A 129,403-nucleotide genomic window follows, 5' to 3' on the forward strand; every position below is an offset into this window, starting at 1 on the left:
CAAACGTGGGAGTTGAGCTGCAGTTCAGAGTCCAAAGTGTGAAGTCTAATGAAAGCAACAGGAGCCAGCGTGGAGAGAACCGGGAGCTCGGAGAAGCAGATTGCTCTCAAGGCTGGAGGCGGCTCACAGCTGACTCTATGTAGGTCAACTGCATGTGTTCCAGGTCGGAGCGTGACAGTTCGGCCAATGGAGCAAACATCGGAAGCAGCCAATGACAGAGCATCTACCCTGGGCACATCCGCCCAGTGGAACGAGGGAGGATAATATTTTGCAGTGGAGGTGTGTGGAGTTGAAGATGTGGGTGGGAAGGTGAAAACAACAACAGGGAACTCTCCCAATAATAATAATAATTTTTATTTTATTTTTAGTTTTAGTTTTAGTTTTAGTTTTAGTTTTAGTTCTGATATTCTGGTTGATATGAATGTAAAAGCCACTATAGGGGTGTTATATCGTGTCAAGGTGGCTCTAATGTTAAAAACTCTATTTAGAAAGTCGTAAACTGGTGGGGAGGTGAAAACAACAACAGGGAACTCTCCCAATAATCACGTGTCATTTTTTTTTTTTTTTTTTAGTTTTAGTTTTGGTTTTGGTTTTAGTTTTATTTCTGATATTCTGGTTGATATGTAAAATGTAAAAGCCACTATAGGGGTGTTATATCATGTCAAGGTGGCTCTAATGTTAAAAACTCTATTTAGAAAGTCGTAAACTGGTGGGGAGGTGAAAACAACAACAGGGAACTCTCCCAATAATCACGTGTCAATTTTTTTTATTTTTATTTTTGTTTTAGTTTTAGTTTTAGTTTTGGTTTTGGTTTTAGTTTTATTTCTGATATTCTGGTTGATATGTAAAATGTAAAAGCCACTATAGGGGTGTTATATTGTGTCAAGGTGGCTCTAATGTTAAAAACTCTATTTAGAAAGTAAACTGGTTTACTCTAAAAATAATAAATAACAAATCCCACTTTACTTAGTATAGTACTAGAGTATAGTACTATATAGTACCAAGAGAAGCTTGTAGAGCAACAAGTCAAGGAGGAACATTCATTCCAATCGTGATGTTTTTTTCCTGTGTAGAATATGTGTGATATGACCTTGATATGACCTTCTCCATACTACTGGCTCACTACCAAGACTGTAAGTGCCGTAGTTGCAGGACATATTTCTCTCTAAAATCATATTTAAATGTTCATTTCATTCATTGGAAGCGGACTCTGTCTTTTCTCTCGTTGTCAATCATCTCCATTCCTTTGGCCTCGTAGGATGTCTTTTGTGTATTTCCGACAATATCCAGCCTCAAATCCGTTATTACCATCGCACCCACCGGCCTGGTCGGAATGCTACTAAAAACCAGCGACCGCGGCTGGGATGGGATCAGACTGGCTTATCGGCGCCAACACCTTAGCTTGACCGTGGGAGTCATCTACGTGTGACATGGGGAGAGTATCTTTGCGTGTAGTGTCTACCGATGCATGATGCACACCCCTAACGGAGATAGGAGGTGATGGAGGAGGCGATGGAGGAGGTGATGGAGGAGGTGATGGAGTCTAACTCCAGATGAACTCAGGTAGAGTGTGTGAAATCACAGACGTTGGTCTGAATAGAAGTGGCCACTACAAATCCTTAGCTGCTTCCCTGTAAAGCAGCATGATGTCACCCCCCCCCCCCCCGCCCCCATATTAAATAAATACCTTATCAGTTTCTTGACTGGAAAAGGCCGGCGATCTTGGATCCAGGACAGCGATACCTTGAGGCCTTGATCTGAGAGACACGTGAAGGTCGTAGGTTTTCCAAAACCTAATAGCTTTATTTGTGTTCCAGTGCATGTTGAAAGGCGCGGCGTGACATCACAAAGCGCAGCAGCTGAAAATAGTTAGATAATAGTCAACAGGGGCGAGTATTCTGGCTTTTATTAGCCAAGATCCTTTTCAGTCTTGTTGACAAAGTGAAATGTAGATGAAGACAGATGGAACCATTTTCCATAAAATATGAATATACATACAATGTAAGTATGGAAGTCAAGGTTTGCCGTATTTGTTACTGAAGTCCACACCAAAACCTAAACATAAAACCAAAAACCAAATCTGACACAAATACAGTACTTAGTACCGACCTGCAGTACCTAACTACTGTTAGGTGAAAACAACATGTGTCAATTTTCTTCTATTATTATTATTATTATTATTATTATTATTATTATTATTATTATTATTATTATTATTATTATTATTATTATTATTATTATTATTATTATTATTATTATTATTATTATTATTATGTCTGATATTCTGGTTGATATGAATGTAAAAGTCACTATAGGGGTGTTATATCGTGTCAAGGTGGCTCTATTTAGAAAGTCATAAACTGGTTTACTTTAAAAAGTAATAAATAACAAATCCTACTTAGTGGGAATTCACAGGTTAGGTACTGCAGGTCGATTCCTGTCAACAGGCGTTTTTTGTTTGACTGCCTGTTTTTTTACAGCCATGGCGTGTCCCACGTGATCTCCTCCCATCCCGTGTGGAATTGGTAACTTTTTTGGCTTCTTATGTTTAGAAGAAATAAATTCAAGGCCAATGGTTAGCTTGCTAATATATTTAGCTAATTGCTTAATAATGAATAATAGGAGTGTAAAGGTGACTATAGGGGTGTTATTTCATGCCTACGAAGCTCTAGTAGGCAGGTATGCTGTGCTCTCGGACAATATTCCATGTATTAAGGTTGATTCCCACATTGCGAAATCCATTACCGTGGTCTGGCCCAGGGCCAACGAAGCGCTTTCCATGAGGGACAGTTGGACTGGAAAGCTGAGACGTCCACGTCAAGAGGCAGCAAGTGCAGCAGTGATGGATGGGGGCATCGGGCTTTACTGTATCGCGTCCACGTTGTCTGTTTCTCCAGCAAGCGCCGCCAGTCGGGAGAGCTACAAATGACTTCCTGCTCCAAATGAGTTGTGTTTGCACGTCACACCCTGGAGTTCTGTCTTGGCCTTCGCTCTCATTTTCTTTCTGCTCTGCTCCATTTTTCTCCGTCACCCGCTCCAGCCAATTACCGTTGTTGGCTGCGTCGTTGTCTGTCTGCCTTCCAGGACCTTCAGATGCTGTTTCACTTGTGCAACAAGGAAAGTCCTCAACAAAATAGACACCAGAGAATCTTGTCTTGGCATCCATCCTGAGACATACAGGATTATTAGAAGAGGTGATAGCACAACAAGAGTTGTCAGACACGCTTGTTAGCGTGTTTTTATGTGCTTGGAGAGAATATTAACAGACTGGGGACTCCCTCGTAAAGACCGTTAGTGTTTTCCTTCCTGCTTAGCAGCTTTTCAAAATCTTCTTCTCCTCAAGTCACCTCCGGTCTGACTTTGGAAATTCTCCCTGTCCCTCAGTCTCCCTGCCCAACACGAGCAGGATGTGGAAACACAACGACAAAGATTGCATTTGACGGGACAAAGAAATCCCAACTAAAAGAAAACGACGGTTGCATCCAAAGACGAGGACGCATACGTGGGATCCACGTAAGACTTGAAGCAAGATCATAGTGACGCTAAAAGAAGGAGATAGACAGCGAGGGCCGCTCCGTTAGTCCTGACTCCGAGCCGCCCGCTAAGCAGATGATGATGAATGAGGCGACGGTGAGGCCGCCTCCCCTCTCTTCTTGCCGGATGGAGAGCCGCGCACGAGTCCGTTTCTCTCTAATTACCTCTCACTTAGCATCAACGCTGCCACAGCCACTCCGTTCCGCCATCACTTCCCAGACTGCAGGCTGCCACTTCCCATTGGTCCTCGCTAGCCCAGGAAGCCGACTGGGTGTCACTCATTCTTTCCTCACGTCGGCCTCAAATAACAACTGCACTCCGACCCATTTTTATTAAATGGCGGCCGTTTGGGGGTTGGGCCGCCCAACATTGGTCCAAGGTCCAAGGTCATGTTGTCCTACTGGGCATCAGTCATGGACAAGACATGATTGCCTTCACACTCATCCATGGCGTGTCCCACATGATGCAGTGAAATACCTTTTCCTCACATTCTGTGTGGAAGTGGTACATTTTTAAACCATTTCTTAAGTTTCGAATAAATAACTGGAGGCCAACTAGTTAGCTCATTAGCATAAAGTTTGTAAACCCTTGGATGTCTCTGGTGTCCTTCAAGTGATCCTGTAGCCTCCGCAGTAGCAATGCCGTGTAAACACATAAACTACAGGGGGATGATTTCATGTCTACAGGGCTCTAATAGTGGTAAAAAACTAAAAAACTATAGGTTAACTGCGCTCTAACTATAAAAATATTCCATTTCTTAATGGGAATATAGTAATTGGTCTGTAACTTGTATGGCGCTTTATCACGTTTGCCTATGGACGACGTAGCATCAGGAGCAACAGGCGTTGAGTATTATGACCAAGGATACATCCACATGATCACGGTAAGGCGGAGGATCGACCACACAAGTCATGCCGCCCAATATTGAATCCAACTTCACCATAATTCACTTTCTCGCCATCTGGAACCAGTTCACCGTGATAAACGAGGGACGACTGTCATCACATATAACCTCAGCTTAACGTCAGTTTAAGCACTAACGATGTTTTTCCAATCATGAACTGTAATGATATTCATTTTTAAATTCATATTTTATATATAGGGCGGCACGGCGGTCGAGTGGTTAGCGCGCAGACTTCACAGCTAGGAGACAAGGGTTCAATTCCACCCTCGGCCATCTCTGTGTATGTTCTCCCCGTGCATGTGGGGGTTTTCTCCGAGTATTCCGGTTTCCTCCCACATTCCAAAAACATGCTAGGTTAATTGGTGACTCCAAATTGTCCATATGACAGGTATGAATGTATGAATTTATCCATGAATGACATGCATGGCTGCAATAAAAGGACGACTCAGGTGTCCGACACAAACAGGAAATGGAATAATCCAACTCTTAACAGCATGGAAACTCTTCCAAAAAACAAAAACAGTGTACATTTTTACTCGGCTTTTGTCTGCAGTGTAGTCAGAAAATGGTCATGTCATCGAGAAGACAGCAAAGATCAACTGCATCGATCTCAGTCGCAAGAACTTTTTCCACATTTCGATCCATCGGAGCGCCTTGAGTGGCCCTTATTGAAAACAACCGATCACTATGGCGGCACCTGTGGCGGGGAAAAAGACACGCCAGACTCTGAAAACGACATATTGACCAACTGTTTCCATTTCCCCTTGTTCACAGTCCGGACAGAACCATGGCTAATCCGTTGAAGATACAGTAAAAGATACTATAAAATGATTTTAAATCACGCAGGCTTGAATTGGTGACATTTTGTTCACGTAAATGAAAATACACCCCCCCTCCCGGCCACACCATCCGAGTGAGCTATCATGTCACCTCCATTGTCCTCGTCTGGTGAATCCTTAAATAAACCTCGTGCCCAAGGCTTGGAGGCGTATTAATATTGCAGGCCGGTCCGTATTCATTATGGATGAGAACAAGTGTGAAGACTGAGAAACAGGCTGCAAAACAGTGCAGGACTGCGGCTGCAACCATGCGGGTCACGGCCATAATCAGGCACCTCGGCTTTACTCACATTTGTAATCACGGGATCGGTTTTGGCTAACTTTCGGCAACAGACTTTGGAAAATGTAAATGGCAAACAATGATGTGTTCAAGTCCGCTAGTTTTGTGTCCTGTTGAATGTGATGCGAAACCTTATGAATGTCAGCGTATCGGTTTGAATCCGGCCTCCCGCGCCATGACAGGCCAGCGTATTTGAAGCGCTGACAACGGCGACCTCTCAGCTCCTGGAACCGCGCTCTATAAATGATGTATCTTTTCCATTAAAACGTCCTGTGACATCTGAGACGCCTGACCTGGCAGTGCAGATGGCGGCAGAGGAGTGCCACAAGGTGCTGAGCCAGGTCCGCTCGCACTCGCCCTCGCGTTGATGTCAACCGTGAGTCACAACAACTGCGCTAAAGTGCTTCCCAATTTAGATGCGCCTGGAATGGGTGGAGGGGAAAGTAGAACAAAAACCTGCTGTACTTCAGCCGGACCTGACCGTATTTGTCCATGAACACAACACGAGCAGCGCTTCAATCAAGAGTCAAAGTGCCATCGTCATGTTGGTCTTCATGGGAACGTTTCTAAATTCCTGTTCGCATCATAGGAAGACATAAGCAGAAAGGTGTTGCACGTACGTCGGGATGTAACCCCCCCCCCGAAGGCGTAGGGTCCTTTGTAGGGCACTTGATCGATAGAACGATAGAACGAACAGTACAGGGCAACGGGACTAGCTTGTTACGTGCAATATTGCATGAAAACCTAGTGACAACTTTGGTGCAAACTCAAAAACCAAATTGTAAAAAAATATATGTTTATCTGTTTTTGGTGTGTCAGGAACTGGTAATCGTAGTAGTTTTCATGGGTTTTACTACAAGTATAACGTATTGTTACACTGAGCTAGAAATGGACTATGCAAGTATATTAATTAAAACGTTGTTGCTTGAAAAGGACGACTTGTGTACAAGCACACGGTGGAACCTTGTGATTCATCCATTTCTAAGGATCCGTCACAAATGGAATCGTTCAAAAACTGAAAAACAAAATTCCCATAGGAAATAATTTAAACCATAGAAACCATCCGTCTGAAAGCCTATTGTAACACTCAGAGTCACGCAGGGCGCTTGAACTCCTCATCACGTTAACGATGCAGAGTTGCACACGTTCTAAAGAAAGGATTCCCTGGACTAAATCTATCTGTAGTGTCCCAAATCATTGGCCACTCCCATCCAAGGACTAGGACTACTTTCTGATTGGCCGTTCGATAACTGAGATATGTGTCTGTTGAAAACCCAATCCTGTGGAAACCGGGGCTCACGAAACCGAGGTTCCACCGTCCAAAGAAACTGAAGGTTGAATGCCGTTCAGGAACAGATTATGTTTGAATTCTGAGGTGTCTGTGGTATTTCCATGTTGACAAAAGCGACTAGTCATAAACACAGTCGGGTTTTGCTCTGACTGTCTTATTGTCCGCCGTTACCTCCGCCAAGCACCTGCCAAATAAAAGCATCAACTTTCCATCACTTCTTTGCCCCCCCCCACCTCCATCCAACTCCGTCTTGCCAGCCGTCCCTTGAGCACACAGTGGCATTTCTGTGTTGCCAGATGTGCTCGGACCAGAGACACAATCCCAAACACATCCTCCATCCTCCAGGAATTCCAGGAATGCTCCCAGTTTGCCGTTAATGAATCACACCTAGCATCGGACACGCAGTCCTTTGGTTTGAATGTCGTTTGTGAGACCGGCGTGGAGGTCCCACAGATGACCACGGTGCTCCAGGAGATCCGATGGGATGCAACAAGTGTCTTTTACTGCTGATTTGCCAAGTGAATAATTCATCCAGCTCTTCCACCTTTGAAAGTCGGCCCATCCTATTCATTATTTACTGCTCTTTTTACTGAGGCGGAGAGGACTCTTTCATTATTGAGCAACAATACGGGGGCATCGCAAGGGTTAATAGGACTGCTTTTCTCTGGCAGCCGGGGTTGGAGGGAAAATGGGCAATGGAGGTGATGACACCGGCGGGCGGGTGGAGATTTATGGGAAACTTTTTGCGGCGGGGGTGGGAGGAAGTTAAAATATAGGAAATTCTAAGGAAACTATTTCAACAAGAGGGTGACAAGAACGAAGGAATAATGACTGTTTGTATTATTAAAATGAAACACACAAGGCACTATGCGTTTACACTATGCTACATGGGAAAAGAATCAAATAAAATACCGACGGTTGTAGCTTTTAGCATAGCATGCTAACTCGTTAGCTCTCAGTTCATTCCTTCTAAAAAAAGACAGAAGGAAAATGGACAAAGTCAGAAGCCCAAACTTTACCACTTCCACACTGAATGGGAGAACATTTTGTGGCGCTACAATGTCGGACACGCGTGGTTGACTCCATGTTTGGCGTCACGACTGAGCAGAATTCTGCCTGCCTTGTCTTCCAACATGTTTGGACCAATCGTGGGCATTTCATGATAGATATAATTGTTCATATTATTCCAATAGGTAGAAATGAGCCGTAAATTATCAGTAATAATATTCGATTGTTGAAAATTCAGGCTATTCAAGTATTGTTCACGTGTTTTTATGTCGTCTTAGTCATTCCTGATGAAATGTTCCCAACTGATGGATATGTCCAGCTTCACCAGGCAGGATCGGGTTGAACAATGCGGCAGAGTGACGTCTCTTTGCAGCAGGGGTGTCCAACTCCTGCCACGCAAGGCCGAGACATGACAGCTTTTCTTCCTAGCAGGTGATTCCATTGACAGCTCCTTCCCTCAAACCAAACCTGCTTTAGTGACCGCTGGAAAGAAAACCTGTACTGCCTCGGCCCTCCGTGGCAGGAGTTGGACACCCCTTGATTGACAGGCTGGAAAGCTGAATTTGAATTGATTACTTTGGTGTGATGCTAATCATTCGCCATCACTTAGCACACAATGTTCCCTCACTGCATCACTAAATGACTTCCAATCTCTTTTTGTTCTTATTCATATTGCTATTGAGCAAGGCAGCGAGGCCATTGTTTTGCAATGTCAGCGCTAACATGGCTAATTGATGCGATGATCGGCGTGTCCATTTGAATAATGGAGAGCGAGGAGGATAAAGATAAAGGAGTGGGCTCCGTTTGTACTTCAGTGAGCCAAAGTGGGCGTTACACCCACATGTTTCAGCACCCAATGATGTCAAGCGCTGCCCTTTCCTTCTTTGAATATTCTAACTCTGCTCCATCGTCTGACTGACGAGTGCCTGATAAAATAGCCTGACTTATTTTAGACGACGTGAAGAAGATGCTTGACTAATAATTTATATTTAAGAGCCAAGCAAAGAGATGGAGAACCTTTCCACCTCCTGCTGGCTTTTTCTGTTAGAAAGGCAGCAGCGACCCCTGTTGGCGTAAAGCTGAAATGCCTGCTTGGAAGTCATGGTATGGAATGGATAGCTGCTTTTTTTCCAACGTGTGAACTTGGTGAAGTGAGCCTTATTATCAATCACTGATCTGAGCTCTGCGGTTTCTCTCAAGAGGCTGAGCGATGCCCCTCCCTAATCTCAAATGTCATCAACGACTGCCTCGTTCCATCCCAGCAGGTTTTTTTTACAAGATGACTGCATCGCTTTCAATACATCAAAGTCCTTGGCTACAATTAGCTCATTCACTCCGACTAAAAATGCCCCTTTTTACCTCACAGCTCAATCTCAAGTGGTCCACTCCAGCTCCCTTTGAGGACGATTGCTTCCCGTCCGGAGAGGTTGAGCACACTCTCGCTGGGCGCGAGTGGGGCCTCCGTTTTGTCACATTTGGCGAGTCCAAACAATGCTCCGCTTAACGGGAAGCTCACTGTCCTTATCTGTCCGGCACGTTCTCCTAGGGACCTTGGTTAGCATCATGAATCTGAGCTCGAACCGAAACATACTCAATCTATATCAACACCAACCCCTTTTATGATTGGACATGCTGAAAACACACAAAAGATGTCAATTCACTTTTTCTTTCACTGAGGATGTGATTGTTGAAAACGCCACCACCTTCCTGTTTTGCCATGAGTTATTTCTTGCATTCAAGTCTCGATTTTTCTTTTGGACGCGACTGCAGAATAACCCCCCCCCCCCCCCTCCCCCCCCAATGAAAGTTGCAAGTGTCAGCGTTTTGATAAAGAAGGCCAGAAAGACGATTTAAATTCAAGGAATAACTCATGGCAAAACAAGAATGTGGTGTCTCACTGCTGTCTTTGGGCAACAAGCACGTCTTCAGAAAGGAAATCAACCCTATATGTTGCCTTTCATTCTTCACGTCTGCTTTTAGAATTGTTTTCTACGTGTAAAACTAACCCCCCCCCCCCCCCACTGAAAGTTGCAAGTGTCAGCGTTTTGATAAAGAAGGCGAGAAAGACGATTCAAATTCAAGGAATAACTCATGGCAAAACAAGAATGTGGTGTCTCACTGCTGTCATTGGGCAACAATCACGTCGTCAGAAAGGAAATCAACCCTAAATGTTGCCTTTCATTCTTCACGTTTGAATTGTTTTCTACGTGAAAAAAAAATTTACGTTAACATTCTGACATCAGTGTGTTCATCAAGAAACCCTTGATGACATCACAGATGACTTCCAGTTCCTCTTTCCATTTTGTTAGGAAGCTAATAAGATGCTAACACAGTGATGAAAAATACATAAAAAACGCCCAGTGAATTAGAAGCACAGCATTTGGGACGCTAACCAGAAAATGTACGCAAACCACAGTCGCTGCCGTCACTCATTTATTGCAGCTAATTGCTTCAAAGTAGGATTCGATATTAATAAATGGAATATATGTCCTGAGTTAGAGCATAGAAATACAGTTTAAGTCTTCCAAAATAAGTTAGAGCCTTGTAGACATGAAATAACAGCCCTATATTTACATTGACACAAATTATTCTTTGTTTACACCACATTGCTGAACTTTAATGTGCAGGCTGAAGATCACTGCAAGGACATAAGAGACGGCTTTAAACATTAGCAAGCTAGCAGGTTAACTAGTTAGACATCAATTTATTTACTATATTCTAAACTGAAGAAATAGTTAGATTAATAGTTATTAATAGAAACAAAGTAGGGAGAAGAACAAATAAGCCAACAATGTACCACTTCCACACTGAATGGGAGGAGACGTTTTCCACCAGAAAAAAGCATCATGGTTCCTTTCTGCTGTCAAAAGGGGGCACACAGCCGCAGTGTTGCGAAGGACAATGATGTGGAAGGACAGCCCCCCCCTGCCTGCCTGGGGGGGGCAAGCAGGGGGGCATAAATGTGTTTATAAGCTGAATGCTGAATGAGAGTGTTGAGTAAAGATGTGGATGTCGTCTTAGGATGAATACACGTAGGAATACTTGATAGTGTGTGAGTGAAAGCAGAGTGGCACATCAAGCCCCCCCCCCCCCCCCCCATCGACCCCCCATAACCCCCCCCCCCCCCTCGCCTTCCACACCTTCCTGCCACTGCTGATGAAAAAGCAGATTGAAAAGCTTGATAGCAGCGTAGAATAGAATAGAAATATGTCTTTGTGGTGGTGGGGGGGGGCAGGTAGCGGGTTCGCCCCAGGTGAGGGTTTGAACAAACGAGCGGAGAGAGCATGGCATGCCAGACCGTACAGAAACAAAGAAGTGAGGCTCTTGATGAGGGGTTGATCGCCAGTCCTCGGATGGACCTCGTTGGATCTTCTGTCTTGGATGGACTGTCGCCTGAGCTTCGGATCACATAACCTGTCAGTCACCTGACCTCAAGTCAAGCTAATTGCTAAATTGAGCAGATAAAAGCTGAGATGAAATCTGGAGCGGCCGTTTGAAGAGAAAGTATGGATTGAGGATGTAAACATCAGCATCTGGTGAGCATTTGGAGACATCCGCCTCTCGAATGCGACACAGGTGTACGGACGTACAGTGAGGCCACGACGTGCTCAGTCATCTCATGAGCACAGATCTCAATCTGAAGATACCGTCTTCAAGTCTTCTGGTGTCATTTTCTTATCTTCATATTAAATTAGGTTTCGTTCTGGACATTTATACAGTGGTGTTTAAATAAACATACAACTATGGGCAAACGAATCGCAAGTTCCATCAGGATCCAAGGCTACTTTTCTCTGATGGCTTCTTCTCTCACTCACCCATGCTCTATGGCTAGCGGAATGTCACAAAGAAATCAAGTAATACGTCATTAGCTTCGTATCTTCACCCTAGAGAAAAATATGTGCACCCCAGGGTGCTCACTGACTCACTCGAGGTTCACTGAGTCACGGGTACTAAATGAAGACTCGAGTTTCACTGACTCACGGGTACTCCATGAAGACTCAAGTTTCACTGACTCATAGGTACTCCATGATGAGTCAAGTTTCCCTGACTCACAGGTATTCCGTGAAGACTCAAGGTTCACTGAGTCACGGGTACTGTATGAAGAGTCAAGTTTCACTGACTCACGGATACTCCATAAAGAGTGAAGTTTCACTGACTCACGGGTACTCCATAAAGTGTCAAGTTTCACTGACTCACGGGTATTCCATGAAGACTCGAGGTTCACTGAGTCACGGGTACTCCATGAAGACTCGAGTTTCACTGACTCACAGGTACTCTATGAAGAGTCAAGGTTCACTGAGTCACGGGTACTCCATGAAGACTCGAGTTTCACTGAGTCACGGGTACTACATGAAGACTCAAGTTTCACTGACTCACCGGTACTCCATGAAGACTCGAGTTTCACTGAGTCACGGGTACTACATGAAGACTTGAGGTTCCACAACCAGGACTTCAGCTTCAGTGGCTGACAAGTACAAGGGTATTCGACAAAGGCCGGACTTTAGCTGACTGGAGACTGGAGAGCATCTACAAGTCACCTGCCAGGCTTGTTGCGTTGTTGCGTTGTTGCGAGTGTTCGTTGTGTGTGCTTTGTGACGTGCGACTCAAGTGAATCCAGCGACTGGCTTACTTCCCATCCTCATTAGGGTCGGGGGACCTGGAAAAATGACATCAGTGATCATCTTCTTTTCTTGTTTTGCATGCCAGACCTGACATCTGGAGTCAAAGTGCTATTCTATGAATGCTGCCTATTGGTGACCTGGATCGTTACAGGTGCACAACAAAATACACCTTTCATTTTTTTTTGACTCATGAGAAGCATTCGTCCTCTACGGATATGCACGATAACGACGTGTGTGTCAAATCAATACGCCAATTATTAATTCCACTGGGTGGGAAATTAGCAGTGACAGACCTTTCACAGATGAATGAAGCTCGCAGGCGGAGTTAGACTCAAGCAACGTGAGTGTTTACAAAGCATGGTGGACAGCAGTAGTGAGTGGAGAGGCTCATCCAGGGCCTGAAAAGACAAAATGAAAGAAATTCAGCTTGTACTCAATTGTTGCTAAGACCAGCAGATGTTCTTAAGTAATAAAATCCACTGCGATGATGTGGCCTCGTGGACCAGGTTGGGGGGGGTGAGCAGAATCGAAGTCAGCACGAGCAGCGCTTGGCACCAACCTCCACTCGGTGAGTGGAAGCCTGGGAAACCAACACAGGCTGTCTGTCCGCCTGTTCCCTGAGGTTCCTCACGAGTGACAGCTTTCCATTCAGCAATCTGCTCCGTCTGAAGCTTTCAATGGGAATGTTGTTACGTGTGTGGGTCTGAAACCAAATGTGCAGGCGCTGCAAGTCTGTGTAAAATATGTGCGTGTCTGCGTGTGTGCCCTTGTGCAAAAGCACAGCAGACTGAATTTTAGCTAAATATTTTCTGATTCCCGGCTCCGGCTGGCAGGAAAAGCTGACATCCGAGGCCAACAATAACACAAGTTAGATGGACAGAAAGGAAGACGTCATCCCGAATCATTTCATGAACTATACATCATTTGTCCCCTTCAATTTAGGCAATCAAACATCAACTTGATCGTCGTCATATGAGAGAGAAAACAGATCCCAGTGTTTAGTCCACAGATCCACTTGGTTCAGACAGTTGATAAACGGTGGATTTCACCAGCAGATCAGAGAGTCCGTCAAGGACTTGGCTTGTCTTTGTCTGACTTTTGACTTTCTACATTGCAATAAAGATGAACTTTAAGCCGAGTTAACCTTGCCTGAAACAGTTGTTGGCCTATCAGAACGAGTAGAGGCGTCAGGTTCATGACTTCATTCATGATTGTCAAAACGTTACTCATCACCTGCTTGACTGGTAAACTGTAGGATGTTCTCAGTCCTCCGTGGGGGGCAACCACTGCTAGGCGTATTGTGACGTATTGCAGGACCGCCGTAATGGAGAGAAGTGGTCGTTCAAGCAAGTACAGAGGATCTGAGGGCCGGAGGCTAACATCATCGTCTTAGGGGGCAACTATAAACAAGACAAAGGATCGAAAACGAGCAGAACAGGCAACATCTTTGCCGTCTCCACTGTCTGAACCACTTTGTCAGCCGCATTCATCTTTGCAACTGATGAGTGCCTTTGGAGGGACTCTGCAGGGCGAAGTACACACACCTCCGCTATGTTTCTTGATGATACAGAAAGTCAGGATCAAGGTATGATGTAACCAAGATAGATGAATGTGTAGTACTACTACTAGTACACTGATACAAATCTGAGTCCCTCTCAAAGAGATCAAGGCAGAACTGAAAACTATTCATTAGGAACAAGGAGAAAATCAGGACAGGCTCTCTATCTTTCTCTCTATCCATCCATCCATCATGCATCCAGCGGTGTGTCCTTCCATCCATCCATTCGTCCATGTATTCATGTATCCATGCATCCATCTATCCATCAAACCAACCATTCATCCATCCTCCATCCATCCATGTATCCATCCTCCATCCAGCCAGCCATTCATCATTCATCCATCCATCCATCCATGTATCCATTCATCCTCCATCCATCATCCTTCCATCCTCCATCCATCCATCCATCCATCCTCCATCCATCCATCATCCATCCATCTATTATCCATCCATCATCCATGCATCCATACATCCATACATCCATACATCCATACATCCATGCATCCATCCATCCATCCATCCATCATCCATCCATCCATCATCCATCCAACCATCCATCCATCCATCCATCCATCCTCCATCCAACCATCCATCCATCCATCCATCCATGTATCCATCCATCCATCCTCCATCATCCATCCATCATCCATCTATCCATCCATCCATGTATCCATCTATCCATCCACCCATGCATCCATCCATCCATCATTCATCCATGCATCCATCCATCCATCTCTTCATCCATCCATCCAAGCATCCAACCATCCATCCATCATCCATCTATCCATCCATCCATGTATTCATCTATCCATCCATCCATGCATCCATCCATCCATCATTCATCCATGCATCCATCCATCTCTTCATCCATCCATCCATCCTCCATCCAACCATCCATCCATCCATGCATGCATCTATCCATCCATCCATCCATCATCCATCCATCCATCCATCCATCCATGTATCCATGTATCCATGCATCCATGTATCCATGTATCCTTGTATCCATGTATCCATGTATCCATCTATCCATCCATCCATCCATCCATCCATCCATCATTCATCCATGCATCCATCTATTCATCCATCCATCCATCCATCATCCATCCATCCATCATCTATCCATCCATCTATGTATCCATCCATCCATGCATCCATCCATCCATCATTCATCCATGCATCCATCATCCATCTATTCATCCATCCATCATCCATCCATCATCCATCCATCATCCATCCATCCATCCATCCATCCATCCATCCATCCATCCATCATCCATCCATCCATCCATCCAAACCAGACTCATGGGACAGTTGTGCCCAAAGTAGCCTGGCCCTTAAGGCAAGTTGTCCTGGAGCGGTCGTGTATTTATTTGGAACATAAATGAGGAATGTGTCAGGCTCAGGATTTAAGCGCTGCACGGTTTGTCTGGGTTGGATGCGCACTAAGCCGACTTAAGTGGTTTTAGGAAAATCAAATATGCATGTTTCGTGGCCTCCGTAGCAAAACCAGAAAGCACAGAAGGTGCAGCTTGTGTTCAAACTATAAAAGCAATGAAATGGGCTTGCGTGATACGTTCACCACAGCCACCAGCTCGCTTGCTCACTAAATCAAATCTGGAGTTTCACTTTTGACAGATTTGGCTAAAAGCTGAGAGTGGACGGTTTTCTTGTCTAATCTGGGAAAGAAATGTTCCGACACGCGAGGTGAAAAGGTTGTCTGAAAGCAGAGTCTGCTCATCGCTCTGACTGTTGCCTGACTCATCTGTAGGACGCCCTGATTGCAACGCCCCCCTACCATGTGGGGAACCTCCCCATTAAGTATGCACTTGAATGCAACACCGTCCTCCACTTTGGAATTCTCCAACATTTTCACAACTAGCATCTCTAGTTGTCCTGACGTCCCTCTCCGCCCACTCCTTTCATCTCTCTTCCGACAGCCAATAAAAGAGCAGCTTGCCCCCCCCCCCCAAATGGGACCGATTCATCCTGTCTTGAGTGGTTTGTTTTCCTTCCCTTTCCAGTTATTATTCCTCTGTTTATATCCTCCTTACAAGAGAGAGGAAAAGATTTCATGGAATTCATGACCCCAAGCTGGACGTCCCAAATGTTTATGGCGCACCCGGAGCGCAGCAGCAGGATATTGAAGCCTATAAAAGTGTGGTGTAGTGTTTGGGAGTTTTAATGACTAGTCAAGTCAACATGGCCGTTCAATGAGAAAGATTGCTGGTTCTCGTTTGCAGGGATGTAAACAAGAGGCCGGAGAATACTTTGGAATTTGTGCTGTAAAACATGTAAATATTCCCTTCCCACATTCCAAAACAAGAGTTAGGAACACTTTGATGACGTGCTCTTGAAAGGCAAGGAAATCAATCCCAGAGTTTCATTTCTCATGAATAATTCTCGGTGAGAAGAAGGATCTCGGGGGTGCGCTTGTTGTCTTCCTTCCGTTTGTTTGGCATTTTGGCACCAGTTTTAGTTTTAGCCTCCAGCCTCCAGACTTTTCTTGAAGACCAAGTCACAGCGGGACGTTTGATGTTCGGTAAAAGTCCAACACTTCAAAGTTGGGGCGCAGGCGTCACCTGTGAAGGTTTACGGCACTGAAAAGGAATCTTCTCGCTATTTCTGTGAAGAAGAGCGGGAGAAATTTTACATTTCTCACATTTTGATCTGCTGATCGTTGCTGGCGTGCGATACCACTGATTTTTGTCTGAGTGATATTCTGGCTGGTATCAGCGATACCAAGCTGATATCGGTACTGCTCTGTGATGCTCCGTGATGGGAGGTAGGGTGACACTGTAGAAAGACATGGAGAGGGCGGTGTTGAGGGAATCATGGAGCTGTTTGGTTTCAACACTCGAGAGGACGACTTTAGTGGTTTCTGTTCCCAGGAGGAGGGCGGGGATGGCAATGAATGACTTTCCTGGTTGGCTACTCTTATGCCTCTTACATTTTATGCCATTTTTGGGTGCTCCTGGGGCCCCTGTTGAGTGTACGTGAGGTTTCCCCTGTTTTTTTTTTTACCCGAAGAGTGCATTAGAAGCAAGTTGAAAAAAACTGAAAAAACGACATACCCTTACGTTTTTTGTCAAAAATTGACGTCCTAAAATTTTGGCATTTTATGCCATTTTTGGGTGTTCCTGGGACCCCTTGGGTGTGTGTGAGGTTTCCCCTGTTCTTTTACCCGAAAGAGTGCATTAGAAGCAAGTTGGAAAAAACTGAAAAAACTTATGTTTTTTGTCAAAAATTGACGCCCTAAAATTTTGGCATTTTATGCCATTTTTGGGTGCTCCTTTGGCCCCTGTTGAGTGTGTGTGAGGTTTCCCCTGTTTTTTGGACCCGAAGAGTACATTAGAAGCAAGTTGAAAAAAAACTGAAAAAAACCCTAACCCTAACTCTAACCCTAAAAAAAATGAAAAAAAACCTAACTCTAACCCTAACCCTTACGTTTTTTGTCAAAAATTAACGCCCTAAAATTTTGGCATTTTATGCCATTTTTGGGTGCTCCTGGGGCCCCTGTTGAGTGTGTGTGAGCTTTCCCCTGTTTTTTGGACCCGAAGAGTGCATTAGAAGCAAGTTGAATAAAACTGAAAAAAAACCTAACCCATTAAGCGAAGGTTTTAACCGACCTGTCGCCCTTGAACTCCTCTGGCTCAGATGCAGAGTGTGAATCTGTCGGGCTGCTGGGTCTGCAATTAGTCCTGGATGCTCAACAACAACAACAGGAGGGAACAGGAGTGCTGATGGGGGGTGAACGGAAGAAAGCTGTGAGCCGGGGAGATTTTGGATGACTGGGGAGGAAGTGATGGAAGAAAGGTGTGAGCAGGAGGTTACCTCAAGGAGAATGGGAAGGATAAAAAACACTTTTAATAAGAGCACGATGCAAATAAATGTGATGAAGCAACAGAAAGGGACTTGGTCTCTAGTTGGCGACTGCAGGGTACCCTTTAATTTTTCATTTTACCAGGACATTTCCTGATAAACCTTGGGAGGATATTTTGGGCAAGGTTCTCCCACACGTCCAACTGTGACCAATTATTCCCACAGATACTCCGGATGGTTTTCACATGGACCAAGTCCCTGTCTTCTTCCATTTTGGATTGTTGTGTGCATCCAAAGAGCTAAAACAGGGTGATGCCAGGGACGCCAGGGTGATCGGGATGTTTCCAATAAACGAATGAGCATCACTGTAACCATGACGTCGTGTCCCGATTGTTCCCGATGCCTGATAGCCTGATGACGATGCATCAAGGCCGTAACGTCGTTGAGGACAGAGTAGACCAGAGTGTCCAGAGGCAAGTTCTGATTGGTTCGTATTGTCAGACAATTTCAACCCCAGAGAAGAGCAATCCATCACTTTGACCAAAGGTCCTCCTTTCAAGGCTTTTTCCTAGTTAAACCTTCATTTTGCTGCGTTTCCGTGAGGTCCGTGCTGAGCAGCTGACCCAGCCATCAGAGAGGAGAGGCCTCTTTAATCTTTTATTGCTACAGACACGTAAAGATAACCAAGCCGGCCGGCGTCTTTGGGATGGAAGATTTAAGGTGTTTTGTCCTCCCTGCTGAGCTCACAAGTCAAATGTCTGTTTCCTTGATCTCCCTCAACTTCTTTATTGGACACTCTTTTTTTTTTTACTGCTTCCGTGAATTGTTTCCCAGTTGAAGATGCTCTTGCATAAAACCATCCTCTTTATTCTCCGCCTGTTTGGCTACTAGCTGGGAGGTAGTCAGTGAACTTTGACCTGAGAGGTAGGTCATAAGAGGGAGCTCCTAGTTGAAGGATGAGGCATTAGTGGAAATGTAGGTTAGAGATAAAGACGCTCTTTTCCATCTTAATCAGTATTGGTGAGAATAACATGAATGTGAAACCAAGGCACCGCAAGTCCTATAAACTCTGGATGCACTCTTACGTTGTACTTGTTGTCTTCTGTAGTCGGAAGGAGGAGGTCCTGTTGGTCCAAAAACAAAAGCAAAATACGCTTACTGCTAGCTTGTTTGTGACAATCCTTGTTACTTATTCATGAGCCGAGATCAAATGTTATTTTGTTCAATGAATCGTTAATGCCAACACAGCCACACTATTTATTTTTTCACCCAAATAAGAGCAGAAAAAGGGCTTGAACGAAACAAGCCATAGTATATCTGGGATCCAGAGATTTAGCACCCCCCACCCCCGCCATACATGGCAGGGAGTACGTCAAGGCAGACCCGCCAACATGGTGGTCAACAACATCGCTGCTCTCCATCTTGTTACATTTTGGAGTTCAGTCTGTACATTGCTGATAAATTAATAGCTATGATCGGTTTCTCAATAGCACGTTCATCCTGGGGGGGGCATGGGGGGGTGGAGCAGGAAATAACCGAGAATAACTTCACGAGACAGACACACCTGAATTGCTGTAAAAAAACACACCTGATCAGGTCTGGGAGGAGCTTTGACCTTTTGGAGGTCTTTGGAGCTTCACGTTGATCTTGTTCTGCCTTCCAACAACTTCTGAGGACATCTGCGGATACATGGAAGCAGAGAGGGATGTAAGAAGCACAGAACCAAAATAAAGGCATGGCAAGGTGCAGGACGATCCGTACCGCGTACCCAGCAAGGACCTTCTAGACCTGTCAGGAGGTGCTACAATGGGTGTGAACTTCCCTTTGTAGAGATTTGGGGGCTCCAGGCAGTGTCGCTTGGGCCAGCGATGGCTCTTCAGACAGACATTTAAAAGTGGGGATGAAGACACCATGCTGCATGGTGGCCAAGTGGAAGTGGGATGTCTCCTCATGGAGAAGCACCTGTTGTACTTGGTCTGAAAGAGTGTGGAAAACATTCCCGTCATAACAACTGCAATCCCATCTTCTGTTTTCTCTCATTAATCAGAATCGGGAAATTCATAAATCAGAACAAAACCGACAGTTCCCTCCATGATTGGCGTGTTGGGTGTTAGCCAACTGGTTGAATGTGCTAACAGCGTATGCTAATCAGTCAGCAATGCGTAGCCGCACATCCTACAGCTGACGTGGACTTGGACATCCCACTGCAACAAAGCTGTTTGACGGCAGGCGCGATCTCATAAAGCCGTCAGAATCCCGTCACTGCCGTATTATTACAGCTGCTCCCGCTATTCGCCGTCAGAAACGTGCCAAGCTGGGGGGGGGGGGCAAAAGACGATTCACCTCAGACGCTAACTCGCCATTAGAAAATGTTTAGTCCACTTTACCTGTCATGCTGTTGTCTGCGATGGAGCTCCATTAATAATCGTGAATGACAGACGAGACGTGGATGCGGCTGTTAACATCAAAGAACCGGCGTGACAGCCGCTAATTCAGGATCTGCCCTGTTAGCGTCAAACGTAAAAGCACCAGCAAAAGGTGATGGCGTGTCTCCATCGGCTAAATATTCACTGCTAGCTTCTTCATTTCCTGTCTGCTGTCACAAAGTTCAGACCTTCCACTTTGTTTGATTGTTGTTCCGCCTGAAGGGATTCATCACGCTGGGAGGTTATTAGCCGTGCTTCCACCGACGGCTCCATCCTACCACCGGGATGGCTCATTCACAAATATTGGCTCCTCCAGTTCTGTCAAAACCCCCCCAGCAAAGAACTGCGAGCTTCATCGTGTTTAGTTCGTTAGCAGTGGCATGTCATTTGTGTGTGTGTGTGTGTGTGTGTGTGTGTGTGTGTGCGGCCATTGGGTCTCCGGGAGGATTTGATCTGTACTCTGGGGGGCCACGTCCACAAAGATCGCCAGCGTGTCTGACATGTCTTTACTGGAAACGGACTTCTTTGGAAAAACTGAGAAGACTGAGATCCTTCTTTTGTGTTTACCAAATCTTGGGATTGATTGGTGCTTGGTTGGTCAGTAAACCAGATCATGGGGGGGTCAATGATGGTGTGGACAAATCACCACTGAATCCAAGAGGTGCCATCAAGGGGCATCTTCAAAAAGATCTTTCTCCAGGGAATCCAAGCGAAACCAGACAAGCAGAGATGAAACTTCACGAGAGATAGTTGATGGTTTGAAAAGCAGATTTGTTGATCTGCAGTTTGTGTTCTATCTGAGCTGCTGCGGTGACGTCAGCCCCACCTCAAAAAGCATTGTGGAGATCCACGCATCCATCAACCATCTTGTCGTACCTCACGTACCTGACGGAAGGCACATCAGAAGGTGTGATGGAAGAAGGACGTGTGAATAGTTCACACGTTCAGATGGAATTATGACGCATGGACCTCAGAATGAAGTTTGTTTGTAGCTCTAAATGGATTTTAAGTGTTTTTAATATGGAAATAATATGCAAATTAGCTAACAATGTCATCTAGGGACTTGTAGGACAGCCAATAGCGACCTTTCTTCCTGAGGAGTTTCAGCCCATAGAAGCCAGGACGTGACAAAGCGTGTCCACGTCGGACCTCCACGTTCTGTCCTAGGACAGTTAGAATGGCATGATGGACTATTTTAGCGCCATAGCGCCGTATGATTACTTTCCTTCCTACGTGCTCGGCAGGAAGTAGACGGATACAAACGTCATCCAAGTCAAGTTTCTTCCCAAACGATCCAAATGGATTTGGAAGTCGTGCTTGCCGGGCACGACTGTTGCCGAACAGCCAAATAAAAAGTTAGGTCTCATGCCCAGGCTGCGCTGCTAAAGCTAACAGCTGCAGGCTAATGTTGGCTCTAGCGCCTTATTAAGCTCTCCGCCCGTGAATGGCCGCACTGTATGAGCGCCGTCTCGTATGTCATCTACGGGGGGGCACTAAGCCTGCTGATTGTTACAGTTGCTACTGTTGGAAGGTGGGACACATGCACCGCCCTGCTGGGCGTGTGTGTATGTGTGCGTACGTGCACGGGCACGGGCGTCTACCCTTGGAACGCTCGTATCAGCGGCTTCCACTTTCCACTGAGGAGTCGGTGTGCGTTGGCGGGAGATCAAATCTTACGCCAACAACAACAGGACCCCAAGTTTCAGAGCCAAGGCAGACTGTGCCCCCCCGTAATTCCCCATAATCCACCCTGTCTCCAGGCAGGTGATCCATGTCTGTGTGTGTGTGTGACGGGACCATTAGCACCATTCACACAACACTTTAAAAAGTCATTTTCTGATTGGCCCATCACTCTTTACTGTAACCAAGAGGCGGAGCTTGTCACAGGTCCAGTTATGGTGCACTTCATCTCTCCGTGGGGGGCGCCGGGGCGATCGGATATCAAAACACGGCCCTGTTGGTACTGACATCCGTCATTGTGTCAACATGTAGTGCACTGCTAGCGTAGCGTTTCCTTATAAAGCCTTTCCCGTGCTAATCTCCTTTTAGCAAAAGAACCTGACGCTACATTACTAAAATAAACTGTCCAATCTGGAATTTCACTTTCACTTTCTTTGGGAGCACAACAATAAAAATCAGATTATTTCATCCAAAAGTGTCCGTTCTTGTACAACATACGTACTGTATATCTACATAATCCATACAGTCATGATTGATTCATAATAACATATACCTACGTAGTACACATCTAAAGTACTGTAGTGCTGTAGATCAGGGGTCTCAAACTTGTGGCCCCCACGCTAGTTTGAGGCCCCCACCTTGATACCAAAGTTTAATGTTGAAATGACAGCTTAAAGCTGTGTGCACACCGGACACAATTAACATGATTTTGCCCCGCCCATACTGTTACCCTACCCTGTTACCCTGCCTTGTTTTGCTTTGGATTAGCAATGAAGCTAAAGGCTTATGACGCTGGGTACAAATAAATGCAGGAAATGATTTGGAATAAAACGGAAAATACACGTCAAGATAAAGCATCTCATCAAACATGTTGTTAAAGTTACGACGCTGCTCCCAGATGGAACTGAGTACGATGCTAACTTGCTAATTGGGTCAAATTATTAAGTTTCATTAATGTTCATGTTAAAGGTTGAATAACTGTTAATACTGTACATTTGAATCTGAAAAAAATAATTTCTCTACCAACTGTATGTGGTTTCTTATGTTTTTCTTATTTGCTGTTTTATTATTTTACTTATTTATTACTGATTGATTGATTTATTGTCTTTATTCTTAATTTGTTTATTTTTTTTTAATCTTATTTTGTGTATAGAAAAATAAGAATTAAGATATTTGAGAATAGTGGAATGTTTTATCAGATATTTTGGTGTGGAAAACCGGAACCAAAGTACTGAAAAAGTGTAGGGTATAGCAGAAGCAAAAGCATTGAAGTGCATTTTTTTATTGATTTTTTTCCCAGTTTTTAATAAATGCGTTTTGGGTTTTTTTTTTGAAAACCTGATGCGGCCCGGTTTCACCTAGAACCTAGCTCCGGTGGCCCCCAGGTAAATTGAGTTTGAGACCCCTGCTGTAGATACACCACATATAATGACATCCTCACATCATCATAACATGTTTTGTCCTCATTTTTATATCTATTTCTTCCTTTGGAGTCACCCCACATATGAACTCTATATGATCAATAATATAGCTTTTGTTATTGTTTCATCTCCATTCATTTTAGGTCAACAATTGATGAAAATGTAGGGCTTACAGGCAGGGTATAGATTTTTATCACTTGCTTTGTCACATCCCCTTCATGGGAATATGAATATGGGAATATGAATATGGGAATATTGGTGGAATTGATGTGGTTTTGCTTTTCAGGGGTTATAAAGTGTACATATTATTACCTGACATGACATTACCAGAAATGAAGAAGAATTCTTGAAATCCGTTGTCAGAACTGGTAAACACAAAGTTTGGTTTTTCAACATTCTTTGTTTAAACATCCCAACGTTGTACAAAATTGAGATTAATATTGGAATATGATGGCCAAAGGTGAATCAAGGCGAATCATTTCAACTACAAGAATCTATCTAGATGCTCACCAACAGCCGTGCATCAACATGCAGGGCAGTGACGGTGGAAGTGTTACGTTACCTGAAAGCACTTTCTTCTTTCTGAGTCGTTCCAGATGCGCAAGAAAAGCTCGTCCACGTGGGGGCTTTGGCCTGAGCTCCTAATGTTTTCTCCTAAGCCCCGAATCTTTTGTTTTTTTTAACCTTCATGTCATTTCCCAGGAGTCTGACCGACTGGAACGCAACCGCGGCGCAACGGTTACAGAAGGAGGAACAAATATTCTGTGAGTTAGAAGGACCGTTTGAAAAGGTTGCGGAACGCTGCGGCTCCGCGGGCCCAGCAGCCAAACAATCAATCACAACACGGCGAGGAGAAGAAGGCGACCGGAAAATGGGGAGAGTGATGAGGAGCACGCGAAGGGAATTCTGGATTTCAGTGGGTGAGAAAAGAATAGACAAAAATGGGAAACTGGAATGAAAAAGGCTTTTCGACATGATTTCTACATTTTATTTTCATTTTTAATTTATTTTAATTTTTTTGGTTTATGAGTCGCACAATTTATTTAAAAAGTATGACTATTGTTGCATTTTCATCATATTTTTATTGTATATTTTTTACTCTTCATGGCATGATTGCTTCAGACGACTTAATAAGCTTTAGAATTCATACGAGAACTTCACAGCGGCGCCAAGTCAAGTCACGGGGGAAATCCTTGGGCCGTGTTCTTGGATAATATTTTATTTTTAGTGACATCCTGAATTATTTGAACATTGCTGAAAATGGAACCATGTGAGGGGAGGAAAGGTCCTGTGGGTGGAGTTTGTGATCCATCTGAAAAATGACTAAAATATTCTCTGGTGTCAAAAGGCGGAAACAAGTCAGATCAGATGTAGGAAGGGTTGCCATGCAGTATTTGCTCAGAAAAACAGGATAAAAACCACAAGATTGTGGAGCGTGTCCGGTGTTGGACCCAGGAGAGGGTCTGTCCGAGTCTCTTCTAGTCCGAGTCGATCAATTGACTAGGACGTGTGTCTGCCTAACTGCCAAAATGTTAAACCAATCGGGTTTTTTAGTCAAGTCATTCCGACACTCGGTTAACATCATCTGGAAGGTTCGACACAAACCAAAACGGACTTTAACCAAGGCAAATTTTCCACAAGAAGAATCTTTTCCAGACACCAAAACCCAGCTGAGCGACGAAGATGAACATGATGGTTCTCGGTTATTTGTGCAACGGCGCACCATCCCGTGCAACCAGGCCCCTGGCACGCTACGGCGTGAACTCCTCACCCATGATGCACTTGGCCTTCATCCAGCCCTCCTTCAGCCTCCCGGCTTTATCTCTTCTTCTCTCGGGTCACAAGAGCTGCATTTATGGACTGAGATCCATCACTCAGCGCCCCCGCCTTATTTAGGCTCTCATCCAGCAATTCCAGGTATTTAGCCTGACTGACGGACTTCCATGATGAGGCCTCGATGAAACCGCCATTGTGCGTTTTGCATGAGGGAAGCGGCTAAGAATGACGGCGGGACGATGGATCATTTTGCCAGTCAAAGCATTGAATTGTTTTCCAGCGTGAAGATTCCTGCACTGATACGCTAAGGAATAACGAGCGGCCGCGCCGCGGCACGTCGGCGTGCGAGACGGACACCAAGCGAGCATCACACAAGGCATGACCGGCCCGTCTAGGAATGTGTTCTGCACTGCGATGCTAGCCCGTGATAAGGCACCATCTGTTAGCCAGCCTTGTCACTCGCTGCAAAGCCCCCCCCCCTCCCCATGCCCCAGATTATGAAAGGGTTTGGCTCTTCGGGGGTGCATGGTTTCCATTTTGTTATTGTAACATCTTTGGGTGTCATGAACCGCCTTTCTTCCTCTCTTCGGTTTCGTACTGGGATTACGTGAAATAAAAAAGGGGTGGCGACGTCTCTGGTGATGGTCGTCTCTGGTGATGACTTTTGGGGCCCCCGGTATGGCGACTTCGCTCCGTTCGTCTAATTTGACGGGGAGGCTGACAATAGAAGTTTTTCATCACCCTGTACCCCCCCCCCACTGTTGTGTTTGGCCGGGGTTCAGAGAGGCCTGCAACGGGCCGGCGTGAGGATCAGGTGGCCCCAGTTTAGTAAAACAACAGCAGGATCCGATTCCCACAAAAAGCTTTGACCCATCCGTCCCAATTCAAATGGAAGCCAAATGAATGTCAGGCCGAACAAAGTCCCGACCCTTGTGGACTCAGACGTGTCCGACCAAATCAAAGCATTGGTGTCTTATCCTAACCTGCGTCCTAGAAGTCCAGTTGGACGTAGAGTATGTATGATTCATGGCCGTGTTTGTTATGCCAAACGTCATATGAAGATACCAGATAGTTCTGGTTCAGATGGTGGACTTCAGGGATGCAACATCATCTGCTCCTTGTCCTCGGCCCATCGCTCACAGGGGGAATACAAACATCAACACATGTTTTCCTACTTGAGTGAGGGCACAGTCCAACTTATTTGCTTCATCAGGAAACATTTAATAATAATAATAATAATAATAATAATAATAATAATAATAATAATAATAATAATAATAATAATAATAATAATAATAATAATAATAATAATAATAATAATAATAATAATAATAATAATAATAATAATAATAATAATAATAACTAAATTAAATAATAATTATTATTATAATTATATTAATATTATTATATTAATATTATTTTATATTATATAATAAAAAATATAATAAAAATATAATGATAAGAATGATAATAATAATAATTAAATTAAATAATTATTATTATTATTATTATATTAATATTATTATATTAATATTATAATATTAATATTATTTTATATTGTATAATACAATTATTATTATTATTATTATTATTATTATTATTATTATTATTATTATTATTATTATTATTATTATTATTATTATTATTATTATTATTATTATTATTATTATTATTATTATTATTATTATTATTATTATTATATGTGTGTAATGGGGTGGATTTGGTGATTTAGTTCCTGTTGCAGTTGAAAGGGCAAAAGTCCTACGGCCGGCGCTCCCCCAAACGCATCATGAGCAGCCAAGGTGCACAGCTGCACTAATGTAGTATCCGGTGTTTTTAAATGGAAAGTTCACTTCCTTTATCCGCGTGTCACCTGCAGCGGACAGGTGCCGGTTGCTTCTGCCCTGATGGAGCTGTGGAGAGCGCGGTGAAGGTAGGTTTCGGTTTTTGAATGTTAAATTCTGTTTGTCTTTCAGTAAGCCGCTGCTGTTTTGTTATGCTTAGTTTTATTGCTCTTTGTATTAGGCCGGTGAGGCGCACACGGCTACTTACTTCTCAAGTCGTGTTTAGTGTTATAATGTGTGTCTAGCCTTTTTATCTTTTAGTATCTAATTAAATCACTGTCTTTTAAATGTCTTGTTTGTAAAATAAAATAGTGTCTTGTATCTGCCAACTAGTTCCCTCCGGTCGTTTTTTATGAATTTCCCAAATTTATGACACCCTATGTGGGACTGGCAGACCGGTGGGCCTTTAGCCCCGCCCTCGCTGGTCGCTCTGTTACATGTGAATACATGTCATATTCTACTACTTATACTGTACTTGTATATGATGAGCCCATGATATATTATTATTATTATTATATGATTATTATTTATTATATGTGACTACATGTCATATTCTTACTACTTATACAGAGCCTATGATAATGAATTGGTATAGCTGAATGCACGTGGAGTACCGCAGTGCTGTGTCGTCATTGGAGCATTTGGCAGCAAACATTTAGAGGCTGTTTATTAGCCAATGGGGAGGCTTTTTATTAGCCAATGGGGAGGCTGTTTATTTAACCAATGAGGAGGCTGTACACTAGCCAATGAGCAAGCTGTTTATTAGCCAATGAGGAGGCGAAAGCTGTGTAGTAGCCAATGAGGAGGCTGTACACTAACTAGCAAATGAGGAGGCGAAGGCTGTGTAGTAGCCAATGAGGAGGCTCCTCCTTAAAGGTCATACCAAACCCCGCTAAGCTAACCACACCGAACTACTAAAATAAGTTGCTATCGTGGCCTTGCAAAGGAAATATTACTTTTTAAGTGGTATATGTCGTTTGTAAAGTTTTGGAAGGAGTTTGACATGGAAGCGAATCAATTGTTTATTATACATAATTTACACGAAGCTTGAGCAACGTTCCACCGGAGGGTTATTTTTTCTCTACATTTGATCAGGATAAGGTGGTGACTTTCACTGACTGGGAAAGTAGAAGGTGTGGAGATGGGTTGGTCATATTCAAGCCCCCTACGGTCCTGTCCACATACTTATGGCCACATGAAGTTCATGAGAGCGTGAGGAACCTGCCAAGATGCTCCTTTGGCTCCTTTGGCTCGCTGAGCTTCTGTGAAGATGGGGGGGAACGAGTGATGGATCCTTCAGACATCAACATCATGCTAACGTAGGCGCCGATCAACACCAATCATTCACATTTGAAGAGTGACGCCCACACAAAGGCGTCGTTGTCGCTGTTTTTGGCATGGAAGCAGCCGGCGATGCCCCAGTTCCCCAGAGGGAGGGTCGGACTGTACCTGGCCCTGTCTCTATTGACTCCATCAGGAAGTCCTACACTGACCCCTAGTGGCCGCTACCTGCAGCTGCACATCCAGCTTCAGCTCAGTCGAAGGTACGACCTCGGCGTGACCCCTGGGTCATTCGGAGTTCATGGTGGCGGAGTTCTTGTCTAAGCTTCTTTTCAGTCTCCTATAATCATCATCATCATCATAATAATAACAATAACAAGCAGGGATGATGCCATAGTGTTTGTATGGAACGTTGGAATTATCCTTCTCCATTATGACCATATTTGGGTAGTCATGTTGGCTCCATGTGTGCTTTTATATGCATACAGATTAATCACAATACACGCACATACATATACATACTGTAAATATAATACATATATATATATATATATATATATATATATATATATATATATATATATATATATATATATATATATATATATATACTGTCTACTCTAAGAAAATATCTATGATGGGTGTCATTCAGTTCATAAAAACTACTTACTCTAAATATATTTGATGAGCAAAGTACACGTATTTGTATTCCTCCCAGACTGCATTGCCCCATGAATACTGCATTTACTACTACATGTTATACTAGCGTGTGTTTTTATTCTATATAGAATATCATCTTTCTACCTTGATCATCTTACACTCAATGCTCTTTGGTTTACTACACTTACCGATGTACTTACTGTAATACCACTATATTATACGTATACTCACCAATACTTCCATACAGTACAAAGAAATACCATGGATAGTGTATTATATATTTACCAATACTTCCATACAGTACAAAGAAATACCATGGATAGTGTATTATATATTTACCAATACTGCTATACAGTACTTTGAAATACTATGGGTTGTGTATTATATATTTATCGATTCTTCTATGCAGTACTTTGAAATACCATGGATAGTGTATGATATATTTACCAATTCTTCTATACAGTACAAAGAAATACCATGGATAGTATGTTTTATATTTACCAATACTTCTATACAGTATTTATCAGTAGCATTTTCATGTCTTTATAGATGTATAAATAATAAAAATAATTTCTACTATTCCCATGTAGTGTAGTACAATCATATGTAGTACAGTCATCAACAAATCAAGGATACTATAGTACATGGTTGGAAATTGAATAAGAATGGAGGCATGTCTACCCTCACCAAATACTTATACTCTTCTGTACTGCAAGTATATTTGATACTTCAAGTAAAACCAAAATGACCAAAATTAAAAGCATAATGTAAACATTATTTTCAATGCTAATAAATGTACTGTATATAATAATAATTTGTAATAATTAATTTGTAATGAATATATGACATGTAACATACAGAGAGATGGAGAATATTGGTGTTGTGGGGGGGGGCTGACCTGGACATGACCTAGAAGTCATGTGCTGTTTGTGTAGGGAGACGTCTGGGGGGGGGGGGGCATGGACCTTCAGACGCGTCCTGGATGAAGACCAAGCACCCGGCACAGGCGTCAAAGGATCCAAGGACGTCTGCTGTTGTCGATCATAATTCCGGGGGCCTCCAGGCCTTCCTGGCGGAGCTGTGGAAAAAAAAAAAATATATAATTCCAATCAAACAATGAACAATTTTAAAATGCAAAAAATCTTTAAAATAAAATTTGAATAATATAAATTAAGTGATAACTATTTTATTTATTGTGTATTTGACTATTGTGTATTTATTTATTAATAACTATCTCTTGTGAATATATAAATCATCCTACACGTATTTAGGAATATATAAATCATCATCCTACACGTCTTTATGAATATATAAATCATTAGCCGCGTCTTTATGAATATATAAATCATCATCCACGTCTTTATGAATATATAAATCATCATCCTAAATGTCTTTATAAATATATAAATCATCATCCACATCTTTATGAATTTATAAATCATCATCCTATATGTATTTATGAATATACAAATCATCATCCTAGACGTATTTATGAATATATAAATCATCATCCCACACGTATTTATGAATATATAAATCATCATCCCACACGTATTTATGAATATATAAATCATCATCCACGTATTTATGAATATATAAATCAACATCCATGTCTTTATGAATATATAAATCATCATCCTACATGTATTTATGAATATATAAATCATCCTACACGTATTTATGAATATATAAATCATAATTCTACAAGTATTTATGAATATATAAATCCTGCAAGCATTTATGAATATATAAATCCTGCAAGCATTTATGAATATATAAATCATCATCCCACACGTATTTATGAATATATAAATCATCCTACACGTATTTATGAATATATAAATCATCATCCTACAAGCATTTATGAATATATAAATCATCATCCTACACATATTTATGAATATATAAACCATCATCCTACACATATTTATGAATATATAAATCATCATCCTACAAGTATTTATGAATATATAAATCATCCTACAAGTATTTATGTACAGACAGCTGTGGGTCATGTGACAAAGCGTATTAACTTTGCTTCCTTCTGTTGCTGGTCTACTTTTGGATTTGATTTGACAAAATATTATTGTTATTATTATTAAAATAAAACAAATATGATTTTTGTTTATTTATTTTGTTTATTATGTTCAACAAAACCCAAGCTGCGGCCTGGAAACGGCACCCGGGCCCCACATTGGACACCATTCATGCCATATGAGTTATGCTCTGTTAAAGGGGACGACCCCCCGACCCCCCCCCCCCCCCCCCCTAGTGGTCTTTGTCACCTCCTGGTTGGGCATGAGGGGAGTTCTCACCAGACGTGCCGTGGGCTTGATGTACTCCCCAAACATTCCGCCTCACCCCCCCCCCACCCCCCCCCCACCCTAATTGGATTTAATGAGTGATTTAACAAATGAAACTGCTACTGTCCGCCACGCTTACACACGGGTCAGCGCTCCGTCATGCTAACATGTCCCAGGACCCCGCCCCTCCCCTCGCCGCTCTCGGCCTCCGTCTATGTTCTCACAGCACGGGTGGGCCCCCAGGGGGGAACCAAGGGTTGGGACGCAAATATATTTATAGTACATACAGATCATATATTAGATGACATTTTCATGTTTATTATTCATTATTGGTTATTCACGTTTTCAATAAGTCTTTCATACACATAACCATCATCATCATCATCATCATCCATCCTAAATGTTTCTATCAGCTCTTATGGGAATAGTAGTACTACGGTAATATTCATAGGAATATTCCTAAGGAATACAGACGTCATAATAAGTCATAATGTTTTCTGATGGAACATTTTAATGACTAATAAAAGATGACTTAAAAAAAAATGTGACGGCTACGTGACGGCTCGACGCTGTATTGTTGCCGCTACCATTTTTGAACGGGGGGGTCACCCAACGCTTCTATTCTCACTCATCCAGCCACTTTTTTTCACGCTAGTGCTCTCTGCACCCCCCACCCCCCCACCCCCACCCCAAGTTTGCCCAATTCCCGTCGGGTTCAGCAGCAGGTCAGTGGGTCGCGACACCGGCTTGATTTTCACACCGCTCCCTCCATTGAACGCCACGTCACGTTAATCGGGGTTAACGACTGCGCCGATGCCTCGCTGGGCGGCCTCCCGTCGGCTTAACGCGGCCTGGCACTGGCGATACAGATGGACCGCTAATCTGCGCTCTGGTTGGCGGACGGGCCTGACGGTTAGTTGAAAAGGAAAACGTGTCACATAGGCTCAGACGGGGAGATTTAGCAACAACACAACACTAGCATGGCGGCTAAGGTTAGCACTAGCATTTGTACACGTGAAGAAACTATCTAGTACTACCTTACAAAACATCTTCACCCACCATCTTCCTGCTGGAAAATGTTGGCTGAACTGGCGCCCTCTGCCGGGTTCATAGATGCTGTACTCTTTTCCCCCTGCAGCTAGCGCCATCAAACACTCGTCCATCCAAGGTACCATAAAAAAACACAAATGATTATTTGCAAAAGAAGAAAAACATCACCAACTAAAAGTCGTAAGATAACTCACACTTGTCCCTACTAAGTCTAGACACTAAAATTCCCCACTAAGTCCTCACACTTGACCCTAATAAGTCCTCACACAATTCCCCCAAGTCATCACACAAGTCGCTACTAAGTCCTCACACAGTCCCTACTATGTCTTCACACAGTCTCTACTAAGTCTTCACACAAGTCCCTACTAAATCCTCACATATGTCCCGACTAAGTCCTCACACAGTCCCTACTAAGTCCTCACACAATTCCCCCAAGTCGTCACACAAGTCCCAACTAAGTCCTCACAGAGTCCCCACTATTTCTTCACACAAGTCCCTACTAAGTCCTCACACAAGTCCACACTAAGTTCTTGCATATTCCCTACTAAGTCTTCGCACAAGTCCCCAGTAAGTCCTCACATAGTTCCCACTAAGTTGTCATACAAGTCAACACTAAGTCCTCACACTCTGTTCTGTTCGGACCCCCAGACCAGACCCTCCCCTAGGTGGGGGGAACAGCATGTGGAAGGGAAGGAAGTCACTTGGATTGTTTCATCTCACTTCCAGTCGGCGTTCCCTGGCTAGGCTGAACGTGTTCCATCATTCCATCCTGCATCCCCCCCCAAACAGGTTGACACGGCACTTAAGTGTGTGGGGTTGTGGGGGGTATGGGGAGGGGTGGTCTTGCAGCCAATAAATGACTTATTTTGCCAGTAGCAAAGTAAAGCTGGCTTTTAAGCTAACCTTTGAAAGAAAAACTCTCCGACACCCGCTAACCTTTTTTTTAGCGTGGCCGCGCCTCCAGCACTCTGACACCCCCCCTTCCTCTTCATCACCACGCATCTTCAGAGTGACCTGTCTTTTATTCATGAGCCCCTAAAGCCCCGCTTGCGTACTTTCACAGGTTTTTGTCCCTGCCACCATTTTGATTTGGCCGTGCCGAGGGCCGCCTTCCAATGTGCGACACGCTAAATATTTAACTCGCTGCTGGAGTAGCACTATTTATTCCCATCGCCCTTTGGGTCATGAATGCGTCCTCTGAGGGAAGAAGGGAAATCATGTTGGAGTAGGACGGGGCGTCCTAACTATTTCACAGCGGGGGCCGCATGAAAAATGAAAGGATGCAACTTTCATACTCAGATACTTTGGATAGCGACACACGTAGCTATGCTAACAGCGCCCTCGTATACGGGAGATGATTAAGTCACTATGATTAAGTCACTGTGATTAAGTCACTATGATTAAGTCATTGTGATTAAGTCACTGTGATTAAGTCACTATGATTAAGTCACTATGATTCAGTCACTCAGTCATATTACATCATATTATTATTACTATTATAACATTCCATTTTCCCTCCTATTACAGATTTATTCTTGGAAGTTTTTTGGAGTTTCTCTTCAGAAATTACTGCAGTTTTTTTTTCCTTTTCTGCTTTTTTTTCTTATTTCTCAACTTTCATCTGTAAATGTTCTCCTAATTCAGACTTCATTCCCGTAATATTATGACTTTATTCTCATAACGTAAAGAACGTTTTTCCAACCTGGTTTTCCAAAATAACTTTATTCTTTCTTTCTCCTGAATTTGAAAAGTCGTTATTCCAACTTTATGCCACTAAAATGAGGATTCCTCATTCTCCGAAATCCTTCTCATTATGATGATGATTTTTAACCAATTCTATTTTTTGCCAAATATTTCAACATTCTTTAACTTTTTTTTCCATCAGGCCTCATTTTCCAAAAATAACCAGCTCATTCTTGTTTTTTCCTTCTCATATTAAAAAATAGTTTTTTTCCTTTCATATTTCCACCATAGGTTAATTAAATAAAATTATTTACTTATTCTGGTAAATACATATTTTTCCCCACTAGTATTACTATTTACTGACTACTTCTACTTTCTTCTGGTAAGTTTTTGTGTAATATGAATGACTGAATATTACGACTTAAAAAAAATCATCATGAATTCTTTCATCATGTTGACTTTATTCATATCATATTTTCATTTTATTCTCCTAATATCCAAACTTTTCTCCAACATTATTATTTGTTTACTCTGCTTCTCATATTATATCTTTTTCATATTTCAAAATGTACTAAAATGTTATTTTGGTTATTTATGTATGTTGTTTCTCTTTGGACGGTTCATTTGGTTTTCTACTCAAATACTGGGAGTGTGCTGCAGGCCAGTGGGGCCCTGGGTCCAGGGGTGGCTCCAGGCGTGGATCCAGGGGTTGGTCCAGGGGTTGGTCCAGCGGATCGGGTCCAGGCCTTCGGCTGCAGCGGAGTTCCATGAGGCTGAGCTCGGGGCGCCTGGTCCAAATCCATGGGAGGCAGATGGCTAATGATGTAGTGAAAATGCAAACAAGCGAGACGTTTAAGCCCTACTAAACTCCACCTGACCTCCCTGCCGCCCTGGAGTTCACCAAAAGTTCACGTGTCGGTTATGGTTGCCCATCCCGGCCTTGTGTGCCTCCGAGCGGGGCTGTGATTGGCTGGCAACAAGGAAGCTAACATACCCGACCGCTCTTGATGCCACACTACACGTCTTTCTACCTCTGACCCTCATACGCGGGTCGCCGTGCGGTCACACTGCCGCTGCGGGCCAACTGTGTGTGTGTGTGTTTGTGTGTGTACATGTATGTGTGTGTGTGTGTAGGATGACGGGAGGGCGGCCCGTTAAGAAAAAAAACACCATTAAGAGGTAAAGACTGAAAATATCTCTGTACCCGGTCTCGTGTCCTAACCTTTTGGCGGTGGCACCACGCCACCCCGCCCCGCCGTAACACGGGTTCAAATGCAGTTCACGGCTCAAGCCACGCCCCCTCGCCACTGCGTCATCACGACCGAGAAACGCCACCCCCCCACTTGGCGCTCAGACTCGGTGACCCCCCCCACCCGGCCTTCATGCGCTCTAGCATGTAAAAATATATGTACCTTTATCACCTCATATAAAAATATACCACAAAAATTGTTAAAATATGATACTATGGATATATTATGTACATGAGTACACTATTGTTACGTCCTGTAGTGCGTAGGATGCTTTTGTGTGTTTTCCCTGCAAAGTGGGGACCACATCCTAGGTGTGTCTGATTGCCAATCAGGTGGGGCCTCCATATTGGACGCTCACAGCAATTAAGAAGGCCTCGCTCTCTCTCTCTCTCGTTCGTACTGCTCTCCTCGAAGTGTCGCTGTGTGGGCGATCAGGCGTCCATGTTGTGTGCTCTTTGCTGTGCGCTCAGCCATTTTGTGTCAACTATTTTGTTTCCCAGGTTTCTTTCTCATCTTGGTGTTGAGGATTGCTTTTTGTTTTCTGTTGCTCCTGGAATGAAATACTTTATTTACTTTAAATACTTTTATTTACTTTACTTTCCCTTGACCGCTATTTTATTTCTACCTTTGTTACGCCCTGTTTCCACCCTAGGCACCTATATATATATATATATATATATATATATATATATGGATATACTTGGATGGATATATTATATACATGAATAAACTATGTACATGGATGTACTATGTATGACCCGCCCCACTTTTACTCATGTTTTAACTGTGAATAAACGAATGAATGTTGTATTTTAACGTATCTTTTACTCTGTTTACTTGTTTTTGTTCAACTCCATTTTCTGTAAAGTGTCTTTGAGTATTTTGAAAAGCGCTATACAAATAAAATGTATGTATTATTATTATTATTATGTACTATAGCAGTGATTCCCAAAGTGTGGGCCGTGGTGGTACTGTAGGTCGGCCATGAGAGGTTATTAAAAATATGATTCATTTTTGCAAATATTATTTGTAAAATTATTTTTATTGTAAAATATTTATTGCACGATTAAAAAAATATTTATAGGCCTAAGTAATATCCTATTGAGTGTTATTGGCCTGTCACAATATTTGACAAACGGGGGCTGCTTTTTTAGAATTCTAAGTGGGTCAAGTTGGTCAAGTTTGGGAACACCTATACTATATACTTGGATGGATATAATATACATTCATTCATTCATTCATTCATTTTCTACCGCTTTTTCCTCACGAGGGTCGCGGGGGGTGCTGGAGCCTATCCCAGCTGTCTTCGGGCGAGAGGCGGGGTACACCCTGGACTGGTCGCCAGCCAATCACAGGGCACATATAGACAAACAACCATTCACACTCGCATTCATACCTATGGACAATTTGGAGTGGCCAATTAACCTAGCATGTTTTTGGAATGTGGGAGGAAACCGGAGTACCCGGAGAAAACCCACGCATGCACGGGGAGAACATGCAAACTCCACACAGAGATGGCCGAGGGCGGGGGCGGGGACCGAACCCTGGTCTCCTAGCTGTGAGGTCTGCGCACTAACCACCAGACCGCCGTGCCGCCATAATATACATTATATACATTAATACACTATGTAGTACATGTATGGATTCACTATGTATATGGATATACTATATACTTGGATGGATATACATGAATACACTATGTACATGGATGGATATACTATATACTTGGTTGGATATACTATACATTATATACATGAATACACTAGTACATAGTACATGTATGGATACACTATGTACAGTTTGGTCTAAAAGACAAAACAGGGTTCAAGTGTGAGATGTGGAATATTTTACTTTAATTGAATTAAATTTGCTGCATTGAATGAACATATTAATTAATCTTAACGACAATAAATACTCATAGCAAGCATTGGTACATAGAATAAAAATAATACATCTCATGACGCACGTGCAGCAGTATTATTCCATTGAGGTGCAAGTGCGCCCTCTAGTGTTCCAATGGAGCAGTCCAGGTTCCCCCTCTATAGTGTTCCAATATAGCAGTCCAAGTGCGCCCTCTAGTGTTCCAATGGAGTATTCCATGTGTGCACTGAACAAAGCTATCATTTATAAGACATAACCAATAAAACTATGATCCTACAATGGGACAAACGTGTGAGTTGGATTCCATATTTCCATGGGAAATATACATATTCACCAAACTCATCCTTATTTAGGGTGCTGCACTTTCCAAACACGTCCAGGAAGCCTGCAGACCTGAGAGCAAAAAGAACATTTTAGGATTAAATGAGGAAAGCTGAGCTTTATATTCTTCATCTCCTTCTGAAGGCCATGAGAAGAAGAAGCCAACATTGGTTATTATTTATGATATTGTTGTGATAATTGCTGTGTGGCAACCAACCTTCCATAGCAACTAGCAGCTGACTCTGCTTTCCACTTCCTCCTCTCCAGAAGGTTCCACCAGCCGCTTATAGGAGAAGGCCAGCATCACCTGGAGGGAACCACGCACAGCGACATGGAAATATTCAACAATGGAGCAAGATGGCCACTCCTGCCGCGTCACAAATGGCGTGGTGTCGCTTACCGTCAGCAGCACCAGCAGCGCCATCATGACCCCGATCATGATGTACAGGTTGGACGTGAGGCCGCCCGCCCACAGTGGGCCCAGGATGGTGGCCAAACCCCCCACCGAGCGCCGCACCCCCTGACTGAAACCTGCAGGGCCGACAACACGTCAACCAGACAGTAGGGTGGTACATTATTATCATCACAGCAGTGCCAGTGGTGTCCAAAGTGCGGTCCGAGGGCCCTTTACCACCCGCCCCTGTCTTATTTAATTGGCCCTTGGCACTTTGGAAATATACAAAAGGAGTAAAAATGGAAACAAGAGCAGAAACTTTACAGAAAAGGCTGTCAGGATCATGTGGAAATACTAGAGGAAAAGCTCAAGAAAAAGAGAAAGAAAAAGACTTGAGGCTGTCTTGCTAGGTGCTAGCATGATGACTGTTAGCATGTTAGCATTTTAGCTAATTTACTCATCTCTAAAGGCAAATACACACATGGTATGATGTGGGGACACTATCGGACTGCCTGGACACTTTTGGGACTTGAGGCTGTCTTGCTAGGTGGTAGCCTGATGACTGTTAGCATGTTAGCGTTTTAGCTAATTTACTCATGTCTAAAGGCAAATACACACATGGCATGATGTAGGGAGGTTATAGGTCAACCTTGGCACTTTGTAAACTTGAGGGTCTCTTGCTAAGTGCTAGCATGATGACTGTTAGCATGTTAGCATTTTAGCTAATCATCTCTAAAGGCAAATACACACATACGGTATGATGTGGGGACACTATCGGACTGCCTGGACACATTTGGGACTTGAGGCTGTCTTGCTAGGTGCTAGCGTGATGACTGTTAGCATGTTAGCGTTTTAGCTAATTTACTCATGTCTAAAGGCAAATACACACATGGCATGATGTGGGGACACTATGGGACTGCCCCAAACTTTTTCGGGACCTGAGGCTGTCTTGCTAGGTGCTAGCATGGTAGCCGTTAGCATGTTAGCATTTAAGCTAATTTACTCATGTCTAAAGGCAACTAGACACATGGCATGATGTGGGCACACTATGGGACTGCATCAACCTTTTCGGTACTTGATGCTTTCTTGCTAGGTGCTAGCATGGTAGCCATTGGCACACCGGGCCCGAGGTTCACAGCACAGGTGGCAAGCCCATCAAAATTTCCGCGGGAATTTTCTAGTTTTTATTATTATTATTATTATATATTATTATTTTATTTTTATTATCATCATTCTTATTATTTTTTTTAATTAAATTGACAAGGTCTTTGCTGCAACTGTGACTCCTACTCATGGTTGGGGGATTAGAGATGACTTAGTTTGTGCTGTCAATATCCAGCTGCTACACATCTGCCTGTCTGTGCAAGCCAGGGTTCACCAGCAAGATCTGGACTCTTTTCGTCTGCGTCAACCAGGATGGAACCCTGGCATCAGCTGATTTGCTTCCGTGCGTGTTCCCATTGTGGTCGGAATTCCCATGGAACATTCACGCCTCTTGCCGCTTCTCACCTTGCGTTTCCTCAGAGGTGACTTTGGAGAAGAGGGAAATCTGGGCAACTGCTACAAACGGCAGACCCAGAACCTGCAGGAAGACGCCTACGATGAACTCGGTCAGCTGCCACGGGAAACCACCTGCAGCGACAAGAAGGAGCGCCGTTGGTCGGTGAGGGATTCGGGAACGACCCCACGACCAGGTATTACCCCCAGGTACACAAATGCGGACGGACCTAGTGGCTTGGCCACGAAGATGAGGCACCAGACGCAGGAGATGTTGCAAATTCCGAGGCCGACGGCCAGAATGACTCGCTCAGCAACACGCCGGCTCAGCCAGCGCACGAACAGGAAGCCGGCGATCACCTCCACGCCGCACAGGCAATACATGAGGCTGTTCTCCAGCTCCCCGTAGTTGAAGTACTTCTGGGTCAGCGGGGTCACCATGGTCTGGAGAACACGTTGTTATTCAAACGGCTGGCAGCAGCTGGGACATGTGATCTCCTCTACCTCCAGGGCGGTCTGGTTGAAGAGGGTGATGAACTGGGCAGCCAGCAGCACGACCACCTCCTCCCTCAGGAACTCTGCGGTCCAACACAAGCGACCCGGGTCAGAATGTCCACGAGACTGAAAGCCAAAGTGGCACCTACCACGCGAGAGGCTGACGCTCTTAAAGGGCCTCCAGGCTTCCTGTGACGCCGCTGCCTCGGGGGACGGGGAAACGGGATTCGCATTCGCGCTCGGATCGGAAGTCGAAGTGCTGCGATTCCCGTGTGAGTCGGAAGCGAGCACCGAGCCGTAGGATCCCGCCAGCTCCTGGGAACGCATCAGCGGCTTTCCCTCGTCGTTATCCTCGCCCTCCTCTTCCTCCATCGCTTCTTCATTTTCAGCGACGCCGTGCGGCGCCTTAGCCGCATCCTTCCCCTTTTCCAGAGGTGGAAGATCCCAGTACAGGAAGAGCACAGCCAGTTGAAGAAGAATCCAAAGTAGACACATGAACAACTGGGGGGGACAAGGAACAACATCAAAAGGCTGGATGGCAAAACCGCTGTGGGACGCTGCTGGTCTTGTCCCATCATATCATCATTATCATATCATCATTATCACATCATCATAATATCATATCATCATTATCATTTCATCATTATCATATCATCATTATCATTATCCTACTATCATATCATCATTGTATCATCATTTCATCACTATCATATCATCATTATATCATTATCATATCATAATGTCATCATTATCATTTCATCATTATCATATTATCATTATCATGTTATATCATTTCATCACTATCATATCATCATTAGCACATCATTATCATATCATTTCATCACCATCATATCATCATTATCATTATATCATCATTATCATATCATCATTATCATATCATTATTTCATCACTATCATATCATCGTTATCATATTATCATTATCATATCATCATTATCACATCATCATTACCATCACATCACTATCATCACATCATTATTTTTGGTGTTATTTTCTGACTGTCTGACTGCCAGGCACATTGGGGTCCATGCTAGGCTACATTAGCTTCCGTATGAATAAAAGCTTTTTAACCTGCTAGTCTAGCCTGCTTTTTCCCGGAAATCAGACAATATTGATCAGCAGCCAAGTCAGATGGTTAGTCAGGATCCGGACAACGACGCAGCAGTCAAATGAATCTGAGGATATGGCTTACCCCTGGTGCCGTGTAGGTGTTGACCACGAAGGGACCCAGATGGAAGTCACACAGTCGCAGGAAGATGTTAAATGCCGGACCTACGCCAAAGATACATGGAAAATGTCGCCACAACGCAACCACTCAGCAATGGCGAGCGGACTAAGTACTAAACACGCTTCCATGCCGACTGCTAAACACTGGCAAGGTGTCTCCTAGAAGCCCCATGATGCACTGCTGATGGCCCCACAATACACAGGTGTGGTGGTGTACGACTGTACGGGTACAGGTGTGGTGGTTTAAGACTACGGGTACAGGTGTGGTGGTGTACGACTGTACAGGTGTAGTGTACGACTGTACGGGTGTGGTGTACGACGGTACATGTACAGGGGGATGTACGACTGTACGGGTACAGGTGTGGTGATGTACGACTGTACGGTACAGGTGTGGTGATGTACGACTGTACGGGTACAGGTGTGGTGTACGACTATACATGTACTGGTGTAATGTACGACTGTACGGGTACAGGTGTAATGTACGACTGTACGGGTACAGGTGTAATGTACGAATGAAGAAGCAGGCGTGCAGTACCGATTATTGGAATACCGGCGTCCTTACTCACCAATGAGAAGGCCCACCTGTCGACACACCATGACGGCGGCAAACACCGTGGAGCGATCCTGTGGGCGTGTGCTTCTGGTCAGGAGGCCGAAGATGGACGAGCCGGCGCCTGTGCCGATGCCTGAGGAGAACACCATGAAGACCACGACATTGAAGATGATTGTAAGATGCATCTGGCAACCACCTGACCAGGGAAACCTGTGGTTGTTGCCCTCACCTGCCACCAGCCTGCTGGACAGCAGGAGCCACCTGGAGAAGCCCAGGAAGTACATGAAGTTACCTGCACGGCCAAAGAAAGGAAAGGTCAACAGAGGAGAACAAGAGAAAGAATGTGCTCCTTTGTACGAGCGCACGAGAACATGTGAACTCACCCACAATCTCAAAAAGGTTGGAAAGCAAGATAATCTTCTTGGTGGTTCGGGTTCTGTCAGACCAGTGACCAAACAGCGGCCCTGACAGGAGGCCGCTCAGGCTGAATGCTGATAGGGTCAAACCCAGGAAGTACGGCGGTGCGTCCAGGGTTTGCAAGTACTTCCATATTGTGGGCAGGATGACGGCTGGAGAGGAAAGCAGAGTTACTGCTCTTCTGCTGGGCGGGGCAAACATAAACGCCTCAATCCCAAAATCCTGGGCTACGCCCGTCTTTCCCGCGTGACATAACACGCCAAGAGCTGCACGCATCTATCAGTGATGGACACGGAACACGGAAGAAAACATCATAACTGATCAACACCGGAAATCTATGCAGTCAGGGCCAGCAAAGCCTTCTCTGCTGGCCAAAACGCTAACCCTAAACCTCGACAACTTGACTCTTGCGTTGTTCCATGTCGTCTGTTCTTTCCATCCCGTCACATGTCTAACATGTATGTGGAAGTCATATGTGTTACATTTTTAGTCCAATCAGATTTCAGCTTCTATGCATTGCCATGTCTGTCGCATCTGACCAGGGCCTTCACAATCAGGAGTGCTGGCCCTTGTCACATATTCACATATTATTTTTTCTTTTTGAACAAACAGATTTCAGATCGACCTCACAGGGCCAGCTAGCAGGCCCACAGTGACATCGCAGTTTTCTGTCTTCTGATTGGTTGAGCTGAGCAAAATTTTGCAAAATTTATGGTGAGTAGACGGATTGTCTTTGAAAGGTTATGGATTATTTTTGATTGTGATGTCAGCAGCTGGATGGCGCCCTCGACTGAAGGCCCCGACACAGGTCAAACAAACATGGTAGAGCAGGGGTCCCCAACCACCGGGTGAGTTAGTTTCCCTGCACTTAACATATGCTTTTAGTCCCATCGTGTTATTTTATATTTGCTGTATTTTTCTGCCACATATTGCCGGTCCGTAGTGCAAAAAAGGACCCAAGTCACGCTGGTCGGTGGTGCAAAAAAGGTTGGGGACCCCTGTTTGAGCACCACGACACACTAGTCTACGTCTTGATGTTCCTGCTGACTGCCGCTACTTCCTTACTGGGCGTGTCTGCAAACAATGAAGACAAGTATTCCACACCAAACCCGTCAGACGGTGAATACCGGTCTTGTCACCCTGACAGAGATACTTCTATGCGGGACGGGGCAAACGATGAGCTCGCTAGACCTTTGACCTCAGCGGTAATCCAATAGCGGAGCCAGAAACGCTGAGCAGTCGCCATCCCAATCATGGAATTGTTCTACGCTATCCGCATTCCTGAGGAACACCAGGAGTACATGTGTGGTTTCAACTGGTTTCCTGTAAAGCAGCCATGTTGGGGCTACTGTGCTGACGTCATTCTACATGTTACTGTCTGTGGGTTAATTACCTTTAAGATACTTTGGAGATACTCTACTGCTGTTCATATATTATAGATGTATTTTTTATATTTACTATGTACAATTGTAAATACGCCAGATTGCACAGGACTAGTGTGCATATTTTCAGATCATTCAAACACATTTGGTGACTTTCTTTCGTATACCTGCACAAACACGCCAGGAAAAATCAAAGATGAACGTCATTATTATAGTTTACTGATATTGGTCTGCACCAACATTTGTACAATAAACAATAAATAAATACTCAATACGAAGGATTAGCGTCCCTACGTCTTGTCCAACATATGTTTACCATATTCCACGCCGCTCAACAAGAAGATAAATCCGATGGTGATAAACGTCAGCTTCTTTTTGCGTCCATGATCCATCCCGGTAGGCTGCTAAACACGTTCAACGTTCATCCACATTATCGCCACGAAGCGACGAGAAAAGTCGATAAAGGCTTCCGTCCGTGGGACATGGCTGAATCCGAGAACCAGTACCGGCTGCACCTTAATACGAGAAGGTGACAAGAAGCCGAGACTCGCTCCTCCTGCGCGTTTTAAGCGCTCATACATCACTTCCGGGTATCTGGTTGCACCTCCGCCAATCAGACACGCTGATTCGGATCCAGGCCAGAATTTAATGTGCCACTACAAAATAGACATCCAATATGATTTCATGATCAATACTAAGGGAAAGTACACTTTATTTATTTTCTTGCTACTAATCACTAAGCATAGGGTTCGTTTATCCCAACATCAAGTCCTTATTTAGACCTTTAGATGTGTCCACTATGGGGCCAAGGACTTGATGTCCTCCAGTGTCCCCATGGACATGCCGGCCTGGAGCATGCAGTGGGTCCCTTAGTCCTTGGTCCTGGGTCTGAACCCCTTGTCTGTTACTCAGCATCCTGTGACGGCCATTACACACACACACACGACATTGTGCTGGAATTCCATGCAACACTGCGTCTTTCAGGCCATCCTTAATTACATTTGGATTCCAATGTACAATTTTAGCGGCCGCCATTGCAAACGTAGGCGCCTGTTAGCTGAAGACTGAATTGTTGTCAGCAACCAAGTTTGTTCTTTGTCTTCTTTTTTTCTGCTTTTTCCTGATTACGGAGTCGCTGCACCGGATTGCTTTTTGATCTGCATCCTGATTTTGGCTTGAGCACTTTATATTCTTGATGCCCTTCCTGACCAATACCAAGGTCACGCAGCGTACCGACACAAACAGCAGTTTATATTGTAGTTAAACATTAAAGCAATAATACATCAGCCCCGAGGTTTCAAATATCAAAGCTTTATGTGATTTTTTTTTCCCAAAAAAACTTTGAAGTACTCTTACAAACTCTATGAAGATGTCAAGTATCCAAATAAGGCCTAAAAAAGAAAGACTGTATACAGTATATTTATTTACACATTATGAGAAGTGCGGCGAATAAAAACAGAATAGCTCGGATAGCATCTCCATGAAGGAGTCTGACGGTTCTCACGTGGACTGTGGCGGGGCAGGACTGGGCTTCAGAAGGCCAGTTTCTTCATGAGAAGGTACACCCTGGAGTCCACCTCGAAGCCGTGGAGGTTGTTGGCGTCTCCTTGCAGCCTCATGAGCAGGCCGCCGTAAGAAACGTAGGCAGAGCTGAAAGAGGGGGTGGCATGGTAAAGCTGTTTCATGTAAGAAGATAGTATATTTCGGTAAAGCCTCTGTACTCGTTCATTCATTCATTAGTTTGACACAACACATGGTAATTATTTGCAGAAAACACCAAATCATACCTTAATATGATTTTTTTAGGGCAAAAAATAAGGAATTAAAAGGCAGCAGCTGTACCATTACACCACCACGGACAGTCAACCACTGTGCCAACAAGAGTTTTGTCAGATTACTTGTCTTGTTTCCTGTTGTGCATGGGGCTGACTTGGTGCACTATGCCTCACGGCAACCATGCACACCCTTTGCGCATATGCAGAGAATGCGCCCCCTGCCGCCAAATGGGGGCCCCTTTGGATCGTGCTTGCGTGTAGGGAGAGGCGGCCCCGGTCGTAATATGATGCCGATCTGAAGGAACACAAGCACGCATACGATAGGCCAAATTATAAAGGTTACTCACAGGCGCGTTGCTGCTTCTGTTGACGTCTCATCGCCCTCAATCTTGTAAACCTTCCCGTACATCACATAGTCAAATTGGTCTGCCCTGAAAAATGACACACAAACACTGGGTACCATCCTCATGAACACATTTTTTCCCACAAGGGGAACATACCTTGACGGTCTGTCGTCCTGAGGATTGTACTCCCCATCATCCGGTGTTCCGTCTTCGTATAACGTGCTGGCAATGACCAACCTGAACTTGTCACCTTCATGAGATGAACACACACCGTTTAACTTGGCTTTATCCCAAACTCCCGTAGGTAGGTTCACGCCCACAGCCTTAATGAGCTGAGGTTGGTGTCAATCACTAAACAGCCCGAGAAAGACGCATGCAGCTGGCAACAAGATGAGTGTGGAGATGTGTCCTTACCAAGATCCACAGGGTAGATTTGAATGTTTACATCTAAAATGAGGTCCATCTTAAAAGATTCACTTTCACAGTGTAGACGAGACACTGTGGAGAAATAAGAAAGAAGTAGAACGTCAAACATCTGGCGTCACTCAGCAATGTAGACTGATGGGTTGATCAATGAATGCTGTACAACAGCCAAGCCATGGACATTTTCACTTTTGTCCACAAGAGGGCCATGCTGCGCTTAAATGTGTTGGTACAGTACATCACAACTTTTGGAACTGGCTCATTTTTTACAGCAACAAGAAAAATACCTATTTAAAGTATGAATTAAATTAAATTTTTGTAGAAGGTGGTTTTAATTTCACACTGCTGTGGGTCATACATATTTTATGTAGCTAAATGAAAGCATTCAAAAGTCGTTCCAAACCTCTGTCAAACTTCTTGCCATCTGGATCGATGTCTTTCACGTCAAATATATCCTCAAAAAGAATTCCAGCCATTTGTTTCCCTGCATAAAAACACCAAATGACAGAAAAACTGAAGGAAAATGTTGCAGATATGACTTGTCTCCGTGTATTGGCATTTAAAAAGCGGTTTCTCCTCGATAGGTTCACTAGCATGATATATTTCAAGCGGGATATTTGAAATAAATTACGACTAAAATAACTTAACTCACACAGCTATGTCTCTCTGTAGATTATATTTTGGAAACAACACGTTACCGTCGTAGTTATTCTAAGTTGTCTTGTTTGTTAGCAATGTTTCTGTCTAGCTAGCTGCTAGCTTAAGCGCCCATTTCCTTACCTCGTTATTTGAAGCTGGTATCCCGTATTGTACACAAGCAAGATGTTCCAGCACTCGGCTATGTGGCAATACGTGTGGTTATAATATGCGCCTTTTCCTTGTTTGGTTAAAACTTCATTCATTCATTCATAACATCGTGAAGCGGTGAAACAATGTGCACAACCTTTGACCCGCCATCTACTTCCGGTTACTTTGAGCGGCACGTTTTATAATGTATAATATTAGCAATAATGATGAAAAATATTCTCGTTATACCTGAAACATATTTATATTATATGTTTTCAAATTTTGAATATCTCAGGTTTGATGCGCACATAAAGAATATTTGAAGGCAGTACTTTACGACATTTACTTCCGCTTTCCAGCAGCAAGCATTTGGTTGCTATGTAGTTTGTTTATTGTCTGTTTGCGGTTGCTAGCTAATGCATAACAGCGTAAAAGAACTTATATTGTCCGTATTACATTATGACTTCTGGAGAGATGAGACTAATGATTTAGTTTTCGGATGTGGGAAGACGGTGAGAATGATTTTTTTTGTCGTCCTCTGTTAAAACAAGGGGGTGCTAGCATGCCAGCTAGCCCTATTTTAGTCGGCAATGAAACTGTGTTACTATAAAGTATATATTACCGTGAAAATGTAAATCCATACTTAACACAAACCGTCTTAAAGGAAACCGAAAGTAAACCCACGGATGGTGCCCGCTTTTTTAGTTGAAGAAAATACCACATTATATAAGGTAGAACTTGCATTGCTAACATGGACCGCATGTGGTGTGTTTTCATGTAAACATTGTCCTTCCAAACAGACGATGACGGCTTCAGAAGAAGAAACACGTTGGATCCAATGAGGCCTCAATGCGGAAATACTATCTTAAATAAAGAGAAGAAATGTTTGCCTTCTACATGTGATTGGAGAAAGTTGTTGACATTCCCATGAGCTGGAAGAGGGAAGCCAAGATGGGAGACATCCTAGCCACTGAGGCCCATCTGCTCGGGATGATCAAGGAGGTAAGAACATCCAGCCGTTTCATTTGGTGAAGTACTGCCATCTGTGTCTTCTTCTTCATCTTCCATTGCCCATACAGTACCTCAAAGTTGAACAGTTTGACGAGACCGCCCACACCTTTGACAAGGAGTGCAGAAGCAAAGGAAAGCTTGTGTCCAAGCCTCAAGGAAACGCTCTGAGGGACCTAAAGACCCATGTCATCCAGGTACATTTCAACGATGATACACCATTCCAATGTGACAACTAGGGAGTGTGCAGCCAAGGCATGTTTGTTTTTTTTTCTTTCTTAAATCATCTCCTTTATTACCCCTCCATACGCAGAAAGATCTACTTAGCGCTTTTGATGGTGGACATTACAAGGTGTTCTTTGAGCTGTGGACAGACAATATTCCGTATGATGCCAACAACACCGAGACCCAGAAACTGGAGTTTTACCTTCACATCCACTTCACAGTCTACCCACTGAGACGCCACCCCGGAAGACACGTATGTTGACTGTCTTGTCCTGCTTCTGTATCGTTTATATCAGGGCTGTCCCGAGTGCTGCTTTTTATTGGCCTAAGGCACATTCTAAAAATTCCATTAACAGGATCAACATCTCTAGTCATTTCCAAATATTAATTTTAGTCGCATAATGTTGAAAATATACGTGAAAAGTAATTATTATTCATCTAAAGATCTCAATGTTTGGACATGATGAGCTCCCACTTTGTCTAACAGTGCAACACACGGTCAGTGTCTGAAGATGCCCACTAGGCCGTGCTGTTGGTCACAATGTTGCAATGATGCATGAGCACAGTTCAAGCAGCCAATCACCAAGAGGTGGCCTTGCAAGCTAACAATCAATGGCTCTGTGAATGCTTCTATCTGGAATCCAGGACCGGGCAGAGTTTGAAGAGAGGATTTCTTACTTCAAGAAGTACCTGGAGACGCGAGGAGGAGCACTGAGCCAGGCTGCAGAATTTTTGCCTTACTATGCCCTGCCTTTTGTGTCCAATCCCAGCACCCACCCCTCCTTCAAGGATCTCTTTAAGGTTCTCCATTCTCTTATTCCCATTCCCGTCCTTCACGCAAACAGTATTTCATTGTCACAGCCACCCTTCCGATGAACAACACCTCATCTTCTTTCATATTTTGTTGATTTAGGATTCCTGGATCCCAAAGTTGAAGAATAAACTGGAAGAGTTTCTGCCTGTGACACTCAAGCCTTCAAGCTGTCCAAGGCTGCTGACGTTATACGTATCCTTTACCTCGGTGCCTGACAGCTTAGCTTCACGTTAGATTCAATCACAGGTTTCTAAAGCACGGCCAGGGGGCCATTGGCGGACCGCAGCTTGTTTTGCATTGGTCCGCAGCACATGGGAGAAATAACCCCGGCAACAATAGGGAAAATACAGTAAAAGGTCGCAAAAGAGATGAAATGTTGACACTAAAAACACAAAGCATTGTCTTTGTACTGGTAATAATAATAATATATGATGTCAATCATATTTCATAAGAATGGTTGTACCATAGTATTAAACTATATTACAAGTTATATTTTTTAGCCTTTTTCCAGAATTGAAACGTACATATCAATATCAAAGGGCCCCCTGCCGCATCCTTTCAGTATTTGGTCCTCGGTGGAACAGGTCTGGACACTCCAGGATTAAAGGGACTGTGCAGCTGGCTCAAATATTACATAACAAGAACAGTGACTGATGTATGTTAGCAAGAATTGTGTATATTTGACCAATTATGAGCTAAAGTGGATGAAAATAGTTTAGTTAGTAAAATAGTTGTAGCTGCCAGGCGTCCGCAGACCCGTTGTAGCGCGTATACAACAATTTAGTACTCTCCATTCATGTTGTTAATGCGATAGAACAGCAGCTAATGTGAGGCGCTAAACTGTGCCAAACCACTATCATCCGCTGACAGCCAACCTTGCACTTGTTAGTCGGCTAGGCAGCCAGGGAACCCGTTTGACCTTTGACCGACAGTCCCTTTAAACACGCAGATAGTTGGTAGCTTCTCAGGGCAACTGTGCTGCCTCAACATTCACCTTTAGCCACATGAAGAGTACTTATAAAGCATGAGTTGACATGACTTTACGTTACCAGAGCACTGGCATCTTCCAAGCTATGCACTTGTAATTTGTGCAATAGTCACTACAGGGCAAGGCAAGGATGACAATACCGCACATCGAAGGATCATTTTTCATGCTACATATACATACAGTACTTCCATGAAACCCAACCCCGTCCTCACCGGCTGCTGATCGGAGATTATAGATGGACATATTAGTTACACCGTCATTTCAAGAGCTGAGCAAAGAAAATAGTTTTTTTGTGTCCATATGGAGTAACATAAAGCAGCTTATCTGACGCGTATAATCTTCCATTGTGCAAACACACACAGTGAATAAAGGGCTGCTTGGCTAACGTGTATTTGTTCTCGAGGAAACGGGCACGTTGGAAGAGGTCCCCTGTTAAGTACTTGTCAACTCGAGCATGACAGCTGTGTTTGTCCATGTAAGGGTGTTTGAGAATTTCCCAAGACCGCTTCCATCCCTCCCTGCAAAACAAACCAGTATCAATGGCGTATGGACCCCGCTGTGGCGTCACACTGTAAAATGGATTATCTTAATCCTGTCCAAATGCTCTATGGGAGGGTGCTGCCTGCTTTCAACAGGATGTACAAGCTGCAGGGACTGAGGGTTTGATGTATTTTCATGCGTAAGTGTATGTCACCCGGGGCGGAGCCTGGCGAGAGACAAACCGTGTCTTCCTTAACAGATGGCATTCAGAAGGAAGGTGGACAGACTTCTCAAGGTAAATGTCCAGGGTCTCTTCATCACCAAATGTAGACTGATGAAAGACAATATGAATATGAGGTTTTGAAGAGCTTGGAAACACAGCTCAATGTTAACAAGGAGGCAGGTTCTCCAAAGTGCTGGTGCTGCCAGACGTGTTGGTGCTGGCGTACAAACATGGCCGCATGCTGAAGTGATCAGCCAATCTCTCTCAAGATATAATGCTAGCCTTACTCACAGGGCTCTGATTACTCTCTAGATATACTCGGCACCTCTGATCCCTCCTGCTACGTCTTCTTCTTGGTCAGACCGGTTATGAGCGAGGTCAAATCCTGTGTGATCCATACTGAAATATTGATACTTCCAATAGCAGCTCTACCTTTTTAGTACCTCATGATACCAGTCCTCTTGCCCAAAAACAGCTGGGATAGGCTCCAGCACCCTCGTGAGGATAAGCAAAATAAGAAAATGAATGAATATCATCTTGATGATATCACAAGCCTCTCCATTGCCGTACCTTCACTTCCTGCGTCCTGTGTATATGGGAACCTCGGAGAAGGTATTGTAATAGTACACACCTGGGTAACAAAGCACACCTGTCGGTCACATGTTCCACGTGGTTCCGACAAAAGTGCTGTCTTTTAGGCTATGCCTCCCATTCAGACTTACAAAAATACCTGGAAAGAAAAGCTGAATTCATCTCTTTGCCAAATCAAAGAATTGACCTCCACGTTCCAACACGTCTGGTTATGATAAATGTTTTTTTCTCCTCTTACGGTGCAGGCTAAAGGCTAGTAAATATTGCATTTATTGTCTGATGCATTTGTTACACATCGTCATGAATTCCTAACCAACAATGTGTCTGAATCCACACAGAGGCCGTCCAGCAGCTCCAGCTCCAGCTGGCCGAGTCGGAGCGGCGCGCTTCCGGTTACATGCGCAAGTTCAACAAGATGCAAGCCGACTATTACCAGCTGATTGGCATCACTGCTGAGCTGGTGGACTCCATGGAGGCCACCATCAGTGGAAAAACGGTAGTGGGAGCAAACATGGCACTGCACGCCAACCACAACACACAACGCTAGCTACTAAGAACGCTGTCAGCTGACACATGCCTGTCATGGTTACTAAATAACAACAACGCTATCCTGTGTTCTAGCATTCCAGCTCACCCAGCCTGCTTTGCTTTTCCTAGATCTCCCCTGAGTACCTGCAGAGTGTTTGTTTTCGCCTGTTCAGTAGCCAGATGAGGCAAAGTGCAGCGCACGTGGGCGACCTGACCAGGCCTGGCACCGTAAGTGGAAGTACCTTCACTCCCTGGCAGATCCATGAGGAGCGTGCCATGCTGTGGGCATCACCTGGCTACAATGATGAGTAGTATAAAGCTCAGCTTGCACCAGTGCTCCCAGTTAAACACGGACACTGGCAGCATGGGAGTACTAAAAAGCTAAGCTTGGACCAGTGTTCCCAGTTAAACATGGACACTGGCCGCATGGGAGTACTGAAAAGCTCAGCTTGCACCAGTGTTCCCATTTAAACAACCAGTTTCCACCAGTGTTCCCAGTTAAGCATGGACACTGGCAGTACTAAAAAGCTCCGCTTCCACCAGTGTTCCCAGTTAAACACGGACACTGGCATCATGGGAGTAGTGTTGATGGTGTTGTTCCTGCTGTGAACTGAACAACTTGTCTCTGTTTGTCCTTCCCGGGTGTTTATGACACCTTTGTCCCCAAGGGATATTACTCTATGAGCCCCTATGATGATGGCTATGTAAGTTCCTTGTTTTCATCTTTTCTTTCAACCTTCCTGAGTTGTTCCCTGCTTCCCGTCTCGCTCGCCGTGCCTCCTTTTCCCCTCGCCTCCAACTCGTGCGTCTCCTTCACTGACAAATGACCCCCGTCAAGCCGCTTTGTCTCCTCCTGTCTCCTATTCCTGCTGGATTGTCCTCGTTGAAAGGGCGTCACGTGACATAAACGTGACCCCTGCTGTCAGCCTGCCTTTAAGATGCACCTCTCTATGACAATCACCTGCATCCTTCCGGCTCCACCAACTCCCTTCACTGCCTGTTTCATGTTCCTTCCGGCAGCGGCGGTTGGATGGTGCAGGTTTAGCCAGACACGGTGAAAGCACCAGAATGGCAAACTAAAGCATTCTCTCACGCTCAGCTCGGCTCCAATTCCAGCCACTTGAAAGGACAAATGATCAATCAGCTCTAAATAATAATCCGGCCAGGAAATTCCTGCCTGAAAATCAACAATTAGCACGTTGTACAAATGAAGACACTGCTGAGCCTTGTGTCGACGGTACCGACCTAACACCATCATTGACCATAATGGACAGTTTACTTTGTAATTTGGCTAGACTTTTATATGCTAGGGACTGTCGGAGCAGAGCTGTCACCCTCGCCTATAAGGTGAACAATAAAAGGCTTTACAGCACAGTAAAGCTGAGAGGACGGAATAGACGGCTTATGTAAACCTTTATCTTCTGCCTCGTGTGACATTCTACTGAAAGAGGCAATATGAAACCGACGTCACACTATTTGTACCATATCACTGTCACGTCTTATGGTGCATTCAAAGTCCCTGGGTGACTTTCAGTAAAGACATATCTCCTGCCACCACACAGCTAAACACGTGGACAGAGTGATAGAAACTCCTGGTGTCCTCCACCATGGTACATGGTAGGGTTGCACCCGCACATGTATTTGCATCCAACTATGTGATACCATGATACATACAACCAGTCAGCTGACATCAAAATCTTCTCTTGATTGCCAGTCAGCATCTCCTGTTGTGGCATCTCACGGCGAAGCAATGTTTAATGGCTAACTGGACGCTAACGGCGGAAATAATGAAATACTATTGAATCGGTGAACTGAGTTACTGCTATGTTGCTATGGTACTTGGACCCGTGCAGGGTCTACCCCGCCTCTCATCCAAAGTCAGCTGGGATAGGCTCCGGCATAGCTGCACCATAGTGAGTATAAGCAGCATAGAAGATGGATGGATGTGGTATTCCCAATGAAGTACAAAAAGTACATGAAAATGTGGTATTGAACCGTGACACTAAAGTAAATACCAGTCAAAAGCAGAAAACGTCTTCCTAAATGTTTTGTTAAAGGATAACTTATGATTATGATCTTACACTAAATGGTCTGGAGTTGCCATGGCAACGATGCCGCTCCTCCGCCACATTCCAGTGCAGTTGTGTGAAAACAAGGGAATAAAGCTTGGCCCTTTGTCGGGACAGATGGCAAACCGAGCTGGTGACAATGTTTGACGCTAACACGATTCTCCACCAACTCAACCTATTGTCTGCATGGGGGATCTTCCCAAAGTAATGATATGTTTGGGGGTTCAGCATGTACAACACGCATGATACAAGCATGTCCATCCATACACTAGCGATGATGCAAGGCCTCTAGGTGAGTAACACGTACAGCATATGGTCTGCGTTTGTACGGTATGTGCGGACACAAGGTGGACCTGAGTACATGAGTAAGGATGTGTAAACATCATGTTCATTTCCTAGGCTTCCTCCATGCTACGAGCATCCATTGCGCCACAGTAAGTCCTTCTGTGTTCTACATGCTCTCCGTCTGTACGGCCTTAGCATGACACCTTGTTGAACAACCCCCTCAGACCCAAGGAAGTGCCAATGCTTCCCTCTTTGGATTACGTCAAGCTGAAGAAGGACCTGCTCGGAGGCTCAGACCGCCTCAGGTCCCTGCTGCTTCAGGCGCTGCGTTGGGTTTGTATATTGGCCTTCGTCGACTACATGACCTACTCAACGTTTCCTGCTCAGCCACCCTCGTCTTTCTTTTTAGAGGCTAACTCGCTCACTTCCTGGAGAGCAGAGGGATACCGTGCTTCAGGCGTACATCAGCAATGACTTGTTGGAACGCTGCAAAGCAAAGCAGGTGAAGAACCATCACCACATGCGGTTGTTTTGGAACTTGACCTTCTCAGGCCATGGAATCCATCTGTAGTTGTCTTATATGACGTCTGGCCTCTCATGTGACCAGGCTTCATCAGTTCATGCTCCAAATACTTTTTCTGATTACATCGGCCCCTTCTACGTAGAACTATGTATAAGTTGGTGGTTATGTGCCTTGTTAGACGGCAAAGTGAAGTAATACCAATTCCAGGTAAAAATCTAATCACAGCTGTACGCCTGTCTCAACAGGAAGTGCTTCTCTTACTGACTTTGAAGAATGACATGGTGCGACAGTACATGGCTCGTCTCATCAATGCCTTTGCCTCCTTTGCAGAGGGTAAGTCATCAACTCCAATAGATTAACACCCATTTAAGGCTTGGCAACCCTTGTTGACCAGTGTTAGCACCTTGTTAGCACATTCCCCCAATGATCAAACTATGGCTTGTTGAGATGCAGTACGGCACATATAGCATCTCGAGAAGTACAGCAGGAACTACTACATAATTTACGTCGGGGTGGCCAAACTTTTTGACTGGTGGGCAGCATTGATTGAACAAACTTGACGGGGGGCCAGACTATATATTTTACACGTAACAGACCACCTGGAATTATTGTATCTGTAAAAGTGTCATGCAGTCTATACATGCCTGTGTCCCTTTTAAGGAGCACTTTGGAAACAGCAGACCGCATCAAATAACCAAATTGATAACTGCGACTAAAACTATCAAAACGTAGGCTCAAGTCGTGACGCCAGGTTGTATGTTAGGTTTAATGAAATACTTTGGGAAGAACGGGCGGTCCGCATGTGGCCCCCGGGCCGTAGTTTGCCCGCACCTGGTCTACTACATGGTCCAAATATTGAACCTGTGTTGTGTTTGTGCTTCCAGGGCGGGCTTACCTGTCACAAATCCCATATCTCCCTAAACTCCTGATGGAAACCCTCACAACAGAGGAGAAGGACTCCTTGACCAGGGAGAATGTCCTGGTGGCTCTGCAGAAGCTCAGCCTTAGGTAACACACGTGCTGTCATCAGGCAAGGCTGGTCAACCTTTACCATCACGTCTGTCATGTAGGAGGAGCCAGCAGACCATCATGATAGAAAGCCATCTGATTGGCTGGCTCGTGGATGAGCTCCATGACTCGGACTGTCTGAGTGACTCCACCCTGGAATATTCTGCTGCTCTTCTTATGAACTTGTGCCTGCGAACAAAAGGTACGGATGTATGGAACAACAACAACAACATCAGCTGCGGCGTCTGATATCGATGTTTGTGTGGATGGCGGGATTGTACGTGTATTCACGGCTGTGTTTATACAGGAAAAAGGAAGTGTGCAGAGAACGCCAAACATGTGCTCAAGGTCCTGACGGACCTTCTTGGACATGAGAACCATGAGGTGACTCATACATCTCTTCATTCCTGCCAACCATCGACACACAAAAGTATACATACAGTATGCAGTAGAATATACAGTATTATAGTATCAGCAGTATATTATGAAGTTATTATATTATTATGTCTGCTCAGGTTGATGATTGGATTAGTGATTGCGTCATATGGACTTCCTAATGTTGGGATTTCTAGTAATATTAATATACGTTCCTATTCCAGAGAATAACACAATAATTCCCTTTGTTAAAAAGAAGTTTCTGAATACTTTATTTATCTATATTTATTTTAGGACTAAACATCTTCATCCATGTTAGTGACTTATGGCATAGAGTATACAGTACATGTTTAGTAAAATCACTAACCATCTTCATCCATAGTGAGTGTCCAGTACATGCTGACTTGATGTTTAGGGCTGTCTGTGTGGTGCAGATCCGTCCATACGTGAACGGAGCCCTGTACAGCATCCTGTGCATCCCGTCTGTGAGACAAGAAGCGAAAGAGATGGTGAGATAGCGGATATGTCTTCACACGTTGCTTTTCTTTTCCTTTGACTGTTGCAACACAGCAAGCAGGTGTCCAGGCTTACCCAGCTGCTATTTTTTTTACACTGGTGTTTTGTTTTAGGGAATCAAAACACATTGGAAAATGATCCATATAATCTTGTAAAGCTTTTGAAATGTGCAAAAAGGGATTGTGACATGTGAATGTATGTTGGGCTTTCCGTGCAGAGCGTGGATGAGATCCTTTGCTGCTACAGCAAAGAGGACAACCCGGATCTTAACAGGCAAATCGGCTTCATCATTAAAGAGCTGAACTCAGGTCAGTGCCCGCACACGTATGATGCTCCAATGCAGGCCTCCTCATATTGCCGACATGACACCTTCTCCAAACCCTGACAGCATTGGACGTTGACGTGCACTCAAGGTGCTTATTTGCTTTGCACTGCTCAGTCACTGGCACTGTGGCATCCATGGCAGTATAACAGTCATGATGACTGGACACCACACACTGTAGAGATGTTAGTACTAACATCTTAAGGTTTTATTCGCATGAAGTCATTAGAAGCAAAACAGATTCCACACAATTTAACACGCATGATGCTGGTGGTGGTGGACACCCAAAGGTGACGGTTGTTATTGGAACGCCCCGTACTCGGTCTGCCAAACTATGATATGCCTGAAGAAAAGATGATCCAAAATTGATTTTATCATCACCATAGCGCAATAATGTCCCAATTCCAAGCATGGAATGTCCATTTCACCTACGACTAACACTTTGTAAACATACTGTACATAGAGGAGGAGATCCTGGAGAAGAGCTCTGCAGGTTCAGAGAACGTGGACTGTCTTCAAATGTACTATATACCATACTACTAATAATACACGAATCATAATGTATTTTGACATTTTGTATCTTTACCATAAAACCATCCAGCTGAGGAAGAAGGGCCAGAGTCTGACGATGAAGAAGATGAGGATGACAATGACGTAAGTTTTCATCCAGAAACATAAGTACACCAAGTTGTACACTAAGTACTCCAATGTTTAAGCTAAGATTTGAAGAAAGCAGAAAGGAAGCCAAAAGAGTCTTAAAGCATACGGCAGTGGAAATGGCAGCCTTGGTCTTCCTACAGTCTTCCTCTGAAGCTTTATTTGACGAGAAGTTCAGAAGATTTATGGAGCTAATATATGTAGCTTTGAAAGGATTCTTCTGGAGAAGTGTAACATGGTTTTACAAAGCATAGCATATTTTCACCACACTGCCTAGAAAGCCAAGCACTCGTGTAAATGTCTTGGATCTATGTGACTGTGTTGGGACAGGAAGATTTAATAGAGGCGGACCTGGACAAGGAGGAAGTCCTCCAGCCTCAGCCCAGAGAGCTGTCTGGGGAAAGTCTGCTCACCACCGAGTACCTGGGTGTAAGCACGCACACACACACACACACACACACACACACATTTACATGCTTAACACGCCTGAATGCGGAAGCCACACAGACATAAGAGGTACTCATCTTGTTGCTCTGAGGCACTTTTAAGAGGGGGGGGATTATCATCGTTTAGGGCAGGAGTCTCAAACTCAATTTACCTGGGGGCCACCGGAGGTAGGTTCTGGGTGAAGGCGGGCCGCATCAGGTTTTCAAAAAAAAAAAAACCCAAAACTCATTTATTAAAAACTGGAAAAAAATCAATAAAAAAAACTATGTTCAATGCTTTTGCTTCTGCTATACCCTACACTTTTTCAGTACTTTGGTTCCGGTTTTCCACACCAAAATATCTGATAAAACATTCCACTGTTCTCAAATATCTTAATTTATATTTTTCTATACACAAAATAAGATAAAAAAAATAAACAAATTAGGAATAAAGACAATAAATCAATCAGTAATAAATAAGTAAAATAATAATAAAACAGCAAATAAGAAAAACGTAAGAAACCACATACAGTTGGTAGAGAAATTTTTTTTCAGATTCAAATGTACAGTATTAACAGTTATTTAACCTTTAACATGAACATTAATTAACTTAATAATTTGACCCAATTAGCAAGTTAGCATCGTACTCAGTTCCATCTGGGAGCAGCGTCGTAACTTTAACAACATGTTTGATATTTGAGATGCTTTATCTTGACGTGTATTTTCCGTTTTATTCCAAATCATTTCCTGCATTTATTTGTACCCAGCGTCATAAGCCTTTAGCTTCATTGCTAATCCAAAGCAAAACCGGGTGGGGTAACAGTATGGGCGGGGCAAAATCATGTTAATTGTGTCCGGTGTGCACACAGCTTTAAGCTGTCATTTCAACATTAAACTTTGGTATCAAGGTGGGGGGCTCAAACTAGCGTCTCGTGGGCCGCATTTGGCCCGCGGGCGGCGAGTATGAGACCCCTGGTTTAGGGCTTAAACCTGACTTGTGTCATGACTGAACAACGGCAAGTGGTTATGGTGCTGACTATAAATAATCCCTTCATAATAAACGCTTATATTGCAAATGTTGATCCGAAATTGCAGGAGAACATCAGACATTTTTATGTTCCAGCCAGTTGTTGAGTAAAGCATCCGTGTAAAAAGCTTTTAGTGGTCATTGTAACGACCCATCATACACATACTGTATTGACCATATTGGTTCCACAGTCAGTAGTGGTCTAGACCTGAAATGTCAGCCATTGGGGAGTTTAGCCAAAGTGTTTGCATTCATGTCGTGTTGTGTGTGTCATGTTTGCGCGTTAACGGTCATGTGTTGCCTGTGCAGATTATCACCAACATCCCCAAAGCGAAGAGGAAAGCCACTCGACAGCATCAAGCGAGCGCAGACGAGCCCCTCCAGCGGCCGGTGACACCGAGCTCCCATCGTAATACGAACGCAGTGTGAGTGATGCGTGTGGACGAGGCCTAGATGTATCTACACGCTGGTCGGTGTCCTTCATCCTTTCGGGGTGATCACATGACACCAGCACAAAAGGAAGATGAAATGGTTCTGTGCTAGAACTTAAGTCTGGACAATGAGGCACCGCTCCAGCACTAAAGAGGTCGTTACGACAATGATGGTGGAGCCCATTGTCAAACGTCGCAAGCGATTGTCGTGTGTAGAAGTAGAGCAGTGGGTCAAAGAAAGAAAGGGTAGACTCTAGCTTGAACTGAAGGTGTGTATGAAAGGAAAGCTTTGAAGGAGTCATGGATGTGGACTCCTATCTAGTCCTGATGCTCCATTCTTGTCTGCAAGTGTCAGGGAAGCAACCATCTAGGATAAAATATCCATTGTCTACGCTATCTTCTCATCCAAACTCTTAGCTCTGCTGTTCCCCGTGTGTGTCCTGTGTAGGGATCAGCGCCCGGGAAATCGGGGGGGCGATCCAGGTAGGGAGGGTGGAAACGGGAACGAGCGGAATACCTCCTCTCCTTTCAAATACGCCTCGCGACCTCACACCAGCTCTGGCAGTCGCCCGTGCACGGCCACCTCCCTGAACCAAAGCACCAGTGAGTAGTTGATGTGGAATATTTGGGATATTAATACAATCAGTCGGATGTGGAACAGCTAGTGGCCCTGACCTTAACAGAATGCTAATGCTATGGAACTTTGTTTTCATGCAGCGAGGTGTCGTCCAGTAATACTCTGTAAGGTGGTGACCACACCCAGTACTGCTATTTAAAACACATTTCCATAGAAGACCAACAACCTTTCCTAGTATAAGTTGAGTGGCATGGGAAATGATCAAAGGCATCTTCAGCTTGTTTTAACTAAGCCCTCCTGGTTTGAAAGTGATGGACCAACCCAGCGCAGACTCACAGAATGCCACATATATAACCCACAAGGCATGCTGGGTAACCTTGCCATAGCTACTCTTCCCCGCCCTGTGTTATTGTGCACCATCTTTTTCATCCAATATTTCATATATTTGATATCCAGTGTATACGTTTGATATACATGTCATATATACATATGAATAAATCACACACAGACCTGGAGTTCGGCTGCCTGGCTCAGACTTCAGACCTGGACCGATCCTACCAGGCCCAAGCAAGAGATGGAAACCTGCAGAAGCAGAAACTCAATGACAATTTATCAAGGTGACTTGAAACACACACACACGAACACACACACTCACAATTCCCAAAGGAAAAGTTAGTGCATCCATTCTCTGCACCGCGTATCCTCTGCTGGAGCCTACCCCAGCTGTCTTAGGGCGGGGTCCACCCCTGAAACAAACCTGGACTTACCGCATGTCTTCATCTCCTCTTTCAGCGGGGATTCAATCTCGGCATTTGTAAGCAAACCTAAGATCTCCCGAACTCCTGAACCGGGAGCCATGCCGAGAGACTCCGCCTGGACCCTGGCACCCACATTCTCCCACTCGGAACCCCAGCAGAGCAGCCGCCCGTGCTCCGCCAGTGCAGTGGGGGAGCAGAGTGGAGGTGGGTCCAACACTTTGGGATGTGGAACAGGGTTTCAGGGCACTGGAATGATGTAGTATACTAGACCAGATACTACAGTATATAGGAAGTACACAAGGCTATACAGTATATACAGTATGTACTATACTAGACACTACAGTATATAGGAAGTACACAAGGCTATACAGTCTATACATTATGTACTATACTAGACTAGATACTACAGTATAGAGGAAATACACAAGGCTATACAGTATGTAGTATACTAGACCAGATACTACAGTATATAGGAAGTACACAAGGCTATACAGTATGTAATATACTAGACTAGATACTACAGTATAGAGGAAGTACACAAGGCTATACAGTATATACAGTATGTAGTATACTAGACTAGATACTACAGTATAGAGGAAGTACACAAGGCTATACAGCATATACAATATGTAGTATACTAGACTAGATATTACAGTATAGAGGAAGTACACAAGGCTATACAGTATGTAGTATACTATACTAGATACTACAGTATAGAGGAAGTACACAAGGCTATACAGTATATGCAGTACGTATGTAGTATACTAGATTATATACTACAACATATAGGAAGTACACAAGGCTATACGGTATATACAGTATGTACTATACTAGACTAGATACTACAGTACATAGGAAGTACACAAGGTTATACAGTATGTAGTATACTAGACTAGATACTACAGTATAGAGGAAGTACACAAGGCTATACAGTATATACAGTACGTATGTAGTATACTAGACTATACTACAAACATATAGGAAGTACACAAGGCTATACAGTATATACAGTATGTAGTATACTAGACTATATAGGAAGTATATACGATATAGGTAGTGTACTAGACTATATATATATATATATATATATATATATATATATATATATATATATATATATATATATATATATATATATATATATATATATATATATATATATATATATATATATATATATATATATATATATATACATATATATATATATATATAATATAGTTTATAGGAAGTGTATGAGACTATATACTATATATGAAGTATCCAAGACTAAATGTACATATGCGCCCTGGCCTGATCCATCTGATCCATCAATCATGATGGTGTTCCAGTCTGGTGTGTGTCACATGGATGATCTCATGCCGTCGTTTGGTCCAAGATGGGAAGTGAAACCAAGGAAGCCAATAAGTGTATTATTGTGCTTTTAGCCATCATGTCCATGCTATCTCTGTCCAATCACTTTCCACTTGGCTGTTAGGCCTGTTTAGCCCAGCCCTGCCCCCCGCCCCCACCCCCCCATCACCAGGGGAGCTGCAGACCATCCATATTCTACGTCCAGCATATTCCTGCCATCTTGGCCTATTCCGCTTCTTCCTTATGGGCCTGCAAGGTGCAGCACAACACTATTCCTGCTCCATCCTACCTGTCATCTATCTGAGTCCCAGCAAGGAATGCATGGAAGGAATGTCCAATGTGTCACCGACACGGTGGAAAACTGGCCACTTGATTAGGAACGCCCCAAGCTCTGTGGAAACATTCTATGTAACCATGGTGATGAGAAATATTCTAAATGAAAAGCTGACAGTCTGTCTTGTCCCCCCCCCATCCCGGTCCCTCTCCAGGCAGCCAGTCAAAGCGAAGGTGAGGAGGGAGCTGTCACCACAGCGTCGCTCTATCTCCCCCGCACCATCGGCCTTCCTGTAACCTCATCCTTCCGGGTTTTGATCAGGGTCAGTGGAACAGGGGGGTCGAGCATCAGCGGCGGGGGTGCGGGGGCTGGAACAATGCAAAGGATTGTGGTCCTGCATTTTTTTCTCAGCTTCACCGCAGACTTTTGTAACCTAATAGGGGGTCAGACAATAATCACGTCCCCCAGCCGGCCAGCCGGAGCTCTTTGTGGCCTCGTTTGGCCCTCTCTCTCGCTCTCCCTCCCTCTCTCTCTCTCTCTCTCTCTCTTTCTCTCTCGGCGAGGTCACACTTGGCACACCTGAAAATGTGCTACATCCTGCAGCCATGACGGCTCACATGGGATCTATTATTTATGATCATGTTTACTGCTACCAAGGTACGGGACCATGACCTGGACCAGGAATATGGCAGAAGAGAACCAAACGGCAAAAACTCCAAATAAAGCCATAATACCACAGCAAGAACTAGCAATGGGGGGGGGGCACAAAGAACATGGCCCTCAGTGGAAAAGGTTATAGTATATACACGATACATGTGTTATGAATATGACTATATAGTGTATGATGAGAGGTAGGGTATATACACAATACATGTGTTATGAATATGACTATATAGTGTATGATAAGGAGGGTATATACACAATACATGTGTTATGAATATGACTATATAGTGTATGATAACAGGTAAGGTATATAGTACATGTGTTATGAATATGACTATATACTGTATGATCATTAGGGTATATACACGATACATGTTTTATGAATATGACTATATAGTGTATGATGAGAGGTAGGGTATATACACGATACATGTGTTATGGATATGACTATATAGTGTATGATGAGAGGTAGGGTATATACACGATACGTGTTATGAATATGACTATATAGTGTATGATAAGAGGTTATGGGCTATATATTTTGTCATCCATGGCTTAGACGTAGTTGAAGTTGTGTTTTAATGATCAATATGCACATCATGTACATACAGTGAATGTAAAAAGTGGAGTATGAATGTTTCCAGTGCTATGAGTTGTACCTGTGTACTGTTGGATATATTTATGTGCTCGGTTTGGCTAAGATATCTTAGCATTAGCATTGCATGGACACTAAATAAATACCATTCATGTCATCCAACCACTTCCCCAAAGTCCGGAGTACCCGTTTCCCTCCATGAACCACAACTCTCAAATAAAGTCAAGATGCGTTCGTTATGTCATTATTTTAAAAACGGTACCGGTGCCACTTTTAGCTCTTCCCTGACTTCCATTTTGTGTCCTGACGGATGAGGGGTCCTGACTCAATGCCGGCGAGATGCAGCACAATGTGAGGAAACAAGTCGCACATGACACACTGACGCACTAGCATGCAGGTGGCTGGCTAACCCTTCGCTCCGGCATGCTGGTACAGTCCAGCTGGAATCGCAGCAGAGAGGAAGCCGCTGCTTCTTATCAAAACAAAAGTGTGGCTAAAGAGGGGAAAATAGACGCCTTTTCTGGCTTGGCTCGTTACAGAATGGAAAACCTGATTCCATGACCTTAGCAGGGGAGACTGCTTTGTACCAAACGGGTCCATCACACATGCCGTTCTGGTATCAGACTGGCATGGAGAGGACGGCTTGCAATTTACCTTCTTTCAGTTGGCTTGGAAAAACCTGCCTCTTCTACTGTTGGACTGCAGGAACCTTAACCTGTAACTCTCCTACCAAGTCCACTAGAACCATCAAGTCACAACTTTCTCATCAAGTCCACTAGAACCATCTAGTCCCAACTTTTTCATCAAGTCCACTAGAACCATCTAGTCCCAACTTTCCCACCACGTCCACTAGAACCATCAAGTCCCAACTTTCCTATCAAGTCCACTAGAACCATCAAGTCCCAACTTTCCCATCAAGTCACAACTTTCCTATCAAGTCCACTAGAACCATCAAGTCACAACGTTCTTATCAAGTCCAGTAGAAGCATCAAGTCACAACTTACCCATCAAGACCACTAGAACCATCAAGTCACAACTTTCCTACCAAGTCCACTAGAACCATCAAGTCACAACTTACCCATCAAGTCCACTAGAACCATCTAGTCACAACTTTCCTATCAAATCCACTAGAACCATCAAGTCACAACTTACCCATCAAGTCCACTAGAACCATCTAGTCACAACTTTCCTACCAAGTCCACTAGAACCATCAAGTCACAACTTACCCATCAAGTCCACTAGAACCATCTAGTCACAACTTTCCTACCAAGTCCACTAGAACCATCAAGTCCCAACTTTCCTACCAAGTCCACTAGAACCATCAAGTCACAACTTACCCATCAGTCCACTAGAACCATCAAGTCCCAACTTTCCCACCAAGTCCACTAGAACCATCACCAGACGTGGAGAACATTTTAGGAGATGGGTGCTAGTCTTTTCTGTTTCTATGTCTTATCAGCCATCATATAATAACTAACATGTTGTTATTACGTACACCAACGTCGTGACAGATGATGCCTTGGCTTTGACCTTTGGATTCTTTGGAGGCTTTGTAAGATATTCCTATTAGGAAATGTGGAAAAGTACAGCAACCAGACCAGTCACGCTAGGCAAACATTCCCACGTCACACTTCGGCAACTGATGTAGGCCCAAGCACGGTGCGATTGGCCGAGGGTGGCGAGTACGTCCTTGGTCGCCCTGCCAATGTTCAGGCTTCAGCGCTATGGCGCCTGCAATGCCAGGACCGGAGTGGTGAGTCTGACACCCGGGACTCCTCCCGTCATGTCGCGTTGAAGGTAATGGTCGCCATCCGGCAAGTATTGTACACGCTGGTGCGTACCTGACTCCTTGTTGCCGTGTACCCCCAAGCTCACACTAAATCCTGAACAGGATTCTGTAAGATTGGAATCGCAGTTGTAGGCTCCCATGGGCTCCGGATCAGGATCATAGTCAGTGTGAGCCCGGTGTAAACACAAGCAACTCCATGTTTTGGTTTTGCAAATGGTTAGGATCACGGCAGCCTAGTTTTGCGGGGTCCTTGGTGACGACTTAGCAGTGTTAGCTAGCAGGACCAGTAGCATTCCACTTGCACGTTATCAGCAAGCGTTCATGAGCACTGCTGATAAAAAATGACGCCGGCCAAGACATCTGTCTCCTAGACTTCCTGTCTCCTCAAAAGTGGTCCTTCCAGACCCAAGAGACCTCAAACACGCTTTCAGAACGTCTTGGCCATTTCCAAAGCCGTCCTGGTTGGTTCATTCATCTTATTTACTAATGACCTTCTACATGGTGTTCCCTCTCAGGAACGTCCTGACAAATATAAACATTAACCTTCCTGGATGCGCCACAGCAAGTTCCCATGTTGGGGGAGAGGGGGGGCTGACTTGTGAACGGGAAGGAGATAAAAGACGAATCAGACCAAGTCCTGCTCTCTTAGAAGCAGCATTGGCAGTAAAAATGTTGTTTTCATGTAACGTGGCGTGTTGCTATGGTAACGTGTATGATTGACATCCTTCATGGGTAAAGCATGTTGCAGTGTTTAGGCTTCTGGATGTTTTCATTCGCAACAAGCCCATGATCACATGATCACATGACTTTGGTTCCTGCTGCCTTGTGACAGAGGAACATCCTCACTTGATGGAAAAGGGGGGGGGGGGGTACAGGAAGCGGGGGCGGTATGCCCTCAAGCGTGTATTGTTGTTTTTTTTACCTCTGAAGTAAATTCCTTCCTGGTGACTTGTAGTGAGCTGACGGAACCCAGGTAATCCTCTCAGGTGGGCTTACCTCAACCCAGGATTAGGGCAAACTTCCTGTGGGCGACGTGGAACTTTTCCCATTTCTTGTTTTTCTTATCACCGCTTATGTTGACACTTTTCTTGTTCTTGCATAACCTGCAAGAAAAGATGAAAAGAACCTGCTGATGGCCGTGGAAACAAAGGTGTGTTGATGTGAGGGGTGCTCGTACGTCATTCGTCACACTCATACGTCCCACTCACACTGTACTCCTCCCCACAGGGAGAGTACAACAGTAATGGCCAAGCACCAGTACTTCTACTATAGAAGTATAGTAGAAGTAGACGCCAGTACTTCTACTCTAGGAGTAATGGCCAAGCACCATTACTTGTACTATAAAGGTATAGTAGAAGTAGACTTCTAGAGTAGAAGTAATGGCCAAGCACCATATACCGATATACCTATACTATAGAAGTATAGTAGAAGTAGACTTCTAGAGTAGAAGTAATGGCCAAGCACCATATACCAATATACCTATACTATAGAAGTATAGTAGAAGTAGATTTTTAGAGTAGAAGTAATGGCCAAGCAGCAGTACTTGTACTATAGAAGTATAGTAGAAGTAGACTTCTAGAGTAGAAGTAAAGGCCAAGCACCATATACATACATATATACCGATATACCTATACTATAGAAGTATAGTAGAAGTAATGGCCAAGCACTATTACTCGTACTATAAAGGTATAGTAGAAGTAGACTTCTAGAGTAGAAGTAATGGCCAAGCACCAGTACTTCTATTATAGAAGTATAGTAGAAGTAGACTTCTAGAGTAGAAGTAATGGCCAAGCGCCATATACCTATATACCAATACTATAGAAGTATAGTAGAAGTAGACTTCTAGAGTAGAAGTACTGGCCAATCACGGTGGTGAATGCATGTGTCATTCATTCCACCAGTCCAAGATACATAACTTGTGTTCAAACCAGGAAGTTGTTGTGTTGTAATGATTAACCACATTTCTCTAAAAACTGTTTCAGGTTCTTGGCCACTCAGTACTTTGGGTTGCTAGTTAGCATCCTTTTAGTTGGCATCCTTTGCATTGGTGTAGACATGCTACACCAGTGAAGGCACACAAGGTGTCTAAGGTCTCTACGATGTCTAAGGCATGTGACGGTACGGGCCCCGGCACGGATCAGCAGGTCTACGGAGTGATTGCCCCCCCCACCTGCTAATGAGCAGTGGTTGTGAAAGCACAACAAAGAGCTGCAGGAATGCGTCATGGAGGTGAGAGGAGCTTCAGAGGAGCTGCTGGTCGGAGCCATCTTTGTGCCGTAGATTTCACAAGCGTGGCTGCAGACCTCAGCCCTCGGCAGCTGCAGAATCTGAAGCCACAGGGGGGGTGAGGGTGGTGGGGGGGGGGGGGGGGGGGGGGTCCAATGGTGAAAAAGCAGCGTCGGCAGGCGGCAGGATGCACATGGCCCCCGAGAAGGATGACTTGTTGGATGCAGGAAACCGGGAGAGAAGGAGAGGAAGGGGCCGTTTGGATCACAGCTGCGTTGCCATTGAAACATTCCTGTTTGGAAGCACAGAGACATGTTGTCCTCTAGCAAGATGGCCGACGTTGCAGGGACGCTTCACTCAGCCACGCCATTGCTTTACCGCGCTTGAATGTTCTCATGCGTACTGCTGGCTTTGCTTCAACTGATGGTCTGGACATTGTACTACTATGAAATACTACATTGAAAGCCTCCTCTGGATGGATAGAACATTGTACTAATATGAAATACTACATTGAAAGCCTCCTATGCATGGATGGAACATTGTACTACTGTGAAATACTACATCGAAAGCCTCTTATGGATGGATAGAACATTGTACTACTATGAAATACTACATCGAAAACCTCCTACGGATGGATAGAACATTGTACTAATATGAAATACTACACTGAAAGCCTCTCCTGGATAGATAGAACATTGTACTACTATGAAATACTAGCTGAAAGCCTCCCATGGATGGATAGAACATTGTACTACTATGAAATACTACATTGAAAGCCTCCTATGCATGGAGAGACATTGTACTACTATGAAATACTACATTGAAAGCCTCCTATGCATGGATGGAACATTGTACTACTATGAAATACTACATTGAAAGCCTCCTATGCATGGATAGAACATTGTACTAATATGAAATACTACATTGAAAGCATCCTATGCATGGATGGAACATTGTACTACTATGAAATACTACATTGAAAGCCTCCTATGCATGGATAGAACATTGTACTACTGTGAAATACTACATTGAAAGCCTCCTATGGATGGATAGAACATTGTACTACTATGAAATACTACATTGAAAACCTCCTACGGATGGATAGAACATTGTACTACTATGAAATACTACACTGAAAGCCTCTCCTGGATAGATAGAACATTGTACTACTATGAAATACTAGCTGAAAGCCTCCCATGGATGGATAGAACATTGTACTACTATGAAATACTACATTGAAAGCCTCCTATGGATGGATAGAACATTGTACTACTATGAAATACTACATTGAAAGCCTCCTATGGATGGATAGAACATTGTACTACTATGAAATACTAGCTAGTGCTAGATATATATATTGTATATGATGTATATTGTTGACATATTTCAATGGTTAATGGTTCAATTAGCTTTGGGTGATGAACTGATCCGATGGCCTGATGGCATCCAATGAAGACCAGGACATTTCCATCAGGACCCCAGGCCAGGGGTTTTCCACCGAGGGTCCCATACTGACAATCAAAGAACGCGGGGGCCCACCCAGATGCTGATGATGTCCCACCATGGACATTCTTGCCAAGGATGCTAAAGTCCCCACGCCCCGAGGAAGGGGCGTGTGTTGGTTTCCCATCAGGTGTACTCCTTAGCCACACAGCAAGGAAGCACTTGGCGTTTGCACCGTTACTGCTCATTAACAACAGGACCTCCGCCGGCTGCTCTCATCCTAGTGACTGGTTGACTGGAACCAGTCACTGTGCACACAAACAGTCCAGTCCGGCAGGGTCAGGGTAGTTTTTCCACGCTGGCAGATCCATAGCGTTCCGTGACGTTAGAGCTTTTTCATAGCTATGAGTCCATACTTCATATTCATGATATTTTACACCACAGTGGAGGGGGTGGGGGCATGAAACATCTGAAAATGCTTCACATGGAAGCGCTAAGGCCGGGCGGTCCAAAGTGCGGCCCGGGGGCCATTCACGGCCCCTGGATGTTTTAGAACACTTTAAAAAGCAGCCAAGATTGGGAACGCTGAAGTGGTTTTGTCTTGGCTAGTTCTACTCCATGCTAGTACCGTGACATCAAATCCTGGATTCTCTTTCCGTGGAGTTCTCATGGAAGTTCCTCTTCCTAAACATTTTCCTTGGATATTCAACTCCTGATATTTACTTTGTATTCTCCTAAATGACTTTTATGTCTTGTTCAATGATGTGATGAGAAGCAGCCATTGGCCCCCAGGCCGGCCCTGGGCCACCCTGCAGGGGTGGAGTTTTTCCGTCTGTGTGTGTGGTGGGCGGGCCAAGGTGACGCGTGTGCATGTAGAAAAGCTCCGCGGGACGGGAGGAGGAGTGAGAGGAGGGAGCAGCTGCAGTGTGGACACAAACGCCTTCCTTCCCTCCAAGTCATCCCTGCTGTCACACGTGGTTTTTCCCTGGACAGGATTATTGATTGGCTGATTGGCTGGAGGTGCTTGAGGTCTTCCACCAGACTCCCAATGTAAGTGTTATGGAATGGTTTCTTCTTCACTTCTCATGTCTTGCCTGAACTCTTAAGTGGAGGCTCTCTACCCACCTGAGTTGGAGATGAACTTGTAGGACATCACCATCACAAGGAGTGTTGTTTCCTGAGAGGAGACCATCTCTGCATGGTGTTCTACTCCATCACCATGCTGTGGTGGAGGAACATAGAGTAGATGGAGAGCGTAGTGGAAGGGACCAGCCCTGGCATGAAATGATGGAAATCCAATTTCAGGTTGGATGTGACACCACATTCCCACATTCTTCCAAGTGACAGCAGCTTTCTTCCGGAATATCTTGCTATGTACTACGTAGCACCACTTCCATTTCATTTTCACTTTCATTGGCGCACTGGAAGGAGTTCTGGCTGTGGTGAAGGCACCTTGTCACCTTTCCATGTTCCCTAGTGTGCTTGGAAGGATGGAAAGTACATATTTGTCATTATACCATGCCACTACTGCCCCAGGCTAGTACTACTAAACTAGACATGTACTCCGCGTTAGAACATGGAGTACACGTTATGGCAATAAAGACTTTCTCACAAAACACTGCAAAGAAAATCCTGGACTGTCCAGGTATTTTATACTACCTTGGTATCATCCTCACCACCTTTCCTAGCTTTCTTTTGGCTTTCTTTGACTGTTGCTTGGTACGCTTCTCTTCTTGCTTCTTGGCGCTTTATCGCCTGTTACACTTCTGTGGTCGCTTATTTCTATATATAGTATCACTTATATCTCATATTAAGCTTATACTATCACTTATAAATCATGTTAAGCTTATACTATCACTTATGACTTGTTTTGTTGTCCTAGTCAGATAGTATTATTGATGTAAATGCTGATAGATGTTAAAGAGATTTGCTCTGCCATCAAAAGTGTTCCCTGCCATATGGAGTATTATTTCATTTTTTTTTATGTTTTATTTGACTTTAACTCCAATTGCAAAGACAATAACAGAAGAAGAGAAACATCATCAAATGTCAGCGATGGTTAGAAAGGATCACAATGACCAAGTCTCAAACAGCCGCTGTGATATTACCCCCGGGGTGGGGTCCTTTAAATCTAATTCCAATTTTCTTAGGTTACTCAGGATATTCTCATCTTATGAATCCGCATAAGCGCAGTTTCATTTTTGCAGTTGCACTTTGATTTTTTTTCTCCAATTTTAATTCCAAAAATCGTTCTTTCTTTTTCTTATATGATGAATATGAAATCATCTTCCCGTGCAGTTCTACTTTTGCTGCCCAGAGAACCAAGGCGAGGTTTCTGGTTGGTTATTAAAATATAAAAACATTGTCCACTTTCTCTCCAAGTATTTTAGAAAGCCTAATGATGTATTAAATCGATGAATACGGTGAAAAGAGAGACTGGGGCGTGGTCACTAATGATGATAGGGTGGATATGAATATCTGACATGTCTGATAAGATGAGCTACTTGTTAAAAAGTAGTCAATTGGAGACTAAGTGTGGTGCCCTGGTGAGAAATAATAATAATAATAATAATAATAATAATAATAATAATAATATATTCCCTGTGAGTAGGGTGATGAGAGCGGCAAGCATCACAAAAACCAAAATCAATTATATTCTTCTTCAGTATTGTTGATTGAGACTCATGATGTCCCCCAACTGGGCTAGACCTGGACAGCTATATCTGGATTAAATACTAAAGGCTAAATACTGAGGACCCTCCCAAGATCAAGCTTGAATCCAGGGGTGCAGAGAGAGAAGAAAAGGTGTGAAAGAATGAGGGGTCATCAACATTAGGGCCGAGGGGTCACCAACTTTACAAGGGGTCATCAACATGAGGGCCGAGGGGTCATCAACATTAGGACCCAGAGGTCATCAACGTCAGGGCCCAGAGGTCATCAACGTCAGCGCCCAGAGGTCATCAATGTTAGGGCCGAGGGGTCATCAACATGAGGGCCAAGGGGTCATCAACATGACAAGGGGTCATCAACATGAGGGCCGAGGGGTCATCAACATTAGGACCCAGAGGTCATCAACGTTAGGGCCGAGGGGTCATCAACATTAAAGCCGAGTGGTCATCAACATTACAAGGGGTCATCAACACGAGGGCAGAGGGGTCATCAACATTAGGAACCAGGGGTCATCAACGTGAGGGCTGAGGGGTCATCAACATTACAAGGGGTCATCAACATGAGGGCCTAGGGGTCCGGAATGACACTTTATATTCCAAAATGTCTCGCAGAAGTAATTCCATTTGGTCGGCAGTCTAGAGACGCCGGACAAGCGGAATCTGACGCACCACCAGTGCATTCGTTCTTTGGTGCTGTGTGGTTTTGGTGGGTCACATGGTTCTGTCTGTGTGTGTTTCCAGCGTGACAACTAGGCGTTATTACGTATTACATCGTTTTCACCCAGTGATCCGTTCCTACTTCTGAGCCGACACGGTCTAGAGGCCAACGAGGTGGACTAGGTCCAAGTGGTCTCCATACGGTTGAAAAGACACCTAGCAGAATTCAGCTCCAGCGAGAAAGCCGTCTGATCTTAACTAGCAAATGAACCAATCATGTTTGACTCCAAAGGAGGGTAGGTAGCGCACCCTTAGGTGATGACCTGCTGTGGTTGCCCCCCAACAAGTACCTCATGATCTTGTATCGACAATGCAAGCGCTGATCTGAACTTTCTCTTGTGTTTGTCTCCACCAGGATGAACAACAGAGATCGTTGGAAGGTCTACAAGAGGGTGAGTGTGATGTTCTTCCTGGCAGTGGTGGCGCTCACCATGGTCCAGAGAGGGAGCATCAACATGGGGGCGCCATCTGAACTGGAAAGGCAAGCACGCATGGACACCTCGGGGAGAGTGCAGTCCAGAGCTCCTCTTCAGGAGAAGATCCAGTCCTTTCAGGGGGTCAAAGGCTTCTGGAAGGCAAGCAAACAAAACCCTCCTCCTGGAGGCGGATCCACCACCCAAGAACCCAGCATCACTGACGACGCCAGCACCACCACCTGGGATGTGACCGCCACTAACTGTAGCGCCAACCACAATCTTTCAGGCCAGGATTGGTTTCGGGGTCTGGAGGACACCTTCAAGCAGTTCATGCTTTATCGACACTGTCGCTACTTCCCGATGCTCCTCAACCACCCGGCAAAATGCTCCGGGGACATTTATTTGCTCATGGTCATCAAATCTGTGGCAACCCAGCACGATCGCAGGGAGCTCATTCGAAAAACTTGGGGAAAGGAGCGAGTCCTCGATGGCAAGAGGATCAAGACATTCTTCCTACTGGGAAAACCGTCCAACCAGGCCGAGAGGGCCAACCATCAGAGGCTGGTGGAGTATGAGAACCTCATCTACGGGGATATCCTCCAGTGGGACTTCTTAGATAGCTTCTTCAATCTCACGCTGAAGGAGACCCACTTCCTCAAATGGTTCCACACCTACTGCCCGAGTGTTCAGTACATCTTCAAGGGGGACGACGACGTCTTCGTCAGTGTGGAGAACATCTTTGAGTTCCTTAGCAGCACTAACCGTGCGAGGAACCTCTTTGTAGGAGATGTGATTGTCAAGGCGAAGCCCATTCGAAAGAAGGAAAATAAGTACTACATCCCGCTGGCTCTGTACAATAAGACCCATTACCCCCCGTACGCTGGGGGCGGGGGCTTCCTGATGGACGGCAACCTGGCCAGGAGGCTTCATTGGGTCGCAGATACCTTGGAGCTGTACCCCATCGATGATGTCTTCTTAGGTATGTGCCTGGAAGTCCTTCAGGTGGCTCCAATAAAACACAATGCCTTTAAGACCTTTGGCCTGGTGAAAAACAAAACCAGCAAGTTGAACAAAGAACCTTGTTTCTTCAGGAGCATGATCGTTGTTCACAAACTGCTCCCAGCAGAACTCCTACGCATGTGGGACCTGGTCAACAGCGACCTGGTCTGTTCACAAAAAGTGGAGATCCTATAGCTTGAGCAGGACTGTTGGTCGGGAGAGTCCAAGGCGAACCGCAATCCTCTCCTGGGACAGTTAGCTAAACGATGTTCTTTGAAGTTCTTCTATTTATAAGACATTTAAAACACTGAAGCTGTGGAATGGGAACACCATGACGTGGATTCTTTCCTTCGCAACCTTCTCTGCTCCACTGCTCTCCCTCCATCACTAATGAAACACCCGGAAATGTGAACATTACCACTAAAGAAAATCATGAATGTTTTTGTCTGCCATAAAGAAGGAATGCTATTTTCCATGTGGAGACCACACTTGTCATTACTGGTCCGGTTAAAACCAAGCAAGTCTAGTCCGTAGCTCTGCTAGCATGGTTGATTTGGTCAGGTGAGAACGCAGGTGGACCCAGAGATGAGTGGGTCTCCGCCCCGAGTGGGGGCAAGCGCCAACGCACCAAAACACCGCACATGGCGTCACAACACAAAGCTGAATGAAAATCATGAAAATAAGCAGTCGCTTAGTAGCTAGCTTAACATTCGTCCAACCGCCGGAAGACGTCATGTTTTGGTCCGCTGAGGAACATGTTGGTATTTGGCCCCCTAGAGGTCAGCGTCTGTACTGCTGTGACTTTTATGGTTCATAAGAAATATTACTTGATCTTTGGCCTGGATGTGTGGTTTAAAAGTATGAGAATGACTGGTCTCTACCTCAGTACTCTCCTACTACCAGGGTCACCAGGACCTGGCCATACCAGGGTCACCAGGACACGACCATACCAGGGTCACCAGGACCTGGCCATACTAGGGTCACCAGGACCTGGCCATACCAGGGTCACCAGGACAGGGCCATACCAGGATCACCAGGACACGGCCATGGTCCAGGTCCTTGCAATCTTTTTTTTTTTTGGGGGGGGGGGGGGGGCGTGCCTGAGTGGCTGTGGAGAGCTGCCCGTGAACCCGAACGTGCTGATATACTTGATGTGACGTCCAAGCCTTACACTGTGACACGGTACAAAAACTACGACTGGTACCAGGATGCAAAGCAGGGGTGTCCAAAATGCGGACCGGGGGCCATTTGTGGCACATTCCAAAATGATCATTTAAGAACTTTTTTTAAATGGACAAATCTGTAGTAAAGTTACAAGAATGAAGATAAAATGAGTAGCGTGAAGGTAAAATGTTAAAGTCATAATGTTGTGAAAAACTGCAGTATTTGAAAAAGTAGGCAGTGGAAAAAGTTTAATATTAATTGTAATAAAGTCACAATTAGAACATTTTCAAGAAGAAATTTGAAATTGTGCGAAAATGTAAAAAAAAAAAAAGCAGCTGTCATTTTCTGAGGATTAGAAGAAAGCGTATTCACACAAGGTTTTACCAGAAAATAATAATATGAGGAAAAATAATGTATTTCATAGCGTAGCGTTAAAATATTTAAGTATTTTGTAGGAATCAAGTCAAGAAAATATGCAAAAAATAGAAAAAGAAAGAAAATATGTAAAGATTATTTATAAAGAAAGTTGGTGAAAAGTCCTGAGTGTCAATAAGCGGTTCCATCTTCACCATGAAGCTAACGTGCTTTTGTTCTTGACATATGTGACATATTTATAACGTCTTAGATTTGCTTTGCATTTTGGGGATGAGGCCCTCGCTGGCAGAGGTCTGGTCATTACGGTCTCGGTGATGTAAATATTGTACATGTGCACATTAAAGGATGTCAATAAAGTTTGTGTTTGGTTCTTTGAGCATGTGGCCTACTAGATCAGCATCTTTGTGAACATCTCCAACAGGTCAGCCAACAGTGACGCAGGAGAGGCAGCCACGCTAACCAACACTACACATAACCTTGCGCTACGTGGCTGTGGAGGGAACAAATACACCGATGGTCCTCGTGAAACACCTTGCAAGAACACGAAGACCAGACCAGATCTCACCAGGGCACCTGAATCAGCAACCATTGTTGCAACCATCATCCGATTCCTCCACAACTATTTTGGCATTTCATTGGTTTTTTTGAAAATGTAAACATCCTCTACATGAAGTATTAGTATATTCGTAGTACATTCACACACATCACCATTGACTTTGCACAACAACGAGGATACTTTGGCCTCTTTTCTTTATGTTTGTGTCCTACTGATGTAGTCTAGCTTGTAAGGAGAACACTTCCATTACGTAACACTAGCTAGCTATGAGCACACAGAACTACACAGGAACACGAGGTCAAATGGAACCGATATTTTGGGGGGAATGCGTTGCTAATAATCCATGATGGTGAACGTGGTAACGGCTGTTGGGACCTTCATGGCGGGGAAGAAGACCCTATGGGACTTGACTGCATGGTCATCCACCGCAGCGTGCTAGCACCCCCCTGCCTCCTTTGTTGACACTAATTGAGGAAAGGTAGCGTTTGATGTCAGCCTGCTTCATGGCTTTACTGGTTGGAGCCGCAGTTTTCACACCAGTACTCCAGGAAAACAACTTTGTTGGCACAAGCAGAGGCGACAATGCTAATACTTGGCTTGGAGTGGAAGAGCTACTAAAATAGTGTTTACCAAAGCTAAGGACTATTCCTCGACAAAAATACACTGCCTGCCCCCCCCACCAACCAAAAAAAAAAGATTGACCATTTGTTGGTCACAGTGTAAGTTATGCTAGCCATTACCCTCACCATGCTAACTGGAATGCTAATGAATTATTCCAAATGCTTCTCGTTTGAGGTTTGATGTTGAAGGAGATAATACTCACCTTAGGAATGTTCGACACACCTGACTTTAGTTTGGACGAGAATTCAGCAGTTAGGCTGCCCCCTGGTGGAGAAAGGGTTACAATATGAGCCTTCAACATTTTCTACACTTCGGTAGTTGCTGCGAAGGCCTTCTTAAATATTCGGCATAACGGATGATGCACTTTTGCCGGATACGAGCAGGAAACGCGTACATTTCGTCATTATCATTATTATTGGCGTTCGAAGAAAATTATTATTATTATTATTCACTCCTCGCGCTCTGTGATTGGCCAATCTCATACAGAGCCCGCCTCCCGGGACGGCGGAAGCCACACGGCTTCACGGTGCATTTGGGACGAGTGTCTCTTTAAGTTTTCTTCAGCTCGCTCTATTAGGTTGACTTTGTATCTAAAGTTACTTGGTGAACTGAACGAATGAAAGAATAAAGTCAATGATCAATATAAACACACGCACATATAGCTGAATAATAAATAATACATATAGCAACTTCTGATCAACCCAATTCAATGTCAGACTTCAAAAAATGTGCTGGTGTAAGCCCCGCCCGTTTCCACACCCACTTCCTTTGAATACCCCGCCCACTGCCATCACAGATAGGGATATAGATCATTTTGATGAACAGATACAGATAGTGTACTCGTACATCCCTATTAAATATTAATTACCAACATTAAAGCGCTTTAGTATACAAATACCTCGCTCCAAGTTTAAGATGTCAACTAGTCAAGTGTTACTGGCCGACTAGAACCGTATCTTGATGTGTATGCCGCCACCTAATGGATGTTGTGATAGCACAGCCAACTGCTTTCATTTCTGCTAACGTCAGGAGTGAAACTGACTACCAAAAAAAAGAATAAAGTCACTACAAAATACCAGTACGGTTATGGCGCCGCCCATTTTGGGGACTTCCGTGTGCTTACTCCCAGGATGCATTGCGTCTCAAATGGCTGCCTTGTATTTCCCCACTGTTAGGGATCTGCCCGCCAAGGAATGAAGGTTAAAAACGGCATGGAGCCCAGAATCCACCATGATAGGGAGCGCGAGAAGTTGATCGGGAAGAGACTGACTAAGAGTGGGATATGTAGTTCCGGGATGTAGTCCCGTGCTCCGATCAGAGTAGAATGTAGAAATGATAAATGGAGCTGTTTTTGTTCATGACCACGAGGAACAGAGAAATTGATCTTAAAATATTAAAGTTGATATTCAATTGGAAGTACTTCCACAATGCAACATTTGTCAGTAATGACATGAAAACCCTACTACTGTCATGAAATTAACTATGCGGGGGGGGGGGGGGGGGGGGGGGGGGCTCGGGGTCCCACTGCAATCTGGATTAATTAATTAATGTGCCATGAATCTGCCATGTAATAGGCTCCTTCTTGTGAAGTAAGCATAGCTACACTTGGTGTTGCCAAGACGCGTGCGTGGAGTAAGTAGCAAGTATGGATGTCAGTAGGACGTTCGTTTAAAAATCACCACCTTTACGGTTTATTCAAGGAGACAATTAGACTCTAAGGGGAAATGCGTTAACACTACAAATGTTACAGATCAGGTGCTCTCGCCTTCCACCTTGAACAGATCATGTCCCAAAAGAAATCCTCCATGAACATACGCTTTACACGTTACAGCAAGACTAAAGGCAAAACAGATGAAAGCGTAACAAGTGGGTACAAGTGTATTTTACAAATGGTAAAATGGAATCACACAGCGCTTTTAATTTACACATGTATGCATCTGGGAGACCAAAGAACAACAAAAACAAAACAAAAAAAGGAGAGCTCAGTTTTCACAGCAAACTGGTTTTGCCAGACCCATAACATTTCACCCCTCAGAAAGACAACGTAAGCATGAGGAGGGGTGCCAGATAGCATTCCGGACATTACTCACCAGCTGAAAGGTCAAAACATGCCATTTTGGCACAGGGGGTGGGTCATGTTTGCGGGATCTAATATAAGGGCTAAAATGCCCAATTACAGTTAAATATACCAATGACGCTTTCTGGAATGTCCAAAAGCTCTGAAAAATCATGAAACCAGAGTCCACTGAAAAAGTAAAAGAAAGGATTTAGTCATCAAATTTGATTTTCTTCCCTTGCGGCTTGGCTCCGAATCCTCCGCCGCCTCGTCCACCTGGAAGGGCAAGACAAAGGTTTAGCAGTTGGCACAACGCCGCGCTCAGGGAGAACAGCAACCGTAACCACGGAGATGGAAGTAGTATTTAGTAAGATACAAGCTGTACTTCATCGATAACTACACTTGCCTCCAAAGCCGCCACGTCCACGACCGCCTCCACGAGGGCCTCCTCTACCTCTGCCGCCAAAGCCGCCGCCACGTCCCCCGAAGCCGCCGCGACCTCCTCTGCCGAATCCGCCGCCACGGCCACCAAAACCGCCTCCGCCAAATCCACCTCCGCGGCCTCCACGGAATCCGCCCTCACCCTTGGGTTTGGCGTAGTCGAGCGTCACCTTGCTGCCATGGACCTCGCCGTCCTCCATAGCTTCCTTGGCTGCCTTGCAATCATCTTCATTGTCAAAGTCCACGAAGCCGAAACTGAAGAGGGAACAGGTCAAGAGTAGACTGAGGTTACGGCATCGCCTCGCCAACGCCACGTGTACGTTTATACATGTCGTGGCCAAGTGTCATTATCAGACAACTACAACAAGTTCAAGTCTACTGGTCATTTGAGTGTTCCCGTGCCACACCTACCCTTTGGAAGACCCCGTGTCTCGGTCTGTGACAATTCTAGCGCCCACCGCCCCATCAAAGGCATCCTTGAGCATTTCATCAGTCGTGTCCTCTGAGAGACCTTTGACAAACAGTGTCTTTGTTGGACCTGGCAACAGAAACAGTGGGTCAAAGTTGGTCTTGGTTCCTCACTAAAGCATCAGTGAGGCTGGTGAAGATCAGGACTTGACTATCTTACACATCACAGTATTTCAGAAGCTCAAGTTTTCATCACATCCGCTAAGAACTTCATCCTAGTGTGGTTTTGATGACCTACCCGAGTTCCCCCTGCCTCCTTCTGCCCGGTTGTCTCTGCTCTGGCTGAACTCCAGTCGGATTGTGCGGCCTTCAATCTCTGTGTTGTTCATGCTGTCCATGGCTTCCTTGGAGTCTTCTACGCTCTCAAACTCTACAAACGCAAAGCTGCCAAAGACAAAGGATGATGAGGATGTGGGTTCAGACCAGCACCAGGCTGCCAACCGTTGCAATGTTCTTGTAGCACAGCAGACATGGCACGACACCCTCACGTGACTGGGGTGGAGCCGGTTTAAACCGTGCACTGCCTCTGCTTCTCGTGCGAATCCATGCATAATCATGGCCAGATTACCAGGAGCTCATGAGAAGGTGAAAACCTGGAGTCAACGTGGCACCAGAGTACCGTGCTCACCCTTTGGGTCTGCCATCTCTCAGCGGCACTCTGATGGAAACAGCCTTGTCAAACACGGACTGCAGGGTCTCCTCTGTGGCGCTGAAGGCCAGATTATTCACCACCAACGTTTTACTGGCTCCCCCCGCTGATGCTGCCATCGCTGCAAGCAAGAAGATACCTTCACATCAACTCGCTTCTTTTAACCAAATGGGAACACTGCACTAAATATTTACCTGGCCCCTTGGCGCCCTGGCGGCTCTTCTCTCCTACAAAGTCTACAATAATGGACCTCCCATGCAGATCAGAACCCTGTGTCTCTTCTAGCATCTTCTCTGCCTCAGCCTCTGTTTTGAACTCGATGTAGGCAATGCTGTGAAGGAGAACATATGTATTCACGTCTGCATATGTGTGGTTCATATTGCTCTAGCAAACTTCTTCCCACCCTCTGCTCATGTTGTTCTGGCCCTGCGGCATCCTGATATCCACCGCATCTTCAAAGAGCTCCCTCAGGTCATCCGCCTTGACAGAAAAGGGAATGTTTTTGACAAAAAGTGTCCGTGCATCCCGTTCTGCGGAGAAATGGTAAAGTGTCAAGGGAATGGCGTACAACGTTTCCTCAAGCAGCCAATGCCAGCAGTACCTTTCCTTTCTTCTTGTGCATTCTCCTTGTTTCTGGCTTTGTCCAACTTGATCTCCTGGCCCATGAACTTTTTACCGTTGAGCTCCAGCGCTTTCTGCATGTCCTCCTCAGATTCAAACTCCACGTAGCCAAATTTCCTAGAATGGAGGAGACCTTGAACATGACTGCCTGCACCACAGAGCATGGTCCTGCAGCAGATGGCATCAAGCCACGCCTTTCATACCTGGAGCCACCTAACCGGACATCAGCAATTTCAAGGCCGTTCTTGGAGAAGAATTTCCTCATTGACGCTTTGAGGTCGTCAAAGCTCTTCTCAGAATTCAGGTTGCCAACAAAAAGACAGAAACCTGACGGAAGACGGAGACACTTTAGATTTTTATTTCACAGCTTGACCCACGCTAGTCCTAAACTAGCTAACTGCTCTGTGGTTGCCTACAGCCAAGGTCAGAAATCATGAATATGAACGCCGATGTGCATAGAAAATCATTCAAAGACGTATTGTGTTCTATACTAATGTTACATTGGTGGTACCCCCCCCCCATGTTTGATGTATGTCTACTACATACATAGTGCAAAGGACTATGGGCTGCTACTTCATGACATTTATAAAGTAGTAGAGATGCTCCAAGTATACTCCATAAAGGAAAGTTTACCATTTCCATCCGACTTGGCTTTCTTGGCAGGTGGGGCCTCCTTCTTGCCATCTGCCTTCCTCTTTGCGGGGGTCGCTGGGGATTCTGTTTGACGGAAAAATACAGTCATTCACTTGGCACTGGGGAGGGGGGGGCTTTCTGAAAGAAGCAAGCCACCACCTCAGCAAGCATGCTACTCATTCTGCCTCCACAGCCATCACCTTGCATTGAAGGCTGGGCCAATGGCAAAGTAGCATGACTCACCTTCGTCATCCTCATCATCTTCCTCGTCTTCATCATCTTCATCTTCCTCCTCCTCATCATCATCCTCTTCAGATTCTTCCTTGGCTTTCACCATGCCTGCCTTCTTTGCCTTTGCGGCGGCTGGAGAAGGTGTGGTGTCCATCTCCTCCTCAGAGTCTGCAAGGCAAGAAGCCATGGGTGAAAGTCGGCCATGACGGTAAGCTAGCCTCAAGAGACCAGCACTGCATCAGATACATGTCAAGCCACATCATCTGTCAGAATTAAGTCCCTTGTTGATCATCACTTGCAATCCACTCCAGCAAGACCAGCATGCATCATCATCATCATCATCTTACCATCCTCCTCCGCCTGCTGCTGAGCCGGCTTGGCCTTTGGCTTCGCTTGTTTTGCAGCCTTCTTGGGAGGTGGGGCCTCCTCTTCGGATTCTTCTTCATCATCGTCGTCATCATCATCATCATCATCTGAGGGCTCCTTTGCAGGCTTGCCCTTCACCTGCTTGGCAGGAGCCTTTGCAGCAGGTTTGGCTCCTTTCTTGGGGGGAGGGGGTTCCTCTTCAGACTCATCTGGAGACAACCAGCCATCAAATTAGCAATTTTTTTCAAAGTCGTGCAAAATGAGATGAACAGAAGAAATGCTACGTGTCACAGCGATTGAGGATAGAACTGGTGGACAATGAAACACACCAGCACCGAAGACATAGCGCTGTAGCTCACTTTTCCTCCAAACATATCACACATGAGCATCGCAAAACCACACGTGTGCCAAGAAAAGGAGGGTGGGACGTAACACTATACACAGTGTAAAAAAGTATTTGATCCCTGGTTGATTTTGTTGGTTTGCCCACTGATATGCATAATTCTATACTTTTGATGGGAGATGTATTCTAACACGGAGAGAGACAAAACACCAAACGGAAAATCCAGAAAATAAAATATATTCTTTAGTTTTGTATTTCAATGATCCTGTGAGTCAAAAGGACTTAATACTTGGTGGCAAAGCCTTGGTTTGCAAGCACGCATACAAGAGGACATTTTGGCCCACTCTTTGCAGACTAATTATGATTGGTGGGCTGTCGCTTGGCAACTCTGACTGATTGCCTCTCCATGTGCAAATACATATCCCATTAAAAGTACAGAATTATCACATCTGACTTTGTGAGGAAAAGGTCGAAAGAAAAACAGATTTGTGGGCAAACCAACAAAATCAGCAAGGGTTCATAGCCTTAACACTCGCTGTATTAAAACACAGGATGACCGACCATCATCTTCGTCCTCATCATCATCGTCCTCTTCAGACTCTTCTGCAGGTGCGGCTTTAGCAGCTTTCTTTGGGGGAGGGGCTTCCTCTTCTGTGGGATTAACATAACAGCCCATGTTCATTCCACAGGTTCATGGAGGGGGGTCTAACAACCTCAAAATGTGAAATGACACCAGCATTTAACCTGTGCTGCATTTCATGTGCTGCAGCAATGCATGAAAAGAACATGGCCTGTAAGCCAGTGGGCTTACTTGAATTTCAGACATGATCACAGAAACATCGACTTTCTTGCAGGTCTGAATTTTCACAGCATGCACGTAACATAACCATCAGCTACTGCTGGGCAGTGTAAAGGTGACTATAGGTGTGCCATTTCACATCTTCAGGTTCCAATATTAAACGTATAAAGGTTCGAACTGCACAAAATATGAAAATAAAATAAGGAATCCTACTTGGCAGAGATTCACTTGTCACAGTGATAAAGGGGGCTTACCTGACTCGTCTTCATCTTCACTTTCCGCTTTCTTGGCGGTTTTGCCGTTTTTAACAGCCTTGGTGGCTTTGGCTGGTGTCGCTTTCTTCAGCGCTTTTGGAGGTGGTGCCTGTCAATAAACCTGGTCAATTAGTACAATATACATAACGTGAAAATATCACCTATGCACAAGGCAGTGCACCTCTTCCTCTTCGCTGCTTTCCTCTTCACTCGATTCTTCCTCCACTTCTTTCGGAGGGGGAGGAGCTTTCTTCTTCTGGCTTACTTGTTTATTTGCTGCCTACATGGAAAAAAAAAACAGTAAGACTTTTTACCTTGATTTCAAGCAAATTACCAAAACACTCAAATTCCAGCATTGGGGGTCTCGTAATGAAATGAAACAAGTATAGCTAATTATATTAGCATTTGATAAAGTAGGGCTGAGACCACGTGGGGGTGGTCCCCACTGTAGGCCAAGCGTGGCCGCCTCGTGTGTCACTGGAGGAGGCGCAAAACCCACGTGGATATGTATGTTAGCATGTTGGCTAACGTAGCGGCGTGTATGCGATCGAACGTGCAGATTAACGAAGCGTTGAAAATTGCAGTCGTACAAGAGACATAAGCCCCCGATCCTCAAACAGTGTCAATAAGTCCGTACCAGTAGCTGCGCAGCGTCAGGGACCGACAAGTTCCCGCATTTCAACAGCTAACCCTCGCGTTAATACTCTCATTAGCCGATTTGCTCACTCCGTAGCCTAAATAAATAGTGTTTAAAAAATAGCAGCCGACAAGGTTTACGTCATGTGTGCGTCAAATTGGAGCCATCAAGACGAGAACGCGCACGAATGCCATTTTGAATGGCTAGCTTACAGAAGGCTAGCAGGCCGAGCTGGGAACAAACATGGCCGCTCACTTCCCAGCAAGAAACGCCTATTTTAATCGCCATTACACCGCGTTTTGCCCTCATACAAATATAACATTTAAACATACATATGATACAATACAGTAATTATATGTAGTGTCTCGGCAACCAGTTCCACTTATGTCATAATCCCTTCTTTAAGACGTAGCAACTTCACCATGAAGGCCTCGTGCCAAGACACAAAGCAACCACTATTGCGCAAAAAATGGCTTTTAAGTAGAAATGGCCTACCTTTGCTAACTTCACCATGGTGCCGTCGTGTGTTTCAATGAAACACAAAAAAGAAGACGCTGGAAAATCAAGCTCGTCAACAGCTAATGCATGCACGTGGCTGCGCCTTCACGTTGGGGCATTAGAGACAGGAAAGACAGAGCCGAAGGGAACGCGTTCCTTAGTCTCTAACAAAGCGCGGCCACGCGAAGACATACCACCTGACTCTGTCGTCCAATCAGAACAGGGTACATTTAAATCGTGCCCGCGCTTCGCCTGCATGGCGTTAAAAATGACTATTGTTTTACCAGGACTTTCTCTAATAATTACAATACTTAGAATGTTGGGTTCGGAGAAAGATTTAAAGAATAATATGAAATAAAATAAAATATTGCTTCATATTACTTTACACTGGTCATGTGATTGGGGGTCGGGGGGGGGGGGTAACATGTGGGCTTGCAGCTGTTTTGGAAGCACGTAGTTTAAATGTAGCACATGGTTGTTATACCGGAAACGTGTATATGTAGGTATTTAGCATGGGTTTCGGCTACAGCTACACAATAAAAGCCGCCTCACCATAATTTTTTTTTTTTTACTTGAAGACGGTATTAAGTAATATTGTTTGAATGCATGGATGGATACTGTATATGCTATACAGATACATATATAACTTATCATTATGATTTATGCGCATGTTGATCACAGATTAGAACCACGTTAAAATACCCTGAAAACGTTTCACTGCACTTTATTTTGAAAAACACGCACCACAATTGCCCGTCTGCCCTGTTGGCACTTGCACGTTCCTTATTATTGTGAGAATGAACAATAGTTGGTCAAATGTGGAGTCATTTGTCAACAGCTCATCACCTCGGAGTTATTCTGACCTCTAGTGGAGGATAATTGTACTGCACGTAAAAGTATCCCTCACTCTGTACACAAAAACATTTGGCGAGTGAAAAGCACTTGTGTTGCGTCATATCTGTTGCCATAGTGACGTATTATTGGATTTGAATGTAAAAAGTCACTGACATTCATTTGGGAACCCTGCGTCTCATCTTGGCGGGTTACACCCCGAGACTGTGGAAGAACCTGCCCCCAAAATACTTCATTTTTTTCATGTTTCCCTCATAAACGCACTTTATGGACTTGACTTTTATGTGTTTCCATTTCACAACTGCCTGTTGCTTGCTTGTTTTCCTGTTTGTCTCTTTTGGACTGCGTGCTGAGGAAAGCATCATGAGGTTTTCATTCATATACTATACATACACATACTACTTATGTATATGCAGTACATCCCTGGACTACTGAAGCCAGACCTGGTTCCCACCAACACAAGAGCCTGAGAGGACACGTGGAGGTGCACATCTTTATCCTTTTGGAGAACATTTACAACTATCTGAGACAAAAGAAAAAGTTACAAACAGAATTGACCTGCAGTTTGCATCCTTTCTCAACATGTTACATAAATAAAAGTCATTTATAAATATCTCTTTTTTTATAAACATATAAATAGTTCTTAACATAAATACATTTAGCGGGGAATGTAGTACATGAATTTACAGCAGCAGCAACCAATGTACAGCCTTGCGCTTTGTAGTTTTTACACCGTCGTCTCAACATCTGGTCCGGTATACATCTATGGATATATACCTGCGTATTGATCATATATATATATATATTTGTATCAGGCTTTTGTAGCATTGTCATCTCAGTCCCTGTTAATGCTGGTCATGGCGACTTCCATGTGTCCCGTCTGCTCAGTTTATTTCCCTCGTGTGAGAACAAAATGAAGTTTCCCATCCGGAGATCTGGAGATGAGAGAGGGATAGAAGATGTTAGATGTTATCTTCATTCATCCAATGAAATGTTTCCCTGACAAACATATCAATGCATCGGCGTGGATCCATGCAAAGAGTCTTGGCATGTACTCATTGATAGGTTCACTGCTATCTAGTTTACATGAATAAAACACAGACTCTGATGACTCTATCCCAGGAATGAAACAGTACTTGGGTGACTTGGGCCAGGCATCCGAGACGCCTCAGCAAATGTGGGCGTCATCTTTGACGAGGACACATCAATAGAGCAGCATTGCAAACAACTGATGAGGAATTGTTTTTTTCAACTGAGCAATATCTCCAAAGTCAGGACTATGGTGTCGTATCATGATTTGGAGCTAATCACGCTATCCTTTGACTATTGCAATAGTCCTTTCTCTTGCCTAGGTAAGAAAAAGCTGTCTCGCCTACAGTTGGTGCAAAATTCTACAGCAAGGATTCGGACTCGCACAAACAGGAGAACGCATATATGGCCTATTTTACAAAAAAAGATTTTAACATTTTGGTCCTCCTTTTTAGAGCACTGCATGGTCATGCATGGTATTAGTGACCTGATCCTGCCTTACACCCCCACTACATCACTCAGGTCTGTGGACCAGAACCTACTGACAGTTCCACGTACCCCTTTCCGGATCAGAGGGGACCAATCCTTTCAGGCTGTTGCTACTAGGCTTTGGAATGATCTTCCTCTCTCTCTGCGTTCATCTGCGTTTTTTTTTCTTCTCTTAACTGTGTATACATTTTTATTATAATTGTTTTACTGTTATACTTTTTATTTTTGATTGTGAAGCACTTTGTGACCTCTTGTCTGTGAAAGGTGCTACATAAATTAACTTTACTTACTTACTAATAAACTAGCATGACGCTACATTTTCTAAAGGGAGAGATTCACTGTTAGCTAGCTAATAAACTAGCATGATGCTACATTATAAACTAGCATGACGCTACATTTTCTAAAGGATAGATACACTGCTGCGTAGCTAATAAACCAGCATGACGCTACATTTTCTGAAGGGATAGATTCACTGCTACCTAGCTAATAAACTAGCATGACGCTACATTTTCTAAAGGGATAGGTACACTGCCGTGTAGCTAATAAACGAGCATGATGCTACATATTCCAAAGGGATAGATACACTGCTATCTACCTAATAAACTAGCATGACGCTACATTTTCTAAAGGGATGGATTCACTGCTATCTTGGTTATAAACTAGCATGATGCTACATTTTCTAAAATGATAGATTCACTGTTATCTAGCTAATAAACTAGCATGACGCTACATTTTCTAAAGGGATAGATTCACTGCTATCTAACTAATAAACTAGCATGACGCTATATTCTCTAAAGGGATAGATTCACTGTTATCTAGCTAATAAACGAGCATGACGCTACATTTTCTGAAGAGATAGACTCACTGCTTTCTTGGTTATAAACTAGCATGATGCTACATTTTCTAAAGGGATAGATGATTCACTGTTATCTAGCTAATAAACAAGCATGATGCTACATTTTCTGAAGGGATAGATTCACTGTTATCTAGCTAATAAACTAGCATGACGCTACATTTTCTAAAGGGATAGATTCACTGTTATCTACCTAATAAACTAGCATGACGCTACATTTTCTGAAGGGATAGATTCACTGTTATCTAGCTAATAAACTAGCATGACGCTACATTTTCTAAAGGACATGCTTCCTTATTGCCTTCACCATGCCTGCTCATGATGACATCCACATGTATTTGTGAGGGCATCACTTCCTGTTTCTGTGTAGGAGGACTTCCCACTTTGGATGAACCTTCTGAGGTTACTTGATAACGGCCGGTGTGTCGAGTCAGCTTGACTCACAATAACAACATGTGTGGACTTCATAGGAAATCAAGCGTAGAGAAAGAACCAGTGAGTCACAGGTCCAGCTACACCAGGGGGTGGGCAAACTACGGCCCGGGGGCCACATGTGGCCCACCACGCGTTTGAATCCGGCCCGCCAGTTGCTTTCTAAGTATTTCAACTTTTAACATTACAAACTGGCAACATGACTAGCAAGTTGGATGTCTTATTTAGTAAAAAAAAATATATATTAAAAATTAAATTAAATTAAATTAAATTAAATTAAATTAAATTAAATTAAATTAAATTAAATTAAATTAAATTAAATTAAATTAAATTAAATTAAATTGTGTAAATTTAATTGATGTGGTCTGATGTTTAAAGTGCTGCTGAAAAAAGGGACCCCCCCCCCCCCCCTCCATCTACACTAACAGGCTACATACCGTTTAAAGTAACGTTTCTTGCACCTACAGCAGTCCCTGTACCCGTCCTTGCTAATGTGCTCCACGGATGCAGCCCGCCCCTCGTCCCCATCCACGGGCTCCGGTGTCAAGTGCAACCGGTCTTAAGAGGAGAACCGAAACACTGACCGTCTACGTGCGATCCAGCACTAGCAGCCCATGCCGCTGATGGTGCCTATCCTGTCCATCTTGTGTCCGAAGCAGCCGCTCCGCGCGGTGGAGCCCGCCTTCTTGCTGCCGGATTTGTGCCTCCGAGGCACGGGCTGGTCGTTGAGGAGCCGAGCCCACATCCCCCTGGCCCGGACGTCCGTGCGTAAATCTCTCAGTAGGCGCATCCGAGCGCGCACCGCCTCTATCCGCCGGTCCCGCTCCTCCGACTCCAGCAGGTCCGTCAGCTCCTCGCCCAGCAAACTCCGAAGAGACTGAAAGAAGCATATGACGTCACTACTGTGGAAAAACTAGAGAAAGCTCGAGTGGATGCTATGGAGTGTAAGAATATTTCGCAGGTGCTTTTGGTCTGAATGAAGATGAACTTGCGTGAACTCACATCCATGTCAGTTCCAAAAGTTTTACAAATAAGCAGACATTTCATCACAAGAATATGAAGAGTTATGTTTCGTGGGTACAGGTGAAGCATTTTAGCGTTAAGTCGTTTCAATTTAAAGTGATTGAAATGATGAAATATGCGTGACAGCATCTGACCCACCTTCTGCTGTGCCTGCGTCAAAGGTTTGGCTCCCATCTTCCCCGACAGCAGCGTGACAATAAGTCCACAAGCAACCAAGAAGGACACGTTCATCTTGAGGAAATTTCAGCCGTGGAGGGATTCCTCTGCTCTGGCGTGGAGTGCAACGAGAAGATGGGTGGATGCGTGGATGGGTGGATGGGTGGTGTCGTATAGCAGCCAATAAAAGCTTGGGCTCCCTCCTTGTACTCCAAAGCTCCTCCGGTGCTCCTCTGCTTGCTCTATGAAGCCCGAGAGCACTTTATAGGCAGCCCGCGGTGATGTCACGGTAGTCACCCGTCCTCGCCTACCTGCCCCGAGCACGTCACGCACGTCATCAAGCTTTGGGGGAAATGGGACGGACGTGGATCCGTCGGGATGCATCCGTGTCCCGGCTGGGATGCGGCGTGCGGGACCCGGGGTGCCCTTCGAGGCTTGGGGGGGCGGCGGACATGCACCGGCCTGTTGCACGTTCAAGGTTGCACTTCCGTCACATCATTCGTGGAGGCTGCAGGGGCACGTGTGCACATCACGAACCCACGTGCAGCCTATATATGATTATGGCTGATGATGCATGTCAGAGACACACAAGCACCAGACCTCAACACCACAGCAACGGGCTCTTATTGATGCTTACAATGCCCGGATAAAACTCACTTCTGAACCCCCTACTTCCTGTACCCCCCCCCCCCCCACACACACACATGATTGTGATTGGCTGACCCCAAGCCAGCTGGGGTAGGTTCCAGCCCACCCCTACACAAGGTCGTATATATATGTATATATATATAGAGAGAGAGTCACCGGTATGCTGGAGCCTATCCCAGCCGTCTTCAGACGAGAGGCGGGGTCCACCCTGGACTGGTGGCCAGCCAATCACAGGGCACATATAGACTAACAAAAGCCATTTGGATGACATCATGGTGTTGAATGCAACGTTTGCTGTGTTCCAAGGCCGGATAGGAATGTTGGACAAAGATGCCAAGCAGGCATACAGGATCCATGTGTCGTAGGTGGTGGAGTGCCGCGACGGACGCCACCAAGCCAGGCAGCACTGCCCGTGTTGAGACACAGAGTGGCAGTGTTTGCTGTGCCGTAGAGGGAAGCGCCGAGGCAGATTCCATGGCCAGATATCACCCAAACATCAAAGTGCCTGATAGCAGAAAGTGAGCGTATGAAAGACTTGAAAGACAATGAAAGACACCTGAGGGGACCTGGGGGTCACCTGGGGGTGTGGCTAAAGTCTTCACTATCCCATGGTCCATCCTGATATTTCCAGGAAGAAACGTCGGAGCAGCTGACCTGCCCCCCCCCCCCCCCCCCCCCCCCAAGAGCAACCAGACACTCAGCTGGGAAAAGCCCTCAGTGTGGAACTCTTTCAGTCAGTATCTTCCACATAGCACACGTCACTGATATGAAGACCATGAATCATGGGGTCCGAGACCTGACCACGTCAGGACTCCTCCACAGGGTGAGAGGTTTACTGTAAGAAAAGGGGGGTAATGAAAGTAGATATGCTAGGACTTAAGAAGAAGAAGCTTCAGCTCAGTTTCAGGATGGAGCCTATCCCAGCTGTCTTTGGGCGAGAGGCAGGGTCCACCCTGGACTGTTGGCCAGCCAATCACAGGGCACATATAGACAAACAACCATTCACACTCACATTCATACATATGGACAATTTGGAGTCGCTAATTAACCTAGCATGTTTTTGGAATGTGGGAGGAAACGGGAGTACTCGGAGAAAACCCACGCATGCACGGGGAGAACATGCAAACGCCACACAGAGATGGCAGAGGTTGGAATTGAACTCGTGTCTCCTAGCTGTGAGGCCTGCGTGCTAACCACTTGACACCGTGCAGGCCAAAGTAGGATTGAATATCAATAAATTGAATGTTTTCATAATTACCTGTTTACGATCTTCTAAATTTGTAAACATTAGAGCCCTTTAGACATGAAATAACACCCCTATAGTCATGAGCAGCGAGACCAGTGGCCAATGTAGTTTAGTTCATTTAGTTGATTCATTTTCATGCTTCATTCATTTCACCTAGCATGTTTTTGGAATGTGGGAGGAAACCGGAGTACCCGGAGAAAACCCACGCATACACGGGGAGAACATGCAAACTCCACACAGAGATGACCGAGGGTGGAATTGAACCCTGGTCTCCTAGCTGTGAGGTCTGCACGCTAACCACTCGACCGCCGTGCCACCTGGACAGGAGATGAGAAGGTGAGGCTATTCCAAGCACCTCACCTTTCACTTCCTTCTTAAATAATCCTTTTTGAATTTCCTTAACATAATATTGGGACATTGTTCCCAAACGTTCCAAAAATGACAACATGACAGAGCCCCCACCTCCTGACCTGATCGTGAGGCCAACCATCTAACCTCCAGGCCACTGAGTGGGAAAGAAATACACGTTCATGTTTCACATAAGGATTGGGAATTTTGCCTTTAAGAAGCCGCGATAGCCAATGCTAGCTAGCTAGCTAACGACCATCACCTCTACTTCACAAATATGACTAATTACTTCAAACTCCTTTACTCGTGAATCAGTGGCTCGTTCCTTCGCAAGCGGCAGTCATATCCAACATGGAAGCTGTCTAGGAACTCATTTCTCCCCAAGAAATCATTTCTCACTGACTCATCTTGCGAAGAATGCTAGCATCATGACAACGAATCAATGTCAATTCCTAAGAAAACAAACACAATGGAGGCTACAAGACTAGCAGCAACTACGAGTTTCAAATAACAACATTGATTTTAATCCACCAGGGGGCGTGCATGAGTACCTCTGACATCACCGTATGACCTTTGTAGATTTCCCTTTGTATTGGGAAGTACATGGGACTAAAGTATCATTATTCCGTGTACGTAACAAAAACATTCATTCATTCAGTAATTCTCTACTGCTTATCCTATAAAGGGTCGCGGAGGTGCTGGAGCCTATCCCAGCTCATAACCAAAACAATACAATGATAATATAATATAGGCACCCAAGACCATCCACCCATGGGACATGCTGTGCTTTGGACATATGCTAATGCTAAGTAAGTTTTTCAAAGAGAATGAGTGAAAGAGGAAGAAGCAGCCATTGTTCCACCATGCTAGACTTGCTTCCATTGATTCTTCTTCTTTAGTCCTCCTCAAACATCACTCGGCCTGTGGTGGGCTCCATCGCAGGAGTCTGCACAGGTTTTCTTTTTTTCCCCCACAGGAATATTCCACAAAGGTAAGAGGGGCCATCATCCCTCCCTCAGCCTGGAGGTGTTTTTAACAGCGCCGCCATGTGGTGCATTGTAGTGATGCACGTTCAGGGTCATTCTGAAAATTTCATTTTTTTATTCATTTTCTACCGCTTATGCTCACGTGGGTCGCGGGGGTGCTGTAGCCTATCCCAGCTGTCTTGGGGAGAGGCGGGGTACACCCTGGAATGGTGGCCAGCCAATCACAGGGCACATATAGACAAACAACCATTCCCACTAACATTCATACCTATGGACAATTTGGAGTGGCCAATTAACCTAGCATGTTTTTGGAAGGGGGGGGGGGGGGGTGTAAAAATGCGTCATTTTTACTAGCATAGACTTAGAGTATTATATACTATATATTATATATATAAGATATGTTTACAGTATATCCTGTTTGATTTGAAGTCCTAATATTAATACAGACAAAGTAAAGAAAATAAAGTTGTTTATTAATATATGTATATATAAATTTAGTTTGGAGGAAAAAGTTATAATATTATGGGAATAGAGTCCAAATATGATGAGAATAAAGTTATATCATACTAGCAAAAGAAAGGTTGAAATACTGTATATGGGAAATAAAAAAACAAAAATGTAAAAAAAAAAAAGAGCAAAGACCAAAGTTGATACTCCTAATATTTGATTTCACGTCCAGTACACGACAATAAGTACATCATATAGTTGTCAAGCCCGGTGCGGCTGTGCAAATACTACGTTTGCGTATGTTTGTACCTCGTCAAATCTTCTGAAGAGCTGATTTGCATTTGTGATGTTTGCGTGGCTGTAGGCGACGCCTGCGAGACCGAGCTATGATCTCCGGTGTCACGTCGTGTACGGCTGTTTATAAGTGGGAAGGACACGAATGAGCGAAGTGTGACTGACAGGCGAGGCGCCGGGCTCTTTTACGTATGGAGAGCTAGCTGCTGACGTAAGACCTAAGCTAGCTCCACGCTTGATTGCAGGTACGTTTACAGTCAGGAGCTAATTCAATAAAGATCTGCTTTCAGCACGCATATTGAGAAGAAAGTGGCGGGGTTGGCGGCATTGAAGGCAACATCAGATCTGCTGTCAAAATGCTCACGTAACTTTCATCCAACCCTGCGGCGACCTCTTCTCTCGTACTCCAGGGGTCAAATATAGTTCCAGACCGGAGTGCTTGGTGCAGTTTCTCAGGCCGACTATTTTATCTGGCTCTGTGGTGAGTGTTGCGTGTCTAGCTTCCCTCAACCTGGATTCATGGGATCCGTGATCAAGACATGACCACAAACGCATCATCCAGCAGGAAGGCGGCTCATCTTGGATTCCTAGCTGGTTAGCATGGACACTTAGGAAAACTACTAGGTAGCATCTTACAGCACCGACGGGGAGTCATGCACGTACTCTCAGCTGCTGGGAGAAATACCTCTATCATCGGGACGGGATAGGATAGGATAGGATAGGATAGGATAGGATGGGATTGGATGGGATAGGGTGGGATGGGAATATAATTTTAATTTTCAAATAGAAAAACATATACAAATACGGGTTGCGTTGCACACCCCTAGTATGTATGTACTAGAGGGTATATATGTACTAGTACATATGTACTAGTATGTATGTACTAGAGGGTATATATGTACTAGTACATACGTATGTACTAGTATGTATGTACTAGAGGGTATATGTATATGTACATATATGTATATGTACTAGTACATATGTACTAAAGGGTAAATATGTACCAGTATGTATGTACTAGAGGGTATGTATGTACTAGTATGTATGTACTAGAGGGTATATGTATATGTACTAGTATGTATGTACTAAAGGGTATATATATGTACTTGTATGTATGTACTAGAGGGTATATATGTACTAGTATGTATGTACTAGAGGGTATGTATGTACTAGTATGTATGTACTCGAGGGTACATATGTACTAGTATGTATGTACTTGAGGGTATATATGTACTAGTTTGTATGTACTCGAGGGTATATATGTACTAGTTTGTATGTAGTCGAGGGTACGTATGTAGTAGTACGTATGTACTAGAGGGTATATATGTACTAGTACATATGTACTAGACGGTATATGTATATGTACTAGTATGTATGTACTCGAGGGTATATATGTACTAGTATGTATGTACTAGAGGGTATATATGTACTAGTATGTATGTACTAGAGGGTATATGTATATTTACTAGTACATATGTACTAATGGGTAAATATGTACCAGTATGTATGTACTAGAGGGTATGTATGTACTAGTATGTATGTACTCGAGGGTACATATGTACTAGTATGTATGTACTTGAGGGTATATATGTACTAGTTTGTATGTATGTACTCGAGGGTATATATGTACTAGTTTGTATGTAGTCGAGGGCACGTTGTAGTAGTACGTATGTACTAGAGGGTATATATGTACTAGTACATATGTACTAGACGGTATATGTATATGTACTCGTATGTATGTACTCGAGGGTATATATGTACTAGAATGTATGTACTAGAGGGTATATATGTACTAGTATGTATGTACTCGAGGGTATATATGCACTAGTATGTATGTACTCGAGGGTATATAGTATGTACTAGTATGTATGTACTAAAAGGTACTTTACACTAACTTAAACCTACCAAATACCAACTAGTATGTTTGCAAAGCAAAATAAGGATGCTAACTAACTAAGTTAGCCTCCTCCATTGCTGGGAGGGGCAGGCAGACTGCTCTGGGCCGCTCTGTCCCCGCCCCCACTGCTGAACACTATCTGTCATTCCATTGGCTGATCTGGGCATGCACTGGTCTCACCAAGAAACGCAGCTTTCTGATTGGATGTTTTTATGTTCCCCAATACTAATATTTTTCAAGTATTAGTTCCAATTCATTATTTTTAAACAAGTCATTATTCCTGCTGGTTCCAATACGTATTGGGGTTCGGCCCCACCCCTAGTATGTAACAGACCTGTGGGAACTACAGAATCTATTTATACTTGTGGACCCCCCCCCCCCCCCCAAACCCGCCCCCCAGCGTGTTCCAGATGCAGGCTGTGTGAAATGTTGTGTTTATTGTACAACAACAGCGCCGAGTGGGGATTGTCTGCTTTTTGTCCCCTTCAGGTGTTGGCCCCGCCTGCCTGTTTTCCCCTGACATGACTTGGACTCGGACTTGGACTTAACTTGGAACTAGAGGGTCCCAGCCAGCCTGTTGTGGCACGGTCTCTGTGTTGCTATGCAGACTGATTTTTCCACTGGCTGAGCTTTACCAGTCGTCCTCTAAGACGAGCCTATTCCTGATTGCTCCGGATTGTTGAGCGGAATTAGGAGCTGGTAATGGCCTCAAGTCCGCGTCTGAGGCATTATGCTCAAGGGTGTGGACCCACCTCACATTTCCCATCTGCGTTTCCTTTGGTTCCTGCTTCCGAGCTGGCTTGTCAGCTTTGCTTCATGACCGGCAAATCTAGAGATTAGCAACTAAAAGAAGAAAGTAATAAAAGGTAGACATGAATGGCGGAGGGTGATGTTCCACCAGCCATCACCACTCATCCACCGTCTTGTTGTTCCATGAGTGGAAGCCAGGCTTTGTCGGGCCTGAAAAGCCTCTAATGCCTGAGAGCTCTGTGTGTTTTGGTGGGGTCGTTTCTTTTGCACATTCACCTTGACTTCCGTGGTGATGGCTTTCCTTTTCCTTGGCGCACCGTCTCTTGGGAGACATCAAAACGTCAACAAACAGGCAATGTTGTTTCTTGTTGGTTGTAGCAAATTCAGCCATCTTTCTTGATCAGGTCAGGAAGTAAACATACCCGAGTGTTGACGTTCAGATATTTCCTGTGCTAACGTGTTTTTCTACGTTGTTGATCTTGTACGCAAAGCATCCTATGCATCCATCTTCTATGCCGCTTATCCTCACTGGGGTGGCAGGGGTATGCTGGAGCCTATCCCAGCAGACTGTCCGAGAGGCGGGGTTCATCTTGAACCGGCCAATTGCAGGGAGCATCCTATTCCGCATTGTTGTTACATTTATTCTGTTTTAGAGTTTGGATTGGAGGGCGGCACGGCACTCGAGTGGTTAGCGCGCAGACCTCACAGCTAGGAGACCAGGGTTCACTTCCATGAGTCTTAAGACTTGACTTGGACTTGTATGTCTTTCCAAGAGACTTGACTTGGACTTGTATATCTTTCCAAAAGACTTGACTTGGACTTGTATGTCTTTCCAAAAGATTTGACTTGGACTTGTATGTCTTTCCAGGAGACTTGACTTGGACTTGTATGTCTACCAAAACTTGTATGGGATAGAGTGGGATGGGAATATAATTTCCAAGAGACTTGACTTGGACTTATATGTCTTTCCAAAAGATTTGACTTGGACTTGTATGTCTTTCCAGGAGACTTGACTTGGACTTGTATGTCTACCAAAACTTGTATGTCTTTCCAAGAGACTTGACTTGGACTTGTATGTCTTTCCAAAAGACCATCTCTGTGTGGAGTTTGCATGTTCTCCCCGTGCATGCATGGGTTTTCTCCGGGTACTCCGGTTTCCTCCCACATTCCAAAAACATGCTAGGTTAATAGGACACTCCAAATTGTCCATAGGTATGACTGTGAGTGTGAATGGTTGTTTGTCTATATGTGCCCTGTGATTGGCTGGCCACCAGTCCAGGGTGTACCCCGCCTCTCGCCCGAAGACAGCTGGGATAGGCTCCAGCCCCCCCGCGACCCTCGTGAGGAAAAGCGGTCGAAAATGAATGAATGAATGAATGGATTTTTCGGTTCTCGTCTGACCTGTTGGAACAAACGGATGACGAAGACCGAGGTTCCGCTGCACTTGCGTACTGGAAAGTATGAGAATATCCAGAAGATGTCTATTGGGATACATTGTGGTCTTCACAAAGGTTTCACCCGCTGAAGTTTCATTTGTGGTGGATGACAGCTGTATTTTGAATTTCATCTCGTAGTAGCCTGAATGAAAGTCCTCTGGCGAGTGAACGGACAGGAAACACACAGCAGACAGAAAAACAGCAGAAACGCTGGATGAGAAGGGGCCCTCCTCCGAGGGCTATCGAAGGTTAGAGGAAACACGGCTGGAGACCTGGGCCAAACTCGTGTTTGGAGAGTCATCTGAGGTAGACCATTTGTTCTGGGCGGGGATGTTGATCTGAACCAAAAACTGGAGGGGAAACTCAATAGCCGTGCTACAAGTAGGAAGAAACAGCCAAAGGGCATCGGGCTACTGCAATTTGGCACGGAATAAAAGGCGTTGTGTCATTAAAGGCGAGGCCATTATATCTCGCAGATAATATTCTCCTGAAACTGCCGGGGTTTTGGGCTGGTAGCAGCAGAATGGAGCCGCTGGAAGACCTTTCTTCTCAGCCGTGATACTTTTGTGTGCCGCCCCTTCTTATTCTAATCTCCATAGAAACACCTTGACCGAGTCCTTTGCATCTTCTTGTAATGAAGAAAAAAACACATTATTGGGCAGGGCTAACGCTAGGCTAGCAGCGCTAAGCCTTGTCGCATATAAATATGAAAATACATTTTAAATTAGCGACACGTTGGCTCATGTCGCCAAACATTTGGGATGATCAGCCCACTTCGTTCAGTGGAACGTACCAAAGGATGTGATAGCTGGCGGTACAAATACAAATACGGTTAAATAACAGCAACAGCCTCGCTGGTTCCAATCCCTCACCAGCTATCCTTGCTGCCTTGCTAGTGTGATAGCGGATTTCTTAGATATGAATCATAATACGTATGATGTCGTTTCTAGTGACAGAATATCTTTGCGGTTTGGCTTCGTTGTTTCTCCTTTTTTTTCTTCCCAGCTGTTTTGGAGCCACGGGGTTTCTCTCCGCTACACACTCACTTATTCTCCTCACGGTGTTATACTTGAAATGCTTCCAGCCACGCTTTTTCTGACTGACTCTTCCTGTCAGTTCACTGTGTCAGCCCAGATCTCACAGCGATAGCCTGCATTGGTCCAGTTATTTCCTCATCAAACATGACTGCTGCGCTTCCAGACTACGTGGAGTCTTCTTTAGGCTGACCTTTGTTTGGCCCTTCTGAGCGAAAACCAGGAAGGCGCTACTTTGCAAGTCCAAGTCAAGTCTTTTGGAACGACATACAAGTCCAAATCAAGTCTCTTGGAAAGACATACAAGTCCAAGTCAAGTGTCTTGGAAATACATACAAGTCCAAGTCAAATATTTTGGAAATACATACAAGTCCAAGTCAAGTCTTTTGGAAAGACATACAAGTCCAAGTCAAGTCTTTTGGAAAGACATTCAAGTCCAAGTCAAGGCTTTTGGAAAGACATACAAGTCCAAGTCAAGTGTCTTGGAAATGCATACAAGTCCAAGTCAAGTCTTTTGGAAAGACATTCAAGTCCAATTCAAATCTTTTGGAAAGACATTCAAGTCGAAGTCAAGTCTTTTGGAAAGACATTCAAGTCGAAGTAAAGTCTTTTGGAAAGACGTACAAGCCAAAGTCAAGTCTTTTGGAAAGACATACAAATCCAAATCAATTCTTTTGGAAAGACATACAAGTCCACAACAAGTCTCTTGGAAAGACATACAAGTCCAAGTCAAGTCTTTTGGAAAGACATACAAGTCCAAGTCAAGTCTTCTGGAAAGACATACAAGTCCAAGTCACATGTCTTGGAAAGACATACAAGTCCAAGTCAAGTCTTCTGGAAAGACATACAAGTCCAAGTCAGGTCTTTTGGAAAAACATACAAGTCCAAGTCGTGTCTTTTGGAAAGACATTCAAGTCGAAGTCAAGTGTCTTGGAAAGATATACAAGTCCAAGTCAAGTCTTTTGGAAAGACATGCAAATCCAAGTCGAGTCTTTTAGAAAGACATACAAGTTTTGGTAGACATACAAGTCCAAGTCAAGTCTCCTGGAAAGACATACAAGTCCAAGCCAAGTCTTTTGGAAAGACATACAAGTCCAAGTCACGTCTTTTGGAAAGACATAAAAGTCCAAGTCAAGTCTTTTGGAAAGACATACAAGTCCAAGTCAAATCTCTTGGAAAGACATACAAGTCCAAGTCAAGTCTCTTGGAAAGACATACAAGTCCAAGTCAATGCTTAAGACTCATTCAGTCTCTTGACGAGATGGGTCTGCTATGTTGGAACGTTGCTTCAGCAGAGCAACAAAGCCATGGATCTGCCAGGCCAGTCTTCTGTCCAGGCGGACATGACATCGACATCCCAAAGGCGACATCCAAAGTCCATTTAGTGACTGTCCCGTCTCTCCTCCTCACTTTCCCCCTTTGTCGTTCTCCTCGGCCGTTTCTGTTTTGTATCACCTCACTTTTCCACATACCTGTCTAAGCAGCTGGGCTGCCCTCGCCGTAACCTGCGACGCTGCAGGCTGGGCTAATGTGCTTCAGGGAACCGTGCTCAACTTCAGTTACGGCTATTCCACCGACACTCACGAACACAAACACAGACAGTTACACACGTAACACTCCCAATGAAGGGTGTGTGTACAGAAAGGGGGTCTTGTGGGAATTCACGGGATATTCTGATGGGAACTATGAATGAGCAAGAGAAGGAAGTTATGTCTAACTGGTTTCAAAACGCACACATGATAACAAAGAATTGAAATAGATAAGCTCTCATTCCTCCTGTTCCTTTTCGGACATGTTGAATGATAAGCATATTAGAAACACTTCCATGATGTCCATTCCTAAATTCCCGGAAAATGAACTTCATGAGTGAAGGATGAGCAGCAAATAATGAACTCATCATACTTTGTCACTGGAAAGTATGCTGATGAAGTTTGTTATTAATGCATTTAAAATGCACCCCCCCCCCCCCCCCCCCCACCACCAACCCTAATCCAAAGTTTCCCCCTTTATGACTGCTACTTACCTAACAGTTGAGGGGATATTACTTAGCGGTCTGCTCGCACAAACCCACAGGAAAAGGTCGGAGATAGTGGTCGCGTTCTCACAGGGAGTGGTAAGTTGTTGGTTTCCTGAAACAAAAGACTCGTACTGCGTTCCCAGCGAGAGCAGGAGAGGCAACTGTGAGTCATCACCGACAACTTCCTATAGCATAAACCATCATACGTACCATACCTGGCCAACGTGACGCCGCTGGCCATTGTCAAGTTGATATGATTTCCAAAGAGCAATGGAAACGCCTTTTCCTTTTCCCTGGATTCTACATACGTAGTTGTTGTTGTTCTACATCGTTGTTGTTGTTCTACAAGTTGTTGTTCTACTACATAGTTGTTGTTGTTCTACATAGTTGTTCTACATAGTTGTTCTACAAAGTTGTTGTTCTACATAGTTGTTGTTCTACATAGTTGTTGTTCTACATAGTTGTTCTACATAGTTGTTCTACAAAGTTGTTGTTCTACTACATAGTTGTTGTTGTTCTACATAGTTGTTGTTCTACATAGTTGTTCTACATAGTTGTTCTACAAAGTTGTTGTTCTACTACATAGTTGTTGTTGTTCTACATAGTTGTTGTTCTACATAGTTGTTGTTGTTGTTCTACATAGTTGTTGTTGTTCTACATAGTTGTTGTTCTACATAGTTGTTGTTCTACTACATAGTTGTTGTTGTTCTACATAGTTGTTGTTCTACTACATAGTTGTTGTTGTTCTACATAGCTGTTGTTGTTTTACATAGTTGATGCTGTCTACATAATTGTTGTTCTACATTGTTGTTGTTGTTCTACAAAGTTGTTGTTGTTCTACATAGTTGTTGTTGTTCTACATAGTTGTTGTTGTTCTACATAGTTGTTGTTCTACATAGTTGTTGTTGTTCTACATAGTTGTTGTTGTTCTACATTGTTGTTCTATATAGTTGTTGTTGTTCTACATAGTTGTCGTTGTTCTACTACTTAGTTGTTGTTTTACATAGTTGTTGTTGTTGTTCTACATAGTTGTTGTTCTACTACATAGTTGTTGTTGTTCTGCATCGTTGTTGTTTGACATAGTGGTTGTTGTTCTACATAGTTGTTGTTCTACTACATAGTTGTTGTTGTTCTACATAGTTGTTGTTCTACTACATAGTTGTTGTTGTTCTACATAGTTGTTGTTGTTCTACATAGTTGTTGTTGTTCTACATAGTTGTTGTTCTACATAGTTGTTGTTCTACATAGTTGTTGTTGTTCTACATAGTTGTTGTTCTACATAGTTGTTGTTGTTCTACTACATAATTGTTGTTGTTCTACTACATAGTTGTTGTTGTTCTACATAGTTGTTGTTGTTCTACATAGCTGTGGCATGCAAGCACTTCTTCTCCAATAATTCACGATGGACACTACCATAGTCTGCCAGTAGCTACCTCTAAATACCTCCAAAAAACCTGCAACAACACTTGATACCGTATAGATGCTGTAGAAACAGGCACACCACGATAACATCACTTACAGTATTTTGATCAAGCAGTATTCTTTCCACGGTTGACAGATTCCACGGAGCGCATGGCAAGCAAGGCTACGTCCGTCAACCTGGAGCGTGGAGAGCACATCCTGTGTTTGCTGTGGCTGACTTAGCAAGAGGTGCCGCCGTGAGGACAAGGGATTGTGGATGATGGTGAAAATGTTTTCCTTGAAAGGACTCCCCTGTGGGAATCTGTCTGTAGTGTCCCAATGTGAAAAGAACTCCGTTTGGAGGGATTCATGGGTAAACGGACTAATGTTGTTGGAATAGTTGTAACGGTTTGGTACCAGCATGTTTTGGTACCACTACTAGCAGATCAAAATAATTCCTATTGAGCTTTTTTCCTCGGAAGACTGTAACACACATAAAGCGCTTGTGTGTGTATGAGATACTCATCTGCAGTATGAACTAATATATCATGATGGAGCTGAGGCTGCATGGCCTTCAAAATGAAAGCATAAAAACAAAGTAGGTGTCATTAAAGCCAATGGTCTGCATAAAAACTCTTTCATTTTACGACTGTCTCATTATAACTTGTGGCTCGGCATCATAATGCGCTTATTTGTTCATTCTCTCTTGTCTTGGTGGATCCAGGCACTGAAAAAGGACATGGAAGTGTCCCAGATAGAGTGTGAGATATTAGAGTGCCGTTTAAGAGGCAAATCTAGTGAGATGCAAAGATCTTTGTTTTCCTTGGCTGCTGAGCAGTTCCAGTCCATCCTCGCTGACCAAGATGTGGGATCAAAACATGTCAGTGTTAAATTTGGGGCCTTTGAAGGGTGGTCTTGACTGAGCTGAAGGTCCGGTAGCGTTCTTTGCAGCTATCAGGCAACCCCGTCAGCATCTGCTGGAGGACTGACTTCCTTTCACTGACTGGTTTCCTACTCAGCATGCTGCTCATCATTGGTTAGCATGTGGCTAGAGAAGATATGGGGTGGAGGTTAGGCCACTTGGCTGGGATGAACAGTGATGAGAACCAGCCTGTTTGAGGCCATGCTTTGAAGCAGGAGATGGCTAAGTTCTCGTATCTTTGGGCTTTGTCAATGAGTGAGGGAAGGGTAGACCATGAAATCAACAGGTCCATCTCTGCAGGAAATGATAGCAGATCATCCTGGTGAAGGTCTTAAAGGGGGGGGGGGACTGTCTTAATGCTCACAGATAAGGTGAGGAGTTCAGCCTGTTGGAGAAAAAATTTATTCTCAAGAAATGTCTTTTCAGAAACAGCTGGGATAGGTGAGGATAAGCGGCATAGAAAAAGAATGGATGGATGGATGGACGGACAGCTGGACGGATGGATGGATGAACGGGTGCATAGATGGACGGATGGATGGATGGGCGGAAGGATGGACAAATGGATAGACAGATGGACGGATGGATGGATGGACGGACGGATGGACGGATCAATGGATGGATGGATGGATGGATGGGTGGATGGACGGAGAGATGGACAGATCAATGGATGGATGGATGGATGGACGGACAAATGGACAGATCAATGGATGGATGGATGGATGGACGGATGGATGGATGGATGGATGGACGGACAGATGGACAGATCAATGGATGGATGGATGGATGGATGGATGGATGGATGGATGGACGGATGAATGGATGGATGGATGGACGGATGAATGGATGGATGGATGGATGGACGGATGAATGGATGGATGGATGGACGGGTGCATGGATGGATGGATGGATGGATGGATGAATGGGTGCATGGATGGACGGATGGATGGATGGGCAGAAGGATGGACGAATGGATAGACAGACGGACGGACGAATGCATGGATGGATGGGTGGGTGTATGAATGGACGAATGGATGGATGGACGGATGGACAGATGAATGGATGGATGGACGGGTGCATGGATGGATTGATGGATGGACGGGTGAATGGACGGATGGATGGACGGGTGCATGGATGGATGGATGGATGGCGGAATGGGTGGATGGACAGATAGACGGATGGATGGATGGATGGAGTGGGAGTTCTTCACCCACTTGCCTGAAGCCTCCACACCAGAAGAAGAGCGATCACTCCTGATTGATCATTCCTTGCTCACTCAGACCAGCTAGTCGATTTCTTGCTGTTCCATGTCCACCACGTGGAATTGGGGAGGTGGCCAAAGACAGGCAAACCTGGAAATCCTTGACTAGATTGTTGCCCCTGCTTTTCTCTGCTTTTGTCCGCATACTCTCCATGCTGTGTAGATGTTTTACTTCTCTAAAGGCTTCCCTTCGATGTCATGCTTTATTTCGTGTGTAACAAACATGACTAATGTCGTTAAGTTCCATCCAAGCTGTCAAAGAAATATTGTGTTTTGTTTGTGTTTATGGTTACCATAATTGCCATCAACCCAGGAAGCAATGACAGCATTATGCCTGCCAGTCATTGGCTAACGACCAACATCAGACCATTACCCAAGTGGAGTTTTGGGAGAAGGCAAGTTACTCTTTCATAAATCCTCAATTATCATCCTTCCCTTTTGGCATTTGGAGTTGAAAACAGAGCAGAGCCAGAACCCATGGAGGATTTCCCTCAACGCTTCTGTCGCTTGTTAACGCAGGAGTACAATTGTTGTGGCTTCAAGTTCTACTCCACCTACAGGACGGGAACCCCTATTCCCTAACAATTCCCCAACAATTCCCTAATCCCACATCGACGATCCCCGAGCTTGGCTTTCATGGAACACCTTTCCTTGCGTGGACCGAGCGTCATACTGGTACTCTTGGTCGGAAAGGTTGTTTGTGTTGGTGTTTGAGCCCCACCGATGAACACTTTATCACAGCCTATGGTGACATTACTAGAGCCCTCCAGACATGGTATAACACCCCTACAGCCATATTTATACTCTTATTACCCAATATAGTAAGTAAAATGGGTAAATATATAAGTCCCCTTATCACCAAGTACTTCCTGTCTAATCAGTGTAAGACTACTGACACCTAATGGCCAGTAGAGAATACTAGCATGTTGGCTAATTGGCCAGCTTGGCTGAAGTTCCACCCATGCTGTCATCTACAAGCCAAGATGGTGGCTTCAGGTCGTATGCAGTATTTCCTGAGTACTTTTCCACAGAGAATTCTGTATTTCCAATAACAATGGATGTTGGGCAAATTGATTCATTTCTTTACGGGAACTCAGGTGTGCTTTGCGGGGGGGGCTTGATGTTTGCTGCACTGCGTTTATAGCAGATGATTTGGCGCTGGAAAATCCCCTAATTATCCCAAGGAGGTGCATATTACTGGAAATGATAATCGGAAGTAGTCTGCTGGGACTCCACATTGGGCTGACGGTGTTGGATGGGAATTAGCGTTATCAGTTGGAGGCAATGATGGCAAATAGAAGGTAGGGATGCTGGAGACCAGGAAACAACGAGGCGAGGCGAGCGTACACCGCCAAGCAGGAAGACATTCTGGGCTCAATGCCTGAACGGGAGAACACTTGAGGAAAAACCAAGTCACCGCCAAAGTTAAGATCTCAGCTTTCATGAGCTGTTCCAGAAGATGGTTTGGGTTACTTCTGGGTAAATCCTATCATGACGTGAGAACATCAGTTTTGGTTTTGACCATTGTGCTGACTTGGCAGTGTTCAAATGTACTGAAGAACAAGGTTCAATACTCAGGCCACTGAAGTGGACTAAGTGATACAACAGAAGGACACAAGAGGTTGGGGAGGCTTCGCACGAGATGGTCAACGCCGGCAGGATCTATTCTTCATCCTAACAACGCTCCTTGTGATTGCTCGCCAGATGTGATGTGGGTCACCGTACTACAATACTTGCTTGCTCAGGAATTCCAGTATTCCATGTATTCCAATTCTATGTATTGTTTGTTGGTTGTTTGTATCCTTACCCGCACGGTGCAGAAGTGGTTAGCATGTTGGCCCTGCAGTCAGGAGATGGGAAGACCTGGGTTTGAATTCGTTGGAGTTTGCATGTTCTCCCCGTGCATGCGTGGTTTTTCTCCGGGTAGTTCGCCCCCCCCATTCCAAAAACATGCTAGCTTGATTGGCCACTCCAAATTGTCCATAGGTATGAATATGGGTGGGAATGGTTGTTTGTTGAAATGTGCTCTGTGATTGGCTGGCCACCAGTCCAGGGTGGACCCCGACCCCCAACATACCCCCCAGTGAGGATAAGCAGTATGGAAAATGGATGGATGGATTGTTGGATCACAAGCTCATCATCATGAAGACACCTGGACTTCACCTGGACTTCATCCTGCAGGGTTCTAGTGTACAATACTGACTGCTTTCCACCCCTCCATTATGGAATAGCCTTTTGTTGTGGCCAGGCCGGGGTACAGCTGTGTCATGATCCTTCTCCCATCAGCATCTGAGGCCTTTTGCTGAGTTCTCACGAAGCATGGGTGCAAAATAAAAGTGTTGCGTTGTTCTCGGTTGTAGGTGGATATAGCGTGACATAATCATAATCACGTGACGTCATCAGGAACATAATCAGTTGAAAGGTCAGCCTGAGGTGGAAAAGGTGCAAAGACCAAAAGGCTGCAGATCAGCTGGCACGCTTCCTGTCAGACGCCCACTCGTCTGTCTTTGAAGAGCGCTGCTGAGTAAAAAAGGCGGGCAACGCCACAGCAGGTCATGAGTTGTTTTAACGACTCGCTGTGAAGAAAGGATCATCTCGAGGGGACATGGCAGCTTGAAAAGAGGAGCGCCCGACTGCACGGCAATTCCCTCCAAGTGCTGTCTGCAGACTTCGAGTAAGATCGCCCGAGGAAACGTTTTCCCTTCCAAGGCATAAGAACCGTTTACTCCTGATCTTCATCAGTGATTGGAATCTTCCTCGTTTGTCTCGTAGCTGTGCTTCTACGGCCGCTTTGTCCGACCAAAACACCTCAAGAACCTGAACAGGAGAAACGGGAGTCAAGCATCACTGAAGACTTTCCATGTGCTCAGCATGCTCCCATCCGCAAAAAATAGAAGTTGTCAATAAAAGCCAGACGGAATATTTGAAGGAAAGAACAGCGTTAACAATGCTTCCCATGCAGGATGATGCCAGGCAGGAATGGACCAGCCAGGACACCTTTTGTTCACCGTTGTAGTCACGTGACTGCTCGGCCATGGACCACCATACGTGCTTCTGGGCATCATCGGGATTTCACCAAGGCGTGGTTAGCAAGGAGCCAGGAGACCGTCTTCCTCGCCACTCGACCAACTTTGCTAACGTTCCCAGCATGTTTTACTGTTTCTGCTCAGAAGACATGGAAGGTAAAACCTGCTGCTTTCAGGAGGAAGTGAAAAACCAGTCCTCCTTTGGCCAGCCTGCCAGCTTGAGCTCTACGCATATAATAACGCTTGTGGGGGCCTGGTTTGAGTCCTTCAAGGATATGACCTCAGAGGCCTGCTGAGCTACGTACCACTGGAGAACCAGGGACGCTTTTTGGTGCTGATGGTGGGACGAGCTGCGGTCTAAAGCAGACTAGGATCCCAGGATGACGAAGATCATCGTCAGGGAAACCAAAAAGGAAGCAAAGACACCGTAAACGCAGATGGTAGCATCTCGTTAGCACCTCGTCTACTTCCTGGTTTTGGTTCCTGCCCGACCCAGCAGCTTTACTTCAGTTTAGACTTCGCTGTGGCCATTGGGTGCCACCAACGCTCGTCCATGGATGGCGTCCGAGGAAATAACATTTCTGCGGAACATTCATTCCCCAGGAACGCTTTCCCATTTGGGATAAGCTACCTGTGTTTGTCTGGAAACCTGCTGGTCTGGAGCATCTGATGACCAAGGACATCTAGACGACATCCACAATCTTTTTAGGAGTCCTCTACACCTGATTGGTGCAATATTTCTTAGATGAAGAGCAGTCACTTTTCATACAGTTCAATCCGTTCAACATTTCCAGCAATCCGGGAACACGGATACTAAAATCGGAATGTCAGTCGTGCCATGGCGGACTTCATGCAGTAATGTCAGTCAGCTCATGTCTCGATGTTTTGTATCATTACTGCCACCTGGTGGCCAAAATACTACATCCAGTATCCCTTGGATTTCCGTTTACTCGGACCAAAAAACGCCGATCATTTGTGAAAATTTGGGAAGATCTTACTGGACTATTATCCCATTGATCCAAGTGCTATGAGCTGTAAGGATTCATTAACTACGACGTTCCAATGTGATCAGGATTCATTTCCGCTGAAGAAATCTGCTGGAGTGTTCCTCCTGCTATGTTCCTGCACAGGAAAGAGGGAGTCCCGGGCAGGTCGGAACGCCGGAGCAGGCTAAGTTTCCGTGCGCGTTCCATGAGGCAAGTGTTTATCGGGGTGTTTCCCCGTCGGCCTGCAGCATTGCTGCCGCGTTTGTTTTGTTTTTCTTCTGGATGTTGGAAACACGGATTAGCGGTGCCAGAGAGCGCCTGACGATGCCTCGTCCTCCGCAACCATTCCCAGATGCTTAGCGAGTTTTCCTCATTAGTCGCCTCTTTATTTGTTTGCCACCCTGCTGGCCGTGTGCGCCAAAGCACATCCACGAGGCAACACGGGGAACCAGCCATGCCACCGTAGACAAACACAAACACATAACCACAAATGATGCCGTTTGTATTTCATCCGGTTTTTATCTCCCTGACATTTCAGCGTCCGCCAGGTTGCCAGGTTGCCAGGTTCCCTTTAAAGCCAAGCCAATGTTCCCTCTTGAAAAACTATTTCCACCTTAAGAGCACAATTAACAGCACATTTGGTGCAGACGGTCCCCAGCTACACGTTTCCCGCTATAAGCCAGTGTGAAAATACGGTAGTTCCGCATGAACCCGGGCCCCCGCTGGCGCTAGGACGGCCACCCGAGCCCCTGGCCCTGCGGCTTCTGGGGCAAAAGGAGAAGTGCTTGACTGCATGCTGCTTGACGTGATTTCAAGCTTTCATTTCAACAACGGCTTGAAATAGATTGGCGGTGTGAAATAGGCGTGTGTGTGCTTGGAGATGCACAATGAACCATGTTGCTACACTGTAAAAAAAAATCCAAGTTGACTCAATTTAAAAAAAAATGTGTAACCTCGCTGTCTTAAAATTTGGATTAAATCTAGCAAATTATGTAATGGTAATGGTTTTATTTCATTTGAACATGCATCAGATTCCAATTGAGTGCATCCCATAATCAGTTCCCAGTTCCACATGTCCAAAAGGAGTAGGAAGAAGCAAAGCTTATTAAATCCTACCCCTCCATCTGGTACTTTTACAATGACTAACTGTTACATTTGTTCACTTCCTGCTTTCCATAATACGTTTTTTTTTTTGTTTTTTTTAAATAATGTACCTCGTACCAAAGTACGAGGTGATTTGACCATACAATGACATAATGGGTACCATAGTAACTGTCAACTCACAAGTAAGGTTCTCCAGCTTAAAAGATCAAGTTCACGTGACTTATTGCTTTCTTTATTAGGTCAAATAAACAAATATTTTTGTTGTATCAACAATAGAACTCAAGTAATCTCAACTCACTTTTGATTTAGTCTAACTAATTAGCTCAAGTAAATTCAACTCACAATTAAATGGAAATTAATTGAAATAATTTGTTAACCTGCTTTGAAAATGAGTTGAGATGACTTGATTTACTTTGTTGATACGACCAAAATATTTGCTTATTTGACCAAAAAAATGAAGTTCCCACAACAAATCAATAAGTCACGTGAACTTGGTCTTTTAAGTTGGAGAAACGCAGTTGTGTGTTGAAAGTAACTGAAATAATTTTGGTAGATTTAATCCAAATTTTAAGGCAGCGAAGTTACACATTTTTTTGTACATGGAATTTTTTTACAGAACGTATCAGCTTCTTAAATGCAGTAGTCGGGGTTGAAATCTGACACAAATCATAACAACGAGAAATGCCATGTTAAATCAACTATTTTGTTACAAAACAATAGGCTACCAAACAGAAATTTAAAAAATTTAAAAATTCTTAAAATTTAAAAAACGGAGCCTCGGTTTACAAACATTTTTCATTTCATGTCTTGTGTTATTAATCCCCTGCCAACTGTGTACTTTATGCATTTGTACCATCAACTATCCTAATTACCAGCCTGCTGTCTTGGCTTGGCTCCGTTGCCCTGCTATGACATCATGCATGCTAACACGGCAAAGCCACAAGTCTCTTGATCACAGCTGCAAAATAACCCACAGTGGGACCAAGGAAAGATCTGACTGCCAGATTGCTGTCTTTGTCACGGATGGCATCTTCCAACCCGGAAGACGTCATGTCCATCTTCCTTTTCCTTGTCATTCATATTTCATGTTGTTTTCTGGAGGTAAAAGGAATGTAAAATATGCTAACATTTTGGACTGTCTAGAATGGATTCATTGGAATTGCAGGATTTCTTATGGGAATAATCGATTTGGATAGAGTACATTTTGGTTTGAGTCGGACCTTCTGCAACGGAGTTACAGCGCTAATTGAGGTCTGTAGCCTAATTCCTAACAAAAACCCGACAGCAAGGCATCACTCAAGCTCGTCACTGGCATGCACATAATAATAATAAAAATAACAAATAAAAAAACATCTTCTAAATATCTTAGCCAGTGTTTGAAACATGGCTTCCATTTTGTCATAAGCGTCTTTTGTATTAGCATCTTAGCATCTTTTGTTGTCTGGCTCGTGAAAACTTGACTAGAAACAAAAGATTGAACAGACTCTGACTTCATGCTTTCCACCCTCAAGGTGATCTTCCCACGTTCCCCTGAAGTACCATCAGGAGCAACCATGGGAATGGCAGGATACTTTCACATGGGAACAGAAAGGACGGAGGACCCAGCCCGCTACCGATGGTGCCGGACGCTGGACTGGGGACAAGACCGGGGAAGTCGGTGTACCAGGCAGATCATCAGACCGGACTCTGGTTCACAGTCAAGTCCTCAGAAACACATGAGGGGGCTGACCTTAGCGACTGGTGGCCAACTACTGATGGAAGGACCGGGGAGGTCTTACGTCACCCTGGATGAACCAAAACAACGTTGTGGTAGGTAGAGGCTTGATCTGCAACCTCACAGGAAGCTGACCTTCTGCTGCCTCCATCATGGCACGCATTACTGTTATGATGATGATGATGATGATGATGGTGAGGCTCTTTGATCTCCCGCCCAATGTGTCCTGACACGGGAAACAGGACTTTCCCAAGGAGCAGGTGATAACCATCTGAGGTGATTTGCAATCGGTGCCACTGCTGGACGGCCCGATTACTGGCAGGTGCTGCCTGTTGGCCAACCGTCTGGGCTTTGAAAGCAGATGATTGTCGGCAGATGGAGGCTCCTCGTCCAAGAAGAAGGTCATCAGGTAGGAGAGGAATGTGGGAGTTCAATGGGATGAGGGAAGGCCCGTGCTACCGGGCGGATGAAAGTCTGGCATGATGTCAGCCTTCACATTCACCCTTAGCCGGGGCCTTAAGCCATGCTGATGTAATGCCCCCCCCACCCACCCACCTTCCTACGTGACGTTTCCCAGCAGGGGGCAGAAGGCTTACAAGTAACAAATGAACCAGATAAGTGTAGACATCTGCCACCAGAAGTGATCAACCATCTTAGAAGGTGACTTCTTCTTTTCAAAGACCTGGATAAGCAGAAGGCTGGGGGTGGGGGGTGGGGTTGGCAGGGGGCTTAATGGGAGGAGGAAGTGTCAATAAAGAGACCACTGTACTGTGTACTTATCACTGTCCATTTCATAGGAGCAGATCCTTGAACATAATGAAGGATACCACCTTGGTGCCAAGATCTTGGTTGGTAGAATTTGACATCGACTTTCACGTACTTTTCACTTTCACGTAGATTGACTCTGCCTTTCGCTCAACTCCCTCTTCACCACAACGGACAGATGCCGACAGATCGTAGCAAGACCTGGAGGTCTCCTCCCCGATTGACAGACGCCACTTCACCCTTTTCCAGGCAGAGAACCAACCTAGAGGTTGGGTTTTTATGTAAACACTGGCCAGAACTTGACTTGCGGGACCAATTGAGGCCATAGTCACTATTGATGCACTACACTGCTGATGGGGAGGTCACACCAGGCCATGTCCAAACCTTCCAACCATCCTATCATAAATAATCCCTAACCCTTTCAGGCTTCACACCAGGTTTGGGCACGGATACATGAACTTCTTCATCAGGGGCCTCCATTGCAAGAACGTGTTGACAGAAGACGCTGAGGTCCCTCAATGAGAAGCTCCTAAAACGGTACATCAACGCCAATCTGTCATTTCCACGAGTAGCGGCTCCGGCCAATGAAAAGCCACCATGTCCCTTGAAGGATGACTCAGCACATTGGCCATTGCAGGTAGGGCGTGGCGCTACACCTTGAATGCCTCCTGAGTTGACGCCATAATGATTTCGACACCGGCTTTTATGCCGTCGTTGCCATAGCAACCAGCACACAGACACCTTGCACTTTGAAAAAACCAAACCAAGCCCAAGGCTGGATAATTACAGGACGGGATAAACATTATAAGCTTAACAGGTAAGCCCGGATGCGCCCCCCCCTCCCACAATGACGCAATGTTATACTTCACTTCCTGTCAGAGATGATATTTGAGGCTCCCCACGTCCTTCCTGTTTCAGTGGCAACAGTTGGTGTATTTATTCAAAGACCATGATTACGGAGCGCTATACGTGGATGGGGTCTGCACAATGCTAAATGTTTCCTTTACTGTATGGGAGGGGGAGGGGGGGGCATATTCCAAAATGCAGCAGGGCTGCTGTAGTGTCGCCGAGCAACAAGCAAACACACAAAGCTTCACCTAAAGCAGGCCGGTCGCTATATGATACTCCTCCACCTGAGTCATGCTTGGCTTTCCTGTTTTGGTCCTTTCATCCAAGGCTGAAGGGAACGGATCCTCTGGTCCACGGAACCTTCCGCCCATTAGCACCGGGCCTATTTGGATGCCATTACGCTTTAGTCATCCGATATGATGCAGAGTTATGTATTCCATTTTAATATCCCACTTCCACAAAGGGGGTCCAGATGACCAGTGACCACATGGATCCAGGAAATATCTTGGAACCATCATCCAAATTTGCAGAATGGATCATTCCTACCTTCCAAAAACGACACAAGCGCTACTTTCACAGGTTCAATACCTGGCATGGAAAATGTAGCATTGACTGGTATAACTTCATCACGTGCTACTGTTCCGTTTCAATCAGAATGGGGGTCTCAGAGGCCCCCCAGTTAGTACCACCAGTAGGGGGTCCTGAAATCTGTTGACACCAAAGTGTTCAGACGGCCATCGGGGAAGGGATTCCTTTCTTTTACAATGTACTAATTCATTTGCATGCCATCATTGGGGGGGGGGGGCAAGGGGGTGCAATCAGGAAGTCTTAAGTTCTTTACCCCCCACCTGTAGACGGAGTGGCTCCAAGGACGTCCTGTCTGTGGTCATGCTATGGAGTATAAGAGCCATGCATCCTGTGTGTTGTCTTGGTTTTAGGTCATAAAAACTGATGAAGTAAAATAAAATATTATTTATTATTTTCTACTGCGGATGATAACATTTTTCCACAACATTCCGTTTATTGTCAAGAGGTGGTTTGCAGAAAAGGTCAACAAAAGGGGGTCATTGTTCAATACGATGGTGAAAAATGAAACGCCTCGGTTAGCATGTTTTTTGGTTAAAATGTTGCCTTGGTTTGTGTACATTTTTGGTTCAGGTACATATGGAGTTGGTTTTGTTGTGTTATTAATATGCTGCATGAGTCCAACTGTACTTTCATCCCCAAACGTCCTTGTTAGCAGCCTGTTAGCTTGCTAATACACAAACAGGTACCCAAGGTCAGGAAGGTCAGCGCTGCAGGTAAATGTTTTTTATCCCTTTCATTGGTTTTTACGTGAAAAGAGGAGCCATTAGCAGGAAGAATATTTAGACTGGTGATTTGTCACTGAGATTGCGGTGTAGAAGTGGGCGGGGCTGAGATGAATCAATATTTCAGTAAATGTCCAATCAGCTGTTTGGTTTATGTTAAAGCGGCCGTCTATTTGGATAGAAATTTGTGCTGCCGGTTTCATGATATTGGTCTTGGACCCGGTTTGGTGAGAATGCGGAGCAGCGCTAGAGTGGAAGTCCGCAAACGCGACCAAGAAGTGGATGAGAACGTCCATCAGAGGATCAATGCTATCTGCTCGGGAAGAGTTGGGCCTTCCGAGCCAGAGGCCGTGCCTGACAGTCTTAGTCTTAGCCTTAGTATAGCCTTAGTCTTAGTATAGCCTTAGCCTTAGTATAGCCTTAGTCTTAGCCTTAGTCTTAGTATACCCTTAGTCTTAGTATAGCCTTAGTCTTAATGTAGCCTTAGTCTTGGTCTTAGTATAGCCTTAGCCTTAGTCTTAGTATAGCCTTAGTCTTAACCTTAGTCTTAGCCTTAGTCTTAGTATAGCCTTAGTATAGCCTTAGTCTTAGTCTTAGTATAGCCTTAGTCTTAGTATAGCCTTAGCCTTAGTATAGCCTTAGTCTTAGCCTTAGTATAGCCTTAGTCTTAGCATAGCCTTAGTCTTAGCCTTAGTATAGCCTTAGTCTTAGCCTTAGTATAGCCTTAGTCTTAGTCTTAGTATAGCCTTAGTCTTAGTATAGCCTTAGCCTTAGTATAGCCTTAGTCTTAGCCTTAATATAGCCTATATCTTAGCCTTAGTCTTAGTATAGCCTTAATATAGCCTTAGTCTTAGTCATAGTATAGCCTTAGCCTTAGTATAGCCTTAGCATAGCCTTAGTCTTAGCCTTAGTATAGCCTTAGTCTTAGCCTTAGTATAGCCTTAGTCTTAGCCTTAGTCTAGCCTTAGCCTTAGTCTTAGCATAGCCTTAGTCTTAGCATAGCCTTAGTCTTAGTCTTAGCCTTAGTATAGCCTTAGTCTTAGTCTTAGCTTAGCCTTCGTATAGCCTTAGTCTTAGCCTTAGTCTTAGCCTTAGTCTTAGCCTTAGTCTGTTTTCAGAGAAGCAGAGCTGGCAGGGGCGTGGTCCATGAGAGAAACCCAAGAGCTTTCTCAGAGGTTGTCAGCTTTGGAGAGCTGCTACTATTTAGGTGGTCTTGGGGGACGTCAGGTCCCGGGGCGCTCCCAGGGTCTGTACAGTGTTGAATCTTTTTTGTTTTTTTTCTAACCCGGTCGTGGAAGCCAAATGTTGTTTCTTCCCGCCCCTTTCCATAGCAAAGACCAATCAGCTGCTGGTGGAGTTTGCGGCGCTGAAGTTGGTGACGTCGTCGTAGTTTAGTGTCAGGAGGTTCGAGTCTCAGCTTGTGGTGTCCACGGACCCAAACACTTGAGATCAGCGCCGGGAATCAAACCCACACACTGGCAGTGCAGGTCAAAGTTCACCATTTTTCTTGAAACTGCAATCCTTACGTGACAGGAGGTTGATTGACAGCTGATTGGTTGGCTGCGGTGACCGTTTCCTGATCCTGCTTGAAGCGGTTCTGTGCTTTTATTTTTTTCCATGAGCTTCCTGTTTGGCCTGAATGCCTCACCTTCGCTGTGGTTGGAGGAAAGTCTTTGATTTACAGTTAGACTAGACCGGGGGTCCCCGATCCCCCTTCAGCCTCTTTGTTGTGCCCCCCTTAGCAAAGTCTTTGTAATGGAAAAAAATCCAACTTTGTGTGAGACCATGAACGCATCTTGGCTGAGTTCTGGCTCGTGATTGGACGAGCAGACAGAACGGATTCAGTTCTCTGTCACAGGTAAACATAGAGGACAGAAGTCCTACTTTCCTAGAACGTTTTGACATTTCTAAGAAGAATTCCACAACAAAAAGTTGATCTGAAGATGATAGCGTGGATCTGCTGGCCCCGACAGACCAACAGGGATGCGTTCTTGGTGCTAAAAGCATCCTAATCCTAATGGATCCTAATCATGTTAAGCGGTGCAGCGGTTGGGAATGCCTTCCCGCTACCAAACCATCGGTAAACATCATCCTTTTCACCAAGCATCTGCAAGTGGGCAGACCAGCCCAAGTCACCACCCCCGGCCTGGCAAAGGAAACAACGGACAACAACACCAGCCTCGCCGGAGCAGAAACCCGCGTAACCCGAGCTCACCGTGGCCCCCAGAAATCTCCTCATTTCCTCCTTTGTTGCTTTCACACTTTGAAGTCCACGGTGCTGACATAACGTCCTCCCCAGCTCGGATGGGGCGGATTTTTATTGTTTTCATATCAAATGTAAAGCTCGGGATCACTTTGTCGCCGAATTCTCACACTTCTTTCCGACCTAAATGTTATTGCAATCGTCTAAGAACAATCATTGGTCAAATAAACCAGGATAAAGTCGAGAATAATATCGACAAGACGTACGTAGAGAGGGAAAGACATTCAGCATAAAATGTGTTAGCATGTAATTCAGAATTATCGCTAACCTATTTTGGTCAGTGTGAACATCCCATCCCATCCCATCTCATCCCAGTTGGATAAGATGTTGCGTAACTGCCCCGAGCCGGTCCTTGATACCATATTGGAAGAGACGTGAAACGTTACATCAATAAATGAGATCCTATCGTGCAAACTTTCAGACAAATGATCTGATGATACGAGGGATGTGCCTGCCAACCCACGCAAAACCTTCGGTGTGTGCAGCGGGATCCGTTACGCACCGCCCCCGAACCCCCAGATGCACAAACACAGAAACAGTCATTTGATCTGCCACTCGGCCGATTTATGCACATAAATCATTTCCTACACGGTCTTTGGGGGATTTGTAGCAATAACAGCCCATCTTTGCCATTCCCATCCCGTTCCCATCCCGTTCCCTCGGTGCGGTCCTTGGGAAAAACCTCCCGGGTCTTAACATTTGGTCACATCTGGGTTTCGGTTGCGCTCTTACCTCCTTCTGACCTGGGCTGTTTGCACGGATTTACCTGCCCGCTCTAATCTTGGAGAGCTCCGAACCAGCGGCAGGCGTTTTCTGACCCCTTCCCCCTCTTTGATCCCGTTGCTTTTCCAGGGTGGGGCCGCTGCTAAAACATCACCGGCGCTTGTACAATAATATTGCCACTGTCACATTCGCTAGACGTCAGGCTCTCCGGCCGTGCTTCCTGTCAGGGAACTTTCTCCTTTTCTTATTGGCCACCTGCAAGCCGGCTTGCAACCATGCCTGAGAAAAACGGAAGAACGCGTGGTGGCTCCTGATGGCGCCGCTAAAGAACGGTGATGTATTTCTCTTCCGCGCCAATAAACAAACAAGCACAGCCCCCAACTTAACCAGGCAGCGTGACGCACGACTTTGTCTCTCTGGCGCTTAGTCAGGCATCTTGTATATTCCCACCGCCCCAAAATGTCAAACTTTGACTTTCTTATAACTCAACTCAAAAACGTCCTCAGTGACCCATACATGTGGACGCCATTCTTTTCATCCGCATCTGAACGATGTTTGACCAACACATGCTGACAAAGTCCAAACAATCACCTCACCTCACCAGGTAGCACCCTCCGCTTGGACAACTACAGTGGGCTGGGCATGAGGCCGGGGTGAACCTCACCTCATCCCTGACTTTATTACCATAATAGTATGACTTTATTGCCATAACATTAGGAGTTTATTCCTGTAATATTATGATTTTATTACCGTATCATTATGACTTTATTCCCTTAATATTATGACTTTAATATTATTCCTATAATAACCCATTTATTCCCACAATATTGTGATTTTATTTCTATAATTTTGTGATTTTTTACCAACCAAATTTAAAAAAAATGTGTTTTCCAAAAACATAGTGGACACGCCATGGCTGAGCCGAACACGCCGTGGCCAAGACAGACATGCCATGGCTGATACGAACACGCCATGGTCAAGATGGACACGCCATGGTCAAGACAGACACGCCATGGCTGGCACGGACATGCCATGGCCAAGACGGACAAAAGTAAGTCCGCTGTAGTCCAATTGTGTTAATAATAATAATAAGAAATAATAATAAGACTGTCAAAGTTCCTATTGGGTGTTATTCCATGTCTGCAGGCTTCCAGGAATGGGAGAAACCTAAACAGGATTTCTATGCTACAAATACAAAATATTGAATCCTAATTCACTCCCAGTCTGGTCTGGAACCGATTCAATTCAGTGACGTGTGGTGTGCGTTTCCGTAGCTACCCTTCCTTGTAAGTACCCCCCCCCCCCATAAGTCATTTGTAGAACTTGTGAGAGTAAAACGGCTGCTGGTGGTGCTGCTGCAGAGACGTGGACGTTGGACGTGGATGTTGGACGTTGGACGTGGACGTTGCAGTGCCCTTCCGAAGGGAGACGCATGGCCAAAGTACTTTTGGTGACATCATCAAGCCTCATTAGCAAAAGGGAGGGAGAGCAATTAGCTGGCGCAATTAACCTTTAAGAGGCTGCCCATCTGAAACGAGCAGGGATGAATGATAGCCAAGCCCCCCCCCGTATAAATCCCAGCATTGCCTCCCCAAGGAGCGCTGAGGTGAATGGCGGCAAGGGCGGGAATACGAGAGGTCGCCAACTCACATGTTGGTGGAGATGTGGCGGCTTTGACGCGGATCTCAAGTCATTTAAGGGTTTAGTCTGGGGCTTCCAAAGCTCAGCTCAGCTCAGACTATAGCATACAGCGGTGTTGGACCCCCCCCCCCCCCCCCCTTCTTAGAGCCACACTTCCATGTTTCACATCATCTAACACATGGAAACATTAGTCAATGTCAACACAGTAAGGAGTAAGGAGTAAGGAGTAAGGAGTAAGGAGTAAGGAGTAAGGAGTAAGGAGTAAGGAGTAAGGAGTAAGGAGTAAGGAGTAAGGAGTAAGGAGAAGGAGGAGAGAAAGAGAATAATAAGAAGATCTTTCCGTTGCAAATGTGAGAGGCCCCGCCCCCGCCTGGCACACTTAGGATGGCCTGATTGAGGAGCGAGACAAGGTGTTGCCCCCGGGGACCATACATCACTCCCACAATGCCCCCCGCTGACACCCGGGACAGCGGGATGCCGTCACAGTGACGTCTGAGAGCGCCGCGGCTGTGAGAGCGACGCTAGTGTGTGTTTTTGTGTGATAAGGGTCAGCGTGCATTCGGGGTCACGTTGCCCGGGCGGCCGCTCGACTCCCACCCTCATCTCTTAGCAGCACCTGCTTCCTTGGCAGGGACGGACAATAGAAACGTCTCAATGGGGGACAATGGTATCGTTGGACAGATGTCCGATACTTCATCATGCAGTACACGGGGTAACGCAGTACATGGACAGTACATGGTGCACAGTACATGTACAGTACATGGGGTAAGGCAGTACAGTACAGTACACAGTACATGGTGTAAGGCAGTACATGTACAGTACACGGTACACAGTACATGTAGTACATAGGGTAAGGCAGTACAGTACATGGTACACAGTACATGTACATGGTGTGAGGCAGACAGTACACGGTACACAGTACATGTAGTACATGGGGTAAAGCAGTACAGTACACGGTACACAGCACATGTACGTACATGGTGTAAGGCAGTACAGTACACGGTACACAGTACATGTACATGGTGTAAGGCAGTACAGTACACAGTACATGTAGTACATGGGGTAAGGCAGTACAGTACACGGTACACAGTACATGCAGTACATGGGGTAAGGCAGTACAGTGCACGGTACATGGTACACAGTACATGTACAGTACATGGTACACAGTACATGTACAGTACACGGTACCCAGTACATGTACAGTACACAGTACACGGTACCCAGTACATGTACAGTACACAGTACACGGTACCCAGTACATGTACATGGGGTAAGGCAGTACAGTACACAGTACACAGTACACAGTACACAGTACACAGTACACAGTACTTGTACATGGTGTAAGGCAGTACAGTACACGGTACCCAGTACATGTACATGGGGTAAGGCAGTACAGTACACAGTACACGGTACCCAGTACATGTACATGGGGTAAGGCAGTACAGTATACAGTACAGAGTACATGTACATGGGGTAAGGCAGTAAAGTACACAGTACACAGTACTTCTACATGGGGTAAGGCAGTACAGTACACGGTACCCATTACATGTACATGGGGTAAGGCAGTAAAGTACACAGTACACATACATGGGGTAAGGCAGTACAGTACACGGTACCCAGTACATGTACATGGGGTAAGGCAGTACAGCACACAGTACACAGTACATGGGATGGGATAAGGCAGTACAGTACACAGTACACAGTACATGTAGTAGAGTACACGGAGCATCAACAAGCATTCCAGGGGTCTTCCTTAATTCTGTGCCCACGAGGTTGGAAATTGCGTTTCGGTGCAATAAGACCCCCCCCCCCCCCCCCAGATGATCTTGTCTCCAGAAGAAGTGTATGGCGGATGGCGTCTATTTATAAGCGTGACAACATCCAAGAGACCGTCAGCGGAGAAGATGGCGTGTTAACTGTTCGATGTCCTCCAGTGTCACGGCGGACAGTATTTCACCATAAAGGCTGGGACACGTGGGGCTGGGCGGCCAAGGTGCTGGTTTAGTTTCATGGCTTTTGGAAGCTTTGAGGCTTTCTGGAGTGGCGACTGAAACATCCATTTGCTTTCACCGCTTGATGACGGTGCTCCACGCTAACGACGGACATAAATATCTGGACGTAATGCTAGCTTGTAAATGTCATGGACACCGGAGGTGGCATAAAAGGGAAATGATATCACAAAGATTTGGACCTTTGCTGTCCTACTCGTGCCAACACAGTATGGACGCGGCAGCATGGGGCAGTGCCCCTTACCATCCGTTGGCCTGTCCCTTTACGATGATCTTCCACTGGACAGGGTTCCGTGCCTCAGGATATGGGCTACGGTTTTGGTATGTAAAGAGAACAACTGTTTTCTCCCAAAATTATTATTATAATTAAAATAAAAATAAAAATTAACAAATTTTAAAAATTAGCATGAAAATGAAATTGAAACCCACAGGCGGATTATTCTCCAGCAGTTTCCCACTGTACAATATCATATCTCTATGAAATATATTTCATCTGGGACTTGGCCCTTTAAGAAGCGGGGTGTGATGTCAGCTAGCTAAAGTTGACTGTTAGCTGAGCGCTAGCAACGGGTGAGCAGGGTAGAGAGTGGCTGACAGCAACCCCTGTGGGAATGTTGTCAGCGGTTGTAAAGCCATGGTGGGTTGAGCCAATTTCCAGGCTCAACTTCTTGACAGTAACGCTACCTTGATGAGACACAGGAAGCACGCTGTCAACATGTGGATGTTAACATCTAAGGTAGTGTAATTTCTACTCTTATGTCTACTATATTGGCTAACACGAGCTAATACGATAATAATAGTTGGTGTCTACTGGGCTCTAATAATGTGAAAAAAAAAACATATTAAGAAGTTTTCTATGCTGTAGCTACCAAAATATTCCATTCATTGAATACTACTTGGTACTGCTGTCAGGTCTGGAACCAATTCATCCTGATAACTACGATAAATAAAATGCTCTAATATCGATATAGCACACATTAAAAGAAGGATATGGGAGGGACACTTTAAGGTGCATAAAAGTACACTTCGGTGTACTACAAGCTATGTACTACAAGCTTTGTGTTGTGGGTGACAAAGCAGTTAGTGTCATATCTAATAATGCAGTATCTCTCATTAGAAAGTACTGGAGGCCCCTGCTTTACGGTGATTCTATGTAGGAAGGCGCGAGTGTAACAGGAAGTGCCTGACCTGAGGTGCCGTGTTGATATCTGCGGCGTGGAGTGGCGTTCTTCGCTCTATGGAACAGTGAGGCACGCGGCTGAAAACTTTGTCTGTTTACAGAAGTGTTGAAAAGCAGGTGAACGCACCTTGGCGATGGAACCATACTTGCCAGTATCGGGTATACTTATACCGCTTAAATATGAACAGTATGACAAACAGACACTACTTTGCCAGCCCAGACTGGTACGTGCAGGCACACCCCCGGCCCAAATTGTACTACAAAATGGCGGCCATAAGTGTGGATTGGAACCTACCAAAGTGATGAGGGCCGTACCATTTCTTGTCCGTGGGAAACAGCCCACTCATGTGCTACGTGTGTTTACGGCCATTTTTCCTCAGAACTTCAACTCCATTCATCACGCTTGTTTTCAGAACCACCGAGTCAACCAGAGAGATGCGCGATAAAGCACGTACCCTAATCTCATCCAACACAACACTGGACCCTCTGTTGTAGTACTGATGTTATCCTTGTTGCCAGTTAGGATGGAATCACGGCCCACAATGCCGCAGCCGATATTTGTGGTGCTGGAATGACAAGCCGAAGCCGTGCAAGACTTCCATGGAATGCTATCTTCTCACTGGGGGTAAAACGTTACTGCTTACATTTGTAGATGATTTTTGCCAGTTTTGAAGTCTGGCTTCAACAGATGAAAGTCATTACTGTCGTGATTACCCTCATCACACACACACACACACACACACATGCGCACACACACACACACATACACACACACGTCACCCGTTTGTTTTTGTGATAAGATTTGGAGATCAGTTATGGGGGCAACCCAGTCTACCCTGGAGAGTCCACACGTTCTATTTACTGGCTTTTGCCTGCAGGACCGCTGCAAAAAATTCTAACAACCAGGAGGTCAAAGGTCAACTTGAGTTGAACTTTATCCTAAAATTTAACAATACACTCACCGTATTTTTCAATGAATCTTCGCCCACAAACCCATCAAAGTCCTCATTTTCTGTATCGGAATCGAACAGCTGTTGGGTTCCCTCTCATCATTGTCGGAGTCAGTCTCGTTGTCAGGTGTCTGTTCAGCAATGAGAGCTCAGATGACCATCAGAATCCATAATCCATTCACAGATCTCGTTCATACAAAGTTGTTCCGCAGCATATCGTAGTAAACCTACCCGAGGTAAGCGTGCGTACGGAAAATCGTTCAACAGTCAATCGAGCGGAACGCTTACCAAAAGCACAACAACATTTTTACAGATTTAAGTCGTGGGCGCACCATATTACAAAGCGCACCATAGAAGGCATCTTAGTGTGCCTTATAGTCTTATAGTGCGGGAAAGTAAAGTTGTCTATCTTTTTTATGCATCCTGTGATTGGCCGGGGACCATCTGGAACAGGTTCCGGGTCACCCGACCGAGATCATCCGTAGAACGTAAATACATTTTCTCATGAGAAAGTAGTCAAGAACTGCAGGAAATATGAAGTAGTACTCCTGACTGTACATTTTTACATCAAATGAGTAGAATTCTACCAAAAGGAGGAAAGACATTTTGCAAATTTACTGTCCGGAATGCCGTGCAGGGATCCATTCTACTTTTCCCAACCAAACATCTTTTAGCGGGATATCTCTTGTGAAGTTGAAGCCAACTTTGTTGTTTGACAGAATGGACACCAGATCAGTCGGGATAAGAAATGGCGTCCAGACCAGGGTGAGGGTGGCGTGCGTCCTCGCTGACTTTGTGGCGACTGAGAGTCAAAGCGGTCCGACGGTGGAGGGCGATTGTGGCGAGAGATGAAGCGAATAAAAGAGGTGCGCTGGGCCGCAGCTAGCAAGAGTACACCAGTGACCCTTGGCTGAGCTCACCCACCCACAACTTTGCACCGGGCGGAAATGGGGGAGGGTGGAGCATCACTGAAGGACTGAAGGAGCACTGACGAGAGCAGCGCAAGACGCAGCGGGATGGGGGGAGGGGAGGGCAGGAAAACGGGAGGCAGACGGAGCGAGAACAATTAGGGCTTTGGGTTTACCAAAATATGACTGAAGCAATCAACGGTGAGCACCCCCGACAAGGTCAGCGACACCAGGGCCGAGGAGCACTTCCTGCAGGCATATTTAGCCACCGCAAATCCACTTAAAACCGCTACATCCGAATGGCTTCTTTTATATTTCAGGTGACACTTTTGGCTTTCTAAAAATGGCCCCATCTTTGGGAGCGGGGCTGTGAGCGTTTTCCCAAAACGGCACTAGGAAAGTATTAGGTCATGGTCCGAAAGCATATCCCATCCTTCCTCCTCGTAGTCCTTCTGGGTTTAGGAATTTATCACTGACCTGCAGTGAGAAATGTTTGAGTAGCTGCACCATTCTTCTTCAGAACCGCAACGCTTGGTTCAGGGATGCTTGATGTCCGTGTTTCCAGGACACCAGTGGGAATGTTCCTCCAGGTGGTGGGCGTCAGTGGGCATCCACTGATGTCCATCTTCCTAAACTCACCAAAGGTCCTCCATTGCATTTTCATCCCGTTACCACAACGACCTTCGGTCAGGAGGGATGCCCCCCCTGCAACATCACCACATAGCCGGTTGACGTTTGACGCCCCTGCACAACTTGAAGCGCCATTGTTCCAGTGAAGGACAAAGCAGCCCAGATAGACATCTCGGGTGGGATCTCCTTGTCGTGCCGGAAGCCATTGGAAGCCATCAGGACTGTCAAGGTTCCATTTTTATGGAATGAAACTTGAAGGCCTTTGAAGATGTTTTTGGTCTTAACATCCTTCTCTCACAGATGACGGTTATTGGACTGCACTTGGGAACAACCTTGGGCTGAGGGTCGTCCTGCGTCTTGATGGACACCTGATTGGCTGGTTTATACCAGTGACATTTTTGGGTCTACCACTTGACATTTCTTACTGCGTAATAGTGGTTGGGAATAAACGAACTGTCTGACCAAAGTGTTTTTGTCTCACTGCCATTTCTTCTCCTCTACTAAGAACCTCCTGAAGACCCAACAGTGCCCAATGTCATTTTCAACTGGTTAAGATCTGGATCAGGTCATTGGCCGGCGCCCAGCGTCTCACCCAACTCAGCTGGGATGAGTTCCAGTTCTCCTGTGGCCCGAATGAGGCAAGCAGTTTACAAGACGGATGGGTGGGCTGAGAAGTGGGTCACAGCTTAATGACCATGGGAAACCATGTGGGTCTCGGGGCGAGACCAGTGGAGAACCTCTGATCTGGAGCAATCTACTCAGCTACACGTTTATTAAGAAAGATTTTGGACAAAATGTCCAAAACCAGGATGAATCATTCATTTGATGTCTGCCGTTATTTCAACCACTGAAAGACTTTAGTCCTTTTGATGTGATCATTCCGGACTGTCCCACTTCCAACCTAGAATCACTTGGCATGAACATCCTAAAAAGTTTTAATACCTCTTTCAGGGAGCACAACGTACTTCCCAATCGCCCTCTCTCGCTTTCTCTTCCTCAGCGTCTGTAAATCTTTAAACATCACAGTCATCAAATTAGCTTCCGTTCTGGGAATGGCTGCCAGGTCACCAACTCGGCATTGGCGTTGGCATTGGCATCCGTCCGACCTTCGTCTAGCAGAGCCCGGGCTGTCGGGCTCGGGGCGGCTCTTCCAAATGGACACAGATGATGATGTCACAGTGGAAATTATTCTGACATCATACGATCTGGAAGCAGGCGCCATGTTGCCATCACCTTGACAGAACTGCTCGATGTGGACAGTCGAGTCTTGGATCCGGGCCTCACGGGCTAAGGCATGTACAGTAACCGCAGTAGACTGTAAAACGTTTTATCCTTGCTGGTCTGGTGTCTGAGTTGAAACCCGGTTCATGGGGTGCTCGGGGCTAAGTTGACATGTGAAGACCGGCCCACCTTTGTTAGGGGATGACGTAACTACATACCAACTCTGGCACAGTCGGACAAAAACAACTTCTGGTTCCGAGCTAACGCAGCCAAGCAAATAATCGGGTGAGTGGTGGAAGACACCGGCTTTGCCCGCAAGTCCTGCTGGAGCTCCACCAGAGGACTCTCAACTTTCACATTTGTTCTGTTCAAAAAGAAAGTCAAAAATGTTTTGGTGGAAATGAAGGTGATTTTATGGTTCCTTTTGTCCAATCATACAGTCAGTAGTAGGGGTGCAGCCAAGGTCCCAACTCATTTTAGTTGCTATTTTTTGGGTCCCCGGGCCGTTACTTGACCTTGGAATTGTCCTGACGTCCCCTCTGTACGGCCCCCCATGGCCCATGATGCTGATACTGGATTACTCCTGGTAATACTTGATCTCTCCCAGAGAAGGTCCCACAATAGGGGGTGGGGGGGGGGGGTTATTCTGAGTGCCTTTGGTAAATCACCATGCAATGACGACCACCGCCTTGACGGTGAAAGGCTATTATGTCATGGGCTTCATCTTAGAATGAGTGTTTTGACTTTGTCCGGGGGAAGTGAAGCAGCTTTCATTGGTAAAACAAACAAAAGGCTCCAGGACTGCCAGGACTGCCAGGACTGCCAGGAATGAAAAGCCAGGGTGCGAGACAAGAGGAAGAAAAAGGCTCCTTTGAATCGGTGATCGATGAGGTGGCTTTATTTGACTTCAAAGTTCCCTGGAGTTCTTCAGGCCAACTTTTGGTTCTCTCTTTGCTCTTTCAGAGCTTTAAGTGAAGCACATGATACGTCTCGGACCACGCTGGAAGCCCCCCCCCCCCGCTGTTGCTAACAAAAACGATATTTTCTCAGAGCAGCGCAACATGCCAATGTCTTTTTCTCCATCCTCTACGTGTTGCCCCCTTTCCTTTTGGTTCGGCATTGATGTTTGATGGGTCTGCTTGCTTCGCCCCCCCTAGCCAGAGGCCCAAAGCAAAGCCAGAAAGCCACCATTCTCCCCCCCGCTTTTGTGACAAATGCGTGCTACGAATATATATGGACGCTCATATCGGAGCTCCAGACTCTTGTCTTTTGTTTAGCTTGACTGATGTGAAACATTGGGACTCGATCATGCAGCCGCTAATGGAATGAAGGCGGCTAATGTGGGCCCGCCTCCAAGACTCACGAGACAAACACCCACCCTAAACACGCCTTCTCCGCCATGCTGCATCCAAGCGTTCGCTGCTTTGGGAATGATCACGATAACGGAGTCGGTGTCACCAAAGCACAAGAACCACTTCAGCCTCCTTCCGTCATATCCTCGTATGCGCCCTTCGTGCCTGCCGCCATGATGCCAAGCCTTGGCCTGGCTTACTGTAAGCGTCAGGCTGGGCCTGTCAGCACATGCTAGGGGAAATGAACACTTCCCTGATTCGTTTATCTCCCGTCAGTCACCCATGAGGATGCGTCTTGCAGCCAGGCGATTCACCAACGGCAACAAGCATCCTGCCCGCTTCAACGCCACTCGGTCCGCGTGCCAGCCTTTTCCTGTGACGATGGAGGGAAGCACATCATCACAAATTGAAGGTCCATCTTGCAAAGGTCCATCTTTTCTACCTTAACTGACGTAAAAGTCACGTGGACTCGCTCAGAGAGTCTGCATGTGTCCTCTTCGGATGACATCATGCGGTGTGCTTTGGAGAGCATATTTCCCTGAAAGGCTTTGCGGGGGGAATGCTAATTTCCTTGGCACCGTGAGGCAGCGTCATCTAGCTAGCCATTCCAAATAGAAATGCTTTATCGTGATATAGACGGCAACATAAAGAGCACCGAAGCGTATGTCTTTAGCACCCTATCCATAATTGTAATAGTCTGACCTCTGACCTCCTATACCCCCCACCGTGACCAGGAGAAGAAATAGACAATTAGTCATTTTGTGTTTTACCTTTTCCACGCCGTCCCCTCTGCGTGTGCGTTGACCAGTGGCGGTGTTCCCAAATAAAGAAGCAGTTTGTGGCCTGCAGAACATCCAAGCTACCTGGAACATGTGGAGCATGTGGAACATGTGGATGTGTGATGGCGGGTAGATGGTAAGCAAATGGTAAGCAAGTCATCTGAAAAAGATAAGATTTTAATCAGTAGCAATCACAGTGGCTTTAGCTACAGGCGATGATCCTCCACTCACGCTGTCATGTGGACAGCCAGGGAGCTGTTCTTCAGCACCAGTGTCTTATGCGATCATGCTCATTTCTCACCCTGGCTGCTGTTTTGAGTACATTTGAGTACATAGTCATGATAGTTCCTGTCGCATAGCGCTTTACTAAAAGGAGTCATTGGTGCTTCTACCTGGACCCGTTCTTTCTCCGTCAATCAATAATCCTTTTAACTTTGATGTGTCAGTAGCCCGTCCCGTAAGATGGTGTCACAAACGTCCAACAATCACTCACCATTTCCTCAAGTATGACTTGGCTGTCTGTTTTGAAAGGGCAACCCCCGAGTCCCATTGTAGTCCGTATGGGTGTGAATCCGATGCTAGCATGGCTCCTAAGTCCCATTGTAGTCCGTGTGGATGGGGATCTGATGCTATCTTGGCTTTCCTGGGTCTCTGCTCTCAGTCATTGAGGGGAGTGGTGTGCAGACTTAGACACCCAAGCAAACTTTTCATTTACCTTTGGATGAGAAGCCTTACAAGATCCCCGTAAATAAGCCGCTTTTTCCTCAGAAAACACCTCACTCACCGAAACACTTTCTAAACGTGATAATAGAGGCGCCGCCATTAGAAGGCTTTTGATACTTTATGCTTAATGCTAGCGCTAGCCGGACTCCTGTTCATCCATCTGTTCATCATGGTGAGTATACTTTAGTAGCGTGTGAATGTGAGGCCTTGAAGAGAGTCGCTTTTATTGCAAATGTCAATCCAAAATCAATGCCGCTACTGGAAACCGATGTCCGCCCAAGCCTAACGGTATATTTAGACCTAGCTCAAGCCAACCTGCGTATGTCTGTCCTCTGACTGAACTGCATGTTTCCCAACGGGCCGACACCTAAATAGTGCGGGGGTGTGGGGAGGGGGGGGTCGCTTATTCCAGCTTCTAGTTGACTTCATTGAACTGACCTGCAAAAAAAACAATCCCTCACTTCTCTGCTTTGACATCGGCTTGAGTGTCTCAAAGTGAGGAGGTCTAATCTTGGACTTGAACGGCCTCCTTAAGCTAGATCAAGGAGAACTCCTTCAGATCAAACTGCGGCTGTAGTCAAAACGTGACATCATCAATCTAAAACGCTTTAAATCGATTTTGGGGAGACAGGAATATGGAAAAAAGCTCAAGGTGGACCGCTTTAGTTTCCAATTACTGCTTTAGGAACACCGACGCTTCAAAAGATGAATAGACAATACAACCCCCCCCTCCCTCAACATAATGACATTACGCTGCTGCTGTTTTATGGCGGCTGTTATCATTCGGTGGGCCCCAGAGGGCAAACGGCAAGCTGACTGGGAGTACGGCCATTCTGGCACGGGGGACAATGGAATGGCCAAAAGCTAAGCATTCCGTACTCTTTTGGGACGTCTTTTGGGAAGCCAATATACAACATTTGGAGATGGATGAATTGATAACTTTTTTTTAGATGATCAATCAGTAAAAAAGCAGTTTCCCCAAAGCGCCTAACTTTGTTCCACTTGTATTTTCCTAGTAAAGACACATTAGGAAGCTTCTAAAGCTGCTAATTGTAGGAAGAAAAACGTAAAGCATCCCCAGGCTCCCCAGGAACCTAAACCCCCCTGAAGCGGGAGATAAACACAGCACCTTCTCCTCCAGCAAACCTGGGCTTTGTGGTCCTGAAACAAAGGAATTGGCCAATGGTTCGGCCGAGCTTGTGCTCAGGGCCTTGAAGTCGACAATTAAAAGCCAAGCTTACAGTAGGAGAATAAAAAACACCTACGCATCCTCACGCCGCCTTCCTTAATTGCTTGCTTTTGTTCCGCTGCCCGAGCTTG

General features: G+C 44.9%; 6 protein-coding genes, 1 long non-coding RNA gene and 2 other non-coding genes across 19 annotated transcripts; 2 read left to right on the forward strand and 7 right to left on the reverse strand.

The window, feature by feature from the left end:
• Positions 1–37,075: 37,075 nt before the first annotated feature.
• Positions 37,076–44,001, reverse strand: mfsd8l1 (major facilitator superfamily domain containing 8-like 1). The gene is made up of 12 exons (XM_058073156.1): positions 43,736–44,001; positions 42,004–42,189; positions 41,850–41,912; positions 41,634–41,753; positions 41,033–41,112; positions 39,970–40,321; positions 39,830–39,903; positions 39,556–39,769; positions 39,338–39,460; positions 37,835–37,965; positions 37,652–37,741; positions 37,076–37,506 (listed from the first exon to the last, which is right to left on the reverse strand). Exons 1-11 carry the CDS (start codon positions 43,809–43,811, stop codon positions 37,664–37,666), a joined length of 1,497 nt encoding a protein of 498 aa, XP_057929139.1. The 5' UTR covers positions 43,812–44,001; the 3' UTR covers positions 37,076–37,506; positions 37,652–37,663.
• A 706-nt stretch (positions 44,002–44,707) lies between these two features.
• On the reverse strand, positions 44,708–46,951 carry polr2h (RNA polymerase II, I and III subunit H). Of its 2 annotated transcripts, XM_058072772.1 has the most exons (7): positions 46,742–46,951; positions 46,365–46,445; positions 45,953–46,036; positions 45,695–45,788; positions 45,542–45,625; positions 44,924–45,069; positions 44,708–44,810 (listed from the first exon to the last, which is right to left on the reverse strand). In XM_058072772.1, the coding sequence occupies exons 2-6, from the start codon at positions 46,435–46,437 to the stop codon at positions 44,952–44,954; spliced, it is 453 nt and encodes a 150-aa protein (XP_057928755.1). In that variant the 5' UTR covers positions 46,438–46,445; positions 46,742–46,951; the 3' UTR covers positions 44,708–44,810; positions 44,924–44,951. The 2 variants fall into 2 exon arrangements, with proteins under 2 accessions (XP_057928755.1, XP_057928754.1); XM_058072771.1 differs by having other exon boundaries at positions 44,743–45,069; positions 46,742–46,949.
• Positions 46,762–72,803, forward strand: LOC131129330 (lisH domain-containing protein ARMC9). Of its 7 annotated transcripts, none has more exons than XR_009129827.1 (27): positions 46,765–47,259; positions 47,548–47,749; positions 47,827–47,952; positions 48,069–48,233; positions 48,626–48,781; positions 48,894–48,986; positions 50,533–50,557; positions 51,415–51,572; positions 51,734–51,832; positions 52,273–52,308; positions 54,073–54,107; positions 54,183–54,291; positions 54,368–54,460; positions 54,727–54,814; positions 55,366–55,489; positions 55,552–55,691; positions 55,797–55,873; positions 56,299–56,373; positions 56,598–56,688; positions 57,304–57,356; positions 57,690–57,788; positions 59,121–59,236; positions 59,691–59,845; positions 60,328–60,436; positions 60,612–60,781; positions 62,419–63,277; positions 63,392–63,751. XR_009129827.1 is itself a non-coding variant. In XM_058072761.1 (27 exons), the coding sequence occupies exons 3-27, from the start codon at positions 47,675–47,677 to the stop codon at positions 62,439–62,441; spliced, it is 2,490 nt and encodes an 829-aa protein (XP_057928744.1). In that variant the 5' UTR covers positions 46,765–47,259; positions 47,412–47,478; positions 47,548–47,674; the 3' UTR covers positions 62,442–63,751. The 7 variants fall into 7 exon arrangements, 6 of the variants coding, with proteins under 6 accessions (XP_057928747.1, XP_057928748.1, XP_057928745.1 ...); XM_058072761.1 differs by adding an exon at positions 47,412–47,478 and having other exon boundaries at positions 62,419–63,751; XM_058072762.1 differs by lacking the exons at positions 62,419–63,277; positions 63,392–63,751 and adding an exon at positions 72,662–72,803 and having other exon boundaries at positions 46,764–47,259.
• Positions 53,341–76,801, reverse strand: LOC131129334 (uncharacterized). 2 transcript variants are annotated; one of them, XR_009129829.1, is made up of 5 exons: positions 76,640–76,801; positions 66,248–66,354; positions 60,330–60,401; positions 56,232–56,347; positions 53,341–55,678 (listed from the first exon to the last, which is right to left on the reverse strand). It is a non-coding gene; the product is annotated as an uncharacterized LOC131129334 (long non-coding RNA). The 2 variants fall into 2 exon arrangements; XR_009129828.1 differs by having other exon boundaries at positions 66,174–66,354.
• Positions 60,637–74,781, forward strand: b3gnt7 (UDP-GlcNAc:betaGal beta-1,3-N-acetylglucosaminyltransferase 7). Of its 2 annotated transcripts, none has more exons than XM_058072770.1 (2): positions 60,637–60,781; positions 72,662–74,781. In XM_058072770.1, exon 2 carries the CDS (start codon positions 72,663–72,665, stop codon positions 73,914–73,916), a length of 1,254 nt encoding a protein of 417 aa, XP_057928753.1. In that variant the 5' UTR covers positions 60,637–60,781; position 72,662; the 3' UTR covers positions 73,917–74,781. The 2 variants fall into 2 exon arrangements, with proteins under 2 accessions (XP_057928753.1, XP_057928752.1); XM_058072769.1 differs by lacking the exon at positions 60,637–60,781 and adding an exon at positions 69,834–69,970.
• A 1,299-nt stretch (positions 76,802–78,100) lies between the features above and the next one.
• Positions 78,101–84,623, reverse strand: ncl (nucleolin). 2 transcript variants are annotated; one of them, XM_058072767.1, is made up of 16 exons: positions 84,431–84,622; positions 83,480–83,578; positions 83,299–83,407; positions 82,807–82,896; positions 81,884–82,111; positions 81,549–81,704; positions 81,306–81,389; positions 80,876–80,999; positions 80,653–80,789; positions 80,455–80,581; positions 80,246–80,382; positions 80,031–80,172; positions 79,641–79,786; positions 79,346–79,472; positions 78,900–79,189; positions 78,101–78,769 (listed from the first exon to the last, which is right to left on the reverse strand). In XM_058072767.1, the coding sequence occupies exons 1-16, from the start codon at positions 84,446–84,448 to the stop codon at positions 78,705–78,707; spliced, it is 2,079 nt and encodes a 692-aa protein (XP_057928750.1). In that variant the 5' UTR covers positions 84,449–84,622; the 3' UTR covers positions 78,101–78,704. The 2 variants fall into 2 exon arrangements, with proteins under 2 accessions (XP_057928750.1, XP_057928751.1); XM_058072768.1 differs by lacking the exon at positions 82,807–82,896 and having other exon boundaries at positions 84,431–84,623.
• LOC131130325 (small nucleolar RNA SNORD82) lies at positions 81,770–81,838 on the reverse strand. The gene has a single exon (XR_009130024.1). It is a non-coding gene; the product is annotated as a small nucleolar RNA SNORD82 (small nucleolar RNA).
• LOC131130326 (small nucleolar RNA SNORA57) lies at positions 82,185–82,323 on the reverse strand. Its single transcript, XR_009130025.1, has one exon. It is a non-coding gene; the product is annotated as a small nucleolar RNA SNORA57 (small nucleolar RNA).
• A 1,226-nt stretch (positions 84,624–85,849) lies between the features above and the next one.
• nppc (natriuretic peptide C) lies at positions 85,850–89,477 on the reverse strand. The gene is made up of 3 exons (XM_058073579.1): positions 89,250–89,477; positions 88,673–88,965; positions 85,850–86,220 (listed from the first exon to the last, which is right to left on the reverse strand). The coding sequence occupies exons 1-2, from the start codon at positions 89,340–89,342 to the stop codon at positions 88,693–88,695; spliced, it is 366 nt and encodes a 121-aa protein (XP_057929562.1). The 5' UTR covers positions 89,343–89,477; the 3' UTR covers positions 85,850–86,220; positions 88,673–88,692.
• Positions 89,478–129,403: the final 39,926 nt, after the last annotated feature.

Source organism: Doryrhamphus excisus, chromosome 5, assembly GCF_030265055.1.
Source record: "Doryrhamphus excisus isolate RoL2022-K1 chromosome 5, RoL_Dexc_1.0, whole genome shotgun sequence".
In the NCBI taxonomy this organism is placed as follows: domain Eukaryota; kingdom Metazoa; phylum Chordata; class Actinopteri; order Syngnathiformes; family Syngnathidae; genus Doryrhamphus; species Doryrhamphus excisus.

Bases quoted from the DNA above. Each gene is read 5' to 3' on its own strand.
- mfsd8l1 (XM_058073156.1), bottom strand. From the start codon at position 43,811: ATGGATCATGGACGCAAAAAGAAGCTGACGTTTATCACCATCGGATTT. The intron at 42,190-43,735 runs GTAAACATATGT...TTTCCTCTCCAG, and splicing joins GTTGAGCGGCGTGGAATATG to CCGTCATCCTGCCCACAATA. The intron at 39,770-39,829 runs GTAGAGGAGATC...CGTGTTCTCCAG, and splicing joins TCAACCAGACCGCCCTGGAG to ACCATGGTGACCCCGCTGAC.
- polr2h (XM_058072772.1), bottom strand. From the start codon at position 46,437: ATGGCTGGAATTCTTTTTGAGGATATATTTGACGTGAAAGACATCGAT. The intron at 46,037-46,364 runs GTTTGGAACGAC...ATTTCTCCACAG, and splicing joins TGGCAAGAAGTTTGACAGAG to TGTCTCGTCTACACTGTGAA. The intron at 45,626-45,694 runs GTATGTTCCCCT...GTCATTTTTCAG, and splicing joins CAGGACGACAGACCGTCAAG to GGCAGACCAATTTGACTATG.
- LOC131129330 (XM_058072761.1), top strand. From the start codon at position 47,675: ATGAGCTGGAAGAGGGAAGCCAAGATGGGAGACATCCTAGCCACTGAG. The intron at 51,573-51,733 runs GTAGTGGGAGCA...TGCTTTTCCTAG, and splicing joins CCACCATCAGTGGAAAAACG to ATCTCCCCTGAGTACCTGCA. The intron at 59,237-59,690 runs GTGAGTGATGCG...TGTCCTGTGTAG, and splicing joins CATCGTAATACGAACGCAGT to GGATCAGCGCCCGGGAAATC.
- ncl (XM_058072767.1), bottom strand. The intron at 81,000-81,305 runs GTAAACTTTCCT...GTCTTCCGTCAG, and splicing joins AGCCAAGTCGGATGGAAATG to GTTTCTGTCTTTTTGTTGGC. The intron at 80,173-80,245 runs GTAAATATTTAG...TCTTGCTTGCAG, and splicing joins CCAGGGCGCCAAGGGGCCAG to CGATGGCAGCATCAGCGGGG.
- nppc (XM_058073579.1), bottom strand. From the start codon at position 89,342: ATGAACGTGTCCTTCTTGGTTGCTTGTGGACTTATTGTCACGCTGCTG. The intron at 88,966-89,249 runs GTGGGTCAGATG...TGCTTCTTTCAG, and splicing joins TGACGCAGGCACAGCAGAAG to TCTCTTCGGAGTTTGCTGGG.